This window comes from Manihot esculenta, chromosome 3 (assembly GCF_001659605.2).
Source record: "Manihot esculenta cultivar AM560-2 chromosome 3, M.esculenta_v8, whole genome shotgun sequence".
NCBI lineage: Eukaryota > Viridiplantae > Streptophyta > Magnoliopsida > Malpighiales > Euphorbiaceae > Manihot > Manihot esculenta.
Window position 1 is genome coordinate 23669785 of NC_035163.2, and position 129569 is coordinate 23799353.

The following is a 129569-nucleotide window of genomic DNA, read 5'->3' on the forward strand; positions in this document are numbered from 1 at the left end:
TTGCTCAAAATCACCATATAAGCTCATAAACCTAACCATAAGCTAAACATGCATTCTACCTCATAGATCTTACATAAAACTTACTTAAAACATTCAATAAGCTCAAGATCGGCTCTTACCTCTTGAAGATCGAGAGAGAGACGACCTAAACTCGGAGATGGGAGAGATTTGAGTTCTTGAACCTCAAAGCTCCAAAACTTGCTCAAAACTTGAAAATCTTCAAAACAAGATGAAAACTTGTGAAAATCGTGAAAGATTTGAAGGAAAAGCTCAAAGATTGGTGAGGAACGGCGGAGAGCTCACCTTGGCCGACAATGGGGAGAAAACTCACCCGTTTTCGGCTAAGGGACCCTTTTATAGTGGCTGGCCAAGCCACGTTCGGGGGCCGAACGTGCCTCCGTATGCATGCCATGTTCGGCGGCCGCACTTGAGATTCGGCGGCCGAACCTGGACTTCCCTCACTTATGCCTTCGGGGGCCTAAGACACACCCGAAATGCCTGCATGTTCGGCGGCCGAACTTGAGGTTCGGCGGCCGAACCTGGGTTTTCCTCCAAAGTTGTTTTCATGCAAAAACTCATTTCCTTTTCACTTAAAACCATGAAAAACATTAAAACATTTTATGAAAACATGTTTCTACCCTACTAGGGGCTTCCGACATTCGAGATTCCACCGGACGGTAGGAATTCCGATACCGGAGTCTAGCCGAGTATTACATTCTCCCCCCCTTAAGAACATTCGTCCCCGAATGTTCCTCAACTAGCACATGCAAGGCATACAACATAACATACACATAAAACACATGAAACATATAAGAACTAACCTTAGAAAAGATAAGGGTATTGCTGGAGCATGGACTCCTGTGTCTCCCAAGTGCATTCTTCCATATTGTGGTGGTTCCAAAGGACTTTTACCATCGGAATTTCCTTGTTTCTTAGCTTTCTGATCTGGGTGTCTATGATCCGTACTGGCTGTTCAACATAGGTGAGATCCTCTTGGACCTCCACATCAGGCTCACTAAGAACCTTGCTCGGATCTGACACAAACTTCCTCAACATGGAAACATGAAAAACCGGATGGATTCTTTCCATTGAAGCAGGTAAATCCAGCTTGTACGACACATTCCCAATCTTTTGCAAGACTTCGAAGGGTCCGATGTATCGTGGGGCTAGTTTACCTTTCTTCCCAAAGCGAACCACTCCTTTCATTGGAGACACCTTGAGCAATACCAGATCCCCCTCCTGAAACTCTACTTGCCTCCTGCGGATGTCTGCATAACTCTTCTGTCTGCTTGCAGCAGTCTTGATTCTTTCTCTGATTATGGGTACTACCCTGCTGGTAATCTCTACTAGCTCAAGCCCTGCCAAGGCCTTTTCTCCAACTTCTTCCCAACAAACAGGTGATCTGCACTTCCTTCCATATAAAGCTTCATATGGAGCCATCCCGATGCTAGCATGATGGTTGTTATTGTAGGCAAACTCCACCAAGGGTAGATGCTGCCTCCAAGAACCGCCAAAGTCCAGCACGCACATTCTAAGCATATCCTCTATCGTCTGGATGGTCCTTTCTGATTGTCTGTCCGTCTGTGGATGGAAAGCAATGCTAAAATCCAACCTGGTATCCATGGCATTCTGCAGACTCCGCCAAAATCTGGAGGTGAACTGGGGCCCTTTATCCGACACTATTGAAACAGGAACCCCATGCAGCCTAACGATCTCATCAACATATACCTGCGCCAACTTGTCCACAGAATAGCCACTCCTGACAGGGATGAAGTGAGCAGACTTGGTGAGTCTGTCCACAATCACCCATATGGAGTCCAATCTGTTGGACGCTGCCGATAACCCCACTACGAAGTCCATAGCTATATTCTCCCATTTCCACTCTGGAATAGATAGCGGGTTAAGCATTCCAGCCGGCTTCTGATGTTCCAGCTTCACCCTCTGACACACTTCGCAGGCTGACACAAACTGTGCCACTTCTTTCTTCATCGCTGGCTACCAATAAACTTTCTTCAAATCTTGATACATCTTGGTGGCTCCAGGGTGAACGTTGTATCTTGCATTATGAGCCTCTCTCATAATGTCTCCTTTTAGCCCTATGTCATCTGGTACACACAATCGACTCCCATAGCGGAGGATCCCCTTACTGTCGAATCTGAACTCATTATCTTTGCCTGACTGAACAGTCCTGGCAATCTTCACTAACTCTGGGTCCTCATGCTGTTTCTGAGCCACCTGTTCCAGAAACACGGGTGCCACTCTCATCTGGGCCACTAAAGCACCTGTACCAGACAACTCCAACTGTAGACCTTCATCAATAAGCTTGTAAAACTCCTTCACCACTGGTCTCCTCTCTGTCGTGATGTGGGATAGACTGCCTAGTGACTTCCGGCTTAGGGCGTCTGTCACAACATTCGCCTTACCCGGATGGTACTGAATCTTGCAATCATAGTCACTCAGCAGCTCTACCCATCTCCTCTGTCTCAAGTTCAAATCTCTTTGACTCAGGATGTACTGCAGGCTCTTATGATCTGTAAAGATCTCACATTTTACCCCATAGAGGTAGTGCCTCCACATCTTGAGCGCAAAGATTACTGCTGCCATCTCTAGGTCATGTGTGGGGTAATTCAACTCATGCTTCTTCAGTTGCCTGGAAGCATAAGCAATCACCCTCTCATTCTGCATTAGTACACAACCCAATCCCACACAGGACGCATCACAGAAGACTGTAAAGTCCTCATCACTAGATGGCAGAGCTAACACTGGTGCTGAAGTCAACCTCTTCTTAAGCTCTTCAAAACTCTCTTCGCACTGGTCGGTCCACACAAACTTTTGATTCTTCCTGGTTAACCTGGTCAGAGGAGCTGCAATCTTTGAGAAGTCCTGAACGAACCTCCTGTAGTAACCTGCCAAACCCAAGAAACTTGTAATCTCTGTCACTGAAGTGGGTCTAGGCCAGTTAGCCACAGTTTCTGTTTTCTTGGGGTCCACCTCTATTCCATTTTCTGACACTACATGCCCCAAGAATGAAATGCTCCTCTGCCAGAACTCACACTTGGAGAACTTGGCATACAAGCCATGTTCCCTCGAGGTCTGCAGAACCAACCTCAGATGATGGGCATGCTCCTCTGCATTCCTGGAATACACTAAGATATCATCTATGAAAACAATAACAAAGTGATCCAGGTATTGGCTAAACACTCTGTTCATGAGATCCATGAATGCTGCAGGGGCGTTGGTTAACCCGAACAACATCACAAGGAACTCAAAATGCCCATATCTGGTCCTGAAGGCTGTCTTCGGCACGTCCTCCTCCCTTATCCTTAGCTGATGGTACCCCGATCTCAGATCTATTTTGGAGAAACAACCTGCTCCGGCTAGCTGGTCGAATAGATCGTCGATCCTAGGCAACGGGTACTTATTCTTGGTAGTGACTTTGTTCAACTGCCTGTAGTCGATACAAAGTCTAAGGGATCCATCCTTCTTTCTCACAAACAAGACTGGTGCACCCCAAGGTGAGGTGCTCGGTCGGATGAAGCCCTTTTCTACCAGCTCTTGCAACTGTTCTTTTAACTCTTTCAACTCAGCTGGAGCCATCCTGTAGGGAGGGATAGAGATCGATCGGGTTCCAGGCATCAATTCTATCTCGAACTCTATCTCCCTAGCAAGCGGTAAACCTGGTAGCTCGTCTGGGAAGACGTATAGAAACTCTCTAACCACTGGCACCGAGGCGGGTTCTCTAACCTGACTGCTAAGCTCTCTCACATGAGCCAAATACCCCTGACATCCCTTCCTAAGCAACCTACGAGCCTGAAGAGCTGATATCAGACCTCTAGGTGTACCCCTCCTGTCTCCCCTGAAGACAACCTCTGACCCATCCTGACCTCTGAACCTGACTACCTTGTCCCTGCAGTCCAAGGTAGCACCATGGGTAGATAACCAGTCCATCCCTAGAATGACGTCAAAATCTGTCAAGTCTAGAACCACAAGGTCGACGGAAAGGCATCTTCCCTCAACAAAGACTGGACTGCACTGGCAGACTGACACTACACTGGCAGACTGACTCTGCCACTGATGGATCACACTTGGGTCCACTGACCCAGAGAGGACACTCTAACCCAGAGATCATCAACCCCAACCTCTGAACGGCTCTCGGAGCAATAAAAGAATGAGATGTACCAGGGTCCATCAAGGCATACACATCTGAACAACCAATGACTAAGTTACCTGCCACCACGGTGTTAGATGCATCTGCCTCTTGCTGTGTCATTGTGAAGATCCGCGCTGGAGCTGATGGACCTTCACCTCTGAAACCCGCTGAAGAAGAGGCTGCCCCTCTCCCTCTACCTCTGCCACTGGCCTGAGTCGTGGCTGGAGCTGCTGGCTGCGCTACACTGCCTGAAGCTGTCTGCTGGGACTGTGCCATCGGGGCTGCTCTTGGACATTCTCGAGACATATGCCCCTCCTGACCACATCTGTAACAGGCTGTCATCCCAAATCGACATACTCCCCTGTGTGGCTTACCACACCTTGCACAAACTGCATTATCCGCACCAGAGCTTGAGTCACTTCCTAGTCCCAGACTAAACTTAACCTTGTTCCAGAACTTGTTCTTCTTAGACTTCCTGGGACCTCTGTCCCACTTCTTGCTACCTGAAGCTGCTGCACTCATTGAAGAAGAGCCTGGGGTCTTAGAACCAGAAGGCTGTGCCACTGACTGTTTAACTGTCCCCTGAACGATGGCACTGGCCTCCATTTTCCGGGCCATATCCACTATGGCATGGAAGCTCTCCCTATCTGCTGACTAAATCAAGGAGGAATATCTGGAGTGGAGTTTCATCACATAAACATTAGCATCATATGGTTCATGTGGGCACACATGAACCCGCATCACACGTCATAGCATATCATTAATGCACATGCATATAATCATGGCATTTCACATCATCATACAAGACAGGACTCCACATCCTATCCTAGTGGACATGATCTTCCTATTGTGCTTGACCTTCTATAACATCTATGAGCCCAACACTCTAGGTCCGACCATATGAACCTAGGGCTCTGATACCATTTTGTAACGACCCGAAAATCGGACCGCTACCGGCGCTAGGATCCAGGTCGGCTTAAGGCCGCCAGGACCCATAGCAAGCCTGACATGCAACCTGAAAACCTGTTTAATCCCATACATGATCAACAACATACATAAAAATTAAAACTTTTCTTTCATTCATACACCAAACTCAACCTGTGCATGCACTGAACATAATCATAAATCATAAACATTGGCCCCTCGGTGGGACCTCATCAATGCCCCCAAAGGGTGGCATAACATGAGTTGAGTTGGTTTACATAAGCATTACAAAACCTCTAAGATCATGTATTAAAAGGGATACCATACACATAGGGTCAAGCACAATCTCTAATCCGTAATATCATTACATTACATAACTATTTATAACTTTACAATTTTATCATGTCCACATTCTATCTAGCACATACAAAAGACTTCAATACTCTTGCTGACCTCCTGGTCTACCCTGTACCTGCAAACCTGGGGAAATTGGGAGAGGGGTGAGCTACTAGAGCCCAGTGAGCAGAATCATAAAGCATTTAAAACATATGCTATCATGGAATGCATCACATCACAACTAATCATATCAAGGATGAACTTGTCACCATTTATCCCTCTACATATTCCAATCATGCCAGGGGCGTAGTGCAGGCCACACCTGGTCTTTCTCTGATACATAACATAACATACATAATCCATGGTGCCGGGGGCGTAGTGCAGGCCACGTCCGGTCTTTCTCTTACATAGTGCCAGGGGCGTAGTGCAGGCCACACCTGGACTTCCATATCATATCATCATGTCATAACATATGAGGGCTAATGGATCATTCAACATTCATCCGCATCAACAACATTTTATGCAATGCAACATATTCGTGATTTCTAATGCAAACAACCTAAAATATCATATGGCATCCGTGATGCATAAACATGCTCAAAACTGATTTATTTATTTAAAGCATAAGAGTTATTCCACTCATCTCTGGCTAGCTCTGACATTGACAGAAGCAGCTGACTCACTGCTGAGGTCCTCGGTTCCTCGGGTCCGAACCTACACAGGTGGACTCAAATGAGGGACCAAACAACTATAACATAACTCTAAAAACATCCCCCAAAAACCCCCTAAAACACCTCAAAACATTCATGCAAAAACATGCAAAGGAAGGCTGGACAGGGCACTTTCGGCGGCAGGTTCGGCGGCCGAAAGTCCCTCCAGAGCCAAAAGTTAGGCAGGTTCGGCGGCACCTTCGGCGGCCGAAACTCCCAGACAGAGGCGAAACTCATGCATGTTCGGCGGCACTTTCGACGGCCGAAACTCCCAGACAGAGACAAAGGTCTCCTTTCGGGGGCAAGCTTCGGCAGCCGAAGGCTGCTTCCACAAGAGGGTTCGGCGGCCGAAAGTCCCTTTGGCTGCCGAACCTGGTTTCTCCCAAGGGGCAGAAACTTGGTTCAAACATGCACAAATGCCTCCAAACTCATACCATCATGCATTTAGCTCAACCAAAACATGCAAATAAACATACATTGACTCCTAGGGGCTTCAAACTATCTTAAACCCCAACTACAACACACAACAACAACACATTGCTCAAAATCACCATATAAGCTCATAAACCTAACCATAAGCTAAACATGCATTCTACCTCATAGATCTTACATAAAACTTACTTAAAACATACAATGAGCTCAAGATCGGCTCTTACCTCTTGAAGATCGAGAGAGAGACGACCTAAACTCGGAGATGGGAGAGATTTGAGTTCTTGGACCTCAAAGCTCCAAAACTTGCTCAAAACTTGAAAATCTTCAAAACAAGATGAAAACTTGTGAAAATCGTGAAAGATTTGAAGGAAAAGCTCAAAGATTGGTGAGGAACGGCGGAGAGCTCACCTTGGCCGACAATGGGGAGAAAACTCGCCCGTTTTCGGCTAAGGGACCCTTTTATAGTGGCTGGCCAGGCCACGTTCGGGGGCCGAACGTGCCTCCGCATGCATGCCATGTTCGGCGGCCAAACTTGAGATTCGGCGGCTGAACCTGGACTTCCCTCACTTATGCCTTCGGGGGCCTAAGGCACACCCGAAATGCCTGCATGTTCGGCGGCCGAACTTGGGTTTTCCTCCAAAGTTGTTTTCATGCAAAAACTCATTTCCTTTTCACTTAAAACCATGAAAAACATTAAAACATTTTATGAAAACATGTTTCTACCCTACTAGGGGCTTTCGACATCCGAGATTCCACCGGACGGTAGGAATTTCGATACCGGAGTCTAGCCGGGTATTACACGTGTTTTCAGGTCGGCTTTTCTTGGCCTCTTGCTGCCTTTGTCTTCTTAGTTCGGCTTTTCACACTAGGGGATCTTAGGGATCCCGGTCTTTTACCTCCAGGAGGTCTCTACGTCTTAAGGAGGTCTTATGGTGCCAGGAGTTCTTGGGGATCCTGGACTTGTAGTTTCGGAAGATCTTGGGGACCCCGGTCTTTGTTGCCCCGAGAGATCTTTGAGATTCTTATCGGCTGGTTTTTGCTCCAGGAGGTCTTGTGGGATCCTGGCCGTTTTTGCTCCGAGAGGTCTTTTCGAGATCCTCGCCGGCCGTTTTTGCTCCAGGAGATCTTACGGGATCCTGGCCGTTTTTGCTCCGGGAGGTCTTTTTGAGATCCTCGCCGGCCGTTTTTGCTCCAGGAGATCTTACGGGATCCTGGCCGTTTTTGCTTCGGGAGGTCTTTTTGAGATCCTCGCCGGCCATTTTTGCTCCGGGAGGTCTTTTTGAGATCCTTGCCGGCCGTTTTTGCTCCGGGAGGTCTTTTTGAGATCCTGGCCGTTTTTGCCCCTCTTTGAGGTCTTGGGTAAGATTCAGGCTCAATGGCCTTACTGTCGCTTCGTCATCTCAGCTGGTTTTGTGCCTAACTGAGGTCTTGGATAATATTCAGGCTCAGTGGCCTTACTGTCGCTTCGTCATCTCAGCTGGTTTTGTGCCTAACTGAGGTCTTGGGTAAGATTCAGGCTCAGTGGCCTTACTGTCGCTTCGTCATCTCAGCTGGTTTTGTGCCTAACTGAGGTCTTGGATAAGATTCAGGCTCAGTGGCCTTACTGTCGCTTCGTCATCTCAGCTGGTTTTGTGCCTAACTGGGGTCTTAGGTAAGATTCAGGCTCAGTGGCCTTACTGTCGCTTCGTTATCTCAGCTGGTTTTGTGCCTAACTGAGGTCTTGGGTAAGATTCAGGCTCAGTGGCCTTACTGTCGCTTCGTCATCTCAGCTGGTTTTGTGCCTAACTGAGGTCTTGGGTATTTCATTTTTCCTTTTTGTTTCTTTCATGAAAGCAGTGTGAGTAGAGACAAGTAATGGATTTAAGACGATAAGCGTTGCCTACTTTATTATTATGCTTTTAAGATACAATAGGTCTTTTGCGTTTGACGATACCTCAAGGGAAGTACCTTTTCAAATGCTGGATGTTCCAGGCATGGGACTCAGGGTTTCCCTGCATATCTTCAATTCGATATACTCCTGGCCTGACCACTTTTGTTACTCTAAAGGGGCCCTCCCAGGTCGGTGCTAACTTGCCTACCACCGCTCTCTTTCCCGTAGCCTCCAGGTTTCTCAGGGCTAGGTCTCCCACCTTTAGGCTTCTTTCCCTGACCCTTTGGTTGTAGTAGCGAGCTGCTCGTTGTTGATAAGCGGCAGTTCAGACTTAGGCTTCCTCCCTAACCTCTTCGAGGGCATCAAGGTTACTTCTCAACTTGTCACTGTTGGTGCTTTCGTTAGCAAATTGAACTCGATGAGTGGGGATTTGTAACTCGATGGGGACTACGACCTCTGTGCCAAAAGCGAGTGCAAAGGGCATTTCCTTAGTGGACGTTCTGGGGGTAGTTCGGAGTGTCCATAGAATGTTGTTGAGCTCTTCCGCCCAGTTCGCCTTTGCCCCATCCAGCCGAGAACTTGTACCATATGCCCATGTTGGCCGTAAATGCTTTGAAGGTGTTGCAGTCAAACTGCCTGCCGTTGTCTGAAACGAGCACCCTCGATATGCCGAATCTGCAGATGATGTGTCCCCATACGAAATCTATCATCTGGCGAGCTGTGATTGTAGGGATTGCCTCCGCCTCTGGCCATTTTGAGAAGTACTCCACAGCCACCACTACGAATTTTCTATGTCCTGTGGTCTTGGGAAAGGGCTCCAGGATGTCTATTCCCCATTGTGAGAAGGGCCAGGGGCTAGATATGTTGGATTGAGGAGTGGCTGGGATATTGATGGCGTTAGCGAACCTCTGGCATATATCGCATTTTCGGACGAACTCTTCCGCCTCCCTTTTGACAGTGGGCCAGTAATACCCTTGCCTGAATATTTTATTAGCCAGTGTTCTTGCCCCTTCGTGAGCCCCGCATATTCCTCTGTGTATCTCTTTCATCACCTTTATTGCTTCCTCCGGGCTTACACACCGGAGCCAAGGGCTGGACTTCCCTCTTCTGTATAATGTCCCCCTTACTGCTTAGTAGTTAGCAGCTTTAGCTACTATCCTTCTTGCTTCATCCTTGTCTTCAGGGAGCTTTCCCTTTTCCAGATATTCCAGGTATGGGGTCATCCAGTTCTGGCCTTGTTCTACCTGCAACAAGGTGGCTGTTTTATTAAAAGCAGGAATGTTGACATGCTGTATGTATACTTCGTCAGGGAGCTGCTCTAATTCTTCCTTGGACAATCGACTAAGCAAGTCTGCTTCCTCATTTTCCTCTCGAGGTATTCTTTGGTATTTGACTATGGTTCCCCGACCCTTGAGCTCGGCTTCTATGGCTTTTACCTTTGCTAAATAATCCTGCATGGTTAGATCTCTGGCCTGATATACCCCAGTTACCTGGTTGATTACCAGTTGGGAGTCACTGTTTACTTCGAGGTCGGTTACCCCTACCTCCATTGCCACCAGCATCCCATTTATTAAAGCCTCATATTCTGCCAAGTTATTGGAGGCCTTGAATTCCAGGCGCAGGGCGTAGCAGACCTTAAACTCTCCAGGCCCTTTAAGCATCATCCCGGCGCCACTGCCCCCGGTGCTTGACGCCCCGTCTACATACGACTTCCATTCAAATTCTTGGAGAGGCTCTTCTTCTCTCCCACTCCCTAACGCTTTAAAAGTTGACTTTCCCTGTTCCTCGTTAAATGAGCACTCCGCTATGAAGTCAGCCAGGGCCTGAGATTTTATAGAGGTCCGAGGTCGATATTCTAGGCAGTAAGGGCTAATTTTCATGGACCAGGCGAGCATCCGACCTGATGTTTCTGGCCTGCGCAGAATCTTCTTCAGAGGTTGGTCCGTCATCACTATACCTTGATGGCTTTCCAGGTAGACCCTAAACTTCCGAACTGCTAGCAACAGAGCATACGCCACCTTTTCAATGTTCAGGTATCTGGTCTCGGCACCCTTAAGTACCTTACTGACGTAAAATACCGGCTTTTGTTCTCCTTCATCTACCCTTACCAATACTGCACTAATCGCTTGTTCAGAGACTGCCAAGTATATCAAGAGTTCCTCTCCTTCCAAGGGGCTACTGAGCACATGAGGGGAGCTGAGGTAGCTTTTAAGTTCTTCGAAAGCCTTTCGGCAGTCTTCCGTCCATTCGAAGTTTGGTACCTTCCTCAACTTCTTAAAGAATGGCAAGCATTTCTCTGCCGACCTGGACATAAAGCGATTTAACGCCACTACTCTCCCAGTTAGTCTTTGGACATCCCTCACACAGGTTGGCTCGGGCATATTCAGTATAGCTTCTATTTTCTCTAGATTGGGCTCGATGCCTTTCCCACTCACCATATATCCCAGGAACTTTTCTCCTCTGATGAAGAAAGCATATTTTGCTGGGTTCAGCCTCATTCTATATTGTTCTAATACATCAAATACCTCCCTCAGATCTATCATATGCTGCTGGAAAGTGGGGCTTTTGACCACCATATCATCTACATACACCTCTACATTTCTGCCAATCTGATCTTTGAAGACCTTGTTCATCAGTCTTTGATATGTTGCCTCGGCGTTTTTCAGCCCGAAGGGCATAGCTTTATAGCAATAGGTCCCCTCTTCTATTATGAACGAGGTCTTTTCTTCATCTGTCCTGTCCATTGGGATTTGATGATAGCCCGACATAGCATCCAAAGAAGATATGTAATCGAAACCGGCCATGGAATCGACCATTTTATTAATATCGGGGAGGGGGTAACAATCTTTTGGACAGGCCTAATTCAGGTCGGTAAAATCTATGCACATCCTATACTTGCCATTGGCTTTTTTGACTAATACAGGATTTGCTAACCACTGCGGGTACATAACCTCCCTAATAAAGCCTGCCTCTTCTAGCTTCTGCACTTCCTCCCTGATGGCCTGTTGCTTCTCCCTTCCTACCACCCTCTTCTTCTGTTTTACCAGTCTGACGTCGGGGAGGACGTTCAGCTTATGGGTCATTACCTCAGGGTCAATCCCGGGCATGTCAGAAGGCTTCCAGGCAAAGCTCGATGCGTGACCTCGGATCAAGGTCATGACTTCAGTTTTTTGTTCTTCAGTGAGGCTAGCGTTGAGACTGAAGATTTTATCTGTCTCTGCTTCTGATAAAGGAAAAGTCTCTAGTTTTCTGACCTGCTCTGTTCTGGTTTCTTTCTCCTCGTCCCTGACTTCTAACACCTCTGAGTCGAGTCTCTCTTCCGCCGAGCTCGGCTCCGCCACTGTGGCTAAGTATACTGCTCTTGCCTCCTCCTAGCTCCCTCGGACTACTCCTACTCCCGCCCCCGTTGGGAACTTCATCGCCAGATATCTGATACTGGTGACCGCCTCGAAGTCAAACAATGTGGGTCTCCCCAAGATGGCGTTGTAGCTCAACGGGAGTTTGACCACTAAGAACACCGCATAATGAGTGCGAGTTCTTGGTGCTTCGCCTAAGGTGAGAGCCAGCTTCACTTTCCCTTCTACGGGTACTGGTACCCCTCCAATCCCCTTGACCGGTGCCTGATCCCGAACTAGCTGTTCCTCAGGGATTCCAATCTACTGGAAAACCCGGTAGGGTAATAGGTTCACCTTGCTCCCATCATCCACCAAAATCTTCTTGACTCGATAGTTGTGAATGATGGCTTCAACGACAAGGGCATCGTCATGGGGCATCTAAACACCCTGGGCATCCTCCAGAGAGAAGGTGATGGTTACTGGAGAGTGCTCGACGACCTGCATGATTTTGGCACTGCTGCTTTCTCCCTCTCGACTCCTCTTTTTTCCCCTACGGCTCATCCGACCTCTCGTTCCCCCAACAATCATGTTGATGGTCCCACTGGTCCCATCATTCACTGGTCCAGTTCCTGTCTTCCTTGGTACTTGTGCTGCCGGATTGGGCTGAGGCCTCTGTCCCTCCGGTTTCCTCACGAAGTTCTTGAGGTGCCCTCTTTTTATCAACCTTTCGATCTCTGTGATCAACTGGAAACAGTTATTGGTGTCGTGGCCGTGTGTGCGATGGTATTGACAATATTTATCAGGATCTCGCTGGCTTGCTTCCGTTTTCATAGGCCTAGGCCATTGAAGGAACTCCTTGTCCTGGACGGCCATGAGCACTTCGGTTCTAGAAACGTTGAGGGGGGTCGGTGTTTCCGAAACCCACGGGGGGAGTGACCTTTGTTCTGAGACCCGAGGGGAAGGTCTTTGGTCCCTTCGATCCTAGGGTTGTCGGTAAGGCTCAGGTCTCTTGCCATGCTTTTTCTCGTGCTTCTCCGGCCTTCCTTCCTCCGGTGCTTTCCCCTTGTCTGACGCTCCCCTAGCGAACCTGCTTGTCACTAAGGCATCATCCTGCCTTATGTACTTTTCAGCCCGCTTCATTAGCTCGGCCAGTGAGACTGGGGGCTTCCTGCTCAATGAACCAAAGAACTCGGCTGAGGTCGTCCCCTTCTGCATGGCTTCTACAGCCCTTCCTTCATCGAGCTCGGAGATTTGCAAGGCCTCCGTATTGAAACGGGCGACGTATTCCCTGAGTGATTCGTCTCTCCTCTGTCTGACCGTCTCCAGGTAACTCGTTTTCCTATCTGCGGGCACCCCGGCGATAAACCGGCTGATGAAGCGGATGGCTAGATCTCCAAAGCTACTAATACTCCCTGCCTCAAGGCTGTTGAACCACGCCCGTGCTGGCCTCGAGAGCGTCATAGGAAATACCTTGCACATTAGGGCATCTGACAAAGTTTGCAGCTCTATGAAAGTCTTATAGTTCAAGACATGCTCCCTGGGGTTCCCAGCCCCGTCGTATGCGGCCATAGGCGGCATCATAAACTTCTTGGGGACAGTCTCTTGCTGCACCCACTTCGAGAAGGGTGAAGAGGTGGGTAGAAGGGCCTGGTTCTGATCCTTCGTTCCTAGCTCGGCCAAGAGTTGTTCTCTCATCTTTTGCAACTTCTGGTCTACACTTTCTTCTTCCCGCCTAGGCTTCCTCTCTTGGCGGCCCTCCTCTTCCCATGTCTCGCTCCCCACTCTTCCGGTGGTTCCGGCGGAGTAGCTATCGACTTCATCGTTCTCTATCAGCTCCCTCACCCTCCTTCCATGAACTCGAGCTTTCGGCTCTTCCTCTTCTCCGGCTCTCCTCCTCCTGTCTCTGATTTCTTGGCTGACAATTCCGGGGTGGTTGAAGGTAGGCTGAGGTTCGTTGGTCTAGGGTTCTTCTACCACTGGTGACACATTTGGGGGGGTGCTAAGGCCTCGTTGCTGCATTATCTGTCCCAGCCAGTGGGCGGTGCTTTGTAGTTGGAGGGCCATGGTTTGAAGGTCTTGGTTGGATAAGGTGGCGGCGGAAGCATTCCTCGCCAAGCTTGGCGAGGGGTTGAAAGGGATTGGTGTTTGGCGTTGTAGGACTAGAAAAAGAGAACTGCTGCCCCTCTTGGGCAGAGCTCAGGTCATTTGGAGTGACGTTGTTTTCGTTATGGTTAGCCATTGTGGATCTCAGTGGGTATTTGTGAGAGTGGAACTCCGGCGATGAAAGATCTCCTTCATTCCCACAGACGGCGCCAATTGATGATCTGAGATCCAGAAAATAGGGTTTTACAATGGGTTCTGTAAAAACTGGAAAAAACTTAGACCTAGAGGAGAGTATTTCTCCTTTTATATGTTTTCTTTTGTCTGCTAGTGACGTGTTAACAGAACGTGTATCATTGGTCCACCTGTCCCTGCTACGTTGATACGAACGTACGAGGGAATCGGATCTCTGTCCCATGCATAACGGCCCCTGATTCTCCCCGGGCCCGCATGCGGATGGTCTCACAAGGCGAAGGGGCTGAACTCCTTCCTAATTCTGGGCTGGGCCGGAGGATGAGGTTAAGATTAGGCCCGAAAGGAATCTGTCCATCGGGCCGGGAGAGCTAGACCAGCCTATTTGAAGAAACGGACTGGAGTCCGGTCTTTAAACTGAATGGACTGGCCCTGACTCTTGGAGGAGGCTTAGTAGCCTTTAGGCTATGAGCTGCCCTAACGAGCCTGACCCTAGATTGGGGTGAAGAAACCCAGCGGTCATCACATTCTAAATTTTCTAAAGATTTAAATTATATTTATCTTTAAATTAAAATATAGAAAAATTCTAATAAAAATATATAGTAACCAATTAAATTTATTTATGAAATTTCAGTTATGAATATAATTATTGTATTAAGATAAGACGAGGATTAGATATTAGCATAGTAAATATTAATTATTTCATAAAATCACTAAGATTCTATTTGTTTTAAAAAAATAATTTTTTAAAAAATATTTTTTATATTTTCAGACATTTGAATTATTAAAAAAATTAGTGAATGAAAAATATTTTTATTATGAAAGGAAAAATTATATATTTTTTTTTGAAAGAGTTATTTTTTACATTTTGAGAATCATATAATAACATCTATATTTAAATTTATTAATAAATTTTATTTTTTTAATTAAATTGAAACTACACCTATTTTATTTTAATTTGATAATTATATCTTATTAATACTTATTTAGAATAAAAAATATTTTATTAATTATATTATTATTCTTTCTAAACTTTTAATAACATTATATAATGTTCAAAAATAAAATTTTATGATTTTGACAACTTTCTCTATTTTTTTTAAAAATAAAAGGTTAATGATATTAAAATAATAATTAATAATATCACTAAAATAGTAACAAATATAATAATAAAATAAAGATTTAAAAATATAAATAATTAAGGTGGATTAAATCTTTTTATCAAAATCTTTGATATCTTCTTACTAGATTAGAGAAATTAAATATTATCTGATTTAATAGTATTGTTGCTGTCCTAATTCGTGAATACTGATAATCTGAAAAGCATGATAGTAATGCAGAAGAAAAATTAAAGAAAATGTGTATATATATACATTATATATGTTAGTATGTATTAATAGTATTAAAGCTAAAAGTTATATTGATTAATTATATATAAAAATAATTAGAATTTGTTATTCAAAATAATAAATTGATTTTTTATTGCGACGATATATATATATATTTTTTTAAATCAAGATATATATATATATATATATATATATATATATTATTTTTATCACCTTTATTTTTATCCAAATATAATTATTTGAATTCACCTAAAAATCACAAATATTATAAAATATAGATATATCCTACTGGGTCCAAAAACAGGGAGAAAATTGTAAAATTTAAATTGAAAATTGAAAATTTATTCATTACAAGATAACGACAGGGTTCGAGCGTTCAGGTCTCGATGAAATTCAAATTAGAAGTACTGGACCTAAATTCTAAAAAGGTCCAATGCCCCACTTAAGTCTAGTATGAGATCAGAATCTGTTTAGATAAATTGGACTGAAAACAAATTTACTCATAAAATTTTAGTATTAAATAACTATTCTCTCATGGTAAAATAATCTCCGTAATATTCGAAATCGTATTTAGGTAGTGTAAAAAAAATTAAATAATTGTCTGACGAAAAAAAAAAAATCGTATATCCATACATACTACCAATATAACTACGACGGAAAGGTATGGGTACAAAATGTGAGTTACATATCACTAAAAAATAAAAAAGAAAAAGGAATAACTCGTTCTCCCTCATACTAAAATAAATTCCGTAATACTCAAAATCGTGTTCGTGGTGAAAAAAGAATTAAATGGATGAAAGAGAAAAAAAAGACATTGTACATCTATAGGCACTATCAATGTAACTATAGCAAAATTGTATAGATATAAAAGGTATAGATATAAAACGGTAATTACACATCACTAAAAAATAAAAGAAATATAAAACGGTAGTTATACGTCGCTAAAAGATAAAAGAGAAAAGATAAAAGATAAAGAGAATAATCTGTTTTCATCGTGATAAAACAAACTCTTTAATATTCAAAATTGTGTGCAGGTGGCATAAAGAAAATTAAATGATTGTGTGACAAATGAGAGAAAAAGATATTGTTCGTATGCAGTTAGACATTACTAATAAATAAATAAATAAAATATAAAGAGATAAAAAAGAAAATAAAAATCAAATTTACTAAAAAAATGGCCTGAATCTAAATTCAATAAATTGGATATCAGACATCACAACTAATATATTATCACTAAAAAATATGCAAATTCCACCCATAAAAATAACTTATTCTATCATGTTTGTTGTCTTTTTTTGTCCGTAAGTATTTCCAAACATAAATATATGTATGAATTGTTTTCTAAATAAGACCTTTTTATTTATAATTTTATTTATTGATCAATGGAGCAATTAATTTGTTTATTTCTTCTTTCCATATTATTGCTGAGAGTTTTTATTCCCTGTCACATGGGGTATTAATTCTTTTCATGGCAAAATTTTTATTTATCAAGAGTTAGAATATGTTATAGAGTTTACTTATGCTACACATGGTTGCTTACTATTAATATAAAAAAGATTATGAGTTTTAAAATTTATCATTTAAACAAATCAATAACCTCGAACTTTATTTTATCTTTTTAACCTTTTCATATGAAGGTGATGAATGCTCCAACTCAAAGACTACAGGGCAAGAACCGAAAAAGAGAATCAACTTCTCTTCGAATTTGATCTCTTCTTATCTTTCCTGTTGTTGTGAGTGGAAATGGTTTCGTCCATAAAACAAATCTTTTTGGTATTTTAAACCTGCAACAAGATCGTAGCAATAGTGAGAAACTAAACATCCATGTGCATGCAAATACAGAATGTACGCTGGACGTACGCAAAGACAGTGAAAAGCCAACTGATTAGGTTGCAGAAGCTGGTCTTTTTCACACTGCAAATTTATTTTTTACCCCTCTGAAAACTAGAGGCTAAGGACAAGTGGATAGTATTCGGTTAAAATAAAAGTAAAAAGTACATTTATCATTTTTTTTCTATCATCTAAAAAAATTCCTTATTTTAAAATGATTTAAAAATATTAAAAATTTATTAATTAATTACTCCATTAATTTTAACTATTCAATATTTTACTATTTATGATTTAAAAAAAAATTATTTTATTATTTAATTCATAATATAAAAAAATTAATAATCAGTCGGTTATGAATTTAGTCTAACGGAATAATGAATAAGCTTAATTCATAATATGATCTTTCAATTTTATAAAATATACTTATTAATTAGTTTTTTTATATTGAATTTTTTTTATAATAATTACCGATTAAAATTGAAAGATGGACTAATTAATAAATTTTTTAAAATTTTAAAAATTATTTATTATATTTTTTTTAATTAAAAAATTAAAAAGTGAGGTTATTCAATTATAATGATTAAATAGTAATTTTTTCAAAAGAAAATAACAAACATCAAAATGAAAATCTGACAGACAGAACGCTATGAGACTGGGTTTTGCATTGACAGGAATGAATTGAGGGGGATAAATACCCGGATAAATTCTTTTCTCTGCAGTAGTCGTGGAGAATTTCACTGCATAAGAATAGCTGGTTTTCAGCAGGGGGTTCACAATCGTTGTCGGACCATTGCCAGCCTTCTTTTATTTTAACGCAAGCAACAACCATCTCTGTCAGGCGAGCATCTGGAATTCCCAGAACAATGACGGCAACCACTCCTGGATGTTGCAACAAGATTGACTCCACCTATGTCACCATAATATTGCACTTTCATAATATAAAACATCAAGGCAAACTTGAGTTGCTGATCCATTAATGCCGTGAAGTTTTTTTTTTTTTTTTTTGATTTAAGTTAATTCTTCATAAAAATAAAATTGAGGGGCAGAGTTGTATAAGTGTATATATCACTGACCTCTTCTGGGTGAACATTCTCCCCGCCGCTCTTGATACGGTTGTTTGTACGTCCAATGAGCCATAAATTACCGGAGTCATCTATGTAACCGATGTCGCCCGTGTCAAGCCAAACTTCATTGGTATGGTTTAGTGTCGTCGATGGATTTTGGTCCCAATATCGAAGCATTACATGTGGACCTCTAGTTAAAATTCTCCCAATTTGAAAAGAGCCATCAGTGCATACTTTTAGTTCAATGTGTGGCGCAGGCTTGCCAACACATACACCTTGCGGTTGGTTAACTGAAGCAGACTTTACTTTACTAGATGTCTGGAAGAGCAGCTGACTTGGGGTTTCAGTTGTTGGATTATAGAGGGTCATGAAGGTTAGAGAAGAACAGCTCTCTGTCATTCCTTCAAGAGGCCAGATAACAAGCAAAGTTGAAGAGAGTAAGAACACTAAAATATCTAGTAAGGAGGAAAAGTGAAAATATAATCCTTTGAAATACAAGTTCCAAAACAATTTTACATAGATATGCAAGATCAAGTCTAAATTCTTCAAACTTGTGTGGATCTGGCTGTATTTAAGTTCCATTTAGTTTCCATGAGTGTGGCACAGGTAAGTGAGAATTCAGTCCTCCTTGGTTTTCCCCTGAGTTTCAATTTCCATGAAACTTAATTTAATTTTCAAATCACAGGATTGCATTTTGATTTTCATCAGCCACAAGTTCATCGTTCCACCCATTTCAGACTCCCATCTTTGGCAGCTAAATTCAGTATTACTCTCCTTCTTTTGGACTTAAGAAATTATAAATTTCTTCTAAAACATCATGTCTAAAAGATTTCACAAACGACAAAGTAGAATTGTGATAATCCTAAAGCTATAAGGTTAGTTTGGCGCAAAATGCATTAAGTTGCACACTTGATGGAATAGAGGACAACTTGCTTACCATAAGCTGAAAGAAGCTTAGCTCTTGGGAAGAACTTTCTGACATCATTTGTAAGCGCAACTGACAGACTCCCACCTCCATTCAATATTTTCTCAACGGTTTGACTCCCTTTCGAGGTTTCCTTTGCCCTGACAAAATATCTCAAAAAATAAACTGAGCCAACTGATAATACACCAAAACTACCAAAGAAACCTAACATATTTTTCTTTAGGCAGGACTTATTGGTAGTGACAAGCTTTCATTCTCAGATAAAGCACAAGGTTTGTTCAAGTACAAAATTACAAACATGTTCGATGCATTTGTGAGGGAAAGAATAAAGGTTAAGTAGAGTCTTATCTTTCAAAATGCATGCTAAGAAATCTGCTAGGACATCACATGGAAATGAGAGAGAGAAAAAAAGAAGAAGGGAATTTAAGAGGCCATGGGAAAAAAATGGTAGGATACAACCTAACCTTGTTGAGAAACGCAGAAACCAAACTGGCAAAGATATTCATTCGTCTAATGTATTCAAAGGGCAGGAATACCTATGATCACTAGTAGTCAATCCAAAAGCACCCATTTTTGTGATATGATAATATCTTTCTTCATCTTTACTTAATTCTTAATCTAAATCCCACTTCAGTATTCTATGAAAATTAATGTCAAAAATAGCCGTCTCCCAGCACTTCTGAATGACGATATTACTTTAATCTGTTTCTATTAAAGATCGCAGGAATCGTATTTTTACCTGGATAAGGAGATTAAATCACCCAGGATTGTAGGAACAGTGATTAGAGAAGTCACACGGTGTAGCTCTATGCTTTCTGCCGCTAGTGTCGCTTCAAACTTGGGTATCAAGACATGGCAAGCTCCAACCATTAGCGTAGCCATGGCTGATGACAATCCACCAATATGGCATAGTGGAGTAGTGTGCAAATAGACCTGCAAAAGTTTAAGGATAAGGAATCAATCAGCATTAGATACTGAGCCATACCATTCCTTCTACTCTCCTATATGAATCCAATTTCTACTTCAGAAAATTTCTATTTGAGCTTTTGAATTCTTCTCATCTCATTCAATACACATTAAACTGTGTAGAAAAATTTGAAGAAAATTTTGGAGGAACAACATACATCTTCCTCACAATAACCAACAATGGCAACTTTTGCTAAGGATTGAACTATCAAAGCTGAATGGTTTATGACAACGCCCTTCGGCCTTCCAGTGGTTCCTACAGCCATAAAACAATAAAGCCAAATTGATAATAAGACAGGTGTAATTTTTTTCACTGAGGCTTAACGCATGACGAACCTGAAAGAAAAATGGTTAAAAAGTAATGACTTAATTCATTTTTAAAATGTTTATTTTCCATAAGTTTGCAGCATGCTTTTAAAGTGATTCTTTAAGCATCAAGGTCTTTGGGAAGAAGGAAATATTGAGGAAAGCATCTTGTATAAGCTCTATTGGTAGTTATCTTCAACGACTAAAAAATCTTCCTGTGTTTTCGGACTTCCAGACAACAGTAACAAGTTTAGCACAGTAGAAAAATTTTAAAGTTGTATCTCCAAAATATTTATGGTTGATATGACTGGTACCATGACATATTTTTTCAGATTTTTTATTGGCGGAACTTAATAACTTTTCATGACTGATTTTTCCGTATCTGTTTCTTATAGATGGTTGAGAAAACAATAAGGGAAAGATAAACAGTTGAAATTCTTGGGGAAAAAAAAACAGGAAACAAGATTTTGGAAACCCCTTCACATAATTGGAACTTATGATATCTCATTTCACAACAAATTCTCTTTTGCACCATCTCTGATCAGGCCCAGTGAATTGGAAAGGAAGCAATGGAAATTCTATAATGCAAAAAGAGAAAAGCAGAGGAGTCGTCCTTCTTCCTATTTCCTAGTAGGAGAAACTTTGCTTTTTCCTTCAATGAAGTACAGATTTCTTACTTAGATTCAGTAGAGATATGCGTTAGCAGACAAAAAGCAAAAGAAGTAAATTATTGCTAAATGCAAGGTTCCTTTTGTTCAGAGTGTATTTTGAAATCTGAATCGTATTCCAAATGCAGACAGCTCGTCTAAGGTACTGACCATCACTTCTCCTTGAAATTACTTTCTCACATGCAATATAGAACAAGAAACTGAACATGGAAACACAAATACCTGAAGTGAAGCATATCAAAACAGCGCACTCAGGTGCCCAAGAGTAATCCAATTGAAGAGTGCTCATGCCATTCTTCCGAAGCATTTCAGTAGTTAATACTAGAAAAATGGAGGAAAAATAACAATACTATTACGCCTATCATCAAATTACATAAATTAAAGGAACTCTTTTTTACTCTTACACTCAAAGCGGAAGTACACAACTCCCAGAAGCTACATACTGTTTGATGCTTCAAAGGAGCCCAAGAAACCATGCCACTTTAGGGAAGGTATAGCATCACTCTGGAGCTCCGAGTACCAACAATTAGAGCTCTTATCAGTCACCAACAGCACTGGCCTCACACTCAACATCGCTGATTTCGCCTCTTCAAAGCTCTGTCAAGCAGAGAAATGTCGATTTCAATTTCACCTTCGCAGTCAATGAAGGACGAACTATACACACTTACCCATCGATAATTTAGAGGAGCTACTATGGCACCAACAAACGCAACCGCCAGTAACCACTCCAAATACCAATCGCTGAAACAAGTCACCAAATCATACTCTTATAAACTAGCACTGGTACGTGCATTTACAGAATTATGGCAGAGGCTTAACCTGTTAAAAGCACAGATTGCGACAATGTCGCCGCTCTTGAGGCCAAGTTCAAGCAACCCGCGAGCCAAACTCAATACGTCTTCAACGAACTGCTGGCCAGTTTTCTGCCGGTCTCCGGCAATTGTGACGATGGAATTTCGCCGCACAGTTGATAACCGAGTCAGGCACTGGCAAATGTGGGCCTGAGAGTAATAAGCCATAGGCTTTGAGGATAAATTGAGAGTTGGACGGGTTAGTTTTCTGTCACTGCTTCGGTGAGTTTTGAATAAGATGTAAAGGCTGAAGAAAGCGCGGATATCATCTCATCTCGTAAGGAATTTCAATTGGCGCGATTGTGACATTCGATAAGTCACGGTGAGATGTGATTGGTGGATGCGAGTACAAGCTATCTGTTCCGAAGTTTCGGACTCGAATAGGTTATTAGGAACCAAGAAAATGCGTTTCGCGTTGACGAAACATAACATTTTTTTAGGAAAATTTATTATTTAATATCTAAATACGGATATTATTAATAAATTAATTCTTTCATTTCTTTAAAATTTATTAAAATATTTTTTCTGTCAATAAATAATTTTTTTTTATTAAAAATAAATAAAAAATAAGAGATAAAAATTTTAAAATTTAATTTTACCTTAAATAAAATTTTTTATTTAATTTTTAAATATTATTATTATTAATAAATCAGTCTTACATTTTTTAAAATTTATTAAAATAATTTTATTTTTTTTCATATTTATTAAAATATTTTTTTTCTATCAACGAAATAATTATTTTATTCTTCTCAAAAAGAATAAGTAAAATAATAAAAAAAAAGAAAAAAAAATTATCTCCTGTCTTCTTTAAAAAAAAGAAATAAAAAAAACTATAAGAAAAATCGAAAAGAATCCAAGAAGAATAAGATAAAGAATTGATCAACAAAGAGGAGTCGGAGGAAAAAAATGTGGTTAATTTGATATTTTGCTATATTTTTAACAGCAAAAATAGACGAAAAGACTTAATAGAAAAAAAAAGATAATGATATTTTAATAAATTTTTAAAAATATAGATATTAATTTATTAATAATAGCAATACGTATAGAGTAAATTATAAATTTTCTATTATTTTATTAAAAAAATGTCAAAATTTGCAGTTGAAAGGTGCATTAGGACCAACATTGCTTCATTTAATCTTTCCATTTATATACAAATATAATTAAAATATTAAATAAAACAAAAATTATAAGAGTTTTGAAAGATGAAAACTACTATTCTGTAAAAAATGCATTGACTTCTTTATAATAAAATAAAAGAATGCGGAGATTTTTCAATTAAAACTATTTTTACATTCTCTTTAATTTTTCTCTCCAAATATAGTTATAAGGACTCACCAATCAACTAGCCATATTTTGTTTGAGCAACAATTGATTGGAATTCTCAAACTTTACCATTTTCAAAGTCAGAATACATGTTTCTTATGTTCATTTCTTTGACGAGCATCATTGGCGTATGTTGTCACTATGTAGTGGCTATTCTTGTTGTATCTCTTTCATCATGTTCCCTGTGATTATGATGCTCTTCTATTTCACACTCTTTGCTTTTGTAGTGATCAGTAAAAGAGGTTGAAGAGGTGGTTTCTAGAAAAAGGGGAATATGAGGAGAACATATTGGGAGACTACAAGAATTAGAACAAAATTAAGAGTTGTTTGATTGATTGGAAAGTTAGCTTTGGTTTTTTAACAAGAAGTATTTGAACCATACTTTATTACGTTTTTCTCTAATTCTTTTTATTAATTTTATTATTCATCTTTTTCTACATATTATACTAAAAATTATTTTATAAACGACTGATGTTGATGTTTTGAGATTCAGAAAATAAAGTTTTATAAGAGATTTACAAGTTTGGTGTTAGAAGAAAATGCTCCTCTCTTTTTATTATTTTCTTTTGTCCGTTAGTGATAAATAATAACATTCTCATTATTGGGCCACCTGTCCCTATCATATTGATACGTATGTAAGGAAGAATTAGGTCTCTGCGCCATGCTAACAGCCATTTAATTCATCCTTTTAGCACACGTATGAACCGAACAGTTCGAAACTGAGATAGTGATCCTTATTTTGCTAAACTTTCAGGCTGGGCTTGAGAAAATAAAGCTCGTGGGAATCTACGGATCCTGAACCAGTCTTGTCACTGTGGACTCGGCCTCATAGTGAAACCAGGTGTCATCAATAACTATTTAATAAATTTTTAAATTTTAATTATTGATAAATTTATAAAATATAAATAAAGTAAGTTAAAATCAAAGTAAGCACACTCATAATAAATTTATACAATTCATTTAACCTTTTTATCTATGTATACGTTGCCGTTTTGAGAGGAACAAAAGAGAAACAAAAACCCTAAGCGCTTTCGATTGCAGCGGTGCTGTGGCCTCAGCTGTTGTCTTCCGTTCACTCTGCTTCGCCTCGCCTTGCGTCCGTCTTTCTCTTTCTTCTTCCTTGACTCGGAAAATTTCAGCCGTCTTCAAGTCTTTGACAGTGTTTCTCGAGCAAAAGGTTCGTCTTTCTCCCCTTTTTACAGTTCAATCTCATGATTTTGCAGGAAAGCAAGCATGGCTGTAAATCTAAATAGCTTTTGCAGTTGACATTTATTAAAAGCTAATGTAATTTTCCCCTTTCATTCTTTTATTCACATTTGGCATCCGGCATAAATGCTCTAGTACACTAGAGCTAAAGATCTGTTCTTTCATTTGTAGGATCAAATTTCTTCAGTAATTGTTCTCATATACAATCATTGTTCTTAAAAAAAAATCCCTAATTGTGCATTACATTATGAGCAGACTGGTATACTTAGAGCAATATAGTTTTGCAGATAGGCATGGGAACTCGAGGAGTTATTGGGGATAAATGGTCCATGAGGATTCTTTGGGCCTGTGCTATTGGAAGTGCAATCAGTATGTGGTTTAGATCTTATTTTCTGGCTAATTGTACTTTTTTGTTTGTTCATTAATTGCCCGTTATTAGGCTTTTGCTTTGTGCTATTGGAAGAATCCCATCAAAAGCTTCTTTTATCTTTTCCTTTGTCTGCAGAGTTTCTTACAGTTTATTGCTTGTTCAGGCCTGTATATGGTTGCTGTAGAAAGACAAATACAGAACAGAGACCGAATGCTGGCTGAAAGTTTAAAGGCAATGGAAGAAGAATCAGGCAGTGGGGAGACTGTATAGAAGTCAACTGAATCAATCAGAATAAGCTCTACAGTATCTCTCTTAACATCCCTAATGTTCTAAAAATGAGTCCTCTGTTTATGCAAAAGGTTGTTACCTCTTTATTTTGGCATTTGCAGTTTGAGGATTTGATTCTGATAATAATTATATTACATGAGATCACTAGCAGGGAATTTGAGATGGGAGGACCTTTTGTTTTTGCTGCTGACCTCTTTAAAGCTTGCGTATCTTTTTTGATAAAGGGCTTATTTTTTTTCTTAATGGTATAGCAGTGAACAATGATTTTGGTATTGTAGGAGGGGGAGTGTCTGTTTCCGACTATATGGTACATGTTTGACACGGTGTAATAATGTATTATGAATGCAATATACTGAAGATTTTACTAACAGTATGAGATTTTGCGTTAAAGATGGCACTGGTGAAGCTATAACAAAGGAAGAAAATATAGCGATCGAGGAAAAATGCTCAGTTCTTGGATGCAACAGAACATGATTATAAGCTTAGCTGATTTAATTCTCATTCTGGATTTCAAATCATATCAATGGGTTTGTTCTATTTGAGAAGAGAAAAAATAAAATAAAGAATGAATTGTTGAGAAATGAAAATGCACGTATTATGATATGATTGCGTCAATTTTGAGATGAGAGGCTGTGATTCTGCGTTGGGATGAAATGAGCGTGAAAAAAGGAGAATAAAGATGAAATTCCTGCTACTGGAGACATGGTGCACGACAGGTGTTTGTGCAGATATGCAAGTGGCATGAGAAAATGCCGTGAAATCTAGTATTGTGTTTGAGCTGATGATAACGGTAGTTTGATGGACTGCTTGTCCACCATAAAGTAGAATTGGTAGCTGTAGATAAACAAGAATAAACAACACATCCAGAGCATTGATCAAGCCAGCATGGCCTCAAACTTAAAACAATCTATTCCTGCTCTGAGCTTTTTGGAGGGATCAAAGGGAAGTGTTCACGTCTGCGTCCATGGGTTTTGAGGGTCATGGACCAATAATTGGCAGTCGACTTAGAAACCCTTAAGATTCTCTTCCTCACTACAACATGCATCCCACCACCAAGCAAAGGGGAGCTCCTCTGTTTCCATGAACAAGTACTGGTCCCAATAGTAGCCTTGTGTTGGAGTAGATTGATGGGCAAACCTCGAGCAAGAAGAGAGGACGCAGTAGGATCTTTACAATCAAGCGTAGAACCTCAAACTACTAGACTTTAACAGAGGAAGAAACTGAAGAGAAGACCAGCAAGTTCTCTAGGTATAGCCATAGGGGTAAGTGAGCAACCATATTAACTTCAAGATTTAGGAGTGCAGCCCTTCTCAGAATAAATCTAGGATCTCCTTTTTTGCTCTGAACCTACAAAAAAATACAAAGAGAAAAACACAACAAATACATATTTACGCTGATCTGTCTATATGATTATAACCCTCTTGATTGAAGCTCATGGTACAAAACCACAAATCAAAAGCAATATTTACACTCCCAATCTAGAGCTCTTTAGGCTGGGAAGATTCCCCCCTACTCAAAAGAGGCAGAGGGAAGCCTCCCAGAGGTAGGGAATTCAGCGGCTCCGGATGAAGAAGAAAGAAACAGGAGAAATTTGAGAAAGACAAAGTTGGTTTACATAGCTTACGTGTGAATCTAAATTTAAGTAGTTATGGATTTTATAAATTGAAAGGCATAATCTAATTAACAAATTTTTTTATTGATTTTTAACATTTTGTTTACATATTTTTAATTATTTATTCAAATATTGTAAAGTCGAGCTTTTTTTTAAAAGGTTAATACAATATTGTTAAGTGGAAACTATCTGTCTACCAAGTGGTATCCTATAATATATTTCTGCTTTTTAAGCTATATTATTATTATTATTATTATTATTATTATTATTATTATTATTATAGCTTATACTATTTGATTATAATTATAACTATTCTAAAATTACATTATAATTTTATATAATTGTAATTTAACAATTGCTATTTTAGAGCAGTTCATGCACAGAGTGTTGGGTTATAAGTTTGGCTCTCTTGTCTTTCATTTTTAATCAATTTTTTAAATTTATTTGTTTACTTATTTTTCAGATCTCCCTCAAAAAAAAAAAAAAAACATTGATATGAGAAGCCTAAAACGCAACTTCAAGAGCTTTACAGGTACAGCAACCAAAGGAAAAGCTGGAAATAAGGACAGATGTCTGATGCATGGTGATGGGTTGTTATTACAGACAAAACAAATTCATATTCACACAAACATGATGTCTCCGAAATCCAGGAACCAAACAAGTACCAAACCTCCCTATATACATAATGCTTCCTTGTTTTGATTCCATGCAATGCAAAGCCAAGCGAGACCTGAACTACATTTCACCAAAATGGCTCCTCTCAAAGGTGTCTTTATGGTCTTACTAGGCTTAAGCTTCACTTTTGATCACAGGCTTCTTGCGGACGCCACTTCTGACTATCAACTTCACCATGAAAAAACTGATGGTCTAAAATTGGGAGATGTTTCTGAGAAAGGTATTGGATTAGGTACTGGAATCAGCACTGGTTCTAGTGGGACTGGATTCGGTTATGGGCATGGTGGTGATCAAGTTTTTGGCATTGATGTTGGATTTCGGCCAGGCTCAAATGGAGGCTCGGGTAGTGGCGTTGGTATTGGGTACGGGTTTGCTGGATCTTCTAAGTATAGCTCAGATGCAAGTGCCAAATTTTCAAGCGGAGGTGGAGGCGGCGGTGGGGGTGGAAGTAGTGGTTCTAATACAGTAATACCCAGTCCAAGTAGCGGTGGTGGAGGCGGTGGAGGTGGAGGAAGCGGAGGTGGAAGTGGTAGTTATAATGTACCAGTGACACCAGGTATTGGAGGAGCAGGTGGAGGCGGAGGAGGAGGTGGAGGAAGCGGGGATGGAAGTGGCAGTTATAATGTACCATTGATGCCTGGTACTGGAGGAGGCGGAGGTGGAGGCGGTGGAGGAACTGGGAGTGGCACTGGTAGTTATAATATGCCAGTAACACCTGGGTTTGGAGGCGGTGGAGGAGGAGGTGGAGGTGGAAGAGGTAGTTATAATGTGCCAGCGACACCTGGTGGAGTAAGTGGGGGAGGTGGTGGAGGTGGGGGAGGAAGCGGTAGTTATAATGTACCTATATCACCTGGTCCAATTGGCAGTGGAGGCGGCGGAGGAGGTGGAGGTGGAAGTGGTGGTTATAATATCCCATTGCCACCTAATCCAAGTGTAGGTGGAGGTGGAGGCGGAGGCGGAGGAGGCAATGGAGGTGGAACTGGTGGTTTTAATTACCCATATGTACCTAGTCCAAGTGGAGGGGGAGGCGGAGGAGGAGGAGGTGGAGGCAATGGAGTTGGAAGTGGTGGTTTTAATTACCCATTTGTACCTAGTCCAAGTGGAGGCGGAGGAGGTGGAGGTGGAGGCAATGGTGCTGGAAATGGTGGTTATAATTACCCATATGTACCTAGTCCAAGTGGTGGTGGAGGTGGCGGAGGCTGGGGTGGAACTTACCCATCTCCAGGTGGATGGGGAGGTAGAGTTGGAGGAGGAGGAGGAGGAGGAGGAGGTGGCGGCGGCGGCGGTGGAGGTGGTGGGAATGCAGGTTACGGCTATATACCAGGAGTGCCAATGCTTCCGCCATACGGGGGCTGCGGTTGTCCCCCACAATGTCTCCCAGGCGGTTGGAAACCGATGCATCATCATCATTGGATGAAGCACCAAAATAGTCATTAAAATGGGCCCCACGAGTTAGGACCTCCATTTATTTATCTTACCGCAACCATAACTGAGCATAATATAGTTTGTTGTTTCCGATGCACAACTTCAATAGAAGTTCTAAGAATAAGCTCAATTTATTTCAGATGTTTCTCATCAAAAAAAAAAAAAAAAGAAAGAAAAGAAAAGAGCTTTACACAGAGGGAAAAATAAAAGCTAAAATTTCATTTAATATGAGTTTCATTTCCTACTTGTATATGCATGTAATGATACAACTTAAAAAGTATTCTATTAAGTATGAACTTTGATTTTTCTATGAGCTGCTGCATTCATTCTCTTCTAGCTGGCATTGAAGATGATCTAGCAACACTTTCCCTTGAAACAACTGTGGCCTTTGATGTAGGAATAGAAGATGAAGGTAGAAGGAGAGGAGTCCCAACTCTACTTGAATTTTCATTAGGAAATGGGCCAGGACTGTTTGATACTGTAGAAACTGGCTCTAACTCAACTTCTGAGTGTGTAGTAGCACCATTCTCACCAACAACATCCAGAAAAGGATTATCATCTTCCTCAACAGACAATACTGTACTTGTATCTGTGTGTATCGTAGAATCATCTGTGAAAATTCCGTGCCTTCTCTTTCTTCTAGCTGCCTTTCCCCATCCGTGGATCGTCTCCCTTATCCTTTGCGGGATTAGCGCTGCCTTATAGTTCGTTCCCATCTGGACAACGCGAAAGCACAGAAGAGTTTAGTAATAATTATCATAAAGATAACAATGATAAAGGAGGAAACTGTTATAAAATCAAACCTGAGTAACCAGTGCATAAAGAGGCAATGTGCTGTAGCTGCACAGAAACTGTCCAGCAAACCTACAAGAAAAAGAGCGATGATATAAGCGCCACAGAGGTTGGTGCCTCGCAAAAAAATCATAGAGAGATGAAATCTAGCTATCCATAGTCCATACCCCAAAATAAGTCGTATATACACCAGCAAGTGGTTCCTAATAAAGCAGGAATTGTATCCAAATTGCCACTGTATATTAATCAAGAAAATATACGTTAGTTAAAGTGACTTGATCCATGAAAAATGCAAGGTATTTTATAGAAATCAATCAAGTAAATCTGAGTTTGATATCATTGAGTAGGAACTAGGAATAGTAATCTCCAGCAATAAACTGAAAATCCAGTCAAGAGGTGGTACCCAGAACCAAAAGAATGAAGCCAACTCAAACGCATTCTGCAATGAAATTCAGATAAGAATGAAACATGCATGTCAGTTCAACCACGCTGAGACAGGGTAATAAAATTCTTTTAATGGAAAAAGAAAATTAAAAGAAAAGCTAACATAGTTACAGCTCTTTAGAAAACCATAATTTCTATGAACATAGCTAACCTGGAATAGAACAAAATGGATCAAGGACAGCAGAAGTTCTGGCTTCTTGAACCAGAAAAGATCATCTCGAGGCTTTAGCTTTGCTCCTACAAAGTATCCACTTATGCCAGCACTCTCCAATGCCAAGGTTGCAATAACATGCTGTAGTTTTGCACCCACCAAAAGGACAAGCTGTCCACGAAATGAAATTTCAGAATTCATAATATAGTGCAAATACCTTCTAAAAAAATTTATCACTGAGATTAAGCTCCGTTCACTCTAGAAAAAAAAAAAAATTGTTTGATTTTCAAGTGCCTGTTTGTCAAAAAAATAGTTGTGCCTAGAGGGAGCAATTAGGATGCTCCCTGTAGGTTAGGATTTAGTCATTTCAGGTTCACACTGTTTCATGTTCCATCTATTCACATATGCAACATGAAGTTTTTTGGGAGTTTGCTTCAGATTGCTTTGGTTCACTTTGCAACTATTTTGTCGTTTCTTTTTGCTTTTATTCAATACTTCCGAATTTTTCTATATAAAAAATAAATTATTTTGAGTCATTATGTTGACAGAGTTCAAGCCTAAAACTTTCTATTTTTTCGGGTTTAGCGTGTGCTTGGACAATTTTTGACCCCAATATCAGGCAGGTATGGATCAGGTTTGATGTCAAAAAATGCCACCTACCACCTAAAGACATCTTTTTCAAGCGTACAGGTGAGTAGCACAACTGAAGCTAAAAAGAAAAAAGAGACTTACAGTGATAGGAATGATGGCTATCCAGAAATAGAGATTAGACCCTGTAGTAAGGAACAAAAACCAAAGAAACACAAGTTCAGATAATATCAATCATGCAACACTCTAGAAGCCATGGGTAGCTAAGAAGTGAAATCCAATCTGATTGAAACAAATAAGTGACACTACGATAATCCTGCAAAGTCACTTAAGAAAGAAAAGACTTAAAGACAACATTCAAAGCACATGTTGCAATCTTTTCCCAGAAAATTAACCCAAGGAAGAGAAAATTAACTTTGATACCATACCTTTCACATTAAATAGCATGAAAGCAACAACGAATCCCCACAATGGACCACTGCAATGGAAAAACAGGTATTTTAGTGGCTTATTCTCTAAAATACTCGAATGCAAACCCAAAGTGTGTGTGTATATATATATATATATATGCTTCCAGAAAAAATTAGCATTAAATCCAACCCAACTAACAGTTTTTACCTCACACCAACTATCCTTTGGAATTCTTCTTCCATGGAGCGAATCATGTAGCTGTGAAAATCATATTTCAAGGGGAGATTGTGATTCTGCCCAGAACCAGAAAATAAAAGGATCAAACATTAATACGCACTTAGTACATCTGCACAGACATTTGAATCATAAGAATCCACATATATAGGTATGTAGCTTTATATCGTAGCAGTGGACTACTTATTCTTAACATTTTACTTTATTCATACGAACGATTTTGAGTACAAGAATAGGCCATGTAAATTAGGGTCTCCTTTTACTGACAATACCAGTCTTATTTTAGGCCCATTTGGCACATTTCATCACTAGTAACCCTCTCATTTCAGGTACCTATCTCCTTTATTATTCTTCTTCCTTTTTGTTTCTGATAGGGTAGAACAGCAGCACAGCAGTTGAATAGACTTTGTAAAAATGGTATTGAGCAGATCAAAGCATCAAGTTGAAAATTAGAACTTCCTTAACATGTCTTTTCACTTCTACAAAAGCTTTCTATGGGACAATCAAGTCACTTTACTCACTGCTTGGTACAAATTTTCAAAATGTATTCCGTGCAAATATATTTTGGTGCATATTGGTGCCTATGCAGCATATCCTATTATCAAGCAGTGAAATTCATATGCAAGTACTTTGCCAAATTTAGCTGTGAAACAATAAGACAGATGAATGACAAAATAAGGAAACAAATACAAGATAAAAGGAATAATCCTTCAAGAATATACATATATATATATATGAGGACATTTCTGACAGTTGAGACACAGTATACCATGATAAAGCCCTTGCGAAGAGTAAGGTAGTCTGTGCGAACCACTGAACGCCCAAATTGCCGGAAGAAACAAGTCTGTAAGTTGATCAAATTAGAAACATCAACACAAGTCATCATCCAAACACAAATGGGTAGAATTTGGAAAATAGAATGAAAATGATAAGAAAGTGAATGAACAAGGAAACTATTAAGAACAACCAGCACAGAATAAAAAAGAGAGGGAGAAAGAAAGAGAGAGGGAGGAAGTGAGGGTGCAAGTGCCAAGCTTCAGTTTCCCTAACAACTTCCTAGTACAAAAAGGCACCTTTAAATGAAGGGCACAGGTGGGTGCTCTAATTAGCACTTTAGTTTCAGATTTTCAACTTCACTTACCACATCATAAATTCCATTCATCATAACATTGTGTACCCAAATACTAAATAATGATAAAATGAGAATCACAGCTATGGCTTTATCATGGGGGACTAGAGTGAGTAACAAACAAATATAGGTTACAACGTATAAGAGCAAATAGAAGCAAAAAAACAGAAAGTTTTGTACCTACCACCCATATTAGAAAACTATTCCTGGCCAAAGGATTTGAAGCATGATATCTGACAAAGGTTGTTTGCCTTCGCATAGTCTGCTCTCTCGTGATTTCTGAAAAAGAATAAAATAACCAACTCATGATGTATGTCCTACAACTCAATAGATTGTATTTATTAAGTTAGTTTGGAAAAACTTGAGAATCAAGATGCCTCTTATGCCACAATGCTTATGACCAAATGAATAAAGGAAAATGTATAACGGCTAAGATAAACTGCTTTCTATGTTAAACCATAAACCTCAGGCCTAAATAGTCGGATAGTGTGTTATTGTCAAAGTGAGATCTACTAAATAACAAAGCAGATAAAATCTTTCCAATTTATTTTCCTCTTTCCACTCTCTTCCATACTCCTTAATGCCTTCATGGCAAGCTTCTACCTAACAGGATAGTGTGTTATTGTCAAAGTGAGATCTACTAAATAACAAAGCAGATAAAATCTTTCCAATTTATTTTCCTCTTTCCACTCTCTTCCATACTCCTTAATGCCTTCATGGCAAGCTTCTACCTAACAGTCTTCAATTCAGTGCTCATAAATAATGTGCCTTTAGTGTAGTATATAACACAAAAGGAATAGGAATGAACAATCTTGCTCATATCATACAACGCATATCAAGATAAAGATTTGACATCTCCATATCAGCAAGTCATCAAAATTAACTTTCTAAAGAATTACCAAACAAAATCCCTTACATTAGACATAAGCTTAGCCTTCCAAATTTGATTTACCAAAGGAAAGGAAAAATTGAATGAAAGTTGGAGCACAATGATGCGATGAGTATGATTGGCCTTGTGGACCAAAAATAAACAATGCCCTTTGCATGGATTATCAATTTTTTTGTCCATCCTTTTTATTTCATCAATTCTACCCTCAACCTTTAGGATTGATTTCAATTTTAGCAATTAATTTCAAATTAACAAAAAAAGGTGATTTCTACTAAGAAGTTAATATTTTATTATTCAACAACAATTTTTTTTCAATTTTTGAAATTAGGTTGAGGATGGATTTGGTAAAGTCAAAAGGATCGACTAAAATCGATAATTTACAAAGGTCATTGTATATTCTGTCATTAGGCCAAAATGATTTACAATAAACTATTGTAGAACCATCCAAAGTTGAAGATCTCCTACCCAGTTTTCTCCTTGAATTGATTCCAGAATTTACCGCTTACAAATTCAGAAGTCCACAAAATATTTCTAAATTTTTTCAGATGTCGACATCCATCTAAAAGGTCACTCAAAAAACAACATTCTGCAGCAGCCCCATATCCTTAGGCCTTTTCTTGCAAATTCCCATTCTTAGGTAAATAAATTCTACTTGCAACAGTGACTAATGAAAACTATCAATGAAATCTCAATACATCCTCAAAGTTCCAGGATAACAATTTTATTTGTTCAGGGGCTATTTAAAAAAGTAAAATTTCAAAATAGGGATTAAATACATATGGTGTGGATTTGCTGTTCAATTAGGTGCTGAAATGAATAAAAAAAGCATCAAAAGCTTTCTATTATTTGATTCTCCCAAAGTGGCTTTGCAATTTTGAGGTTACCTGATAATGTATCATGGCGGTCCATGTGAGCCTCTTCTTCCCATATCCTCCAACTATGAATCTGGCTAATTAAATACAATTATAAGCATTAGACAAATAAAAAAAAAGGTATAATCTCGCATTTCAAATTGACAAATGGCTTTTATACAATTAACTATTACAAGCAGGATATTAATGTGTATTACATTGACATCTTGCCAAAAGTACATTTCCAAAGATACAAGTAATTTGGCTTAAAATAATGGGCACATCAGCCAGCCCTTTATTTCAGACAGTACAAGACCTGCTATTAGATGAAGATTAATGATAAACTAAAGAGAAACTGCTGATGGCAAGATACCAAGATTGAACTAATGGAAGAACAGTTTTACACAACATACTTGATAATGACAATGGACCAACCTAACCTTTCAAGTAGGGATAGTATGTGAGGCAAACAATAACCACAACAATGAAACACTAAGATATCTGATTTTAATGCCATACCAAAGTTCAGACTCAAAAGTATAAGCGGATGAAGAAATCCATACATTATCTAAAGCCACATCATATTTCACAGTTAACAATAGAGGATTCTCAATATGCATGAATATGGATCTTTAACAAGATGTACAAAGTTCTTTTCCATTCAAGAATCACAGTGGCAAGATGTTATTTTTCATTATTTATCACACAAATTAACTTTCTTATCATGCATTATCCTCTATACAGTGACAATAATTCTCCAATAGAAGCTTAAATTTATCACAGTATAGAACCAAGATAAATCATTCAATCAACTAAATTGGAATGAAAAAGTGTTCACATTGGGAATACAGAACAAGACAATGTATTCTGCTAGAATGAATGGAATTATGACAGATTTCGCAACCTTCACAATAGCCAGCAACATTGTTAAGCAACTGTAAGAGATATGTGTGACTGCCATGACAAAGATGAACCGATGCAACTGTTCAAGACCTTCATATGATACAAATGGCTCATGTCCCTGAAAAAATAATGAGGTAAAGAATTATATGAAAAATTAAAAATAAATAAATTGCTTGAACATTTAACATGAGAGAGAGAGACAGAGCTGCCTAATGCAGTGAATACACATCTTATAATTGTTGTCTTTGGGGATTCATAAGGATGTGTGCTTCTGGGGCATCAAGAGCTTATTATTTCTTTTTCCTCAACTTTTGTTATGCTTTCATTTAGGGGAGGATACCTCATTCTCCTTATTCAATGTCTAATGAGTTCCTTTTTCTAATCTAGTACTATAAATAAACTGTATTGGAAAAATTCCATCTTCCAAAAACCACAGCTAATATTGAACTAAGATCCGGAACAATAGTTTACACGGAAAATGACATGCCTCTTTGCAGGTATTCTTGTCCAAGCTGTTCAGCATTCTCTGGACTCTGAGAGGTGAAAAAGACAGCATCAGTAGTTTACGTCCAGGGGAAGTATTTTCTTCCAATTCTTCATCAATCTCAGTCCTAGAGCAAGGAGCAAAAGTACTGTCATAGAACTTTGATGGAATGCAAATATTGGCTATTGTGCTTGAGGTAGCCGTTAGAAGGAGCGATATGAATCCAAGCAGCATCAGCTCTGAAGAATAGTCAGCAGAATTAAGACTTAAAATGAATGATTAAACAATACATGAAAATTAGCTTAGAGAAATTACATCCAAAATAAGAAAAAGAGCTTATATTTGTGGTTGCATATGGAGCTTATGCAAAATACCTTCTTTCATTTTCTCCACGGCCGCAAGCAAAGGTTTCCGATTAGTTTTCCTCAGCCACTTAAACAAAGAAATGAAATTGAGAGTAAACACAAAAGCACTGAAATTATGATGCACATCAATATCAGGGTAATCAAATTGTGCAAGGATTAAAATAACTTGAATTCAATCTGTTTGATAATTATAATCTTAAGAGTATATCCTTGTTTGAACTTCTATGCTGTGGATATATTTCCAAGCAAAGCAATTGGAAATTCACATAAAATTTCTTCACACCAAATATTAGGAGCAAATTTATGCATATAAAAAACCATAAACTGCACCTCCAAGTAATCCTAATTGCATGGCCTAATTTACAGGACAAAAAATCTTCTGTAATTTCCATATCATTAGCCAAAAACTTGAATGCAAAGATATATTTTGATATTTTCAATTCCATTTTTTTAATAGAAAATTAGCAATTCCTCCCTATAATTTTTTTTAATCTCTTGTTTGGAATCAAAGTTTTCACAAGAATTCAATTCAACTCAGTTCTTTTCTGTCATTTTTTTGTTTGGAATGTATGAATTCATTTCTTTTTAACTTACAAAGTTTTTATTTAAAAAAAAAAAAAAAGAAATCGTGCATGATTCATTTGAATTCTTTTCTTGCAAAATGAATCATGCCAAACAGAGAGAAAAGAACCTGAAGCTTAATGCAACTCAGACAACCAAATAATCCCACAAAATTTTCCAAGTTGAATAATAATTGACGGACAAAAAAAATAACGCGTAACTAAATAAAGTAAATAACAAATACAAATGAGAAATATTAAGGAAATAAAAGCAGGATGAGACTTACATTACTTAGCCGGTGAATTGAGCGCTCCACAATCAAGGAAACAACCACAAAGATTGTCAGCACAGTTGCAACTGACCAAGTTGGAGTTAAGGCCAATGATCGCATTTCTTTGGTATTTTCTGCCATATTACCAGTACTCGTACACCCCCAAAACCTTTTGCTTCAAATCTTAAGTACTCAAAATTTCTCTCAGGCGAACCGCCAAAAAGAAACCAAACCCATGAAAAGTGCAATTACATCGCCAACTCATACACAGCCTAAAATATGATGTTTTTTTCCCCTCTCCCACTTCAACTGTAATATCCACAGGAGACAAATTTGAAAGATGGGCACTTCACATTCAAGCGATTACAAAAGCACTGAGAGAAAACTGACAAATGTGGAAAACGAGGGTTATATCTAAAATGTCTCCTATACTTGATTCAAGAAACTGAAATCTCTGCCGAAAAATAAAAACAAAAAGAACACCAGCCAAAGTTTATATTCTTCTTGTCACCGTTCGAGTAGAGAAAACGCCAAAATCCAGCGTTTTCTCGTCGATCTCTCTCTCTGTGTCTCTCCCTCTAAGAAAAAGAAACTCAGACTATCAAGAATATATCATTTTACACATGGGAAACTTTTCTTGGGTCTCAACATTTCCATGGAACTGCAAAGAAACTGAATCTTAGCGACAACATTGATGAAAGCAAATCAAGTTGAGAGAAAAAGGTGGGATTTTTGGTCCTACAATTGCAGAAGCTTTTGGGGGACAGGTGAGTTTTCTTTATGATTTTTTATTTCTTTCTTTAGCAGAGAAATACAACAGATGAGCTGAAAAGGACCTTCACGAGGAGAGATCTCAGAGTGTGTAGACTGGAAACATTTCTCTCTTTTCTCGTCTTCTTCCTTCGGACAACATATGATGCCAGCACACATATTTAATAATATGGGAGCCAAAGGAAGTAGTAGTTGCAACAGCTTTCCAAATCACTAAGGACGGACGCCGAACGACGACGTCGTTTTAAAGCAGGAAATTGTTTTACTTATTTTTACTTATTTATTCATTATTCTCCGCTAATCTTGGCTACTAGAAAGATTTACTTTTCATTTGGTAAAATAATAGTAATAATAATAATAAAATTAAAAGGAAGAAGACAAAGACACATGCTTCCCCTTATAGGAAAAGGCACTCATGCTTTTAAGAAAAGAAAAGAAAAGAAAAGAAAATATTTTTAAAAAAATAGATTCCATGTGCTTAGGCTATAAGTTGGAGTGCTTATTATTAAATTTTTTTTAAATAGAAATCAGATATTAAGGGAGTACAATTTAAAATTTCTCAGATTTTCTCAGATTTACTTATTATCAAGTTAAATCTATAATAAATTCAGTACTTATTACTAATTATATGGTAATTTTGCTAATAATTATTATTGCAATCAGAATAAAACAGTTATTATACAATTCGATATAATAATTTTCACACTGTTGAAAACGCTTATAAGGAGTGCAGGCACAATACAATAAATCGATAAATCTACAGTGGTCAGTTGGATCCAGTTCTCACTGGTAGTCAACTAGTCACTTCCCTTAAAGAGTTCAAGTTGAGCTATAGTAGGAGAAGACATCAATATGTCTAAACTGACACTCTCTTAATAATTACATGAAAATGAATTACAAAAAACTGATATGATTCTTTTAATACTTCTATTTTATACTAATTTCTATCTTATCTCATTTTTAAAAAATTTCATATTGAAAAAATTATATTTTAATCCCTCAAAATCTAGACGTAATTACTATTAATTTAAAGCTATGTTGCTTATAAAATTATTAAATCTTGATAAAAATTTTAGATATAGGTATCGTTTCAATATGAGAAATAAATAAATAAATATATATATATATATATATATATATGGAAAGGAGGGGTTGGCATTATTAAAAATACTCCATTTGCATTTCCTAAAATATCTCTATTATAATATAATAATTACAATTTTGTTTTCATTTAAATTTATAATTTTATTATAAAATTATATTATATTATTTAAACTAAAATTATTAAATATTCATGTTAATATTTAACTACAATGAATTATATTAATATTTAATTAAAAAAATTAACTAAAATAAAAAATTTATACTTAAAAAATTATTAAAAAATAGCATATTTGGCTACACATATTTAATAATTTTGTTAAATAATAAATAATGAAGTCATTGTTTACATCACATATGATTATAAAATTGATTATATATATATATATACTTATCGGTTCTATAACTTTTCACTTTGTTTTTTACATAAATCAAGAAATAATAATTATTTTACAGTTAAAAAATTAATTTTTTTTTATTTATTTTTCGACTATATCCATATTACGTGTATAGTAAGTTTTATTGACAATAAAATCATTAGTAATAACATAAGTTTGAATTAAATATTAAAAAATGGTTTAAATTCTTATTTTGAAAAATAAATTATTAATAAGGGATTATATTAAAAAATATTTAAAGAATTAATTGGATCAAATTGTATTAAAATTGAAAAATCGTGAATCACATTAAAATATTTAATTGAATTTTAATTCTTAAGTAGAATACGAAGTGAAAGTAATAGCTTATTTGTAAACTTTATTTGTGAAAGTTTTTTTGGTAAAAATCGTGAATCATGCATCATTTTATTTTTTAAAAATGAAAAATTTTTTTTGTTAAAAAAAATCTCTTTTATTCTAAATAAAAAATTAAAAAAATTTAAATTAATAAATTATTTTAAAATTTTAGATTTCATATATATATATATATATATATTATAATCGCACTAGCCAGGAGTTGCTGACTGAGTAAAGAGTAAATATATATATATATATATATATATATATATATATATATATATATATATATATATATATATAAAAGAAAGGAAAAGAAAAGAAAGGGGTAAGGGTAGGGGTGATCATTCGGTCGGTTCGGTTTAAAATCGAATCGAACTGAATAAATCAAAAATCAAAATTTTAGTATTTATGAAAATCGAATCGAACTGATTTTGGTCAGAAACTGAATCGAACCGGTCTGATTCGGTTCGATTCGGTTCGATTTGATCGGTTTCGATTTTTAATAATTTTTTTATTTTTTACACTTTATTTTTAATATTTAAAATTTAATTAAAATATTTTAATTTTAATATGATTTAATTTCTCTATATTATTGAAAAAAATATTATTATCACTAATCGGTTCGGTTCAGTTTTTTCGGTTTTTTTCTAATCAAAACTAAACCGAACCGAAATAATTGAAATTTTTGAAATTAAAAATCGAGCCGAACCGAAATATATAAAAAACTGAATTAAATTTTCAAATCGATTCGGTTCGATCGATTTTTTCGATTTGAACCGAATACTGGTCAGTGTAGGTAAGGGATAAAATTTGGGAAATATGGGTCTGAATGGACTGTTTGTCAAGTGAGAAAATGTAAAAGAAAAGAAAGGGATAAGGAATCAAATTTGAGAAATATGGGTCTGAAGGGAGTGTTTGTCGAGTGAGAAAATCACAGTGAAAAGGATTTGGTGTTTTATGCGTGGAATTCGCTTGTCAAGGAGAGATTGGCGTTATGTCGCTTTCTGTCGATATCGGTAAACAATTAAAAAGCACTCTTTTTCTTTTTGGAAAAATAAAGGAAAAACCACTTCTTCACTTTGTAGTCTTTTAGGGCAAGATCAACCTGCCCAAGTTCCCAACTCCCCCAAAACTGTTCTTTTTGTTTTTTGTCTTTCCTATTTTCATCTCTATTTTTATATTTTCATTTGATTTATATGGAATGAAAGGTTAATTATTAAATAATTATTTAATTATATACAATAAAAAATATTATTCACAGAAAACTATCATACAACCATTTTTGATACTTACAAAGATTTCTTAATTTTTTTAATTAAATGAATTGAGCTACAAAACAAACTCAAATAAGTAGGTAATTATAGATTTAAAAAAGAATAAAATTAGGTAAATGAAGGATTAGAATAGACATAGAATCAGTGGCTTTTTTTAAATATTTCTTAATATTTATTAATAAAGTTTAATATATTTTAAATAAATATAATTAAAAAATTAATAAAAAATTATATTTTTTAATACGTGTGAACAATAAAATAAACAATTTTGTTAATAAATAATGTATTATTGTATATAATATATTCCTTTAAATCAAACAAAACAATATTTTTACCCACAAACTCAATTTCCTAGCTGTCCTCCTGGTGTGATTTATCATTTTTGTATTGGATGCTCTTTCTGAGCAGGCTCATGGATAAAGCATCCAAATTGGGATGAAAAGAGAAACCATACAATAATAGGGAGGAGGTCGGCAGAGGCAGACCTTGGATGGGTGGTGGGCAAAGGACAGGAGACAGGCGGCGATGGACACTGTCTCCCGCAAGATTTTGAGCCCCCAACCACTTATTCTAGACATGGCATTGTTTCGTTGTTACCTATGATAAGCAGCTTTGACTTTGTTTTGGTGGCACCCAACACTACATTAATAAGGCATCCGTTCTAACCATTTCCACAAAATACATTATCGGTATTTTTATCTAAACATCGTACTTTTGTTAGTCTTACCTTATTATAAAAGCAAAATTAGATCGAGATTGAGAGAATCTTAATTTTTTATTGATCATATCCAAAAAGCAGTTTTGTGTATGATGGGGTTGGTCCATTATCCATATTTATATCAACATCATGAGAAAGAGAGAAGGTGTTCCCTTGAGCTTTTGAGGTTACCTTACCATGCAATGGGGACTACATTCTCAATCAAAACAATTCAATGTTTTTGTGTTGCTCACCTTCCATGGTGGAGGGGTTGAGAGGGCCTCTCTCTCTTTCTTTCTTTATTATTATTATATTTTATGTGGGTGTTACTCTTTTTAAATCAATCCTAATTATTAAATGTATGTATTCGATTTATATGCTTTTTTTAATTATATGAGTAGATTCAGTTACTTATAATTTAAGAAAAATTTAAATTTTTATTATTAATGATACGCTGAGTATTAACATAATTTATTGTTATTTTATATACGTGTATTATTAAAATCATAAATTATCGCATATACATAATGAAACATAATAGAAAGATCAAATTAATTTTAAATGAATCATTTTTATAATTTTATTTGATTCAAAATATATTTTTATTCTATTATTTTTCAATAGTTTGAAAGAGGTAATACACTGAATACAGATATTCCTCCTTTTAAAATAAGTTAAATTTAAATTAAATATAAAAATTATTTTAATCGATTTAAATTTGACCGTTATAAAACTAAATGCGAAAAAAAATTGGTCTTTTGACATAACATGCAATATTGGAAATTTGTGAAGGCGAATATGGTGAGATATAGCATTGAATGACCCACAACATGCATAAGTTTAGAAATTTGAAAGTTGATAGAAAGTTCATTCGTCCAATCTCTTTAATTAGAGAAAATGACCACACTATCCAAATCCATTCATCCCAAGACAGCGACGACCAAGTTGTCGACGCTGCCATCCAGTTTTGCTGAATTTAAAATTATTTTTAGATTAATTAAAATGGTAGCCAACCAAATTTATTTTTCCTTTTTAATATAATTTTTAATATTAAGCTTATAGTTGAATAAAAAAAAATTAAGAATATATATTATGAAATATATATGTTTAATATAATATTATTTTTTATTCATCTATTTTACTGATTTTTTAGTCATAGATTGTATTAATTATTTTATAATTCTTTATTATAATTATATTAATATTTTATATAATATGAATTATACTTAGTTATATATGTATATTGTAATTAAAAAAATATTTAAAATATAAATGTTATATTATATAGTGATAATCTGAGACCCAGAAAATAGGATTTTACAAGCGTTTTGTAAAACTGGAAAAGGTTTAGACCTAGAGAGAGTATTTATCCTTTTATATGTTTTCTTTTGTCCGCTAATGACGTATAACAGAACGTGTATCATTGGACCACCTGTCCCTGCCACGTTGATATGGACGTACGAGGGAATCAGATCTCTGACCCATGCGTAACGACTCTTGATTTTTTCCTTCCGGGTTCTGAACTGGGCCAGAAGATAAGGTTAAGATTAGGCCCAGAGGGAATCTGTCCATTAGGCTAGAAGAACTGGATCGGCTTGTTTGAAAAAACTGATTGGAGCCCGGTCTTTGAGCTGAGTGGACTGGACCCGATTCTTGGAGGAGGCTTAGAAGCCTTCAGATCATGGACCGCCTTAATGGGTCTGGTCTTAGACCAGAGCAAAGAAACCCAACGATCATCAGATAGTATACAATGATATTATATCATACGCTATATATTACAATTATTTTTAAAATTTAAAAGATAATTTAGGTATGATTTTCCCATTAGATTTAATAACAAAATAAAAATTCTAAACTCTATATGTTTTTATTATCTTCATTATATTATTTTAAGTTTTAAATTATTAATATCAATAATAATTTTGACATATTTAGTTACTGAAAATTAAAAATATACTTATATATAGAAACTACAACATTACTTTAATATTTAAAATATATAAATTTCAATTTTTATATGACCAAAATAAAATATTAAAATCAAAATTAAGGGTCTTTATTTCAAGAATGTGTTTAAAAAATTTTGATAATAAAAAATATTTTTATATACTAAGTTTTTTTTTAAATAAATAAAGTTTAAATTAAATAAATTTTCTTTTAGAATTTTCAGTCATGAGAGTCCGAAATGGCGGAAACCTTCGTACAAAGCCAGCCCAAGAGTTGTCCTTGGTGGTGATTCCGAGCAAAATTGATTTCAATGAAGTTCTTGCCAAAAGGATCCACAACGTGCAGCATGCAATAACAGTGATCGAGTCGGCTTTGAAACTGTATCGGTTGGTTGTCTTGAAATTGTGCAAACCTAAAAAGTCAAAATCAAAATCATATCGAAATGATATGTTGAAGAGGAAATATACCAAAAATTCGGTTGGTTTTGATTTTTAGACAGAGGAATCAAGTTGAATTCCTCTATGCTACTTACATTTATTGCAAGACTTTGTTTCAATTCTTTGAGTGAGAATGGAAGACCTATGGAAGCTACTTGCGTTGATTTTTCCATAAAACCTAAGCTGACTTTGAAAATAATAAATTAAAGAAAAGGGAGGAGGTGGGGGTGGGGTTGGCGAATTCAAGATTCAATTTTGGTTTTTCTTTAACCTGACTCAATAAAATTAACCTTATCGTATGCTTCCGGAAATTAAAAACCTTAATACAATCTGCGAATATTAAAGCAAAAAAAAAGAATTGCAAACCCAAAAACAACTGCTTCAACTCCTCCCATAAAATCATGTTTGAAATCCATTCAATTTATCAAGAAATGTTCTTACAAAAGCTAAAATAGACAGCACAGTTGACCCATTAATTATATGACCTCATAAACAAAAGCAGGATCCAGCATTAAATCCATTACATTAAAAAGATTTTGTTGCTTTGTTCTAAATTATTCATAGAAGGATGATAATTTTAATAGAAGAGAAAATCGTATTTCTAGTTGTCTATCACGCACTAGATAGATTAGCAAGATATATTTAAAAATCTCTCGGTCATTAATATTTGATTTTTTTTCCCTACCCAAAATATATATTCCTTCCAACATTCACATTACTATATTATAATTTTGACAATGTTAACTGTTGCCAATATTTCTTGAAAATGAACTATGGAGATCACATAGTAGCGGTTTTTATAGACCATTAACACATTCCCTTCAAGTATTTTATAAGGGGCAAGAATAGCTGCCCAATGGCTACCGCTTATATCTATTCTCTTTATTTTCAAACAAATCAAATTTTTAATGGCACAGTGAAAATACATAATTAATCTCTCTATTTTAAAAAATGTATTAATTATTTTTTTATTGGACTACTTTATTTCCACCATTCAAACCATTAATATATTATTTTTTTATTGGACTGCTTTATTCCAACCATTTAAGCCATTAATAAAGAAAATTTTTTCATTTTTGAAATATAATATAATTAACGGATTTGTTTCTCTATGTTTTAGAATTCAATATTTTAATCTTTAAAGTTTCATTTTGTTAAAATTAGAAGTCTCCGTAAAAAATACTGTTAGTAACAGAATAAATGACAGAAATATCCTTTTTAGAGCCTAATATTTTAATCCTTGAATTTTTATTCTATCAAACTCAAAAAGCCCTATGTCAAAAATCAATCAATTTATAGTCATAATATAAGAATCAACAAATAAAAGTAGTCTAAATTCAATTTTAATATTCACAAATACATAAAATTTCAACAATTAAAATTTAAAAAAAGACATATGCGTTGAAAATATGATTCCACTAAAATTCATAGCACAATCACAGTGAAGGCAAACAAAATCTTACCTTCTCAACGTGATTCTTATCAAGTATAAAATCCATAAGCACAAAACATATGAATGAATGATTCTACTGACTTGATCTCTCTCGATATCTCTCTCAATTCGAAAATCTAGGATTTGAATTGATGTCCTTGCATTGATTCCTCTTAAGTTGCATTGATTCCTCCTAAATTGCATTAATTCCTCCTAAAGATTTCATTTCAATTGGAATTTGATTATTCACCATGTACGAAGATGTAATACCTGGCTAGAGTCCGGCATCGGAATTCCGGTAGTCCGGTGGAATCTCGGATGTCGGAACTCTCTAGAAGGATAATAGGTATGTTTTCTAAGTATTTTGAATCTGTTTTAATGTGTTAAGTATAAAGCAAATGGGTTTTTGACTGGAAAACACAAAGGAAGGAAATGGCAAGTTCGGCCGCCGAAAGTGAGTTTCGGCCGCCGAACCTTGCATGGTTTCGGAAACACGTTTGGCCGCCGAAGGTGGTCTGGCCAGCCACCTATAAAAGGCCACATGTCGGTGAAATGGATAGAAATTTCATCCATCAGCCGCCATAGGTGTGTTCCTCTCCTTCCTCATGTGATTTTTATGTTTTCCCGTAAATCTTTCAAGGGTTTGACGAGTGTTGTGTTTGTTTTGAAGTTTTGAAGTTTTGAGCTACAATTCCAAGTTTGAGAGTTTGGAAGCTTGGAAAGGTTGGTTCTCCATCTTTCCACGTTAGGATTACCTATCCTCACGTATTCTCAGAGGTAAGGGTAGATCCTGAGCTTCTAGCATGTTTTCTAAAGGTTTTATGGAGTTTTTATGGGTAGAGATGCATGTTTAGGTTAAGTATGGTTGATGTGAGTTTTGTGCAAAACTATGCTTATGTGTTGTGTTGATGTTGTTGTTTGGGGTTTTTAAGGTTAGTGTTGGACCCTTTTGTGCATGTGCATGCGTATATGCGAGTTGTGGTTTGGTTGGTTGCATGTTTGAGTGTGTTTGGGGGAAGTTGTGCATGAGAATAGCAGGATTCTGCCTAACTGGCAAATCCAGGTTCGGCCGCCGAAGGAAGGTTCGGCCGCCGAACGTGCTAAGGAGGTGGTTTCGGCTGCCTAAGCTCGCTCCCGAAGGTTTGAACTTTCGGCTCTGGAGCGGGGTTTCGGCCGCCGAAGGTGCCGCCGAAGGATAGAGACTTTCGTCTCTGGAGTGCCCTTCAGCCCCCGAACCTTGCCTCCGAAAGGGTTCGGCTGCCGAAAGTAAAAGTTCGGCCGCCGAAGGTGCTTGAGTTTCGTCTCTGGACAGGACTTTCGGCCGCCGAACCTGCCGTCGAAAGTGCCCTGTCCAGCCTTCTTTTGCATGCTTTATGTGATTGTTTTAGGGGTTTTGGGAAGTGGTTTAGAGATGTTCTTGAGCTAGTTTGGTCCCTCATTGGCGTCCACCTGTGTAGGTACGGACCAGAGGAACCGCAGAGACCAGCAGTGAGCACTGCACCAGAGTTAACCAAGTTAGACCAGAGTCAGCCAGAGGTGAGTAGAACTCAACTTCATCTTTATTTTAAAGAAATTAAATGCCTCAAGCATGTTCATGCATCATGCTGTTTATAGTAGGTTGATTGCACTAGTTTCACGAATATGGTGCGTTGCATAATATGATGACTATGATGATGTGGATGGACCAAGGCGACTCCAATAGCCTTAGAAATGTTGTAAGACCTGGCCGGGCCAGGCATACAGATGTTGTAAGACCTGGCCGGGCCAAACATACAGATGTTGTAAGACCTGGCCGGGCCAGGCATACTGATACTGGAGGGAGTTTTGGTGGTCATGTCCATCTGTGATATGAAATGTTTGTGATGTGATGCATTTCATGAGAGCATGTAATTCATGAACTAGTTTTCAGTGTTTCTACTCACTGGGCTTTATAGCTCACCCCTCTCCCCTAACCTAGTTTTGCAGGTTCAGTGTGCAGGGGAGTCTAGCAGGGTACAGGAAGAGAAAGAGTAAGAGATGTGTAATAGCCTAGTGTGGACATGTAATGATGTAAAGAAAAATAATGATGTAAAGAGTTATAATGGTTTTGTATAGTATTGTGCTTGACCCAGATGTAATGTAAATCCCTTTTTGTATACATGGTCTATGATGTATATGGCTAGTTGATGAGTATGGATGATCAGGTTTGACATATGCTGTGTGGACTCAGCTAGAGCTTTGATGAGTGCTCTGGAAAGGGGAGTCTGTGTAATGAGTTAGTGCATGCACAGGTTGAACCATGGTATGAGATAGCAGGAGGTTTTCAGTTTTACAGGTTATGTTAAACATGTATGGGGTTTTACAGGTACACAGAGAGTATAGCAGGCTTGCTACGGGTCCCGGCGACTTTAAGTCAATCTGGATCCTAGCGCCGGTAGCGGTCCGATTTCGGGTCGTTACTGATGATTCCCACTAAGCATCCATGGGTGAATGGTTAAAACGCCCAATTCATAATTGGCAAATTCGTTCCTACTTGATGCACGCCAATGTAACCCTCCAATAAGTCTATTAGAATTCGCTCCGTATCAATAGAATCTCATCATCATACATAATTTCAATTCCACACAGTACAAACATAAACTCAGAGGATAACCCATTAGCATAGTATGACCAGAGAACCAAATATTGTTCAAATGCTTTCATGATTTTATAACTAGGAAAATATTGAGCCTTTAAAGAGGTCTCAATGCGAGAGACCTGAAATTGTTGTAGAAATTTTGTTGTACAAAAATGTTGATCGTCTCACTTTTGCAGCTTACTCCACCCATCCATCTTCTGCACAAGTTCATTTCAGCTTGAAGAGCTCTGCCCCTTGTCTTGTAATACAATAAATATCTAGATGACATTATTAGCTGAGATGAAAAATAAATTTACGTAAATTCAACAAGTGATCCATTAGATGCCAAGGCGATCTAGTCGAGTAAAAAATCATTGGATCCATCACAAGAAACTCGCCTTTCTTTTCCTGGTCACTTTCTATCAAATTAAAGGCACTTCAGCTCATTGGCTAGTTTATCGATTTTGGCATAAGAGGACTCTAGAGGTGTAAATGAATCAAACCATTTATGAGTTATTCGAATTCAATTCGATAAAAACTCAACCGAACTCGACTCGATTTCTAAACAAATCAAGTTTGAATTTAATTTTTAGTTTCATAGTATTTAACTCATTAAGATTCGTAAGTTTAACTCATTTATGAATTCATAATAAAACTCGGAAACAGATTCGTAAACAATCTCGTGGAATAGTTTGAGATTAATATTATAAAATAAATAAACTCAAATCTTCCACATATTCTCATGAAGCAAACTTAAATTTTCTAAATTTCAGCTCTATATAATTTAATTGTACTTGTAAAACTTGTATATATTTAGAAGTTAAGATCTAAAAGTACATTTTTACAAGTTTACTTTCTAATTTGTATATATACTTATTTAATTAAAATTATTTAGTGTTAATTTTAAAATAAAACTCATTATACGCGTAAATAAATTGAATTATTAGTAAATTATTCAAAACTCAACTCGATAAAAATTTGACTCGTCTAAACTCGTTTACTAAATGAGTCAAACTTGAGTTTATTAATACTCTGTTCGAGTTTGAAATGAGTAAAATCTGAGTTCTACTGGAGTTCGAAAAAATTTTAACGAATCAAATTTAAATCTTTCAAAACTCGATTCTACTGGACACAATCCCATCCGAAGTGCACATATTACTTAAGAACTGCAAGATAAGAGTAAAGGGGTTAATGTCAGATGTAGGCTAAGAACCAACTCTGGATGAAGGGATTAACATCAGAAGGAGGCTAACCTGTAACCTTGGCCCATACAGACATTTGCCTTTCAAAGGCTTCATCCATAAACTATTGGTGGTAAGATTAATTTTCCAATGGTTCGACCAGACTGGAAATTTTCTAGGACTGCTCCCGTTCAGATTCTTTAGATTTAGGCTCTGCTGCAAGAGATGCTCAAGTAGAAGAGCAGCATCGGACATTTCAGGTTGCAGAGAGGATAAATGGAATAGGCGAAAGAGAGAAATGAATTTTAAGAATTTAAAGGTATTATCCGAAATTAAATTTTATTTTTTTATATTTTTATTTTACCAACTAACAGAATATTTTAATAAAAATATCTCTAATCTGGATGAATAAATATTAAAAAACTAAAATATTCGATGTTAAAAATAAAAAAATATATCCATTAATTATGCTATATTTCAAAACATTATTTATTTTAGTGATGTGCTAAACCCAAATGACTAAAATATCATTCATAATTAATCATTGAAATGTCATTCATAATTAATCATTGTAATTTCAATCCGTAACTATTCAATCTCTCCAATTTCAAAATCACTACTATTTAACATCCATAATTCAAAATTACAATTATTTAGTGCTCCGATTTTAAAATCATACCCATTTAGTCTCAAAAATTCATGGGAGAGAGTCAACGGTTTAAAAAGATACAAACTAATTAATGTGTTTAGCAATTTTAAGCTCCTTATTTCAAATATTTCCTTTGTATGAGCATGCACATAGACACAGGCTATACTAAAAGAATTAATACAAGAGAACATTCAATTATTGAACTCAAAATGTACCATACAAAATTACTCGAGCAAACAAAATTACTCATAAAGCAAATAATATGTGACCTAGCTAAGACCTCAAAAGTAATCTCTCCAGATTGGGAAACCACAATGAAAATGCTAACCCACCTATGATTCAGTTGCTTCAACTTTCTCATTTATTTTGCCCCCTTCATTTGGAAGCTCGTCATCCATTTCATCATCTGTCCCTGATGGCTGCTCAGGCTGCTCACATTCAGCTGTCAAACACTGGTTAGCTCCATCACCTCTTAACTCCTTCTCGCTAAAAAGATCTCTTTGTACGGGGACATTTTTTTGTTGCTGGGATGAAATGACACTCGCGATGGCTCTAAAAGCTGCTGATGCTTGGTTATCATCCCCAGCAGTCTCCTCATTTATACCATCTGCATTAGGTTCCTCTAGGGAGTTGTCTTCTTGTTGCCTTGGTGGGGGGACAAAGAAAGGTATCCTACCTCTCTGCCAGTCATGAAGGACCATCTTTGCTGCAGTCATTAAGTCAGGTTCACCACCCTGAAAACAACAAATTCAATGCACTTTATCTTTCCAAATATAAGAATGAAAAAAAAAAAAGAAAAAAAAGAGAGAGGTTTAAGGGACACTGGGACCAGTTATTTTGATAATAGGTGGACTTAAGCTGAATGCGTGATTACTTCTCTTACATAAAGCTTTCCAAAAAAAAATTAGTACAAAACATTAGCTAAACTTATATGGCAACCACTTTTTTATCTTCCAGTATTATGGTTTGTACTAAATGAACCAGTTAGATCCTAGGCCTGGTCTAGATTCTCCTTCCAAGCAATGCCATAGCCATAAAAAGCATCAAAGCATCAAGCACTTATAGCATGCATTTTATTCATTTTTCAAAAAAGAAAACGCTATATATATGTAGTACTTGGCATGAAGCATTAAAAGATGATATGTACCTTTAAAAGTTTGCCTGTTAGTTTGCAGAGCTGAACCAGGAAGTCATTTTCATCATCCCTAACAACAACAAGATTTAACTGCTTATTCACAAAAAAAACCCACATTTAACATCATTCAAAAGAATTTGCAACTGATTTCAAATGCTAAAAGGTTCTCTGACATCTTCAAAATATGATAAAGGAGGGAGGTAAATACCTTTCAAATTACCATTTATTTAAGGAAGGAGAGAAGTTCTTTCATTTATTAGGTACTAAGGCAAACTTCCAAATTGAAGAAAAAAAAACTAATACGAAGAAAGCAGTGAAGGTATGCCAAGCTGGAAAATACGCCAAGTAGGTTTAAGGGAATTTAATAACTTAAATTTATTTAAAATTTAAAAGCTAATTTAAATTTTAAAAGCTCCTGTGCCTTTTCAGAGGTCGAGTGAATTTCAAAGCAAATAAGATGCATCGTCTCACAACAATCAGCACTTTGAAATTAAGCAAATCAGCAAAAGCGATATTTATGGCTGTAGCATCTTACAAGGGCAAGGTTCCTGTGTAAACAATCTAGGGAACACCAATTAGTCTGGAATGCCATATAGGTTCAAAAGGCTTGACTCACATACAATAACGCAATCATAGAGCCTAGAGCAGAGGTAGCTCACCAATCTTTTATCTTATACGCTCTTTCAAGGTGCTCCTTCTTGACTCGATTCAGGACTTCTCCTATGTGTTCAGCAGCATCATGCAAGTTTGTGACACGTACCTGGAAAGGCCCCAATCATCCACAAATAGTGAATAGACGTGACAAAGAAATGAAGGCCATGCAAGCATCGGATAGAAATCCAATGGTCCCATTTGCTTATTTTTACATTTTCTGTTCTCCAAAAGGGGTACCATTTTTCATTTAGATCTTATTTACTCAGATTTCCCCCATTATAATTTGCCTACGCCAACCATCCTGATCAAAGTTCTAAAATCAGTGAATCCAACTTTTACCTGTTCAAAAATTAACTTCCTCTTAGTACAAGCCTTCTAACAATTGTTATATTCAGGGATAATAACTTGTTAGTAAAAGCCCCAACAGTCTTATAAATATAAACCTAGCATACGAACTTGCCGATGCTGAAAAAGGACGATTGTCTGCCACACAATGCACACAGATAAATTATGCATAACAAAACAGACAAGAGACATACCACGCCCTTCAATACAATATCTGTTTCAGAGTCGCTATTTTGATAAACAACTCCAGGACAGTCAATCAAGAAGATCCGTTTTGTTAATGTTATATATTGCCAGACTTTAGTCTCCCCCGGGATAGGAGCAACCTTGCAGACCTGAAAAAGAAGAAAATAAATTAACAAATCGAAATGAACCACCAAATGGCATGCATCAACATAGACAATTCACAAGTGATAAAAGGTAAATGGATATATTACATTCTTAGTACGCAGTGTGTTGATAACTGATGACTTCCCAACATTTGGATAGCCAACAAATCCCACTGATATTGCTTGTTTGTCACTTTTTAAGCGTGCAAATTGTCTTAATACAGATAGAAGGGAACCCTGAATTTATAGAAGAATAATTTTTACAGATTAGTATTGCAAATCCAAACAACCATATAAAATGACTGAAAATTAGAATGACAGAGCAAAATTATGTGTGCACAGAGAACAAGATCTTAAGGTAGAAAGAACGAAGGTTTTTGCTCCAAATTTTTTTCTATTAATATATAAATATGGGTCTTTTACTCTTTTCTTAAAAAGTCTGTTTAAGCATAAACGGAAGATCAGAGATAAATATTGGTATTTGAAGAAAGAAACAGTTGTAAAAGATAAAAAGAAAATCAGAAATAAATATAGATCTTTTGGGAAGGAAATGGTCTTCTGAAGAATAAATGGACAATCAGAGACTACACAACTGAATGCACTAAATAAATGGTAAAACAAGCTCATAGAAGAAAAAGAAATCTGAAATTAAAATGCTATATGTACAAATTAAAAATGCTACATATTGCTGGATTCTAGGAAATATGTTGAGCCAATGAGAAAAAACCACAGTTTCCGATTTCGACTTTAATCTATATAGTACCTTGCCAAAAGACTTGTTGATGCTTGCATGGAATGCTAGAGTTGGATATTCCTTGGATAATGTCCTCAACCATCCTTTTGTAGCCCAGGCTGGAACAAGATCACACTGAATAAAGAAAGCACCCAGTATTTACAAACAGCATCTTAGTGGAGAATAAGAAGAAAGATAAATTCCTCATGATAAGATTATACATGGAAAGCACACCGGACCTTGTTCAATAGAAGAATCATGTGTTTATGCTTGCAATGCTCTTTCAAATGGTGCTCTAAATGATAGCATCTAGTACCTCGGGGATCCCTGGCATCTAAAACCTGTAAATATATGAACAAATAGAAAAGCTTGAGAAATGTCTTCCAACCAGTTCAACAGTTCTCTACACATCAACAAGAGAGAGAGAGAGAGAGAGAGGTCTAGGTGAAAGACAATCAGAAGCTTAGGTGAATGACAATAAAGCATGTCCAAATGAAACCTGAACCTAAATGTTCCTAACATGATCCATGAAACGGATCTCCACATGTCTGCTAATATCACAGCAGGAACAAACATAGAGATGTCAGCCTAATAATATGATGACACATTGTATTTTCAATTTTTTATATAGCATCCCAAAAAGATAACAAAGTCTAATCTAATCTGATACCTCAACTCTCTCTCAACTTTTTATCATGACTAAAGAGGACAGCAAGGAACTTATTTTCTTTTTCTTTTATTTGTTTTCAATCAGATAAGGAAAAGTAAATACCTGCACTACAACATCTGATGAGTCTACAACTTTGTAGAGTTCACCCCATATACGCTTACTTTGGCCCTTTTCAAACATTGTATGCCGTACCAAGTCCCTAAATCCATCACCTTCATTGCTTTCTGCAGATGCATTAGTACCATGCTTCAGCTCAAAAGCATCTGCAAAGTTAAAAACAAATTATTCAGCACATCCTCTCTTTATCTCTTTGATAATATCATAATATCAATTCATATTCAAATGTAAAAAATACAAAAAAATGAAGCAAAATATACAATAAAGATATAGATAGATAGACACCTCAAACTCCAACTCTGCACTCCAAAACAGCAAAGAAAGGTTAAGAGCCAAAAAAAAGTTAATTTACCCTGAGAACCATCAGCTTTCTTAAGTAAAGACTCATAATCTGCCGCCAAGAGCTTTGGGCGCTTCCTTTTCCTCTTAGGTCCAAATGCATCCTCAAAAGGCTCAGTATCAAGGAGATGTACTCTGGCTTGCTTGATATGTTAAAAATATGAAAATGGAAATGCAAAGTTAGAATGAAGAGAAACTCAAGGTACAATTTGTATGACTGGAAATTCCTTAAGAATTAAAAATATAGGCAATTGGGTTAAGGAAAAAATCCTAAACTTGTCACACCAGATTTGAACTCACATATCATGCATATGAAAACAAGCATTTAACTATAGGTGTAACAGCCAAGCCCAATCAACACAAATAATTTTGGACTCTTTCTCCACTAGGTCCAAATTGGTTAACCCAAGTTATTATAGCATATGATATTAGGAGAATATATATCCCATTCACTTAATTTTGCGTCATCATCACAACTCTGTTATGCTATATCAAGCACAATTGCTAATACCATCACAACTCTGTTATGCTATATATCAAGCACAATTGCTAATACCAATTGTACAGTTTAGGCTCAACTGATGTAAATAACTTTTGGACTCTTTTTTTTTTTTTCCACTAGACCTGAAATAGTTAATCAAATTATTATAGTAGTTGAGGCTAGCATTATATAGATCCTATTCCCTTTTCTTTTCCCACCAATGTGTGAAAGCTTGCACCACTTGGAATGCAAGGCATTGCCGTAGTCTAACAATGAATAGCTAAAAGCAAGTAAGAAAATAGATCATATGAACTGTGTCAGATTAACACTTACTTCCGTATGAGCATGTTTTTATAAGCAACAACATTATATTAATAATGCAACACCACGGCAGACGGTGGCTAAGATTCCCCATAACTTTCATAATGATGAATTCTCTAGTTTTACACAACCCCATCGAGTGCATGAAAGATGTATAGTTGCTACTTTAAATGGCAAAGCTAGTTCCAATTTGCAAAGAACTCATACCTTTTGATGGTCATTTAAAAGGGATAGTGGCAACTTCCTCTCCTTCAATATGACATTATAGCTACTTGACATCCGAGTTTGGAGTTCTTCGCGGAAAATTTCAAGCTCCTTTTGATTTACAACTCGTGTGTTTCCTACAACAAATATAGCTTACAGCTTATTTGAATAAATTCAATTTAAAAATTTGCGCCATGAAAGAAATTGGATTAATCAAGTTTCAACACAGTTACTCAAGCAACAGAAAGATTAAAAAAATCCATCCATATCTAAAAGAAATTTACCGAACCACCGGCGGTCAGGTTGGATGCGCGTGTTGGGAAGCTCCTTGGATTGCAAGTCATGCTTCAAAACTTTACCCTTGCTATCGCGCTTGGGCTTGGTGTTGTACATCTTAAGACGGCGGACGGTGGCAGCGCTACGCGATGAGCCATCATTAGTGCTATTACTGCGGTTCGTGTCCAGAGAATGCTTCGGCTTGCCGGAAACGTTCGCTTTCTTCTCTTTCTTCTTCACCATCTTCTTCTCCTTCGCAGCTTCACTTGTTTGTTAGAACTTACAAGGAGCCTGCAAACGCCTCCAAAGTAGCTGCAACTTCTCGGTGCCGTTTAGGTCGAATCAAATGTTTTGTGTGGTTCCAAACAAGCCGACTGGGTCGAATCGGGTTGCAGGTTTTCACCCGGCCCGGCTGAAACGAAATGATGGTTATGGGCGTATGGCTCGGCCCTATTTGATTCATTGTCTAGGGATGAATTTGGGTTTGGTGTGTCGAGTTGAAATTTTTGTTATATTTGTTATTTTAAATATAATAAATAATATTCAAATAATATATTTAAATATTAAATAAAAAAAATTCTAAAAAGATATTAAATAACATATATTGTAATAAATATTATGCATAAAATCATGCATATAATTCTTCTCTAAATTAAAGTGAAAAAATTATTGAACATTTTGAATTACAGGATTTATATACATTATTTTTATTAACATTGGTAGTGCTAATATTAATTTTACTTTTAAATTCTAAAAATATGAAATTGGTATTTTTTTTTGAAATTATTAAAAAAATAAGGTACAAATTATTATTAAAAGGCCACCTAGGCTCTTAAACTTATATTTATATAATCAATTGAGCCCCTATTAATTTCTTTTTTTTTATATCAATTATATCCTATTGTTTGTGAAAAATACCCAATAAACCCAAATAGCACAGCTAAATATTTAGCTAAATATAATTTTATCCCATATACTATTTGTAATTAACTCATTGAAACTTAAATAATTCATTTCATTACTTGAATTTATAACAATAATAATAATCAATTAAAAGCAAAGTAAAATTGTTTTGTTACACAAGCAATTTAAACTTTACAAGTTCTTATATTTCCATGTTATAAGTTATATATATGAAATTTTAATTTTTTTTGTCAAGTAATCCACTTACAGAAAATATATTAAATTAATGGAAATAATTATATTTAAAAAATTATGAAAATATAATTTTTTGTATATTAATAAAAAACAACAAATAGGTTATCTAACCATAGTGAATTGAATTATTTAATTTTTTTTAATATACAATGTAACAATATTATTAATTAAAAATAAGATTTTATTTTTTTTATAAAAAAAATACTATATAAATATCATTGTTCGTTTGGAGGAAGGATCATTCGTTCTTGTGGTATACAGAAATATAGTCTGTGCATATGAATTGGCCACTTGGCAGATATGGATGGGGCAACTCCAAAATTTTTTTTTAGGATAAACTGTAATTTAGTCCCTCTGATTTAGTGAAATGCAACCTTTCGTTTCTCTGTTTTAAAAAACCTTTAATTTGGTCACTGTAATTTTTAAAAACTATGCCATCAGTCCCTCCGTTAGATTTTCAGTTAAATCGCTCGTTAATTTTAACTAAAAAGACTAAAATACTCATTCTCTCTCCTTCCTCTTCCTCTTCTTCTTCTTCTTCTTCCCGATCTCCTTCTTCTTCTTCTTCTTCTTCTTCTCTTTTCCGATCTCCTTCTTCTTCTTCCTCTTCTTCTTCTTCTTCTTCTTTCTCCTTCCCGATCTCCTTCTTCTGCTTCTTAAAATTTTCTCTGAGTGTACTAGTTCCCTTTTATTTTACTGTTCTTTTTCTTTGTGCTTCATTGTGAAAAAAAATTTCTTAAAATTTATTGTTAATAACAAATTTTTATTTATGATATGCTATGTTCTTGTTGCAACATCTTTCTCTTGCTTAAAGAATCAGGAGGTAATGTCATTTTCTGTTCTAACAGAAACCAAATGTTCATCATTAGCAAAGACTGAACTGGGAATCAAAAAGATCAATTAAGCAATGGTACTCTGAATGCTTGGGCTGAATTGGAAAATCAACAGGGATCTCATAGCAATGGTGTTTCCAAACATGTTATTCCACCGCCATCCAATACGGCTCAGACGGCTGCTACTATGGTTGCCGCCTCCAACAATGAAATTCCACAAGTTCAAGCCCCCCCACAAAATGAGGAACCAATGACTTGAAAAAGATTGTAGAAAGCTTTTATCTCTAAAAGCTGTCCCAAGCCCCAAGGTATGCTTCTGAATTTGGTCATTCTAGATCAATGATCATTGTGGCTTTGTCCTTGCTGCAATCTTGAGGTGGCATTGGGGCCATTGTTGGAACTAACCAGGATCTGATTTATTCCTCATGTCAACAATATATTTACATATCAGTCATTCTGCTTCAGCCACTTATCAAGTCAAAGTGGTGTATTGCAGAGCCTTACAATTGCACAGTATGTCATTTATGTTATAACATGGCAATGACCATCATAAATTGTATCTTCAGATACTAGGAATTTTTCTTGTTCTCTTCACGGTATTGAAAACAAAGAAAAAGGAGATCGGGAATTAGTGAAGGGAACTAGTGCACTCAGAGAAAATTTTAAGAAAATTTTTTTCACAATGAAGCACAAAGAAAAAGAACAGTAAAATAAAAGGGAACTAGTGCACTCAGAGAAAATTTTAAGAAGCAGAAGAAGGAGATCGGGAAGGAGAAGAAGAAGAAGAAGAAGAGGAAGAAGAAGAAGGAGATCGAAAAAGAGAAGAAGAAGAAGAAGAAGAAGAAGAAAAAGGAGATCGGGAAGGAGAAGAAGAAGAAGAGGAGGAAGAGGAATGAGAGAGAATGGATATTTTAGTCTTTTTAGTTAAAATTAACGGGTGATTTAACTGAAAATCTAACGGAGGGACTGATGGCATAGTTTTTAAAAATCACAGTGACTAAATTAAAGATTTTTTAAAACAGAGGGACGAAAGGTTACATTTCACTAAATCAGAGGGACTAAATTACAGTTTACCCTTTTTTTTATGAACATATAATTCTTTTTGTCCCTTTAAAAAACAAAAGTTTATCCTATACCTCTAAAATTTTCGTATATATAATTTTTTTATTTTTCACTTAAAAATAAAATTACACAATGCTAAATATTAAAACTTAATTATTATAATTTAATACCAATATTTATTTTTATTGCACTTAATAAATTAACAATTATTTTGCCTTATTATTCATATGTACAAATATAATATGGCTTATTTACCTTTATCTAGGCCTATAAATTAAAGCATAAATTGAAACTAAATTCTGAATTCACAAGGTACAATCAATGATTTAACCATATAATTTGAGCCCAAGATTCAACGATTCGGCCACAACCATATAATTACTTCACTCAAATAGTTAATTCAACCACATTGTATAATTAATTCACTCAAATAGTTAGTTCAATCATATAATTCTTTTATATTAGCACAGCCACTATAAGACTCATCCCAACATAATATGTGAATCTTTCACATTATTTGTTTAACCATATGGTAGATCATTCAACAAATCCCTCCTAAATGGGAAATAACCACCATTTACAATCTATATAAAGTCACATCATTATAAAAAGGTAGATCTTTTTTATAGTTAATTTCACATTTTTTAATTTTTTTTATTGGGGATAAAAAGTCATTTATTAAAAAAGTTACATAAACCCACAATACAAGCAGAAGGTCTAAGGTCTTAAGAAAAACACAACAACAGAGTTAGAGTCTTAAAGCCCAGTAATAAAGAAAGAGGCCAAGAAGCACTGAAGGTTTAATAATGGAAAACACATAATAAAAAAAGTGAAAGAAGAGAAAATTGCTACAAAGGGTACATCATCATTCATGAGAATCCTTTACATTTATAGTTTTGAACTGAACTGAAAACAGAAATTGACGCAAAAATGAAGCCACAATATCAACAACTGAAGAAGTGTTTGATAGCACGAAAAAAAAACTATAGATTCCTAAAAACTCGATCTAATATTATTTAGACTGAAATCAAAATAATTAGAAAAAAAATAAATTCAAAAAAAAACACATGACAAACACGTGAGTTTGAAGGAACAGAGGCAAAAACTAATACTCCTCCTTGTTTTTGTTACTGCAAAAACCAATTTTCTGCCTTAGAAGCTCAAACTTGTTAATTGGGAGTGGTTTTGTGAACAAGTTTGTTATTTAATCTTCAGTTTTGCAGTAAACCAATATTGCTCCTCCATTTTCTTGTATCTCTCTCAAGAAGAACAGTTTGATGTTGAAATGCTTTGTTTTTCCATGAAAGACCGGATTGTTAGAGATTGCAATTGCTGCTTGATTATCAACAAAAATCTCAATACCACTTTTCTACTCCATATTTAGATCACACAAAAGCTTCTTTATCCACAAAACTTGATTAACTGCTGCTGTTGCTGCAATAAACTCAGCTTCAGCAGTAGATTGTGCAATAATCTCTTGCTTCTTTGAGCACCAAGAGAAAAAACCTAAACCAAAACTGAAACAGTAGCCTGATGTACTTTTCATGTCATTAACTGAGCCAACCGAATCACTATCTGAGAATCCACATAGCTTGAAATCTTTACTTTTTCCAAATTTGACACCATAACTGATTGTACCTTTAATATATCTTAACACTCTCTTTGCTGCAATTAAATGTAACTCACTAGCACAATGCATAAAGTGAGATAAGAGATTTACAGCAAATAAAATGTCAGGTCTGGTGGCAGTAAGGTACATAAGGCATCCAACCAAGCTTCTATAGTAGCCTTCATGAACTTTCTCGGTTCCATCTCCTTTGCTCAGCTTCTCCTTTTGATTCATAGGTGTAGCAACTGATTTGCATTCCCCCATTTGGAATTTCTTCAAAATTTCTTTGGCATATTTCTTTTGACAAATAAATACTTCATTCTGGCTTTGTGTAATTTCCATTCCAAGAAAATAGTTCATGACCCCAAGATCCGTCATTTCGAAAACCTGCTCCATTTCTTGTTTGAATTTTTCAACTAGCAAGGCATTATTTCCTATCACCAAGATATCATCAACGTAAAGAAAGACTATAAGAATATTATTGTTCTTATGTTTAACATAAAGAGTTGCCTCTGATAAGCTTTTTTTGAAGCCTAAGCTTTGCAGATAATCATCTATCTTGCTGTACCAGGCCCTGAGTGTCTGTTTCAAGCCGTAAAGAGCCTTTTTGAGCAAGTAGACTTTATCTTTTTCACCTTGCACAATAAAACCAGTAGGTTGCTCCACATATATTTCTTCCTGCAGAACACCATTCAAAAATGCAGATTTAACATCTAATTGAAATATTTTCCAGTCTTTTTGAGCAGCAATGGCTAGAAGCATTCTGATTGTGTCCAATCGAGCCACAGGAGCAAAGGTGTCTGAGTAATCAACACCAAAAATCTGGGCATAACCCTTAACAACAAGTCTGGCCTTATGTTTGTTGATGGAGCTATCAGCATTTAATTTTGTTCTGAACACCCACTTCACTCATATGATTTTTCTGTCAGCAGGTTTGTTGATTAACTCCCATGTTTTGTTCTTTTGAATCATCAACATTTCCTCCTCCATTGCTTTTTTCCATTTTGGATCTTTAAGAGCTTCTTCATGTCCAGCTGGTTTATAGACTACCATATTACACCTTTGATAGATTTCAGAAAGTGACCTGGTTCCTCTAACTGGTGAATCATCAATATTTTCTTCCAGCCATTTATCTTCTGATTGCTCTTCAGGAAGACTAAGCTCTTGTAAAAGTTTTGGTGAGTCATTCCAATCCCATTGCTCCTCTTCATTAAAGTGAACATCTCTGGTAATAGTCATCTTTCCAGTTTGTGGATGATAGACTTTGTAAGCTTTGGAAACTAAGCTGTAACCGACAAAAATACCAGGAATGGCTTTCTTGTCTCGTTTATCACGCTTATTCTGTGGAACATGAACAAAACAAACACTTCTGAACACTTTAAGAAATTTCAATGAAGGCTTAAAACCATACCAGGCCTCAAATGGTGTTTGATCCTTCAATGCCTTGCTTGGAAGTCGATTTTGAAGAAATACAGCAGTGTTGGCAACCTCTGCCCAAAAACCTTTAGGTAAATTCTTCTCATGCAACATACATCTCACCATCTCCATCACATATCTGTTCCTCCTCTCACTGACTTTGTTTTGTTGTGGCGTGTAAGGAGCTGTGAATTGATGTTCAATGCCAGCTTCTTCACACAAGGAGTTGAATTGAGATGAGGTGTATTCAGTCCCATTATCAGACCTCACAGCTTGAATTTTGCAGCCACTTTGGTTCTCCACCATATTTTTGAACTTCCAGAAAACTTCAACCACTTCTGACTTGTATCTCAAGAAGAAAATCCAACACATTCTTGTAAAATCATCAATAAACAGAATAAAGTAGAGGCTACCTTGGAGAGATGGAGTTCTTTGTGGTCCAGCAACATCAGTATGAATTAACTGTAACTTCTGTGACGTTTTCCAGGATGACTTTGGAAAGGGCAATTTGGTTTGTTTACCAAATTGACAAGCATCACAGTTTGGCAATTGTTCAGCAAACTTCGGCAAGTCTCTTATCATATCCTTTTTCTTCATCTCCAGCATACGTTGAATATGACAATGGCCAAGTCTCTTGTGCCATATTTCAGTGATGTTGGTTTCTGCAAAAAATGCAGCTTGCTCCTCCTTTGTTGGATCGAATGAGAAGCTTTTACCTCTCATTTTGACTCGCAGAACATGCTCTCTATTTGCGTCATAAATGTCGCAATTCCGATCTTCAAAAACTAATTTGAATCCTTTTCCAACTAATTGTCCTACACTCAACAAATTTTGATCGATGTCAGGCACAAAAAGAACATCATACATTATTTTTATACCTGACGTTGTTGTAATTGCAACAATCCCCTTTCCTTTTGCTGGGATGTAGACACCATTACCAACTTTGACTTTAGTGATCTCAGTAGGGTTCAAGTTTTTAAAGAGAGTTCTGCCATAAGTCATGTGGTTTGTACAACCGCTATCGATCAACCAACATTCTGAACTGCACTTAGAAGAAAAACATGTTGCCACAAAAAATATGATCTTCTTCATTTTGATCAGCAACTTGTGCATCTGCTACTTGCTTCTTGTTTTTGCAAATTATAGCTTCATGTCCAAGTTGATTGCATTTCTTACATTTTGCATCTGGCCTCCTCCAACATTTGAATGGTGAATGGCCTATTTTGTTACAATGTTTGCAAGGAGGATATTCTTTTGAGCTTCCACCTTTGCTACGATTGCAATCAATAGTAATGTGCTCATCACTTGAAACAGCTTGCTTCTTTTGAAACTCGTTATCTTCATGATGCCTGACAGGAAGAGCTCCTTCGACAAAACCATTCTGCCTCATAGACCTTCTCTGTTCTTGAGCCTGAAAAGAGTTTAATAATTCTGCCAAGGTGATTGTGGACAAATCCCTTGTATTCTCCAAAGTGGTGATCGATGCTTCATATTTTTCAGGAGCAGTAACTAACATTTTCTAGCCAATTCTAGAATCATCAAAGGAAGTGCCAAGTAACCTTACTTTATTGACAATATCAAGTAGCCTTTCAGAGTATTATTTGGCTGTCTCTGATTCCTTCATCTTTTGCAGCTCAAACTCTCTTATGTAATTGAGAGCTTTCATGCCTCGAATCCTATCATCGCCAGCGTACTCCTCCTTCAGATAATCCCAAACTTGCTTAGCTGTTTTGAGAGACATAATTATGGTGAAAATAGTGTTTGAAACAGCAGAAAATAAACAATTTTTGGCCTTTGATTTTCTGGTTTTCCTCTCCTTATGGTTTTTTATTTGAGCCATGGTGGGATTTTCAGGCAGCGGAACAACTTCGTAATCCTCCTCCACGGCTTCCCAAAGGTCAAGGGCATCCAAGTGGGCTTCCATTCTGATTGCCCAAATTTCGTAATTTTCTCCATCAAAGATGATTGGAACATTTGGAGAAAAATTTCCCTCAGATTCCATCTCACAAGTCCCTTAAGAAAAGGGCTCTGATACCAATTGAAGGTTTAATAATGGAAAACACATAATAAAGAAAGTGAAAGAAGATAAAATTGTTGCAAAGGGTACATCATCATTCATGAGAATCCTTTACATTTATAGTTTTGAACTGAACTGAAAACAGAAATTGACGCAAAAATGAAGCCACGATATCAACAACTAAAGTAGTGTTTGATAGCACGAAAAAAAAAATCTGTAGATTCCTAAAGACTCGATCTAATATTATTTAGACTGAAATCAAAATAATTAGAAAAAAAAAATTCAAAAAAAACACATGACAAACACGTGAGTTTGAAGTAACATATGCAAAAACTAATAAGCACTAAATTTTAAAACCCGAAGAAGCTTGAGCCAAATGCTCTGACCCGGTAGCACCATGAAGAAAGCGCTACAACTCTCTTAGAAAACCAGATGTCATTGCTTACAATGAAAAAATAGACAATTGCTCCATCAACAGTCGTCGAGGCCATACTATACTTACTGAAGAGCAGAGGAGAACGACCAGGGATGGTCGGCCAACCAACAAACAATTACTCCAAAATGTAGTCAAACGACGCTATAAAAGACATAGCCGATTCAAAGCCAAAAAGCAAGGAGGCAAAGGTTCGTAAGGCTAAACTCCGAGGAGAGCATGAGGCCGAAGGAGATAGCAGAGCTCTAGGCAATCTCACTCTATTATAGCCCTTGGGGACTGGAGCCTTTTAAGACGTATATTTATATTCATCTAAATGATATTTAAATTTTATATGTCATAATTATAAAATAATTTATAATAATTTAAACTTTTTTATATCACGAAAACACAGATATTGTAAAATCAATTTTCTTGACAATTTTTTTTATATTTAAATTTATTAGCAATATTATTAGTTATTATAGTAGTCATAGGCTATTTTAGCTGTGAATAACTATTCTGTTAAATAACTATTCTAACGGTGATTAATCAAGTATTACAATGAGTAATTTTTTATAATTTAATTTATCAATCATTAAATATTAGTCTAAATATTAATCATTACTAGTAAAATTGAATAATCGATGCGGAACAGATTACGAGCTTATAACCTCTTTATTTAATTTATTTAGTTTAGTGGATAGAATTTAAATTTTAATAGGAGTTTATATTTAATTTATTTAATTTAGTGGATAGAATTTGAATATTAATAGGAGTGCATAACATATAAAATTATATATGAGATAGTATTCTATAACCCTATTGTTTGACAGAAGATTCTTGCCTTACTCTTATTACCCAAACTCTGCAGCACTTGGTATGCCGGTTCCTTCTTGAAAGATTCTCTCGTTTAACTCCAAATCCTTTCATAATATATGCAAAGCTTCCATTAATATTCATTGGCCATTGCCCTTGCCTCTCTCATTTTGAAGCGAAACATTTTGAGTTTAGTCATCATTTATTTTTATTTGCCTTCATCCATCTCCAAAAATTGATGATGATTAGAATTAACAAAACAATATTAAGTTGGTATATAAATTTCTAATTTCTCAGTCATATTCTCTGTTGATGCACGCATGCCTCTTCAATCATGAACTCAGATATGACAAGTTAATTACTTTATTATTACTATTATTATTTAGCAATGATAATGCTATTTTTTTTTCAGGAAGAAAAACATCAACCTTCTTATTAAACGATGATCATAATCTGTTGCTGAAAATTAGAGCTCTTTCTTTCGCCTACAAACTTGGTTTCCATGCATATAAATATGAAAAGAAAGATCCTCAACTCTCAGACAGATCAAACGTGTTTGAATCATTTAAATATTTTAATCACTAATCATAATTGCAGAAGACATTCACTCACTCAAAGGGACACTGGCAGCTTTCTCTGATTCAAAATCACATTGTAGCTATTCTCCATGCGCCTCTGTAGCTCTTCACGATAATATTGAAGCCTTTTCTGATCTACAACCCTCGAGTTCACTATAACAAACACATCAATTCATCAAACACCTATGTTAATTGTTAAATACTAGAATGAAATACTGTAATTTCTTCAAGCTAGTAGCAAAACGTACCAAACCAGCGAGGATCGGATCGTATACGCGTGTCTGGAAGCTCTTTAGATTGCAATTCAAACTTCAGAATTTTCCCCTTATTGTTGCGCTTCGGTTTGGTGTTGTACATCTTGAGACGGCGCACGGTGGAAGCACTACGCTTAGAGGCACCATTTTTTCTCTTATTGTAGCGGATTGTGGACAGCGAGTGTTTTCGATTCGTTTTCCTCCCTTTCCTTCCCACCATTTTCTTCTACAGTCGAATATCAAACCCAAAAATTAAAATTTTCTATTTATAGATTTGAAACGCAGTCGCTTAATCGGAGATGGTGGTTACGATACCTGGACTTGTAGCTTGCTGAAGGTGGAGGGCCTGCGTTTGCGTTGAAGAAGATGGAAATACATAGATAACTCGGACCACAGCAACGGGTATTTATATAGGGAATAGTAACGCGTTAATTAATTTCTTCATTTTAAAAAAATTACAATCTTTTTAGAGTTTTAGAAAATATATTAATGAATTAATTTATTAATTTTAATTATTAAATATTATACAAAATTTTAAAAATATCATCCACGCTAATGGATAGATAATTTATAATTTTTTTTATCATGCAACAGGAAATTGTATTAAAATTCATATCATAAAAATTAAAATTAAGAAATTAAAAATCAATTAATAATTTATAAAATTAAAAATTAATTAATAATTTTTTATATCATAAAAATTAAAATAATAAATTAATTAATAAATTTTTTTAAAAAAATTTTAAATAAAAATTAAAAAAATAAAATTTCAAATTTCTCATATTTATTATATATATTTAAATACAGGTATCATCAAAATAAATTTATAAATGTATTTTTAAAAATATTTTAAAATATTTTTAAAAATCGAATCACGGTTGATGATTGCTAGTACTTTAATTTCTGTCATTTGTTTAATTATTTTTTCTTAATGACGATAATAGTAAATAAATAAATAATTACGGTGGATAACCTCACCAGACAGCGGCGTTTCTTCTTCCCATTGCAACATATAAACGCTTTCCTCTGCAGTCTGTTAATGCAGATCTCTGCTCAAACAATCAGGAGAAATGGATCGGGTCATCAAAGCAGCTAGAACCTCTGGTTCTCTCAACCTCTCCAATCGTTCTCTCAGGTAAGTAGATTAATACTACTCGAAAATGGACAAATGAAATCTCTCTTCTTGTTTCTCCATACAATTTGCATGAATCCAAGCTATACAAATTGGAAATTACCCGAATATTTCTAATCGATGATTAGCTATGCACATTTGGGATTAATAAGGTAATTATCTTTCTGAATGTATTTCGATCTTTAGAGAAGTGCCCGATGAGGTATACCGAAGTTTGGATGGAGTTGGGGAGGGTGAGAAGTGGTGGGAGGTAATTTTACCTTGATTTTTTAAATTTTATTTGCAAGCTTCTTACTAAGATCACAAAGTTGTATTTAATTATGAAAATCTGCGTTGAACTGGAGGGGAGTGATTTTTTATTGCTTTGTGGTAGGCTGTGGAGCTGCAAAAGCTGATTTTGGCTCATAATAACATTGAGACTTTGAAGGAAGACCTGAGAAATTTACCTCAACTTACTGTGCTAAATGTTAGTAATAACAAACTCACCGAGCTTCCAGCTGCAGTCGGAGAGTGAGTGTTCCTGTACTTATATTTGGGTTGCTGCTTCTCTCTCTCTCTCTCTCATTTTGGTGTTCTTTGTTTTATTTACTGGTGTTTATCAAGGTATTTTTCTTTTCAATTTATTTGACAGGCTTTCCTTGCTTAAATCTTTAGATGTGTCATTTAACATGATACAGAAACTACCCGAGGAAATTGGATCAGCAACTTCTCTTGTCAAGTAGGCATCCCTCAAAGCATCAAATAGCAATCATTAACTTCTGTTAGTCTATTCATATGCAAAATGCTTACCAATAGGTCATAGTTGAATTCTTAATTTTTCTGTTTGTTTTTCATTGCGCATGTGTTCTTTCTAGGTTTGATTGTTCGAGCAATCAACTTAAGGAACTTCCAAGTTCACTTGGAAGATGTTTAAATTTATCTGACTTGAAGGTAATCCTTACCATGATTGTGATAACTATAAATCCGGTACAACCTGTAATTTTTCTATTCTTATTTGTTAACATGGGACTCTTATAAATTGTAACATTTGAGCTTGAGTTTCTTAATGCTGAATGGTGATTGCTTCCTCGCAATGCCTACATTACATATAAACAACTACATAATTGTCATTTTTTTTTCCCGCAAGCATTAGTAAGTTGGAAAATTAACAGATAATAAATCAGTATTGCCTACACTGAAACAAATGTCATAGCTGGTAATACTATTTCATTTCATTTCATTTGTGGAGTCAATGATGAATTTATAATTCAACTCTTGTATTATTTGATACAGATAGTCTAATATTTGTTTCCCCTAAAAGATCTTTGACAAGGTGTATCAAGTTGTAAAGTACTGGAAAAGGGACATCGGTGGTTTCTATAATTATAATTATTCTAAAACCAGATGATGCAATGGGATCATGTTAATGTAGGAACTAAAAATCATCCTTTATTGGGGCCTTTTTGAACTTAATCTTTACAATTTATGATAATTCTTAATTCAAACTTTTCCCCCAGGCATCAAACAACTTTATCACCAGCTTGCCTGAGGACCTAGCAAAATGTTCAAAATTGACAAAAGTAGATGTTGAGGTATTAGCAAGCTTTATCATCTCTATTACTCACTAACATCTGTTTAGCATTTTGGTCACAGTATTTAGTGATCTAAATTTGTGTGTGGATAAACAATCTCTTGTATCTTAATGAATTTTCTAACATGCCAGGGAAACAAGCTAAAAGATTTTTCTGGGAATTTGATGGCATCATGGAACGTGCTTACAGAACTTAATGCATGTAATTACTTGTGGTAGCTATTGTTTCATTTCTCTGAAAATAGTATATTAGTATCAGAATTCTACTTTTACACCCATTTAAATTTTAAATTTTTTATGTTGTTTGTGCAGCAAAAAACTTGCTGACAGTGGTACCAGATAACTTTGGAAGCCTTTCACGACTCATTCGTCTTGACCTTCATCAGAACAGTGACTAAACTAACCCAGGACTTTCCTTTCTCAAACTTTAATTTTTCTATTTCTCCTAATAAATTTGTCTGTCTTTTTGCATATTGCAGGAATTTCATCTATCCCACCATCAATAAAGGGTTGCTGTTCCCTCATGGAATTTTATATGGGGTGATACTATCATCTATTTTTATACAATACATTTGAATTATTGGGTGGTAGTTGGATTAAGTGGATTTTCTATTGACCTGCTCCAATTTTTACATTTATCTGGCATTTGTCACCTCAAAACTTTCAGGAACAATTCACTGGCTACATTGCCAGCAGAGTTTGGGGAACTTTGTCGCTTAGCAACACTAGATCTTCACTCAAACCAGGTGTGCTTGGTTGTATTTTATTCTAATATGATGGATACCTTCTTTCAATATTTGGCTTTTGAGACATATAAGAGTACAAATGCAATATGGTATCACTTCAGCTTCACTTAAAAAGCTAATAGCAAATCATTTGCATTCCAAATTAAAGAATTTTTTACCAGCTTAGTTTACCAATATTCAGTATTTGATAATCCATGTCATCACAAAAATTTCTTTGGAAATTTAGTTGCCTATCTTTTAGCAATGCTGAAATAAAATTATTCATTGTTTTCTTTTATAATGAATTGATTTCTGCAGAATCCTGTAATAGATATTTATTAGATCAAATGTAAAGTACTGTTCAAAATGTTATTATGTGCGAGTACTAGATCACTAAATTATGACCTGAATACTAATTATTTCATGCTTGTGTAGTTGAAGGAATTTCCTAAGGAGGCATGCGGATTACGTCTTTCAGTCCTGGATCTTTCAAATAATTCATTGAGTGGATTGCCCTCAGAGATTGGTATGGTTATCAAATCCTAGGGCTTGTGAAATTAAACCTGGAATATTTGAGTCTAAATTAATTGATGCAATACAGTTATAGTTGAGGAACCTTGCATATTTGTTTCACAGATTTTGGATAATATGAAGGAATGATATCTGTTTTCAATTTGTCCATGTGAAGGACAGGGGTTTATCCATTGGCCAACATATAATCACTTTGTCAATTTCTATAATGTGTCTAGGAAAGATGACAACTCTGCGAAAACTACTGCTTACTGGAAATCCATTGCGAACTATACGAAGGTGGGGGCATGGAAATTGTCCATGTAAATGTTCTATGCATTTATACAAGTTTGTTAAAATGATTTTCCCTCCTTGCCAGCGCTTTAGTTTCTGGACCAACACCTGCTTTGTTGAAGTATCTTCGTAGTAGACTTTCTGAAGGTGAAGGTAAGCTTGTTTTTGCCACACATCTGAAACGACCAATAATTAATTTCCAAGTTCATTACTTTCTCTAATATGTTTTTCTCCACAAATTATTCTGTTGTTTTCACAGTTCCAAACCAGATGTTCTTGACTTACATATTTGGTTTATAAATAGCTTAAAAGAAAATATCCTTCCTGTGTAGGTTCTGAAGTTTCTACTCCAGCAAAGGAGGATGTTATTGCCATGGCAGCTCGATTATCTGTTAGTTCCAAGGTGCTCTTCATTTTGGTTGAACTTAACCTTCTCTTCATTTAATTTGAACTTAACCTCTTCTCATAAATTGTTTCAAATAGATTAGTTTCACTTTTGAGTGAGCCTATAAGTAAGTCTCTACTTGTAAGCACATTATCCTGTCAATGCAATCAACTATTTCTCTCTCTCTCCCTTCTGTCTTTATATACCAGCTCTCTCTTCTAAGAGGCTACTTTTCTACTTGCATAAAGTGCGGGTACAACACATCCAATTTGAATCTGCATCTAGGTCATGTACTAACTAATTTATATGGTGATAAGAGGTAGTTGAAGAAAACAAGGAGCCTGACTTCCAACTAAGTTATGTCTCAAACAGTGAAAAAAGATGGAACCTTTTTGGACCTTATGCAAATTTGGGTCTTTATATTTGATCCATATAAATAACTTGGATCCTAGCAATGTGGCTCCTTATGCATAATGTGGTCATCACATATTTTAGATCCACGCTGTGAGAGGCTTCTAGCTGGAGTGATGTCATTTATATTAGGAAGAAGTTCTGGTAACTTTTGTTGTGGGGTTAAGTAAACATAAAATTATACTTCAGTTGGATAATAATGCCGGACTCCTGCTTTCCACATGTGAGATACTCGAAACTGTGGGTTTATATTTCACTGAACAGTGGGGTAGCCTTCTTTTTCCCTTAAACCATGCCTAGGTAGGTATGGAGTATGAACAGAATTCAGTTTGAGGTCTTTGGTCTTGACATCAAGAGATGTTACAATCAAAGCTTTCTGATGCCTACAAAATTTATTATACTACCATGCTACATAAGCACAGTGTTCCCATAAGTAATCTGCAGTAGTCCTATGCTTTCTATTTGATCTACTTGATGCAGAACCTTCTAGTATTGGGGTATTTTAATTGTTTAGGTTATTTTTTGGTATTTCGATTATTTCTCTAGGTAAGCATTATGTTGGGTTCTTCAATGTTAGTTTTGGCATATTTTGAACATTGAGAACTAAGTGAATTTTGAGTATCATTTTCCTTCCATTGTGTGTTTTATATTGTCTTGTAGTTCTAACACAGCTTTCAATAATGTCTACTACATTAAATATTGACTGTTATTTACAGGTATGGGGAGTACCGTTACTGATACCCTTTTAAATAAATGTGGAAAAGAATTGTTATGCTTAATGGCTGTCATGTAAAGGTAATTGCCGTCGTTGGCCATTACTTAATGACTAACAGTTGTTACACACATCAACCAATAGGATTGATTTTATTTATGGTGCAGAGAGGTAGATAGCTTATTTTTTTTAAGTTTTAAAATGGTACATCTGTTTCTCGTAAATTTTCCAACTTCACAAATCTTCATTTCTTCAGATAAGATCATTAAGTAGTGAAGATTTATTTGAAGTGAAGGAGGGCAAGTAATCTATACTTCTACATTCATATTCTCCCAACCCATTCAGGATTCCTACTACAATGAACAACACTCAATATGCTTATTTTATATCTTAGTTATTGTAGTTTTAAATTGATTAGTGCTAATGATATCTTAAAATAATTGATTTAATGTCTTATTTGATATTTGATATTTATTATTTAGTTGTATATCTTAGTATTAGTTATATCTTTAATAGCTATTCATCTCATGAACCTTGCAAAATTTTCCCAAAAAAAGGTATAATGATCGAGCAATACCGTACATTAAGGTCTGCAAGCTTGCTTCCATAACTGAGACAATGTCTGCGATTTAAATCAATGGTTCTACATCACTATATATTGACTTCCTTACCTCTATTAATGTGTACTTTCAGGAACTCTCTCTTGCAGGGCTCGGTTTAAATGTTGTTCCGTCAGAAGTATGGGAATCATGTGAAGTGGTAAAAGTTGATCTTTCTAGGAATTCAATCCAAGAGCTGCCAGTAGAACTTTCTTCATGCACATCCCTCCAGGTAAATTAGTAATTTGTCATTTATTTTCGCACCAAGGCTTTCCAGGTGAAACAACTAGCTACTTTTATTTGTTTTAACTCTAAAATTCCTTGTGTCTTGGACTATCAAAATGTGAGTTGATAACTTCTCTAGTAACGAATGAAGGACAAGAATGCAACCCAGAAATAGGTGTGTTTGACTTATCTAGCTACATGCTTATTGTGCTTGAAGTATCTGTGAACAAGTGCTCTTTCATATGAAAGCTAACCACTTTGTCATACAATTTCTTCTTGCACATCCTTTGATTGGGTATTTTTGTGTCATCACCAACCTTTAAAATGGCTTTTTTATGTTTAGCTGGGTATCTATGATGTCTTGTGTAACCAAAATAATAATAATAGAGAAAGATTGTATGCTATATTCTATTAAATATCCTAGCAATTAATCTATATTATTTACTTAGATTGGTGTTTTTAAATTTTGGGAGAAGTACAAAAAGGTATCCCGAGGTTTCACAAGTATGTGGTTTGATTTTTTGACAAAATGGTACTGTGAGCTTTACTCAGATAACACTTTAAGGACAAATGCTCTAACGATGTTAGTTATGCAGATGTGGCAATAGACAATCAATAGATAGTATTTTTTTTTCTTTTCAATAAAAATTGTTACTTCCATTTTCTTTCTTTTTTTTCATATTATTTGTAGTACCTAAGACATTTTTAAGAAATATTATTTCATTACACTCATATTGTTGCTTAAACAGAATTAACAATGTTAGGACATTTGTTCTTAAAGTGCTAACGTAATTCTTAGGGCAGCATTTTGTCAAAAAATTGTAACGTACCCCGAATTGTCAAAGAGTGAAATGTGTTTCTACCTCGTTGTATGTTTCCTTTAAATTTTGACTGACCAATATCTGACTAAGGACATAATAATAATAAGCTCTGGAAGTATTGGTGATTCATATTTATATTTATGCAAATCTGCAGAGTTTGATTTTATCCAGGAACAAGATCCAAGAGTGGCCTGTTGCAATTCTGAAATCACTTGCTAATCTTTCATGTTTGAAGCTGGACAATAATCCACTCAGACAGGTAAAAGGGACCTGATAAGTCATTTTTTATTGTACCTGGAAATAAGATAATGCAGAGACATGTAATTGATACTGAGGTTGTCATCATCATGTTTATGTTCTTGTTCTTGTTAACTTTTAAAGTTTCAATATTTGATATCATTAACAGTCTTGATAGTTGACATCCTTCAAGTGGTTCAAGTTTGTCTCTAAGAATAATTTGTGAATTATCTACTGTCACAAGATTAATCCTTAAATGAGGAAGTTAGAATGGTGTTGCTGTCAGTTCTGGGTTCTAAAGAGTAAAAGATGTTTCCTGAGGTCTTCCTTCTCCTTTCCCATCCTCATCCCCATTGCTTTGAGATTTGCATATGTACATCTTGTGGTTTTTTAAGGTTGGAGCTCTTTTCTATATACAAAATTGTCTTTAGGAGAGTATTTTACAAAAGTTATAGAGCTTGCTTTCATTAGTGAGAACTGGCTACCGTATTTTCTTGATCCATGTATTCTATCAGAAGGATTTCAAGTTTCTCTTATGTTTTACTTTTTATGTGTAACATAAAAGGTTCTTAATTAGGAGGATTCAGATTTTTGGGATCCTAATTAGGCTTAATTATAGGAATTTTATTCTTATTGTAAATATTCCTAATTTAGGTTGATTCTTTGTGTATAAATGCTCAAACCTTGTAAAGGTCAATTCAATTGGAATAGAATAAAATATTCCTCCCAAAATTCTTCATTATGATTATTCATCTTTCGTTTTTGGAGTACTCATGATTTTACTTTACAAGCAGATTCCACCAAATGGATTTCAAGCAGTCTCAACCCTTCAGATTTTGGATCTGAGTGGTAATCCATCTTTGTTACCTGAGCGTCCAGCATTTTCCAGCATGCCTCATTTGCAGGAGCTTTACCTAAGGTGGGTTAGCTTGAAAATGTGACTATATCTACGCGCGCGCATGTGTGTGTGTGCCTGCAATAACGTGTATTTACATTTTTGTACTTGTAAAATTATTTTCATTGTTATTTTATGTTCAACTTACTTCTGTATTAACTTGACAGACATGTTCAATTGCATGAGGTACCATCTGATATATTGAGCTTACGACAACTGCGAATCCTTGACTTGAGCCGAAATGCTTTACAATCAATCCCAGAGGTATTATGTGTGTTTTTGGACAAAGAATATTCTGCATATGAAACTCCTTGTTTATTAAACTTGTTAAAGTTAGCAATTTTTTCCATGACTCTAATGTTGATTTATAAAAGAGACTGGGATAAGGATTCATCTAGTACATAATTTTTTTTTCTTAGTTATTTCATTGATTGTTGAAATAGATGTGCTGCCTTTATTAGAAAAGGGAAAAATCATAACTTTCGACGCATTGCCTGCCAGCAAGTTATTGACTCTCTTAATTTTTACATGCAGGGTATAAAAAATCTTACTTCTCTTTCTGAGCTTGACCTGTCAGACAATAATATTTCAGCACTTCCACCAGAGCTGGTCAGAATACCATGTCTTTTCGCAATTCATGGCCATAGAATTTCCTGTTTTAAACATCCTCCCCTTCCCAAAGTCTCATCCCCAAAAAAGAGAAGAGAAGTAAAGAAACTGTGCAACTGATGAATTCTCCATTTTGCTGAATGAGGGCTAATTTCTAATCTTTTAGCCATGATGGTCCGTACATTCCTAATGAACAACCGTTGTATGATTAGTTGAGGGTTGTGTATAAGTCTCCTTTTAGCAAATTAAACTATGATTGAGCAAGTGCTTTTACAGCTGCCCAATTCTATTGCTAGGAACCATAACCAACTACATGAATTGTTTTCCCTTTAGCGATTGTATAATTCTATTGTTATGGTTCATAGATAATTTCAAAGCGTTTTTTTTCTCTGAACTTTCATTATGACAAGCTTCAACATTTTCAACTCTTTGTTTGCTGTTTGACGCTATAACTTAACTGTAGATCATTAATAAGTTATCTATATAATGTTGGATTTGATTTAGTTATTATGGGATAAAAGCTCTGCCTTTTGTTGTTCAGGGTTTGCTTGAGCCAAGCCTGCAGGCCTTGAGACTTGATGGAAATCCATTAAGAAGGTATGATACTCATTGACTTTATAGATACGTGTTCAGATTACATCTTTAATTCTAACTGAATTGGTTTATGGAGAAGTTTCATGAACAAAGTCCATTTAGTAGTTTCTATTTTGGCAATTGAACTTTTTGACTCTTCTATCAAAGTGAAAAGGAAGGGAAGATTTCTTTGACAATGAGTGAAAAATAATATTTCCTGGGCAGTAAAGCTTTTACTTAGCAAGGACTGTTGAATGAATCTCAAGGGAGAGAAAGGGAGTGTCTGTTGGACTTGAAACATCGTCCATGAGGCCACCCTTTTATTCAGACATTCCTTTTATTTTGAATCATTATCCTGATGATAGTTCTACATTTATTAATATTAATATTTCTTTTTTCCTACAGCATACGAAGGACGATTTTAGATAGAGGAACCAAGGCTGTTCTGAAATATTTGAAGGACAAAATTCCAGAGCAGTAGCTTGTTCATCTTATTTTGGTACCCCTGCTTGCTTTTACACTTTTTTTTTTTTTTTTTACTTTTTGGTTGATGGAAGTGTGATTGGAAGACCTCACTTGTGCAACTCTTGAGTTTACGTACAAATGGCTATGTGGCTACTTTTCATAAGATTGTTGTATTATTGTTGATTTCCTCTTCTGCTTGTATTAACTTTTGTTGATTTTATGAGAATAAATCCCAAGCTGGCTTCAATAATAAAACACTAGAATGAAGGTAATACGGTTGCCTGACCAACATAATACTTTGGTAATTTTTCCAAATTTTTTTTTTTGCAGAAATTAATAAACTTTATTCAATTTCATATTTTATAGACCGAGGCTTGGAGGTCGAAGCGAGGGAGAGATGGATGATATTGCAGATATTATGCAATACTGGATTCGGGGCAATTTTTTATTCGTAGTTTTTCGATTTTGAAATTTGTTCTATTCTCATTATTAATTAAGCTTATTAGACTTTAATTTATTCTAATCAAATTACTTAATTTTAACTGTTTTTTAAAAAGTTAAAACAGGTTATCTGTTTGTTAAAATGAGAAATAAACATTTTATTTTTTACCTCGTTACTTGTTTCGAGAAAAATAGTTTCAGAAAAATATTTTTTTAATTAAAAAAATAAATCATTTTAATAAAAATTATTTTCCACCCTTTTAAAATTTTTTTAATATATTTATATATAAATTTATTAATATATTTTATTTTTAAATTTAAAATAAAAAATAAAAAATAATTTATTTTATTAAAAAATATTTCTCATATGAAATTATTCACATTTTTTCATGTATAAATTATTTTCAATAAATAAATATGCAAATTATTTTCAATAAATCAATAGAGCTTTAAGTCTATTCTTATTTTTTCCAACTCCTCATCTTTGTTCTCTAAAGAAATTGAAAACTAATTACTTATTTTATTTTATTTTAAATAAAAATTTTAATTACCCTAAAAAAACTGTTAATAGTTTAATTATTATTTTATATTTCTTTCTCTTTACTTATTATTTTTAGTAATTTAAATTTATTAAATTAATTAATGCAAATTAACATTAAATGAAACTAATTTTTAAGGTTTTAATTTTTTTCCTCTACATTGTAAATATCTGCAATCAATAAAAATATTTAAATAACTCAATAAATAAAATAAAATGAGACAAAATATTTTCAATCATGTGAAAAATAGAGTTTAACAATACTTATATTTAGCGCTCATAAATTTAATTTAGTGATAAAGACATCTGAATAAATCTGAAAAGTTTTAAATTTATCCCAATTCCTAATTTCTATTTCATATATATATATATATATATATATATATATATTTATTTATTTATTTATTTAAAATCTTAATAAATAATATTAAAAATATAAAAATATTGTGTAATACTAAATTAGTAAGAAATTTTGTTTTAAAAGTAATGATATTTGATTATTGTTGAAATAAAAGTTTTCTGTTTATATATATTAATTGTGCAACTAAATTATAAATTTCAAAAAGAGAAGCATTATTTAAAAAAAAAAAAAACACTATTAGCATTGAAAATTTCATTATTTTTATTTTTGTCAAATTTCAAACATTTTTTTTAAAAATTAAATTAAGCCTTCAATTCACATTTTTATAAATTTTCAAAATTAATTTTATTATTGTTAAACTATTATCTTAATGACTTTTCTAAGTGATTTGATTTAAAGATAAAATTAGCACTAGATTGAGTTTTCAATCCATCTGAGCTTGAAAATTAACCAGAATCAGAGCTGCTCATAAAAGTGGCAGCCAATTTATTTATTTATTTTGTTATATATATATTTTTTCTTTTCAAAATGTTTTAGCTACTTAGCAGATTTTGAATGCAATGCACTGATATCTATCTGTCAAAAATCAGGACAAATAGCATGAAAAGCTCATAAAACAGGAAACCAATTTTGCAACTCACTCTCCGTTTGTTTTTTAAAAAAAAATTTAGAAAAATATTTTCTATATATTTTAATTAATAAAAATATTTTTTAATAAAAAAAATAATTTTTTTACTTTCAAATTTTTATATATAAATTTGTTAATAAATTTTATTTTTTAAATTAAAATTAAAAAAAATATCTTATTAAAAAATATTTTCATAAAAATATTTTTTAAATAAAAATTATTTTCAGTTTAATAAAATAATTCTTTCTTCCATATGATTCATTTTATAGAAAAAAATTAAATAAATTTTTAAAATTTTTTGTAAAATTTAAATTTTTTTAAATAAAAGTTTTTTAAAAAAAAATTAAATCTTTCAATTTTAAATAAAAAAATTGTTCAAAAAAATTCAGTTGATTGAATTTTTAACCAAAAGAAAAGAAAATGAGTTTTGTTAAAAAAAAAAAAAATCAAATTTACTTTTCAATTATATAATAGATATTAAAAATATCAATTTTCATTTTAATATAAATTTATATTTATATAATTATTAAAAAATTAAATAAATCTAAATAAAATCAAATACACTCTTAAATCCTTTTTGAGTAATAACTTATCGAGTATTTTAATGTAAAGTTCGATTTAGAGAAAAATAATAAAACTTCATATTTTTAAGACAAATTTCGCCTTTTAACCATTTTGTAATTATCATATCCCAACTTTACAAATCTTAAACATGGTTTCATTGTACAAGTTTGTATCTTGTCAATTTTGCCTAGAAGCCCAAAGCTCACTGCAGATTCCAATCCGCTTTTCTCTAATCCTGCACAATGCACAAGACTTGTTCACTCTCTCAACTTAACCGGACTTGACATCTCCTTTTCATCACACATTCTCCTCGACACTTGCCCAAATCCCTTAACGGGTTTTTCCTCCTATCTCCATTTCATTCTATCCAAACAAAGAACCCATCAGCTTCAATTCATTTTCTCTTCCGAGAAAATTATTCTCAGGATCAAATTGTTGATAAATCTTCGTTAATGCACATCCACTCATGTCCCCAATACATTTCGTTATGGCGTTGATGAGAGAATGCAATAAAAACTCAATTGAAGGGAGAAAATTAAGCTACAGACAAATTCAAAGAAGTGATTTTCAACAGCAAATTCATTGAGCTTTCTTTTTTACCTCCTGCTTCTTCCTCCTTTAGCTTTCTACTCCACCGAGTTTTCTGTTCTTCTTCGCAGCTGTGATGTGCGTATTGGTCTCAGAAGAAGCTGAGACTGAGATGGGAGAGGTAGGATTTGTAAAAACTTCCACGAAAGTTTTTCGGAGATTTTCAGTGCGCGTGAACGTATTAGCAACACGCGCGCAGAATTCAACCGACATCCACGTGTCAGCACTCATGCAATAAGTGGGAGTTAACAGTGAAGAGCAGCGAGTGGAATAAGAGGGGAAGAAAGGCCTTTTTTCGGTCAGGGTTTCTAAATTCTAATCTCAATCTGTGCCCTAATTCCCTCAAATCTACAAATCTCTGTAGAGACTAGAGAGAGAGAGGAAACCCAGAGAGAATCTGGAGTCACGTCAGCTCACGCACACGCAAATTCTGGAGAGAGAAAAATGAAAGCAATGACAGCTAAGGGAATGTGGCCTTAAAGAGACACTCTCTCTACAACCCCTATATTCCTTTTTCTATTGTTTCCTTACCCTTTTAGGTTTCTCTTATTCTCCCACTTTTGAATTTCCACTCGTTCACTGTTCTTTTGAGCTCAATTTGCTACATTTCGGTTTTAAAAGTCGAGATCGGCACCGAAAAGCTTCAATTGTGTTGCTTTTGCTGGTAAGTTTTCACTAATTGTCTGCTTTATGTTAAAACCCCTTATTTTGTTTTATTTTATTTTATTTTCATTGGTTTTTTACCCATTTTTTCAATCTCAAGACCCCTCATTTTTTCCAGTCTCTATTGTGTTCAATTATCAAACTTTAGTTTCGTTGTTCTTGATTGTGCTAATTTGATATTGTCTGATTGAATTGGATTTGACTTGCAGGTCTGACCTTGCGTTTTCACATAATTTGCGATATATTTCTCGGGGGTTTGTGTGTGAATTGTCCCTTCTGATGTTTTATTTTCAATCATTGAACCAAAAACCCGTGAATTTTTCAGCTGGGCCCCCTTTCTTGTGCTCTATTTCAGCCATTTTCCTTCCGTCTGATGTTGTTTTCTTTATATGTGGCTTCAATTGCTTTAGATTTCGCCTGAAAATTTGACATATTTCCTTCTGCTTCCCCTCTGTGGAGCTCATTTTTGTGATTAAGCCTTGAATTTGAAGTTTGAGGGTTAAAAGGTTGGTGAGATATAATTGTGGAGGCGGGAACTGGAGAATTGACAAAAATGGCAGATAGGCATAGGTTGGTTTCAATTGAGGAATTGCCATCGCATTTGATTTTGGAGATCCTGATGACGGGCAGGCTTTGTGCCGTTGATCTTGTTTGCTTAGAGTTAACTTCTAAGACTTTTGGAGGGAGCCATAGTTTATACCCTCAAAAATTCAAGTCAATGGTAGATTTTGCAGCATTTCAGCTGTGTGTGTCACATGGCGTATATAAAGGTATGACACGGGATGCCCAGAAAGAATTGTTTGATCGTTGTGGAGGAAATTGGAAGCGGGTTTTGAGGTTCTTGCAGGCTGTGGAGGAATCATCTGGCATGGTCGAGACTTCAGCAGGCAATGTACTATTTCTTTGATATATTTGATTTTAAATTTTCAATAAATGAATGAACTAAATATGTGCATATTAGAGGTAATGGTAAAAAGTATATTTAAAATTTAGCATTCATTCAATTTTAGGACCATGCAACTCATGTAATGATAAAGTGGCTAATATGCTGTGTGCCTTTCTTTTCTGTTTCCTTATCTTTAACAATTTATGTTTATCAACTGATTCTGAAAACTTGGACTTTTATATTTCTTATTTTCATTACAAAATGAAATATGAAATACAAGTTTTACAGAAGTATCTAGAATTCTCATGATTAATGCAATTTGCAATTGCTCCACATGGGTGAAACTGGTGCATATGTTATACATATATATATATACATATATATAGAAGCTATCCTTAGGCCCTTGTTTTTAGCTCGGCTTTTATTTTCCCCAATCAGCAAATTGACAAATACGCACTAGGTCATATGCATTAAAAGAATGGATGAGAACATTTTATTTATGGTCCATTTTCTGATCTGAGAAAAAAAATGTTTGATCATCCAAATGATTCATGTGATATTACTTTCATTGTTTTTGGAAATTGTTTTACTTTCTTTTTGTTGATGCTTCTGGAAGAGTTCTTGATATTTATTATTTTGCCCATCTTTTTGGTTAGCAGATGCAGATTACAACTGGAAGGTATCACACGTTGTTGATCAGCAATTCATCTGTGTATTCTTGTGGTTCCAGTTTGTGTGGTGTTCTTGGGCATGGTCCTGAAACAACACAATGTGTAGCATTCACCAGGATTAGTTTCCCATCTTTGGCTCATGTGGTTCAAGTCTCAGCCTCTCACAATCATGCTGCATTTGTTTTGGATTCTGGAAAGGTCTGTAACTGTTCATATTTCATCAGTCATATGCTTTATTCTGAACTAGTTGGTAAGTGTTTAGCTCAGTATGACACTATGCTAGGGAGGATTAATGTGTTTGTGGTCAAAGGGATAAGATAATAATATTTGAATGTTGTTGTTTGATGTGGCAATGATATTGATTCATGATACAGTTAAATGAGCCTCAAGTGAATTACACTGGTCTGGCTTGAATTTGCTTTACGAAAATACAAACAAAAAAAGGCCAAACTCAAGGAGGGCAAGTAGGGATTTGGCCACTATGATTATCACATTGTTAGAGAGAGAGAGAGAGAGAGAGAGAGAGAGAGAGAGAGGGTCCTCATCAATGGAAGGAATATCCCCATGTATTTTTTAACTTCTAAGCACCACCACCCCCATTAATAAAGAAAAAAGCAAGAGAAAAAGAAAATAAAAGGAAAAAGCAAGAAGAATAAAAAAACAGCAAAGAGAATGATAGCATTCTAGAGCAACAAGGGATCACCAACTCCATTTGCGAACACTGCAACAAAACTAAGAGGGTCTAATCACTGAAGTACTGGATTCCTACTTTAGTTTTAGTGGAACATACTGTGCTTCAATAGAGTTTATGAGCAACCAATGATGTTGTCATGGAAAATGTCAAATATGTTAAAATTTTTATTTGATCAGCCTTAGAATTCAAGAATTTTAACATCATTTAGGTTTACTTTTACTTGGATGGTAAAAAACACTTGTTCTAGGATCCTACATGATACATGTTGTTAATATTGTTGAGTTATATAGGATTAGTTATCTAATTATATTTCTTTAGTGCCTAACGTTGTTTCCGGGTGCATCTTGTGACTTGTGCATAGGCTTCAACGCCCCTTTGCTAATATGGTTGAATCTGTCTGTCTATGATTTATTTTATTCATTGGTTGTTTGGGTAATGTATTGAATCTTGTGGCATGTAAGTTGTGCTAGTGGATGGCAGTGGATGCTCTCTTTCATATGCTCCAAACTTTTCTTTTCTTTTTTTTTTTTAATTTAGGCATTAATTCTATCAACAATGCTCACATTGAAACCAATAACCGTAGGACAGATGGATTTGTTATAGCTGACTGGTAGTGAGAAAGTCATGGTTTTTAAACTGAGTTTTGTTTTGGCAATAACTGTCTTACCTCATGTTGTCAATTATTGATGTAGGTTTTCACCTGTGGAGATAATTCATCATTTTGCTGTGGTCATCGAGATACAAGCCGCCCCATATTTAGGCCTAGGCTTGTTGAGGCATTGAAGGGAGTTGCTTGTAAGCAGGTATAGGGTTAATGTGTTTGTGTGTGTGTATTCTTATTACCATTGTTGACTAAATTGTTAATGGGTTGATTATAATGGATATGTTATATTTAATTGTTTCTTGAATATGTGGTGAATGAAAATGGACATTGTTGCTTTTCAATGCTATGAGTTTGGTTCTTGGTTTAGAGATCTATTTATAATATCTTAGAAATTTATCATGGAAACATCCTCCCCTCCCTTTTTTTTAAAATTTTTATTTATCCAAAATGTTGCCGGTTGTTAAGTATCAGCCATTTTGTGAACATAGTTGCTGAGCTTTTTGTATGAGACATTAGGCCTGGTATCAAATCATCATTTACATGTGAGTAAATTACTATTGAGTCCCTGTATTTTATCTTAACTAGTTAGTCAATTTTTAAGACCCAATTATCATATCTATGTATTTTGTAAAATCAAAGTCTTTAATATTTTATCAGAAAATGTTAGTCAAGTTGTTTTAACCTTAAATATGCATACTGTTTGGTCATTGTTATTTTAACGGTTTATGCTATTTAGTCCCTTTGACCAAATATAGGGACATTTTAATTGGTTTTTAGAAGAATAGGGAGTTAGGGACTAAGTAGTTAATATTGACAAAATACAAGAATGGTAGTAATTCATCCATTGCATATTTACATCTTAGGAGCTATTGCTCAGTGTAATGTTATAAGTCTTTGGCTTGCAATCAGGTGCAAATTTAAATTCTTAGATCAGCCAAATCACGTGTATGGATTTTTTTAGGCATTATGGCCATATCTCCAGAAACATGTCTTGACTGTTCCTGAAAAGTTGACTAAAAAAGGGACCAAACTCATATTTGGAACTTATAGTTCAGCTCACTGAACATAGTTCCTCTGGAATGCTTGGCAGGACCTACTTATAATTTCTTTCTTGCACCATCTTTTTCCTTTAATACTAAAACACCATCTTTTTCCTTTAATACTAAAACATCTAAGACTTGTTCCAGGTTGCTGCTGGACTTAACTTTACTTTGTTCCTTACAAGACAAGGCCATGTGTACAGTTGTGGGACCAATACTCATGGGCAGCTTGGTCATGGTGACACAGTGGACAGACCAACACCCAAAATCATTGAGTCACTTGAAGGAGTTGGCTCTATTGTTCAGATAGCAGCTGGTCCGAGTTATGTCTTAGCTGTTACTGATAATGGGGCAGTTTACTCTTTTGGTTCTGGTTCTAACTTTTGTCTTGGTCATGGAGAGCAGCATAATGAGTTCCTGCCTCGTGCAATTCAGACCTTTAGGAGAAAAGGCATTCACGTAGTTCGTGTGTCTTCTGGAGATGAACATGCTGTGGCACTTGATTCTAGTGGATATGTCAGTTCTCCATCAAAAGGCTTTTGTTTACTCATTTTGTTTTCTATCCTGACCCCAAATTCTTGCTAGTGCTTTAATTTTCTGTTCTGGTGGTTGTAGGTTTATACGTGGGGAAAAGGTTACTGTGGTGCATTAGGCCATGGAGATGAGATTGATAAAACTCTTCCAGAACCCTTGAACAGCCTTAAGAGCCACCTTGCTGTTCAGGTATGCTTAATATCTGCTTGGTTGTTGTCGGCTTTCATTAAGAACACATGCGTAACATACATTTGTTGCAGACCACATTTAGTTTATTCTAAAGGTGCTGGCATCATATTAGGACGTTATGAATGTGTGTGAGCTATTTGCATAAACATATTAAAATTGCAGGAAAGCATCTAGCAACTTTCTTCCACAAAATTGCAATACAAATTAATCTTTGGAAAAACAGAGGTTACACAAGAAGAAATATCAAGAAGTATATTTTACAAATAAAAAAGAGATTACCATGCTAATAAAAAGCTCATGATATGTATAACCAAATTATTACAAGGAACTCAATTGGGAAGCTTCACTGTTCCTTCTAGCTGCAAATTCAGAGGTCCACTGTCACAAAACTAGACATTCTCAGCCATGGCTCTAGAGAGCTAGGTAATCTAAATAGCAAAGAATGGCAAATATATATAACAACAGCAAATCCACCCTTCAACCGTAGCACCAGTGGAGCTGCCATTAAAATTTCATTGACCAAGTGGGGAAATATCAAAGTCCATCCCTAAATCCCTCCTACAACACATCAAATTATGATATCAAAATCATCATTTAATTCTCTCTTCCCCATACAATTAAATATTGAACATGAAAATCATGCAATCCAGTTTGAGCACATAAACAGAATTAGGATCCAAATGGTTTTTTGCAGGTTCTTCAAAATTTCTCACTGAAGAACCACATTGAAGGAGGGGATCCAGTGATGGTGCATGCCTCTAGCATATCTCCTATCCTAATTGGCAGAGAGAGAGAAAAAAAGGGGGTTGTGCTACAGTAAGGGGAGTAGGTTGGGAGAGCAGAAGGGGTTCAGAGGTTGTTAGATTTGGGTTTGTGACAAATGGGTTGCTGAGTTTGGGTATGCCTTTTTTTTTTTTGGGGGGGGGGGGGGTGTAGCATTTGGTTTTGCTACGGATTATAAAACTTTCGATGTAGAAATGCAAGTAGGTGGTATGGTGCAGCACAGAGGCAAAAGGAGTGTTTGGGAGGAAAATTGCCGTGCACCTTTTACAAGGAATATTGGAGCAGGAGGTAGGCATAGCATTGCAGCAGGGTTCATAATATTAGTATTACAGTGAAGAGAGAAATCACCTCCAATTGAGGCCATTGAACTTGAGCTGAGGGAGGTTGAGGGCGACTGGAGTTGCACAGTAATAGGTTATTCATTGCCTGAGGGAGGGAGGACTGCAGAGTTGAGAAGTGTTAGCATCATCCGAGGGAGAGAGGCTCAACCCATACGATTATGGAATCTTGTGTTTTTAGGGTTTTAGAAATAGGAATAAGGAAGGGAGTTCTTTCATAGCTGCCAGGTTTCAGTGGAGAAGAATGGGAAAATTAAGATGGTTGTCCGGTTTAGGGATTTGACCAAACAAATTCTCAGCTGAGGCAGCAGGTGTATGAAAGGAGTCAACGTTGAGAATAGGAAGAAAGAACAAATAGAAAACTAGACATTATATTTGCGCCAAGATCTCTATTTTATTGCGCCTGATTTCATGTTCCAGGCTAACATGGTCAATTTTAAGTGTGATAAAAAAAAATAGTTGAGTTGTCCAATTGGTTAAAAAAAAGGTTGATAGGTGCAATGACTTACTATCAAATAGTTCAAAGGTGTGAATATGCATAATGCATTTGGTCGAGAAAGGATGCTCTCATGATGCCACCTTAAATGAGCTGCATTTTATATTCTTTCAATAACAAAAAGCATGTAAAATAATTAGGAACTGGATGATCAAAGCTGAATTTGGTGGTTATTTGTTTGGGAAGTAAAATACTGGAGTCATTGATGTGTTAACAATTTCAGCTTTGTGTGCTTATTATTTCTGGGTACTCAGAAAAAGTAGGTAACCGATTATTTGAGTTGTGAGGTTTGCATTTGTTTGTCTTTACAGCTCTTCTACTTCTTCAATGCTAATTACATGTTGTGACAACTTTTTATGAGCTCTTCTAATTGAGTTTTATACAAACTTTCTCCTTCTTGTGAACTTGTTATGAGATGTGACTTTGGTACTGTAGAACAATCAATGGAGGGATTTGGTTAAAGACAATGCTTTCTTTCATGCTTGTTCTTACATCTTATTGGTTATTACGTGAGACCCCATCAATGATCTTGCGTGTTATTTTTTAGGTTTGTGCAAGGAAAAGGAAAACATTTGTTCTGGTTGACGGTGGTCATGTTTATGGCTTTGGTTGGATGGGGTTTGGTAGTCTCGGTTTTCCTGACAGGGGAGTATCTGATAAAGTGATGAAACCTCGAATCCTTGATAGCTTAAGAGCACATCGTGTTTCTCAGATAAGCACAGGTCTATATCACACTGTTGCAGTCACTAGTCAGGGCCAGATATTTGGATTCGGAGATAATGAAAGAGCACAGCTTGGGCATGACACTTTACGAGCATGTCTTGAACCAACTGAAATTTTTGTTCCAGAATTCGTGGGTGATACAAGCCTTGCATCTGAAAATTAATAATTGTCTGATATTATTACTTTAAATGGTCATGTGAGAATAGAAATTTTTTGGTGTCAATGAATTATATAAGATGTAACACGAGTAGAGGATAAGTCGATGTTTTTATTAAAGTTCATACTTTGTGTGTTGCGAAGATGCTAGGATTCCTATGGCTGCAAGTTAAATGTATTCTCTCTTTCCATCTTCTTGTCGTCTCAATATATATTTCTTGGCTGTTTGTTTTATTCTCATTGAGTGCTGCTTCGAATATATACGGTGGGACTCGCATCGAAATTCTTCATGTGAATTATATTCATTAATATTACTCTGTTCCCAAGCATGGCCATGCTAAAGTACAAGTTACTTCCAACTTTGACATGGCAAATTTTTTACTCCTTTTGTACGACCAAAAAAAAAACAACCTACTTTTATTTTCTCACAATTATTCTATTCTTTATTTTCATATATTGTTTAAGAAAATGAATCTCAATGATCATCTTACTTTTTCACTCTTTTCAATATAAAAGAATTACTAAAATTTAAACTCATTTTTGAAGAATTTTTTCTATCCTTGATTTTGTAGCTTTCTCTAGCTTAAATAATAATCAATAAAGGAAATAGATTTATATGAATGTGATTTTTCCATAAACCAAAATAAGTTGCAGAACCACCTACTAAAAGTACAACTATAAAACTAAAACCACAAATCCTAAACAAGGCACAATGAGCAGATACAATATAAATAACTCCAAAAGTTTCAGGAGAGGTCATTAGGCCTGATTTATCAACTCTTGGAAAATCACTCCACAAATAAAAGACCAATATTTTGCAAAAATATGCTATTTAGAAAAAAAGAATTGAATTACAACACTAAAATTTCACAAGCAATTATGAAAAAGAGAAAAAAGATGATGCAAATCCAACTTGATATAGCTAGCCACAACAGATATCACTGCAGATTCAATTTTGAGAAAAAAGACATAAAAGAGCTATTTGATTAATGTTTTGTATGACAATAATTGCCAAAAAAAGGATTTAACTTTGAAGAAGGTTGAGAAATTGGGTTCAATTCTTAACTCCAGCCTTTCCAAAATTAGTAGTAGACAGGAGAAATTTATTAGAATATGGAGGGTTTAAAAAAAGAGAAAATAATAGGCATCTTCATAGATAAGGTCTTTGCTGCATATATCCTCCATGCTCATAAAAGTGTGTGCTTGAAGGAAGAAAAGTGGGTGGTTTTAGAGTTGTGGGTGGTGCTGGAAGCTTTTAGAGAAAGAAAGAATTAAGGGAAACTTGTTAAGCCGTAAGTTTTAACCTTGAAAAATGCTAAAAACCTTCATTGATTATCAAAAGAATTGGGTCTGGAAATATAGGGAAAGCAATTAAAATTTAAAGATTAAACTATAGTTTATTTTAAATATAATTTATTATAATTAAAATCATAATTTTTTCCACTCATATATATATAGAAGAAAAGCTCATGTTACTATATTATTTTAGTATTGATAAATTTTACTTTCTGAAGGCATAATAAATAGGTATGCTTTATGGTAAGTTAATAAACAAATTTCATATATATATATAAAAAAAAAGAATGAAATGAGCAAAAAATAAAACAAAGTTTATGTTTGTGATATTGAGGGATATATCTGTCTTCACAAGCTTAATTGCTCGTTTCAGATTTTATTTTAGCCTACTAACAGCTTTTATTTATTGTGTAAGATTTTTGCTGGGTGATTAAGAAAGCATTTATATCACCCAATTTGTAATAAAATATCTCTTAATTTCATTTACTTGCCTTAATCTTAATAATATTCTCTCTAATTAATCTACAATAATAAATAATTCAAAGAGTTTAGAAAAATGAAAAGGATAAGAATTTCAATTCGTTTTATAATTTTTATTTATTTTAGTTTTTCACATATATTAAAAATATAATTTTTTAATTATATTCCTTTCAAATATATTAAAATTTATTAAATATTAAAATATATTTTACAGATTTTAAAAAAAATAAAATAAATTAAAATATAATAATTAATTTATATATTATTATAATTTAAAATAATTAAAAAATAAAAAAGTAAAGAAAAATTTATAAAACAGAGAGCTTATATTTTAAAAAACTATTAAAATAGTTATTATGTTGGGTAGAATAAGTATAAATTTGAAAACACATGTTAATTTCTCAAAACCGTACATAAATTTCAACTTTCCAGAAGCAATAAATAAAAGTGGATATAGTAGCGAAACAGTTCAATGCAAATCAGACAGAAAAACATTTTTAGATTATTTTTTATTTAACAAAAAATAGTTAATATTAAATTATTTAATAATTTTATGTTTTTAGAAACCGATCATTATATATTAAAAAATTATTTAATTATTTTAAGATTTTTATTAAAAACTTTTTAGACATAAAAATATGATAAGTATTTTATTGATTCGAATTAAAATTTTAATATTTATATAATTTTTAATAAAAATTAATTTAATTTAATTTAATGAGTTGAATTTTTTAATAAATTAATTATTTTTTTACATATTATTTTTAATATTTTAAATTTTTTATTGAAATATTTCAATAATCGTTATGATCTAATATTTTTAATTTATAAAATATAATATATTATTATTTATTAATTTATTTGATTCAGTTTAATTTTATTATTTTATTAAAATCAAATTAAATTAAAATAATTAAAATTTTAAAAATAAAAATTAAATTAAAATTTTAAATTAATTTAATTTAATCAAATTTTCCATTTAAACTTAATATTATCCACCTCCACCTCCACGTAAAAATTTTGATTCTCACATTTAATTATAATTATATTCAAAATTTTTAATTTTGCACAGTAATATCTAATCTACCTCCTAAAATAATTTAATTTTAATCATTTAGACATAAAAATTTACAAACTTTTCGTTTAATAACATCGGTAGCTAAAAATTATTTTAATTTTGTACTTATATTAAAATTAAAATTTTAAAGTAATTTTAATTAATTTTAAATTAATGCACTTATGGTGCTAAGTATTATTTATTTATATTTTTTAAATATTATTTAAATTCAGGTACGCATATCATATCTCTACTTAACCATTTTCTTTAATGATATCTAATCCTTACTATTTTAATATAAATATAAATTAAAAATATTAAAATATAAATGTAAAACTATAAAAATATTTTAATTATTTTAATTAATAAGTAAAAACTAATAAAAATACTACCTAGAATAATAAAACGTCAATCTCAGATTTTGATAAAATTAATTTAAATTACGGATAAAATTATAAATTTTAATCAAAATTAATTTAAATTTACAGATAAAATTATGATAAATTTTAAAATTTAGTTTAATTATCAAAATTAAAATTTAGAAGATAAAATCTTTGGATTATTTAAATTAATTAGCATTTATAATATTATAAATTGTGCTATTGAAACTGGAATAATAAGATAGCAACAAGAAAATGCATCATATGAAAATAATTGACGGACCATATCCAAGAACCAACATAAATACTAATGTTGTCCTGACATGAATTCAGCACTAATAATTTTAGGACAGAGATAGTTCTAGAGTGAAGCCCACACCCATGAGTTGTCACCATTGAAAGAGGGGTTGAGCTTGAGCAACTAGTTATCCTGTCAATGACTTTGGCCCCCTGTCCACATGTGAGATTGCTTCATATCTGATTTGTCAGCCATTTGTCCTTTACCTAACTCCATTAGCTTAACCAGCAAATAATGACTCACAAGAAAAAAAAGGCCAAAAACTACAATACAAAAACGAAGAGGATACAGATTAAAGAGACATCATTTGCCAATGTCTACTTAATTTCCTGCTTTCACATAATTGAAACACAAAATTTTTTTAAAAAACACATACATGAAGTGAAGAAAAGTGTTCCCATGTTCACATAATCGCTTATTTTCTCAAACTAAGCAGCCTTGGAAACCCAAAAGACAAAACTTTGATAGAAGGACTCCTCATCACTCTTCTGCTAAGCCTTTTAGGCCATAGCCTCCAAAAGCTCCCTGAAAACCTTCAACATATTATGAAATGTGACAATGCCAACCAAGCTACAATCTTCCTCAATAACCCACACATAATTCACTCTGTGTGCAGTTGCCTGAATCATCACTGCCGCCAGTGAGCTCTTGGGATGGCAAATTATTGTCTCTGCTTTTCTCACCAACCTGGCAGAGTAACTCATTGACCTACTGTACTTCCCTGATCTTTGCAGTGTTGTTCCTGATTCCTCATCTGATGATGATGAAGAAGAAAGCGAGACCAGTGGTGTTGTAGAGCTTCTGAATTGTTGTAGCATGGTTTCTAGGCCTCTCTGCTTCAGCCTTTCCATCACTATTCTGACAAGGTCGTCTGGAGGGCCTCCACAGTCAATGTAGGCCATTAGATCCCCACAGGACAAGGTAGTGATGGCTGCTGAGACGGTCTCGTCGCAGCAGGCTAGTGTGAATGGTGACAGCTCACCGATCAGGATACCCTCGTCGCCATCAACCACTGCGACAGAGGTTTGATCTCTGAGACAGCGAGAAATGGCTCCAAGTGCAGAGGAAGCAGGGGAGTGGTAATCTATCGTAAAGATGTCAGTGCTGATGATGCCAAGGTTGTCGATGGAGAGAGCCGGGATGGGAGAGAAAAGGCCGATGGAGCTGAGGAGGAATCTGATTATATCTTCTTGAGTTAGCCAGCAGAATTCACGGCCGCCGTGGATGGTGGTGGGGGTGCTGGTTGTTACCAAGACTTTCTGCTGCTTTTTTCTTCTTGAACTGGATGAATCGAGTCTAGTCTCTATTGGTACCACCAGATTTTGAGCTCCTTGTAGGATCAGATCAATTGCCTCTAATAAGCTGTAAGTTAAAAACAGAGTCAGTGATTGTTAACAGAGTTGCAAGAAAACAGCAATAACTTCAAATCGTGAATATTGAGGAAAACTTCGAAATCAACAGGAAAATTTCAAGATTTTATGGAATAAACATAGATTAAATTTTATGGTAATTAAAAAACAGCTAAACGAATTGTCAAGGAATCGAAAGGTTGATGATGGAAGTTTTTACCATTTTTTTGCTTATTCTTTCAACAAGCATAAAACAGAAGAACCCTTGGGAACTCCCATAAAGAAATTAAACTGAAAAATCAAGGATAACAAAACCCAGATAAGATTCAACAAATCTGAAAACGAAGAGAGAGCAAAAATCCAAAGACACAAATTTCAATACCTCGAAGATGGTTCCACATGAGTGACAAGTCCAGGAATCTTAGGCAACAGATGAGAGAGGGGAGCTTTTAAGGCAGAAGAAGGGGACAGCAAATTCTCATCCTGGCAAAGATAGCATATGATATCCACAATGCTCACTTTCCCAACACATTTACACTCATCTCCATCAACATCAGGTTGAAACCCAGTAATTGTTTTGGGTTTGTGGTCACAACTCCAGACGCTTAAGAAGTTATCATCAGAGTTCTTAAGAGCGGAGAGAGCTTCAGCCACAGTAGCGGTGAGCGGGAGAGACCTCAGTGCAGGCTTGCCTAGACAGAGGTCGGATACATCGCATGCAAGCAAGCTCACTGCCATGCAAGATTTAAATTGTAGAAGAGAATGATGCAGAGGAGGTGGAGATGGCGGTGGTGCTGGTGGTGCTGTGTACTGTGTAGGGAATGAGAGGGATATATAGAGGAAGGAGAGGATGGATTATGCACTTTTAATTTGGACCGTATAGGTACTGTACAAGAAAGTGTGGGGTCCATGGTATTTGTTTGATACTGTTTGTGGACAAACCTATTCATTAATTTTGTAAAAGCCACCATTATAAATCTAAAATCCTTGTGCCATAATCAGTTTAAGAAGTCAAAATTTAAAAGAAAATAAATTCTCTAGCTTTCATTTTCATATATTTTTTTTTTACTTTGGTTTTGGGCAAAAAAAAAAGAAGGCAAATGCGCAAAAGAAAGCAAAGGCGAGCGCAGGCTTTGAAGGGGTCCCATCGCCTCTGTTTAATCAATTTTTTGTGTTTAGTTTGCTTTTGTTTTGGTTTCTCAGAGCTTTTTGGGTTTATCTGTGAGTGATTTTTGAATGTTTTCATCTCTATTTCTTTGAGTTTTGTTATCCTATGTTGTGTCGTGCTTGTCAAAGGGCTCTTGGGTTCTACTCATTTGAGCTGTTGGTCTGTGTTTAGGTTGGTTTTGATCTTGTATTGTGATCCTATCCACTGGATTTTTCAATGCAACGAGTTATTGCATGTTAAAAAAAAAAAAAAAAAAAAAAAAAAAGGAAGGAGAGCTCCCTTAAATTAAAATTTTTATGAATTCAAATTTTTCTTTACTATTTTCATTTTAATAGTTCTTAATTTATTTAAAGTATTTTAATTATTAAATTTTTGTTAATTATCATTAGCTTTCTTAAACTAATTTTAACAGACTCTATTTTATAATTAAATGAATTTTTAATTTTGTAATTGATTTGATTTCCTTTGTTGTAGCCTTTTAATTTGGACTATTTATTGTCTATTTGAGCATGTAAAATGCAGTAAAGTTGCATTGTTAAAAAAAAAAAAATTAACTTTACTACTTTTAAATTCTAATATAATTTGCAATATATTTAAATTAAAACATATTTTTAAATAATGTTCATAAACATTATTTTATATGCTCTATATATTATTATAAAAGTAGTATTAGTCCTTTTTTAGATGAGTTTAATCATGTTATTTTTTTTTTATCACTGTTATTGCTATTTTTTCATATGATTAAAATATTTATATTATCAAATTATAGTTTATTCAATATATTGTAAAAAGTAACATATATACTATATTATTAATATTAGCTGGTCTCAAAATAAATTCTATACTCATAATTGATATGCAAAATATAAATATTATTAAATTCAATTGATTATATGATTCTAGTAATTAACGACAGATAATAATTTTATTCATAAAATATAAGTATAATTTTATATCATTGTAAAATAGTAATAAATAATATCTTCAATATAAATATTTTATTTATTATATTAATATGAAAAATACACGTACCGACACGCGGCGCGTTCGGAGCCTTTGTGTACATGTAAAAAGACTTTGTTCCATCATTTTCTATGCCGTTGGACATATTAAACGGTTTCGTTTTACCGTAAGTTGAAAATTAGAAAATATTATTAAATAAAAGGTAAATCACGCGCTAAAATAAAAATACTAAGTAAAATGTCCCCAATGATAACTTTTTTTTTCTTTCTAATTTTAATTTTGTTTTCAATATATTAAATTATTAATTAAATAAAAAAATCATCTATTAATTTTAATTTTTTAACATATACTTACAGATTTAGTCTGGTGATAAATATATTTAAATAAATTTGAAAAATTTTAAATTTAATAAAAAAATACATAAAATTATAACTCATAAATTACTGTTGAGATAAATAAATCAGTGTACAAAAAAACATGCGAAATTAACAGAACCATGCATTAGCAATAGGAAGGGCAGTGGGGGAAACCTGTCCTGAACTTGAGAGAAGTTAACATTTGAAGGATGCCCATCCACCACTAGTTCATGCAAGTGATGCCTCCTTCATTCAAGACAAGGAGGTAACTCCTACTTAATTTCAATTTCGTTTCACTTTAAAGACAAAATCAGTTTACTTTTTTATCACTGTACTGACTAAAGCAAGTGAGAAATAATTTTTTATGTCTCTTTCAATTAGATTACCAAAATTTTTAGATTGTGCTCCTATTCGACCATGAATATTCAAGAGTTAACATGCAAGTGGAGTAGTATAAAAGTTAGAAAATGACTCAACAATTGACTTTAACCCAATAGCTACCTTAGTTTATTAGAATTACAACTAAAAAAACAAATGTAATCAAATTACCTTATGATATGTCTGAAAGAGAAATGCTAACAATAATTAATAATCTGCATTCCGAGGCTTAACCTGGTGGAAAGAGCATCCTTGTAGTCTTGAGAGGTTTAAGATTCTACTCCCCCAACTCCTATTTCAAAAAAAAAAAAAAAACTAATCATCTAATACTTTTTATTTTATTTAATTATTAATAATTATATTTTTTAATTAATAAAATAAATAAAAGTATTAAACAGTCATCATATTAGCTATGTCTAAAAATATTAACTATTTTAATATTGTATAATCTACTTATTTCTAAATACTAAGGTTAAACCACTAATAATGCGATTTTATTCTCTACCTACCTGCCCTAGTTCTTACCCTCCCTGGCCTTCACCCATTTCCCAAAAAGTTTTGTAGCATGAGGGTCCTTTTCCCGATCAACAATCTTTCCTTTTTCTCTGAATACCACAAAAAATTTATTTTTAAAAAATTAATTGTTAGCATTCGTACATACAATAATTATAGAGGAGTTGTTTCTATTACAACTCTGGAAAAATCTCTATTGTTTGCTAATAATAAGAATTCTATGCAAACAATGCTTTTTTTTTTTAATCGATTGTAATATATATTGTCCGTTTTGGGTCAAGAAATTGAAACCCTTTCTTCCCTTACGGTTTTGTTCTTGGGTTACCCTTTCTTCCCAAAACATATCCACTGGGATCTCTTGGGGCTTGGCCTTATAAGGTTTCCCCTCCTTACCTCTTTTCGATATGAGATATTTTTAATCCATCTCATGGGGTTTATTTAAAATTACGGATCTATAATGAAACTCTATAAATGAAAGCTCCAATTAAAAAAAAAAAAATCCTTTAATGATCACAAACTACCACATTTAGTCATGTAATAATGGATATTATTAAGAAGAAAACATGGTAGGGCATCAACTCAGCCAATCTTTAGAATTAGAGGGTTGAATTTATTATATGGCGTATTGACAGAGGATAATGTTTAATTATGACATGAAGGAAAAAGAGATTTTTATTTTAATACTATTTATTAATTTATTATGAATTGGAGATACATGTAAAAAAAAAAAAAATTATGCAAAATGGGTTAAATTTATGTGCAGTTTGTGTTAGTTTGGTGATTTATATGGACCATTCATTTGAGTTTTTTTTTTATTATTTTTTTGCTCCGAGTAATTTTATTATTTATAATAAAATTATATATATGTATATAGAAGAATATAAATATAATAAACTTAATTACATGTTATATAAAAACTTTATTGAGTTTATTGTATTAATTTATATCTAAATATATGAATATTTTAATTTATAAAATTAATTGGACAATATTTAACTCACAATTTTATAGAGCATAATTATTAAATCCTTTAATTTTAGAAAGTATTACCATTTTTAACTACTAATTATATGACAATGGGTTTTACCACAAAAACAAATGTCTCCTAAGAGTTTTTTTTTTTTAAATGACAAAAAAATTTATTAATTCACAGAAAATATAAAAAATAATATGAGGAGAGAGACATTAACCCAAATTCCCTAACCTAATTTAAAATGAGCGGATGTTGCTAAATAAAAATATTCTATATTTTAATTTTTACCAGATCTTAAGTCAATCTGGTATTATTTCAATTCAACTCAGTTCAGCTAAAATTTTGAATTCCTGTATTTTTTCTTTTAAAATAATAAAATTATATTAAATGTCAAAAGAATAATAATAAATTATTATTATTGTTATTATCTATAAAAATACACTATTTATATATTAATATTATATTACTTTCTCACACTTATAATTTTTATTCACTTTAATTTTTTATATATATTAATAATAATAATAATAATAATAATAAATTATAATGTGATTTAGTATTTTTTAAGTAGAATCTTATAATTTAATTTGTAACAAAAAAGTAATATTTGTTAATAAATGTTAATGTGATATTTAAAAATTAATTAAAAATAATTTATAATTAAAATAAATTGTATTTCAATCTTTAAAATTTTGTAAAAAATATAATTTAATCCATATATTTTTAAATTTAGCTATAAAATTTTGTTTTATAATAAAATAACCCCTTTAATTACAATTCATCTCTAGATTTTTACAAATTGATCTCTAAATGTTATAATCTTACAAATTAGTATTTATAATTTTTATATACTTTGGCAATAAATTAATAAATCAAAATTTAAATAAAAAATTTTGATATAATATACATTTAAATTCCAAGTCTAATGAATTTTTTCGTTTAATTTATTTTTTATTTAATTAAGATAAAAAATGATAGATCTATTATTTAATTTTTATTTTATTATTTTTCATATGTAAAATATTATAATTTAATAAATAGAGATATTAATTTATAAATATAATGATTTATTAATAATTATAATATTAAGGAATCAATTAATAAAAATATAAAAATTAATTTTAATTAAAAATATGAAAATTTAAATTAAGAGATTATTTTATTAATAAAATAAAATTTAAAGGACTAAATTTAAAAATATAAAGATTAAAATTAGCTTACATTTAATATTAAAAAATAAATGATAACTTACCATTAATATTTAATGATATTAACGAAAAAAAATTCATTTTGCTAATCACATAAAAGTAAATGAATTTTTTTTTTATAAATTAAAATATAAAATTCTACTTAAAAATGCATTAATAGAGTAAATTTTCATAATTATTCCTATAAAAAAGATAATTTTTTATAACTTTCTAATTATACACCTTTTAAAATTATTAGATTTTACTATTTATTAAATAATAAGAAATATTTTAATTTTTTTAAAAAAATAAAATTATAATAGACTATCAATATATTATTATAATATAAAATATAAAAATAAATAATAATTTTAAAATAATAAAAATATAAATAAAAATTATAAGACGAGTACATCAAAAATGTAATTAAGAATTAATCTTTTTATCCCACCAAATTTATCTTTTTATTTAGGGAGGTAAACGGGTAGGGTAACTGCGAAAATTAAACTATCCGAACCCGAACTCGAACTCGATTTATATTAGTAATATCCGAATCCGTTTCAAATCCGATTAAAAATTAATTTAAATTATCCGAATCCGTACCAAACTCAATTATTATTACCCGAATAAAATCCGAACCCGTTTAATCTTATATATTTTAATTAATAATTTATATAAAAAATATTTCTCATTAATAATTTTCATTTAAAAAATCTAATATTTTTAAAAATATTTAAATTTAAATTTTTAAATAAAAATATATAAAAAAATTTATAAATATTATTGTAAAATATATTTTTTATATTAAATTAATTATTTATATAAACGGGTTCGGGTGGTGGGTAGCCTGTACATAAAATTCGAATCCGATCCGAACCCCGATGGATATTATTTTTAAAACCTAAACCCGTCCTAAAGCCGATTATAACTATCTAAATTTATTCTATTAAGGTTCGGTCGGATCGGATATCCAAAAATACCCGATCCGTTGCCATCCCTATTGAAGCAAACTTCATATTGAAATTGAAAGTAAGTAAACTTCCTATTAATATTCGCTATTGCTAGTAAAAGGAAATTGGAAGAATTAGGTAAATAAAAAGATTTTAGCTGCAAATGTCTCTTGTTTTTTTTTAAAAAAATAGATTACTCGAAATAGGATAAAATTTGATTTAATTTCAACATTTTTTCAAAAGGAGAGAGAGAAAAAAAAAAAAAAAAACAGTTTATAATCACGGCCCGTGGGCCGTAACAGAAAAATCAGACAATGTTGTCAAGATGAAAAAGTCTCTAGAGATCAAAAGATCGAAGGATCTCTCCTCGTACTGTAAACGCAACTTAACGAACAGAGATATGGCGGAACGTCACTTCCCTAACGATATGCCGAACTATCTACCGGAAATTACAACAGCTGTGGACGAAGCTGCCACCGAAAGAAGCAAAGACTCTCTCGCAAACCTCCTCTCTCTTCCTTACAATAGGCTTTCTGAAAGACTCAAAACATCAGCTTTGGAACTCAAACACAGGGTAGGTACTGTTTCTGTTTCTATCCATTTTGTACGATTTATCTATGGGTTTTCTTGTTAGCTTGAGTTTTGCTGTCTTTTAATGGCTTTACAAATGCCCATCAAGTGTTTGTACTTTTGCTTCAGGTGGTGACGGAGACATGGGAATTGAGTGGGAAACGCGTGCATGATTATACTGTTTACACTGGTGCACTAGGGACTGCATACTTGCTCTTTAAAGCTTACCAAGCTACCAACAATGAAAATGATCTTAAATTGTGCTCTGACATTGTCAGGGCATGTGATTCTGCTTCTAGGGATTCTGGGTAATATTTTTTTTTTCCCTGACATTGCATTAGTCTTGAAAAATTTTTGGTTCAGAAATTTTGTATTTTTGCGTGTTGGAGTTGCACGAGTTATCTGGCAATTAAGGTTCTGTGCATAATCATGGACTCAATTCACCTCGTCAATTCTATTGACATGAGGTGTTGAAAATTCATATGTTGAAATGGAATCTTTCCCTGTTTGTGGCCATCTGCCTACTGCAAGCATTGAGCGTCCTGAAATATGGCTGAAGAAGAGTAAATTTCAAGTCATCATATTTGATCAGCTAAAATTGTTCTGCAGTTGGCACCCTGCACCCAATTGTAATTTAGATTCAGATTATGCCCATGATATATGAAACAGAGTAGCAGAACTAGGGTTGTTATGTGGAATTGAAACTAGTTGAGATTACACACTTATCTGTGATTTTAATAATTCCACACAGTGGAAGTAGTCTAAACCCATCAGAAATGCTAATGCAACATCCATGAACTTCAGGCGCGTGACGTTTATATGTGGGCGTGCTGGTGTTTGTGCTCTTGGTGCTGTTGTTGCAAAGCATGCTGGTGATGAAAGGCTACTAGATAGCTACTTAACACAGTTTAAAGAGGTACCTACCTTCAGGAGTTGTTCCTTGTACAGTTTTGGTTCATATCTCTTGAAGTCAATTCACGGATTCTTAGTTACTCTTGACAGAAGATCAAACTTCCAAGTGATTTGCCATACGAGTTGTTGTATGGGAGAGCAGGGTTCTTGTGGGCCTGTTCATTTCTCAATAAACATATTGGTAAAGAAACCATATCTGCTGGCCGCATGGTAAGGCATTTTATGTTAATTATCTTCTCAAATTAATGGGAATGAAAAACTGCTTTTTTTTAAAAAAAAATTATTTTTGAAACTTTTGTAGAGAGCTGTTGTGGATGAAATAATCAAGGGTGGGAAAAGATTGGCACACCGGGACAAATGTTCATTGATGTATGAATGGCATGGAAAGAAGTACTGGGGTGCTGCACATGGAATGGCTGGGATCATGCATGTTTTGATGGACATGGAACTGAAACCGAATGAAGTAGAGGATGTCAAGGGCACACTACGCTACATGATTAAGAACCGCTTTCCAAGTGGTAATTATCCTTCAAGTGAAGGAAGTGAGTCAGATCGTCTTGTGCATTGGTGTCATGGTGCTCCTGGGGTTGCTCTTACCCTTGTGAAAGCGGCTGAGGTAATCATTTTAATACATTTTACATGCACACATATATGCAGAAGTAGTTAACTGATTTCAGTTAAGCGTTGCGTATTTTGTGAGGGTTTTTTTGCTAGGAAATGAAACATTTGTTTTACATCTGATATGCCAATTATCTTTGAAAAATGCTATTCTTTTCCTTTGATCCAAATTCCGAGGAAAAGGAGATTCAAGAAGTCGCAGCAATTCTATTTTGTAGATGGCTGCATCTTAGTTTTTGCTTAAATAAATTTAGGCTAGGCAGTGGTTCCTGGTCTTATTTGTTATTCAAGATAACGTCACTGCCTCTCATGAAAATGTTTTACTCAACGTTTGAATTGCTCAGGTTTTTGGAGACCAGGAGTTTTTGCAAGCTGCTATGGATGCAGCAGAGGTAGTATGGAATCGCGGCCTCCTCAAGCGAGTTGGCATATGTCATGGCATCAGTGGAAATACCTATGTTTTTCTGTCACTATACCGTTTAACCGGTAATGTGCAATATTTATATAGAGCTAAAGCATTTGCATGCTTTCTACATGAAAAAGCACAGAAACTTATATCAGAGGGGAAGATGCATGGAGGTGATCGCCCCTGTTCACTATTTGAGGGTGTTGGAGGAATGGCTTATCTCTTTTTCGACATGATCGATCCATCTGAAGCCAGGTTTCCTGCTTACGAACTTTAAAACTGCAGCTTAGTAGTTATGAGAAAGTAGATGTGTATATATCACTGTAGCTTGTGAAACTTGATGCTGTTTGTATAAATTTTCCAAGATGAGGCTTCTTGAAAGTTTTGCTCCCCCGTTTTACTTATTTGCATGAGCATATGGTTGCGATGATGGCCACGGTTATGTGAATGGCATGAATAAGTAAACGATGGAGTGAATAAATAAATGAAAAACTCAGATGAAGGCTAAGTGAGAAAATATCCAAGTCGAAGGGCCCAATGAATATATTATTTTAAGATTTTGAATCATGCGTCGTTTACACAATGGATCTGTCAATTTTGTAAAATCTTTAGTGAAATTTTACAGAATCATTAGCTAAAATTTTAAGTTGTTTTCCTTTTTTTTTGATAAACAAAAATTCTATTTTATGGTTGTTTATCAAATTGAAACATATAGCTCTTATGAATTTTATAATTAAAAATAAATAATTATTTTAGCAATTTTATTTATAATTTAATCAAGTTTTTAAAAATAATTCCACTTCCCGAATATTAATATTTATTTATTTGTACTTGCAACAACGTTGGATGATTTTATTTTTCAAGCAAGTTACAAACATGTCATCTACTACAAGAGAAAATTGTTTACACAAGCACCTCAAAACTAATCAAAGCTTCTCATATAAAGGACTCAGCTCTGCTCTAACATCATCCTCTTCCATGTCAATGATCAGTTGTCAGAACTTGAAGCTCCTCTTCATTTAGGCCAAACCAACGAGTTTCTCGCTAATCTCCCATATTTTACGAGCCTTGTCTGCATCACTAGCTTCTTGGGACAACTGGTTCTCAAATGAAGCAGAGTCCTTGTTCCAGCTCCAGTATACACCGGATTTTGTCAAGCTCGGATCACTCACCACCTGAGCAAGCCTTTTTCCGGCTTCATCTTCGGAGACAAAACCTTTGGTGATGTATTTTTGGAACGGAGGGAATAGAAGCCTGAACAAAGGAATGTGTTCCCTGAACAAGCCTGTTGTGGCAATGCAACCTGGATAAAGGGAAGCGAATGTGATGCCTGTTTCTTCATGGAAACGCCTGTCGAACTCTTGCATAGTGAGCATATTGCAGACTTTGCTGTCCTTGTAGGCTTTGGCTCCGTCGAAATCACCGCCATCGATCATGGAAGAGCTGTTTAGCCCATTCAAGCCTCCTGCAAGTCCCCTCATGTCTCCAAGGTTGGCCTTTGGAGGCACATTCCCAGCCAAGGTGTTTGTGTTCCCTGAAAATTACACACAACCACAATTTCATCTACCCAAAATGAAGAGATGAACATTAAAGTAGATGGATATACTGGCAAGAAATGGATCATATACCAGTGATTGAGCCAACAATTATGAGTCTCTTTGATGGGTAATCAGATTTCTTGAGATCATCAAGCAGCAAACGAGAAAGGAGGAAGTGACCAAGATGGTTAGTTCCAACACTAAGTTCAAATCCTTCTGCAGTAAAAGTAGGTTCCTTGGCGGTTGGCTGGTAAACAGCAGCATTGCAGACCAGAACATCAAGTGGTCTTCCTGATTGCCTGAAGTTATCAACAAATTGGCGGACACTTTCAAGGGAAGCAAGGTCCAAGTGCATAATGGTGTAGTTTTCTTTTGAAATTCCAGCAGATTTGGCAGCTCTTTCTGCCTTAAGAAAGTCCCTGCAGGCCATAATTACGTGCCATTTTCCAGTTTCAGCTAAGGCCTTAGCTGTGGCTAGACCCAGTCCAGAAGAGGCACCAGTTACCACAACACTGCCCTTCCTAAGGGTTTTCTTGCCTTCGCCGGCGGACCTGTTGACTGCTGGACTTGCTGTAGCCATTGTCTGGGCTCTTACAACAGCCCCAACTCTTTGGTTGGGTTCCCTCTGCCAGCCATAAACAAACAAATAAATAAAGCCCTTGTTTGAATTTAAGCTTTCTTCTTACAGAATCACTTGTTATGCAAGTATGATTTAGTCATTACCTGGGACGACAGTGCAGAAGAGCTAAAATCAGCTTTGAGATGGTCTGAAAGTGAAACTCCAAATAAACTGGAGTCCTTGAAAGATGCATTGGATTTGGCCTGCACGCATTGATGACAAAATCAAAACCAAAAGCTTTTCTAATTAATGTACGAAGCCAATCTTGGTGTTTTTTTTTCATTTTTATCACAGCACCAACCGCAATTATTGAATTCAAAGTTAAAATTTACAATTTTGATAAGATTTCTGAGTGGTATTCAGCGAAAACCAAAGAAGCTGAAGGAAGAAAGAAAAGAAAGTATGGAACCTCTTTGGGAACAACAAAGCCAGAGGAAACCAAAGAAGCAGCCTGGAGAGCCATTATCACCAGCAAAGAACTCTGAACTGGGCTGTAAGATCCCTTCTTTTGAAGTGAAGAAGAGTGTCTGAGAGAGATATTATGAGATACGTATGTATATATAGTGGGTTGATTTTTGTTTAGGACAGAGGAAAGCAAGTCTCTTTGGATATAGGAGGATAAGGAAATTGGAAGTACATACATGTGTCTGCCACATCACTTTGAAGCAGCCAATGAGAATGTGAATTTTAGATTTCTGTGGTTGATTGGTGATAGATAAATTATGAAAAATCAATGGGTTTGCATAGTAAGGGATATTTGGGTCCGATTCCCAAAAAGTTCCATTCCGAGTAGTTATGGGGTCGGGGTTGAAAAGGGACAGGGGATGGTGGGAGCGACGTCTGGATTATGGATTAGCTGTGCACCCACTGAACCACGTTTTGGTTGCCGCTAGCAGGGTTGGAATCCGGTTTTAATAAAATTCTAGCTAACAATCCCAAATAAAATCAAGACTATGTTTGTTTTGCAGTAAATAATTTATATGTAAAAAATATTGTCTGTAGAAAAGATTTTTTCAACAAAATAATTTATTTTTCACTATTTAATTTTAATTTATAAAATAAAATAAAATATATCAATAAATTTATATATAAAAGTTTTAATAAAATTTTTAAAGTAGAAAATGACTTTTTTTAATAAGAAAATATCTTTTATTGACTATTTTTTAAATGCATCAAATGTTAAAAAATTAAAAAATATTTTTAGTAGAATAAATAAAGCTCAAATCTTCAATTTTTTATTTTTAAAAATTAAATTAACTTGGATCTAATTTCGTTATAATTTTGGTTAAATTGAAAATAATTTCAGTATTCAATTCTGATTCTTACTTTGATTCAATTTTAACTTTAATTTTAGTTTAAATCTAGATCATTGCACATAACATATTAACATTACAAAATTCTTATTTTTATTTTAAAGTATTAAATGATATTAAAATTTTAACATCAAAACTATAATAAAAATAGTAATACTAACATTTAAATAATAATAATAATATATTATATAAAATTTTTTAGCAAAAATATTGTATTATAATTATATAAATTTTCATTAAAAGATACTTATATAATTAACATTTAAAAGTATATTACATAACTAATATGTAATTCATTCATATAATTATGAATTTAAAGTAATTTATCAACATTTAATAAAATAATATTAAATTACATAGATTTATGTGTAAATATATATAATTTTATTATAAATACATCAAAAACAAATATACAACATCAATTATTCTAATTTGATTCCAGTTCCGCATAATTTCAATTTAATTTTTAATAAAACAACCGAAATCGTGAATATAAATTTAATTATTATAATATTAATTCTTTTTTAGTATAATTATTCAATTGAGTTGATTGTAGTTGCAATTTGACTATGCATGACATATGACTAGAAACAAGACCTTGGCAGAGGTTTAAATTAACAATTCAGAGGGTTTAGTTTTACCCTAAACTTTGTGCAGAGAGGTTAAATTTTGCACCCTCCTAATTCTGAATCGAAATTCAGAACAAGAGTTTGGACCAATACGACTCGTACAATAGTTTAGGTAATTCTTATATAAATTCGATTTAATTTTTCCTCTTTGAATAACAAGACACCAAATAGATATTAATGTTTGTTCCTCCTTTTGCCGAGGTTGGCATTCAATTATATCGATATTAATGTTTTTGTCTCAACCGAAATAATTTATTTTATTTTATATTAACCAATGAATTTATAAACTAATTTGCATAATTGATATTAATTTATATATTTATGTTTTGATTAAATCATTAAAATTAAATATACAATTTAATTAATTAAATAACTAAAAAAATCAGTAAAACAAGAAACAGAAAATAACACATTCTAGCTTACTAGGTGGAAACTAATGCGAAGCAGGTCCAGTTATGATTCAACCAGACCATTTGACAACGAATGTTAAAGAATTTCTTTTAATTCAATAAGCTTTTTCCATGCTCATAACTCTACAATTCCCGACATCAGAAATACATCGGTTGCTAAATTGCAGGTGTATTTTTTCCCCTCTTTTTCCTCCCCTTTCTTTGTTTACCAGATCTATAAATTTTCCCAATGCCCAATCAGAATGGATATCCATCCATATGCACTCAATATCCTATGGGAAAGAACTGAAACTCACTAATATTACACATCTCACCGATATCTCTGTACACATATAACCAAATTGTACTGTACTGGCTTCTGTTCCCCTTTTTAGCCCCTTAAATTCGAACTGGCAATCCAAAATTTTGGTAAGCTCTAATTTCCCCTCGAAGGCCAGCAGTTACAATCACCATACCATAGGCTGACATATTTGGGTTCATCCCATCTGAAAAATCCACACTAGTGCCCGGGCTCCAGTTTCTTGTAGCTAAATTAAGTCTTTCCTCCGGCCATGTTGCTGAAATTCTATCAAAGAAGTAACCATTGGTTGCACTGCAAATAATTCCATTCAGCGGACTATTTGTGCACCCAGATAAAGATTGTGGACCTTCATTAACACTTAATTCCTCAACAGGTGTAGGAGGATGATTGGCAACAGAGACCTCGTCAAGATGGTTTTCAAGTCCATTATGTTCCCCATAATATGCATCCTCTAGTCCCCAAGCATCCCCTACACCAGGCCATGGGATAGCCACAGACACATCTTGACAGTGGAAATGCTCGTACGACCGTGCGACAGTAACACCTTTGCTTCTGCAAGGTCGAGAATCGGACTCATGCTTCCACACATATACATAAGAATCGTCACTAGCAGAGACTACATGTTTCCCATTTGCTGTGAGGGAAGCTGAGATTTGGCTGTTGGTGTTGCGAAACCCTGTCATAAAATTATCACCATAACTTGTGAGATTTACGCAATTACCATAACAAGTTTGTCTTTTGGCATCCAGCATAACTAGTGCACTGCAAGATGCTATCATGATCCAATTCTTGAACATTATTTTGCATTAAACTCATATGAAAAGCTTTCAGCTCTCCCCGACTCAAACACCAACTGAAATTGAAGGAATTAATTCCACACACAACAAACAATCAAAACAGAATCTCTTGGAACTTAAAAGCATGTATCATAATAATATATTTTGATAAATATAAATTTATCATTTAGCCAATAAGAAGGATGCTTTATGAGAGAACAGTATATTCTTATTTTGATATGTGGTTTTATGTTACTCTTGAATTATAAGTAATGACTATCATCATACATGTGCTGGAACCCTATTTAAATTTGATCAAATAATTAAAAAATAAAAAAGGATAGTAGGTTAAATTAACAGTTCATGATATATTAATCTAGAATATCATAAGTTGACATCTATAATTAGGTAAGAAAATTAACAAAACAAGAAAAGAAAAAGAAGAGGGAGAGGCAAGAGAATGGCTCGTGGGAGGAAAGAAAACGCAAACTAAGAGAAGGTTCTGTGGGCATTAAAATGAAGTGAAATCTTAGATTTTGAACTTCTAGAGAAAGATCATTATTTAAGTATATTTGAGATTCACCCCATGGAGTCAAATTGCTAGGATGGGGAATCGAATCAAATCAAGAATCATAAGATTCTAACAGTGTGGAGAGGGGATTGGAAGGTTTCCTACGAGCTGAGTCTGCTGATGGAGGAAAAAAACTGGGGATTTGTTAACAAAGAACAGTTTCTTTCCATACATAGCTATTTTAAGGAGAAATGTGCCTTCTAAAGAGTCTTACTTGCTTAGAAAGCCTCTTGAGAAAAAAAAAATTGATAATAAATAATTTGACATGATATATAAAGGAAAAATTTTACAAAGCCAAGCTTCTTCATTGTTGAACAGACAAGAACTATTTCCTAGGCATATGCCACTTTAAGAAACAATTTGGATATCTAGCAATGGTGAATGTAGGAATGAAGCTTGATACTCTATTAAAGGATTTCATTTTAGAGAGACAAAAAAGGCAACATCCTACTCCTTTTGGCCATATTGTGAATAATATGGGGGGAAAAGAATTTGAGTTATTTTTATTACTGTTTTATCTTCATAAAATTTATCTCAAGGTTTGCAATATAAATTTTTTGCTTCACTTCAAGATCCAAAGTAATGCAACCAAGGAGATGTCCAATGCCTAAAGTGGAACATGGCACATGGTACAATGGGGTCTTGATCAAAACTTTGCGACACAAATTTCCATGATAAAATTATGTTCCAAGGTAAAAAGTAGAGTTACTTTAACAACCTAAACAATTGGCCGCCTCCTCTTCAGTCTCACCCCCTACACGGCATGCAATCAGCTAAAGACAACCTACTGACTGGAATTTAAATAAATAGATTTTGCTCATATCATCCAATCTTCCAATTTTTATTTGAGAAACACTCTTTAAAAGATGCCTCAAAGGGGGCAGAAATGCATGAAATAAAAAGATAGTCAAATTATATATTTTCATAACTGTGCTATAAAAGTGAATATTTAAAATAAATAAGTGTTTTACCCATCATTATGCAAGGTTCAACACAATATTAAATAGGACAGTATATACCTCTATAATTGAATACAAGCATCGCAATACAAGAGGCAGATGAGGACAACACTCAATATGCTATCAACATAAAATATGGTACTCTGGGAAAGTAAAAATAAATTGCCTTAATCAAAAAGAAGTGCTACTATTTTTATTCAGTCATAGTATGTTGTCTGAATCAACTGAAGGTCAAAGCAATAATCTAGAAAGTAAAAGTGCAACCATAAAATAAATAGGACATTGTAGTCAAGCATATGGTTCCGAAGGTTCATGAGTTAATGGTGCCACGCACTAATGAATGCACTTCAATATAATGTGATACCATTCTACCCTCCAGGCAGTTTCAAATCCGTGTACACTCCAGGATACACACTTGAAAATACATTCTAAGAGTTTCAGAAGTTCCCTAGAGCTTCACTGGGATGGAGGTCAATTGAAATAATACTGGCCAACGTAATGAGATGATGAAAAGAAAATATACCTACAGTCTGGCAAACTTAGTTTAGCATGTTGCCTTGGATGCCATTGAAAATAGACTGTAGACACAAACAGCTTAATAGCTTCCTTCTAAATTGAACACGGAGATGCTTAACAGTATGTTTGGATGGGGTGAAGGGAGGTTTTTTTAAAGCAAGGGAAGGGAAGGTAAAGTGAGGTAAGGTTTTAAAACCTTCCCAACCCGCCAATTTGGTGGCTTAAAAATTTGAGGGTTTTGGAGGCTTTGAAACCTCCAAAAACCATACCCTCCTTAAATAACCTCCCTCCCAAAGAAAGAAATTATTTTAGAAAACCATACATTACCTCCAAAATCTCCTTCCCAAACATAGTGTGTCCATTCATACTGAAGGTGGTATACAGGTGTAGTTACTAACCAACCAAATCAGTTTCAAATTAAAACCTTCAGTTATCGTTCCGTTTCACGTAGCTAGTAACAAGAAAATATAAAGCAGATCAATACCATACCTTTGAACTTGTGAACCAGATCAACACCATCAACAACTCGGATTCGAGAATCTGCTGATGTGATGAGCACCTCTGAGGAACTTCCCCATGCAAACTGTTTATAAAACTGATCAGAGATTGGAGAGGATAATATAAAGCAGTCACTTAGATATAGGTTATGCCTAACATGTACACAACATGACAAGAATGCAAGACGAAAATCACAGTTTTTCTATTGGAAGTTGTGTATACATGCTATGCTTATAAGCTGAATGCAAAAGGGAGGGTACCTGGAATCCAGTGATTTTTTTAAGATGAGCTTTTTTCTTCTTATTCTGTAGATCAATTTGATATTTTTGTTGCAACTTATTCTCTGAAAACCAAAGCAAAACAAAAAAAGGGAGAAAAAGCAGTGAGTGGCACGTCAAATTCAACAATAGAAAGAGACAGACAGAGAGAGAGAGAGAGAGAGAGAGAGAAAGAGAGAGTATCAAATTGTACCAGATGTACTATATAAACGGCAACTTCCCTTGTATGAGCCAACAAGTGCACCCTTCAAAAGCCAAACAAAATTATTTAGCTACAAGTAATGAATTTTGCATGTTATATATAGAACATTAACATATTACTAGTTGCAATCAACCTGGCCATCTGGAGTATAGCAAGCAGCAGTAACCATCTCATGCAGATCATTCCAATCGACAACTTGACGATCAGGAATGCTCCATATGCGAACCTTTGCATCTAAGGACCCACTAATGAAGTATCTATCATCAACAGGATTAAACTGGATGCAAGTTACTGTGCATGGATAATCAAACAAAAAGTACAATTAGCAAACCAACTATGAACTGAGAAAATAAAAGAAAATCTAGAGATTCTATACTAAAGAAAATAAGGGGGTAAAGTCCCATTAAGATGTTAAACCCATTCAGAATTACATAATCCTAAACAGCAAATGAAGCTTTTCATAATGCAGTGAATAGCTAAATTTCAGGTTCATTAATGCTTTACTAAAGAAGGGGGCCTAGAAAAGGGGCAAGTTGTATCAGCAACATTTCATGCAACAGACAACAAAACTGAACAACATACAAAGAAAATGAGAGTGGGGAAATGTTAGAGAATGAGGGCAAAAATACTAACCATAATCGCTGTGTGAGAATATCTTCAAACAAGTCTTGCTAGACAAGTGCCATAGGCGCACTGTTTTGTCCATTGAAGAAGAAAGCAGGTGCTATGAAAACAAAGAAATAAATTTGGAAATAATCAGAAAATGTTAAAGAAAAAGGCAGAAAATAATATGATGTAAAATTGGCAATTTATAGATTACAATAAAACGACCAACACTTACCCCTACTTAAAAATGAAAAACAAAATGTGAATTGTGAAAAAAGTAACATATTAAATCTGTCTGGAAGTATGTGTAGCAACGTTATTCTGAACATGGACACAGAATTCACTCTCTTCTTTCCTTCTCACGCTTGCAAACTTCAGAACTTGAACAACTTGAATGCTCCATATGCCACTCCTTTTTCCTTTTGAAATAAAAATTCCTTTTCAAATTTCAACCACATAAATATCACCACTTTGCAACCATCAAGCTTCAACCACAAGATCCGGTTCTTCTTGTATCCCTTAACCTTTTAAATCAGTTGCAACTAATGCAACTTAAAGATGCATTCTAGTGATTCATATAGAAGTGGGAAATACCAATTATTTTAGTCATCTATTTCTTTTGTCCTTTACTCAAGGCCATAACAGAGGTAGATATAGAAGCTTCCATTGACTTCATGTGACGGACACAGCATTTACACTTAGTGCGGCGGCCAACGCAACATTTAAATTTGGAGGGCTAAAATATTCACTAATGCAGTATTTACACTTAATAGAAGCAAAGTATACACTTAACAAGTTTAAATTCAATATAATTATGCTAAACAATTATAATTTAACTAGTTAGATTTAGTAAAAATACAATTTTAATTTAAAAAAATTTAAACTCATTAAATTTTTCTTTAGTTAGACTAATTGAAAAAAACAACTTTCTATTTCTTTTTTAGAATGAGGTGAAGGGGCGTAAACATAGTATTATATTAAAAATAAACTCATATTCAACCTATTCCTATTTAAACATTAAAATTTCAGGGAAGCTCTTAGTAATATATTAAAAACAAACTCATATCTACTCCCATTTAAACATTAAAATTTCAGGGGTGTGACAGCCCCTGCTTGCCCCTCCCTAGTCCCTCCCCCCCCCCCCCCCCCGGGAAAAAAAAAAATTCCGTCACATGATAATAACCAGTAAAAGGTACACATGAAATTTGTCCAACATCCCACCTGGTGAACCTATATTCACATCCAACATGATCTTCCTCAAAGTTTCCATGATTCAAGTGCCCCCTCTCCAGTTTCCTTTTGTGGGGTCCGGGAATCCATTAAAAGGTGCTACTTGTGACCCATAGTAGACCATATTAAAGAGAAAGAGGGAGCTTAGATCTCTTCCAGCATCATAATTCTGAAAGATGATCCTCCAATTCTATCTCTACAGACATGTGCTACACCAGTCAATAATAATAATCTATTCGCTACTGACAAGGTTAAAAAAATGAAATCATTTCATAGGAAGTCTGCTTTTGAAATCATTCTACAGGTAGTTTACACAACAAAAGCAAGCTAATAGCCTTTCATGGAAAAGTAGGAAACTCAATCTAAATCCTGCCATAGTGTTAAGTAATTGGATTTCACCTGAAACCTAAGGCAGTTTGACAACTTCCCAGGTTAAAGCAATATCATTTTTGCTCATGCTTGCACCTTAACTATCATTGTAGATCCAAACTATCGAAGCTAGGATAAGGATCCAATCCTGTACTGCCCCTGTAAGGCTTGCAATTGCAGGATAAATAAACTCTCATGCCTACACATCTAATATAAGTTCTCTATAGCCAGTAATTGAAGATCAACAGTATGTAAAACCCGTGAAATTTTAAGGTATTTATTTGGCCTAGGTTTCTTAAAGGATGCACAGACAAGACAAAATTTCCATATCATGATGTATGTGTTATGTGCCTTAATAGCTGTAAGACACATGCGCATCTTTCTTTTCTTGTATTGCCTTTGCTATTAGACACCTTTGAAATTGGCTATTGCACGTGTTAATTTGTTCTACAAGTTCTGCATGAGAAAGTAGGGAAACTCCTATGAAGAAGCACTAGATTTCAGTCTTCTGGTGTGTTTGGATAACTAGAAATGCAAACACCTTTAGTAGCATCCATGAATGCAGTAATTGTGTAATAGGGTTGTGTTTGTGCCGCGGCGTCTTTCTATATTTGTAGTTAGGGTTTTACAGGAGTTCTCATAGTGGCACTCAATAAGATTGGATAACTGTTTTTTTAATAGCTTTTTCCCCTGATTTTGGTTGTTTAATTATTGTTATTATGAGAAAATTTCATCCTCCTTGTGTCTTTCATAATGGAGTTTATTCTTTTATTCTTTTATTCTTTTTAAAGGTGAACTCAGGTATCTGTTGTTCTTGATCTATTTTTTATTTTTCTCTAACCTTAAAATTGTAAAAAATTAGATCATATGATTGATGCCCACTGGTACTTCATCTTCCAGTTTCTCATTCTCATGAAGAATAACAATTTTGATACGCAACTGCAATTGGATCATTTGTCATCCAATAGGCCAGGCAAATGGCACATAGGGAAAAAAGAAAGAGGGAAAATGGCATAATTATATCAATGTCAGTAGTATGGCAAACCTATGCAGTCTATTTCTGATGTTTACAATATGTTACAAAGTTCTATCTGTGTGAATACCCATCCACTGTATATCAGCAAATCTCTCCTAAAATACCATAAACAGAGAAAGAAACTGAAATAAAGGTACTTCCCCTAAGCGGCAAGTTGCAACAAATGAATAAAGGAAATTTGTTTAAATGGCTCAATATAATAATAAAAAATAATAATACATCAAAGATCAAAAACAAGATAAAAGTTGAATAGAAACAGCTGAATCAATCTTGATAACTATTGATTTCACACTATGGAGCATGAAAATTGAATAAACAAAGAGCAGTACTTAAAGGATGACAAGAAAAAAAAAAAAAAATCAAAGCATCCACCATTAATATGAGCTCTGGAGGAAAGGAATAGGAACCAACCTGAGACTTGGACCATGAAAGGTCAAGCACATCATCTAGATGTCCTTGGAAAGAACAAATGGGTTTATCTGTAAGTGCAAACACAATCTCTGGCACAACAATGTGGTCCAAGCCCAAAGATTTTCTACTTACAGAGGTCCTCCCTCTCCTCTTCTTCTCATAATGACCATCTGCAGTTGGTGACAACAGAGAAGCTTCAGGTGACCCATTTGCTGTCAACAAAAAGTTAAGATTCCCATCATCCGGTTTATCATTCAGCAGCTCCCCTTTTCTCTCAGTCTCTATAACCTGCCAAACATGAATCACACAATCCTCACCTGCACTTGCAAGATGCCTTCCATCTAAACTAAACTTAATACTCCATATAGATCCATTATGTGCCTGGATCTCCTGAAACTTGTAAAGTGCACTCAATTCTTTGAAAGACTTCCCATATTGCCTTACCCTTACTCTCTCAGGCCCATGAAATGACACATCCTGGCTGTCATCTGTAGCAGAACTCGACCTCCTTCCACCCTTGTCTGACCCAGTATCCCTCTCATCACTACTTCTTCTCTCTTTATTCCCCGTTACATTACCTGCCACGCTCCTGATACTCCTAAGCCAGCTACCCTTCTTTTTCAACTTTGAAACACCGCCACCAACACCTCCATTGGGGTTGGAATCGAGATTTTCTCTGGTACCATCTTCTACATTTTGTCTCCTCATCAATTCTTGGACGATTGGTGAATGCCCCACACACATTTCAAATTCCTCCATTGTCAACTGCCTCTCTGTCCCCACTTCTTTCAACTTGTTCCATGCCCCATCTTCCCTTATCTCATTAACCACAAACTCTTTCCCATTGTCAAGATTCTTAATGGTACACACTTGAGTTTCTGAAGCCGCTGCTGCAGTATCAATGCCACCATCCCCATTACAATCCAATTCCTCCACAAGCTCTCCCATGGTGTTTGAGCAACTTCCATTCAAATCACCATTTGAATTCGTGGAATCTGATCGATAGGCATCCATTTTCCTACCATATTTACCTACAGGCGGCTTATTAGTGGAAAGAGCAGTAGCTTTGGGAGAAGAAACGTCGGTGGATTTTTTGCTACCAAAAACAACAACATTATTGCTGTCCTTGTTGTTTTTGTCACAACTGGAGTCACAGTTATTTACATTCATTAAATCATTTGAAAGAATCCGATGAGAATGAACATGTAAGAGAGAAGGAGAAGTACACAAAGAAGAACAACACGAATTAAACTCATCATTACACTCGTCAGCACCACCGTTTCGATCCGTTCTTGAACCGGCACCTTCTGATTTCAAACGGACAATGCCGCCAGAAGTACTGGGGCCTGCTCCTTCCTGACTCGAATGATCCGATGAGTCGGAACGATTAAAGTTTATATCTCCTTGGGGTTTGGCCCGGGAGAGAGAAGGTTGGGAACTGAGGCCCATTTGACGAAGCAAGCGCTGCCGACGTTCGGACACCGAAGCAGGCTCGGAGATCCAAACATCGTACTTGGATACCCCCAAGGGGAATTTAGGAAGCGGAAATGGGTGGTCAATATTATTACCGGGAGAGTTGGAACTGGAATTGGAGTGAGTTGGATTGAGGTCAGGATCGGAATCAGAGTTGGAAACGGAGCAGGAACAACAGGAAGAAGCAATGCGATCAAGGGACTCGTAGAAATGCTCGTCTTCTTCTTCTTCTTCCTCCTCCTCCTCCTCCTCTACTTCTTCTTTATCTTTTTCTTTTTGGGCTGAGTCCTTGTGGGAGATGTGGGTGTTCCTGCTCATCGCTGAGTGGTCATTGTGACACCTCTAGGAGCCTTTGGTTTCCATTAGAGAAAGTAAACGTTGTGTGGTTATTTTGGTTTTTGGGATGAAGGGTATGCAGTTGGGTATGGAGAGTGAGTCGAAGGTGCGATCTGCGGGGGATTGGGGAGATCGGAGAGAGAAGACAGATCCGATGAAAAAGAAAGATAGAAAGAAGGGAACGAAGCCCTATGTGGTGCTGGGGAGAGGACACCGAGTGTGTGTTTTGCGAGAGAGAGAGAGTCCGGTGATGTCCTTGTGTAGTTGTGTGTAAATTTGTGCGCGTGGAGAACTGAGAAAGGGGATAGAAAGAGTGGCTTTCTGTTTGGACTTTTGTTTCTAATTTTATAATTTCTTTCATACTATTATTATTTACCAATATAAATTGAGGAAAAAAAAATTACAATTTGTAATTATAATTGTATTAAAACAAAGGTCCAGCCGGCTAAGTACGTACGATATAAAACTGAAATATAAAAAGCCCACCTACAAAACATCCTAGCAACTCAGCAAATTCCAACTCACTGTAGAACCGACTGGAGCACAATGCACCATGTTCATTGCCATTGTTAACCGTTTGCATCAAGCAAAGCAGAAAAGAATCGCGCAAAGCCCAGGACAGCAACCAAAATACCGAAGGCACAATTCAAAAGCCATCCAGCATAAACCAAGTATGCAAAGATAGACCAAAAAGGGCCAACGGAATCAGAAGCAAACCCGAAAAACCTTCCTTCACATAGTAATAAGTTGTAACATTGACTGATATCAAAAGCTAAAAATTGATGGTATAGCGTTTTCGGTCTGCACCAGCTATAACACAATTGATCTGAAATTTTTGCTTCAACATTTATATTCATCAATTTCTAATGCTTAAGACATCAATAGATAACAGTGAATATACAAACTAATTTCTTCAAAAATATATATTTTAAAAAAAAATAAACTAAAGCTCAATAGGATAGGAAAAGCAGTAAACCAAAAAAATAACACAATAAGTAAATTTAAAAATCACTGCCGACCAAAAGAGATGGATTTCACCATCGGTTGAAAGAGAAAAAAAAATAATAAAAAATCAACGTTTTCCGATTAAAAAATTAGAGACCAACCAAATCACATATACACATGTACAGATGATGATGTGGAACTTTTAACTTTAAGCATGATATTAAATTCATTTTCCATGTTTAGTAAATCATATTTTTTGTTACGAAAAACATGAAATAAATGTAATATTTATTATTAAACGACGATGATAATTAAATCATAATTTCATATTAATCGAAATTGGCTATGTAGATGGTTTGTCACTCATCACGAGGAATAATTGAGTTTTAGGTTGGTTATCAACTTAGCATAATTCTCCGATTTTTTATCAAGACTTCAATCAAATACATTATGTTTTGTGAAACTTATATAGTTGGTTTTAATTTGATTCGGCTGTTACAATTTTGACAATAGTTCAATTTTATTTTTAAATTTGAGGATGCATGTGTTCTGATTTTTCAACCAAAAAATTGATTCAACTAGGGTTTTTGTGTAATGTCATAACTATGTGCATATGCAGTAATGATATGATATGTATGTTGTAAATTTATGTGTATCCACATGAACCATATAATACTAATGTTTATGTAATTAAAGCTGTTTTCCAAAAAACAGAATGCATGGCTCACGTCGATCTATACGATTAACCGATGTCCCACTTAAAAATGAGGGTATGGATGCCCTTTCCCTGCTACTCCATCAAGAGCACGGACAAACAGAAGTAATAGGGGAGAAGCATCAAGGGACCTATAAGGTCTTTTGATGTAAACAAAAAAAGAATAGATCCGGGTAGGATGTCTGCAAATGTCAGGGAATCAGTGGGTGATGAATAGAGGAGAGATGAAAGTTTTGGTATGAGCTTTGAAAGAGAGGGTATGGAAGAGTCTGAAGGAGGAATAGAAGGTGCTCATACCTCAGAATTCGCTTATCTATCTCAGTACTAGTTTTACTCACAGGGGTCTAGGTATCCGATGGGAGGTTCATCAGATTTCTCTAGCTACCACCCATATCCTTCATACATGCTCTATCCTCCCTACTACCCACCATATTCACCCTGTCCCATATTTTCACCTCCACCATACTACCAAAATCCAGCAAACCCTAACCTAGGGAGTTCTACATCCCTACCTCCTCCCTCAGCAGAACCAGTAATTCCTAAAAACCCAACCACCCAGACCTAACCCATTAGTAGGGAGCAAGGTAAAGGTGATAGATTACCTGAAGTTGGATACTCCTAAGTATAAGGAAGGAGATGACCAGTTTGAGTATATCAAAGCAGTGAAAATGATAGCTAATGAGTTAGGAGCCAGTGACAGCAGAGCCTTTCAAATGGTTGGTTGACCCTGAAATGTAAGAAAGCAAATGAGTGGTTCAAGAATTATATGGAGTCAAAGCTGGATAGCTTATCCTAGGAACAATTTACAAATGAGTTTGCAGGATGGGCTTTTCCAGATAGTTCAAGGGAGTTGAAGGTAATAGAGTTTGAACAGTTAAGGCAAACCGAAGAAATGAGTGTAGATGAGTACACAGATAAGTTTTTGAAGTTACTCTAGTATGTGGGTCATGCTTATGACACGACTAGAAGAAGGTTAGGAGGTATATCATAAGACTCCACTTTAGGTATTTCTCACTGATCTTAATAGCAAAGAGAGAGAGTTTTCACACTATAGTGGATGTAACTAGAAAGATAGAGGCCAGTGCCATCATTCAGGGAACAATGTAGCAACAGGTGGCACAATCATCGGGTTCCAAGGTCTTAAGTGCAGGAAAGTGTAATCTCTTCTCTCTGAATGTAACAGCCATAAAGAGCAGAAAAGTTTGATCTCTTTTCTCTGAGTGCAGCAGCCATAGGGAGCAGGAAGTGGAATAAGTCTATTAAGAAGACTAAGAAGAATAAGTTCTGAAATAGATTGAAATCTAGTTGGAGAATAGGCAGTAGTTCTAGTTTAGATAGCTCTGGATGTGTCAGATGTGGAAAGCTGCACAGAGGGGCTTGTTGATTTGGAACTATAGCTTGTTACGGATGTGGACAGGAGAGACACATAGCATGTGAGTGTCCTAATGCAATCAGGATGACACAGTCTCAACAGATAGCTTCTAGTAGTGTGGCTTACCCAGCAACTTTAGCCATATCTCTGTTAAGATATAGAGCTTAATAATATATTATGAATTGTACACCATATCCCTACAATCGCGAATCCAACTCCGCGCTTGTAACGACCCGAAAATCGAATCGCTACCGGCGCTAGGATCCGGGTCGACTTAAGGCCGCCGGGACCCGTAGCAAGCCAAACATACATCCTGGAAACCTGTTTAATCCCATACATGATCAAGAAAATACATAAAAATTTAAAACTTTTCTTTCATTCATACACCAAACTCAACCTGTGCATAAACATAATCATAATCATAGTCATGACCCCTATGTGGGATCTCATCAATGGCCCAATGGGCGATACATCATACGTTGAGTTGGTTTGCATAATCATCATAAAATATTTAAGATCATGTATTAAAAGGGATATCCTATACATATAGTCAAGCACAACCTCTAATCCTCAAAGTCATTACATACCTAAAACTGTACTTTTACATAACATTAATACATTTATCATGTCCACACTATCTATTACGAACACATGACTTCATTACTCTTAAGGACCTCCTGGTCTACCCTGTACCTGCAATCCTGGAGAAGCAGAATAATAAAAACATTTAAATCATATGGATCATGGAATGCATCACATCACAGCTAATCACATCAAGGATGAACTTGTCACCAATAGCCCTCTACATAGTCCAACTGTGCCAAAACGTAGAATGGGTCCTGGTCTTTCCCTTACATAACATGTCATAACATAACAGTCCAACTGTGCCAGAACGTAGAATGGGTCTGGTCTTTCCCTTACATAGTGCCAGCGAACGTAGAATGGGTCCCACTGGTCTTACATTCCGTACTGTACATATCACATCGTCATATCATAGATCGAGGGCTTTGGATCATCCAACGTTCATCCACATCAATCAACAATAAAATATGCAATGCAACATATTCGTGAATTCTAATGCAAACAACCTAGTACATCTCATGGCATTCATGATGCGTGAAGCATGCTAAAAAGTCCATTATTTGCTTTAAAACATAAAGAGTTATTCCACTCACCTCTGGGTAGCTCTGACCAGACACTGGAGCAGCTGACTCACTGCTGGGGTCCTCGGTTCCTTGGGTCCGAACCTACACAGGTGGACTCAAATGAGGGACCAACAAACAAGAACATAACTCTAAACTACTCCCCAAAAACCCCCTAAAACATCATGAAACAATCATAGAAAAACATGCAAGAGAGGGCTGGACATGGCACTTTCGGCGGCAGGTTCGGCGGCCGAAAGTCCCTCCAAAGCCGAAAGTCAGGCAGGTTCGGCGGCACCTTCGGCGGCCGAAACTCCCAGACAGAGGCGAAACTCATGCATGTTCGGCGGCACTTTCGGCGGCCAAAACTCCCAGACAGAGATGAAAGTCTCCTTTCGGGGGCAAGCTTCGGCAGCCGAAGGCTGCCTCCACAAGCATGTTCGGAGGCCGAAAGTTCCTTCGGCTGCCGAACCTGGTTTCTCCCTTAGTGGCAGAAACTCAGCTCTTCTACGCACATTTGCCTCCAAAACTATCCAATCATGCATAAACCTATTCTACAACATTCCCAAACATACACAAGCAAACATACAAGTTCCTAGGGGCATCAAACCAACAAAAACCCCAACTATAACACAACAAGCAACTCACATTGTTCATAATCACATATAAAACCCATAAACCTAACCATGAGCTAAACATGCATTCTACCCCATAGATCTACTTAAAACTTGCTTAAAACATGCAATGAGCTTAAGATCGGCTCTTACCTCGTGGAGATCGAGAGAGAGACGTCCTAAACTCGGAAATGGGAGGGGTTGAGTTCCTTTGAACCTCAAAGCTCCAAAACTTTGCTCAAAGCTTGAAAATCTTCAAAACAACGTAAAAACTCATGAAAATCGAGTAGAATGGGAAGGAAAGAACTCAAGATCGGTGAGGGACGGCGGAGAGCTCACCTTGGCCGAAAATGGGGAAAAAGCTCGCCCGTTTTCGGCTAAGGGACCCTTTTATAGTGGCTGGCCAGGCCACGTTCGGGGGCTGAACGTGCCTCCGCATGCATGCCATGTTCGGCGGCCGAACTTGAGGTTCGGCGGCCGAACCTGGACTTTCCTCACTTATGCTTTCGGGGGCCTAAAGACGCTCCCGAAGGCACGCATGTTCGGCGACCGAACTTGAGGTTCGGCGGCCGAACCTGAGTTTCGGCGGCCAAACCTGAGTTTTCCTTCAAGGTTGTTTTTATGCAAAAACTCATTTCCATTTTACTTAAAACCATGAAATACCTTAAAACATTTTATGAAAACATGATTTTACCCTACTAGAGGCTTCCGACATCCGAGATTCCAACGGACGGTAGGAATTCCGATACCGGAGTCTAGCCGGGTATTACATTCTCCCCCCCTTAAGAACATTCGTCCCCGAATGTTCCTCAACTAGCACATAGCATGGCATGAAACATAACATACATACATACATAGCACATAAACACATAGAGATCTAACCTTAAAAGAGATGAGGGTACTGCTGGAGCATAGACTCCCGTGTCTCCCAAGTGCATTCTTCCAAATTGTGGTGGTTCCACAGGACTTTCACCATCGGGATTTCCTTATTCCTTAGCTTTCTGATCTGGGTGTCTATGATCCGTACTGGCTGTTCAACATAGGTGAGATCCTCTTGGACCTCCACATTAGGCTCATTAAGAACCTTGCTCAGATCTGACACAAACTTCCTCAACATTGAAACATGGAAAACCGGATGGATTCTTTCCATTGAAGCAGGTAAATCCAGCTTGTACGACACATTCCCAATCTTTTGCAAGATTTCAAAGGGTCCGATGTATCGTGGGGCTAGTTTACCTTTCTTCCCGAAGCGAACCACTCCCTTCATAGGAGACACCTTGAGTAATACCAGATCCCCTTCCTGAAACTCGACCTGCCTTCTGCGGATGTCTGCATAACTCTTCTGTCTGCTTGCAGCAGTCTTGATCCTTTCTCTGATTATGGGTACTACCCTGCTGGTAATCTCTACTAGCTCAGGCCCTGCCAAGGCCTTTTCTCCAATCTCTTCCCAGCAAACAGGTGATCTGCACTTCCTTCCATATAAAGCTTCATATGGAGCCATCCCGATGCTAGCATGATGGCTGTTATTGTAGGCAAACTCCACCAAAGGTAGATGCTGCCTCCAAGAACCGCCAAAGTCCAGCACACACATTCTGAGCATATCCTCTATGGTCTGGATGGTCCTTTCTGACTGTCCATCAGTCTGGGGGTGGAAGGCAGTACTGAAATCCAACCTAGTACCCATGGCATTCTGCAGACTCCGCCAAAACCTGGAGGTGAACTGGGGCCCTCTATCTGACACTATCGAAACAGGAACCCCATGCAGCCTGACGATCTCATCAACGTACACCTGCGCCAACTTGTCCACAGAATAGCCACTCCTGACAGGGATGAAGTGAGCAGATTTGGTGAGTCTGTCCACAATCACCCATATGGAGTCCAATCTGTTGGACGTCGTCGGTAACCCCACTACGAAGTCCATAGCTATATTTTCCCATTTCCACTCTGGAATAGGTAGCGGGTTAAGCATTCCAGCCGGCTTCTGATTTTCCAGCTTCACCCTCTGACACACTTCGCAGGCTGACACAAACTGTGCCACTTCTTTCTTCATAGCTGGCCACCAATAAACCTTCTTCAGATCTTGATACATCTTGGTGGCTCCGGGGTGAACGCTGTATCTTGCATTATGAGCCTCTCTCATAATGTCTCCTTTTAGCCCTATGTCATCTGGTATACATAGTCTGCTCCCATAGCGGAGGATCCCTTTGCTATCGAATCTAAACTCACTATCTTTGCCTGACTGAACAGTCCTGGCAATCTTCACTAACTCTGGGTCCTCATGCTGTTTCTGAGCCACCTGCTCCAGAAACACGGGTGCCACTCTCATCTGGGCTACCAAAGCACCTGTACCAGACAACTCCAACTAAAGACCTTCCTCAACTAGCTTGTAAAACTCCTTCACCATTGGCCTCCTTTCTGCCGATATGTGGGATAAACTGCCGAGTGATTTCCGGCTTAAGGCGTCTGCCACAACATTCGCCTTACCCGGATGGTACTGAATCTTGCAATCATAGTCACTTAGCAGCTCCACCCATCTTCTCTGTCTCAAGTTCAAATCTCTTTGACTCAGGATGTATTGCAGGCTCTTATGATCTGTAAAGATCTCACATTTAACCCCATAGAGGTAGTGCCTCCACATCTTGAGTGCAAAGATTACTGCTGCCATCTCCAGGTCATGTGTGGGGTAATTCAACTCATGTTTCTTCAGCTGTCTAGAAGCATAAGCAATCACCCTCTCATTTTGCATTAATACACAACCCAGTCCCACACGGGACGCATCACAGAAGACCGTGAAGTCCTCACTGTTAGCTGGCAAGGCTAACACCGGTGCCGAAGTCAACCTCCTCTTAAGCTCTTCAAAACTCTCTTCGCACTGGTCGGTCCACACAAACTTCTGATTCTTTCTGGTTAACCTGGTCAGAGGAGCTGCAATCTTTGAGAAGTCCTGAACGAACCTCCTGTAGTAACCTGCCAAACCCAAGAAACTTCTAATCTCTGTCACTGAAGTGGGTCTAGGCTAGTTAGCCACAGCTTCTACCTTCTTGGAGTCCACCTCTATTCCATTTTCTGACACTACATGCCCCAAGAATGAAATGCTCCTCAGCCAGAACTCACACTTAGAGAACTTGGCATACAAGCCATGTTCCCTCAAGGTCTGCAGAACCAACCTCAGATGATGGGCATGCTCCTCTGCGTTCCTGGAATACACCAAGATATCATCTATGAAGACAATAACAAAGTGATCCAGGTATTGGCTAAATACTCTGTTCATGAGATCCATGAATGCTGCAGGGGCGTTGGTTAACCCGAACGGCATCACAAGAAACTCATAATGCCCATATCTGGTCCTGAAAGCTGTCTTTGGCACATCTTCATCCCTTATCCTTAGCTGATGGTACCCCGATCTTAGATCTATTTTGGAGAAACAACCCGCTCCTGCTAGCTGGTCGAATAGATCATCGATCCTTGGCAGAGGGTACCTATTCTTAGTAGTGACTTTGTTCAACTGCCTGTAGTCGATACAAAGTCTAAGGGACCCATCCTTCTTTCTCACAAACAAGACCGAAGCACCCCAAGGTGAGGTACTCTGTCGGATGAAACCCTTTTCTACCAGCTCCTGCAACTGCTCTTTCAACTCCTTCAACTCAGCTGGGGCCATCCTGTAGGGAGGGATAGAGATCGGTCTAGTTCCAGGCACCAACTCTATCTCGAACTCTATCTCCCTAGCAGGTGGTAAACCTGGAAGCTCATCTGGAAAGACATCCTGAAACTCTCTGACAACTGGCACCGAGGCTGGCTCCCTGACCTGACTACTAAGCTCTCTCACATGAGCCAAATACCCCTGACATCCCTTCCTAAGCAACCTACGAGCCTGAAGAGCTGATATCAGACCTCTAGGTGTACCCCTCTTGTCTCCTCTGAAGACGACCTCTGACCCGTTCTGATCTCTGAACCTGACTACCTTGTCCCTGCAGTCCAAGGTAGCACCATGGGTAGATAGCCAATCCATCCCTAGAATGACGTCAAAGTCTGTCAAATCTAGAACCACAAGGTCGGCGGAGAGGCATCTTCCCTCAACAAAAACTAGACTGTAATGGCAGACTGACTCTGCCACTGACGGGTCACACTTGGGTCCACTGACCCATAGGGGACACTCTAACCCAGAGACTATCAGACCCAACCTCTCAACGGCTCTTGGAGCAATAAATGAATGAGATGCACCCGGGTCCATTAATGCATACACATCAGAACACCCAATGACAAGATTACCTGACACCACGGTGTTGGATGTGTTAGCCTCCTGCTGAGTCATGGTGAAGATCCTGGCTGGAGCTGATGGACCTTCACCTCGGGAACCAGAAGAAGAGGCTGCCCCTCTCCCTCTACCTCTGCCACTGCCCTGAGTTGTGGCTGGAGCTGCTGGCTGTGCCACACTACCAGAAGCTGTCTGCTGGGGCTGGCCCATAAAAGGTGCTCTAGGACACTCCCGAGCCATGTGTCCCTCCTGTCCACATCTGAAACATGTATTAGTCCCAGCTCGACACACTCCTTTGTGCGGCCTCCCACACCTTTGGCATTCTGTACCGTCTGAACCTGAGCTCGAGCCACCGCCGAATCCCAGACCGGATTTCAACTTACTCCAAAACTTATTCTGCTTCGGTTTCTTGGTGGTGTTATTCCACCTCTTGCTACTTGAGCCCTGAGAAGAGAGACCTGGCCCTTCTCTGCTTGGGGTCTTAACCCCTGAAGACTGGGTCACTGACTGCTTCACTGACCCCTCAACTATAGCACTCGCCTCCATCCTTCGAGCCATATCCACCACAGTGTGGAAACTTTCCCTCTCAACTGACTGAATCAAAGAGGAGTACCTGGAATGCAGCTTCATAACATATCTCTTGGCTTTCTTCGAATCGGTATCTAGAGGTTGCCCTGAAAAAGGCAATAGCTCTAAGAATTTATCCGTGAACTCCTCCACACTCATGTGTTCTGTCTGCCTCAGCTGTTCAAACTCAATCATCTTCAGTTCTCTGGAACTGTCTGGAAAAGCCCATCCAGCGAACTCATTTGCGAATTCTTCCTATGTCATGCCGTCTAGTCTCGGGTCCACATAACACTTGAACCATTCCCGTGCCTTTTTGCACTTTAAGGTGAACCCTGCCATATGAATGACCCTGCTATCATCCGCCCCTAGCTCATCAGTTATTGTCTTCACTACTCTCAGATACTCAAAGGGGTCATCCCCTGACTTGTATTTGGGAGCATCCAGCTTAAGGTAATCTGTCATCTTTACCTTGCTCCCACCGGCTGAGCTAGGTCTAAAAGGTTGAGTAACTGGGGCTGCTGGTTCTGTAGGTGGTGGAGGTGGGGGTGCAGCATTCCCTGAGGTGGGGGTGCAGCATTCCCCGAGGTGGGGTTTGCCGGGTTTGGATAGAAGGGTGAGGGTGGATAAGCTGGGTACTGCGTGTAAGGTGGATAGAAAGGTGGATAAGGCATGTAGGTAGGGTAGGGGTTAAAGCTGGAGTAATCCGATGTACCTCCCATCGGATACCTTGAACCCTGTGGGAAGGGTGGATAATGGGGTGGAAAACCACACCCCGAGGCCTAAACGCCTCCTTGTGACTCCCCTGTCCCCTCTTCCTCCATGCTAACATCCAGATTCCCATCCCTCCTCTGATCCTCTTCCATAACCTCCCTCACATCTGAAGAACTTCCTCCTCTATCTGTCCCCCTTCTGCTAGCATCAAAAGACCTTCTAGGGTCCCTTGACACTCTTTCTCTGTTTGCTCTACAAGACATTGCCCAAGGCAATGTAGGAGGATGGGCGCTCGTGCCCTCATCCTCAGGTGGCACTCCAGTCAATCGTGCAGATCGACGAGTTCCTCTCATCCTGTTTTCTGAAAAACAGGACACATCACATAAACATTAGCATCATATGGTTCATGTGGGCACACATGAACCCTCATCACATATACATCATTCATATCATTAATGCACATGCATATAATCATGGCATTTCACATTATCATACAAGACAGGACTCTACATCCTATCCTAGTGGACATGATCTTTCCTATTGTGCTTGACCTTCTATAACATCTATGAGCCCGACACTCTAGGTCCGATCCTATGAACCTAGGGCTCTGATATCATTCTGTAATGACCCGAAAATCGAACCGCTACCGGCGCTAGGATCCGGGTCGACTTAAGGCCACCGGGACCCGTAGCAAGCCAAACATACATCCTGGAAACCTGTTTAATCTCATACATGATCAAGAAAATACATAAAAATTTAAAACTTTTCTTTCATTCATACACCAAACTCAACCTGTGCATAAACATAATCATAATCATAGTCATGACCCCTCTGTGGGATCTCATCAATGCCCCAATGGGCGATACATCATACGTTGAGTTGGTTTGCATAATCATCATAAAATATTTAAGATCATGTATTAAAAGGGATATCCTATACATATAGTCAAGCACAACCTCTAATCCTCAAAGCCATTACATACCTAAAACTGTACTTTTACATAACATTAATACATTTATCATGTCCACACTATCTATTACGAACACATGACTTCATTACTCTTAAGGACCTCCTGGTCTACCCTATACCTGCAATCCTGGGGAAAATGGGAGAGGGGTGAGCTACTAGAGCCCAGTGAGCAGAATAATAAAAACATTTAAATCATATGGATCATGGAATGCATCACATCACAGCTAATCACATCAAGGATGAACTTGTCACCAATAGCCCTCTACATAGTCCAACTGTCCCAGAACGTAGAATGGGTCCTGGTCTTTCCCTTACATAACATGTCATAACATAACAGTCCAACTGTGCCAGAACGTAGAATGGGTCCTGGTCTTTCCCTTACATAGTGCTAGCGAACGTAGAATGGGTCCCACTGGTCTTACATTCCGTACTGTACATATCACATCGTCATATCATAGATCGAGGGCTTTGGATCATCCAACGTTCATCCACATCAATCAACAATAAAGTATGCAATGCAACATATTCGTGAATTCTAATGCAAACAACCTAGTACATCTCATGGCATTCATGATGCGTGAAGCATGCTAAAAAGTCCATTATTTGCTTTAAAACATAAAGAGTTATTCCACTCACCTCTGGGTAGCTCTGACCAGACACTGGAGCAGCTGACTCACTGCTGGGGTCCTCGGTTCCTTGGGTCCGAACCTACACAGGTGGACTCAAATGAGGGACCAACAAACAAGAACATAACTCTAAACTACTCCCCAAAAACCCCCTAAAACATCATGAAACAATCATAGAAAAACATGCAAGAGAGGGCTGGACATGGCACTTTCGGCGGCAGGTTCGGCGGCCGAAAGTCCCTCCAGAGCCGAAAGTCAGGCAGGTTCGGCGGCACCTTCGGCGGCCGAAACTCCCAGACAGAGGCGAAACTCATGCATGTTCGGCGGCACTTTCGGCGGCCGAAACTCCCAGACAGAGACGAAAGTCTCCTTTCGGGGGCAAGCTTCGGCAGCCGAAGGTTGCCTCCATAAGCATGTTCGGAGGCCGAAAGTTCCTTCGGCTGCCGAACCTGGTTTCTCCCTTAGTGGCAGAAACTCAGCTCTTCTACGCACATTTGCCTCCAAAACTATCCAATCATGCATAAACCTATTCTACAACATTCCCAAACATACACAAGCAAACATACAAGTTCCTAGGGGCATCAAACCAACAAAAACCCCAACTACAACACAACAAGCAACTCACATTGTTCATAATCACATATAAAACCCATAAACCTAACCATGAGCTAAACATGCATTCTACCCCATAGATCTACTTAAAACTTGCTTAAAACATGCAATGAGCTTAAGATCGGCTCTTACCTCGTGGAGATCGAGAGAGAGACGTCCTAAACTCGGAAATGGGAGGGGTTGAGTTCCTTTGAACCTCAAAGCTCCAAAACTTTGCTCAAAGCTTGAAAATCTTCAAAACAACGTAAAAACTCATGAAAATCGAGTAGGATGGGAAGGAAAGAACTCAAGATCGGTGAGGGACGGCGGAGAGCTCACCTTGGCCAAAAATGGGGAAAAAGCTCGCCCGTTTTCGGCTAAGGGACCCTTTTATAGTGGCTGGCCAGGCCACGTTCGGGGGCCAAACGTGCCTCTGCATGCATGCCATGTTCGGCGGCCGAACTTGAGGTTCGGCGGCCGAACCTGGACTTTCCTCATTTATGCTTTCGGGGGCCTAAAGGCGCTCCCGAAGGCACGCATGTTCGGCGGCCGAACCTGAGTTTCGGCGGCCGAACCTGAGTTTCGGCGGCCGAACCTGAGTTTTCCTTCAAGGTTGTTTTTATGCAAAAACTCATTTCCATTTTACTTAAAACCATGAAATACCTTAAAACATTTTATGAAAACATGATTCTACCCTACTAGAGGCTTCCGACATCCGAGATTCCAACGGACGGTAGGAATTCCGATACCGGAGTCTAGCCGGGTATTACAGCGCTGAGTTGGCCGGGGGGTGTGGGTACCCCCTACCGGAAGGAGGGGATTCGGGGGCAGAGCCCCCGAAGGTGAATTCTTTTTAGGGATATTTTGTCTTTTTGTATTTTCTCTAGGTATATCAATATGTAATATTCTCCTAATGTACTTTGTTCAAAAAACTCATAGAGAAATAAGAAAACCCTAACCGTCATAGACGTAGCCAAACTAGTGAACTACATTAAATCTCTGTGTTGATTTCTTTTCGTGCTTATTTTTTTTTTAGATTGTGTGATTGTTTGATTCTTAACAATCTCAGGGCAAAGGGCGAGATAGAGGAAGAGGGAGAACCTCTTCTTCAGTGGTTCCTAAGGAGAAGGCCCTTCAGCACCAGCATGGATCTTCACCATGACACAGCAGGAAGCCAACACATCAAACGCAGTGGTGTTACGTAAATTCACTATTGGGTGTTCTGATGTGTATGCTCTAATGGACCCTAATGCCTCTCATTCTTTTGTTTCTCCAAGGGTCGTAGGCAGTTTGAGTTTGATAGCTTCTAGGCAAAGTGTCCTCTTTGGATCAGTGGGCTCAAGTGTGATCCGTATGTGACAAAATTAGTCTATCAATTCAGTCCAGTTATAGTTGAGGATATATGTCTTTCAACCAACCTTGTGGTTCTAGATTTGACTGATTTTGACGTCATTCTAGAGATGGATTGGCTTTTTACTCATGATGCTATCTTGGACTACAGAGACAAGGTAGTTAGGTTTAGAGCACAAGATGGATTAGAGGTTGTCTTTCGAGGGGACAAGTTAGGTATGCCTAGAGGTTTGATGTCTGCCTTATAGGCTCATAGGTTGCTTAGAAGGGGTTGTCAGGGGTTTTCTTACTCATGTTAGAGAGATTGATGGTTAGCTAAGGAAACCAGCTTCAGTACCCGTGGTTAGAGAGCTTATTGATGTTTTCTTAGAAGATCTGCCAGGTTTACCACCTGATAGGGAAATAGAGTTTGAAATTAAAGTGTTATTAGGAACTAGATCCATCTATATTCCTCCCTATAGAATAACACCTGCCAGGTTAAAAGAGCTAAAGGAACAGTTACAAGAGTTGGTAGATAAGGATTTCATCTGACCTAGTACCTCTCTATGGAGTGCTCCAGTATTGTTTGTGAAAAAGAATGATAAATCCCTAAAACTTTGCAATGACTACAAACAGTTAAACAAAGTTACTACAAAGAATAAGTATCTTTTACCTAGGATTGATGACATGTTTGATTAGCTAGTAGGAGCCGATTGTTTCTCCAAGATAGATTTGAGATCCGGGTATCATCAGTTGAGAATCAAAGAAGAAGACGTGCCTAAAACAACTTTCAGGACCAGATATAGACATTATGAGTTCCTAGTAATGTCGTTCGGGATGACTAATGCTCCTGCAGCATCCATGGATCTCATTAATAGAGTTTTCAAATAGTTTATGGATCACTATGTTATTATCTTTCCTGATGATATTTTAGTATATTCCAGGAATGCAGAGGAGCATGTCCATCATCTGATGAGAGTGTTGCAGACCTTGAGATAATATAGGTTATATGCCAAGTTCTCTAAATGTGAGTTTTGATTGAGAAATATCTCTTTCTTGGGGCATGTAGTATCAGAAAATGAAATTGAGATAAACCCTAAGAAAGTAGCAGCGGTAGCTAATTGGTCCAGAACCACTATAGTAATAGAGATCAAAAGCTTTTTGGTTTGGCAGGTTACTACAGG

General features: G+C 35.8%; 13 protein-coding genes across 21 annotated transcripts; 5 read left to right on the forward strand and 8 right to left on the reverse strand.

Moving 5' to 3' along the window:
• Positions 1–8753: 8753 nt before the first annotated feature.
• Positions 8754–11100, reverse strand: LOC122723300. Its single transcript, XM_043955088.1, has 3 exons — positions 9724–11100; positions 9577–9666; positions 8754–9068 (listed from the first exon to the last, which is right to left on the reverse strand). Exons 1-3 carry the CDS (start codon positions 11098–11100, stop codon positions 8754–8756), a joined length of 1782 nt encoding a protein of 593 aa, XP_043811023.1.
• Positions 11101–16915: 5815 nt separating this feature from the next.
• On the reverse strand, positions 16916–22321 carry LOC110610590 (2-succinylbenzoate--CoA ligase, chloroplastic/peroxisomal). Of its 3 annotated transcripts, none has more exons than XR_006350337.1 (10): positions 21977–22321; positions 21826–21898; positions 21601–21754; positions 21380–21478; positions 20342–20439; positions 19957–20150; positions 19230–19357; positions 18302–18693; positions 17924–18107; positions 16916–17182 (listed from the first exon to the last, which is right to left on the reverse strand). XR_006350337.1 is itself a non-coding variant. In XM_021750574.2 (10 exons), the coding sequence occupies exons 1-10, from the start codon at positions 22174–22176 to the stop codon at positions 17053–17055; spliced, it is 1680 nt and encodes a 559-aa protein (XP_021606266.1). In that variant the 5' UTR covers positions 22177–22295; the 3' UTR covers positions 16916–17052. The 3 variants fall into 3 exon arrangements, 2 of the variants coding, with proteins under 2 accessions (XP_021606266.1, XP_021606267.1); XM_021750574.2 differs by having other exon boundaries at positions 17924–18135; positions 21977–22295; XM_021750575.2 differs by lacking the exon at positions 21826–21898 and having other exon boundaries at positions 17924–18135; positions 21977–22107.
• A 2025-nt stretch (positions 22322–24346) lies between these two features.
• LOC110610746 lies at positions 24347–25568 on the forward strand. Of its 2 annotated transcripts, none has more exons than XM_021750805.2 (3): positions 24347–24508; positions 24825–24906; positions 25071–25568. In XM_021750805.2, exons 2-3 carry the CDS (start codon positions 24831–24833, stop codon positions 25175–25177), a joined length of 183 nt encoding a protein of 60 aa, XP_021606497.1. In that variant the 5' UTR covers positions 24347–24508; positions 24825–24830; the 3' UTR covers positions 25178–25568. The 2 variants fall into 2 exon arrangements, with proteins under 2 accessions (XP_021606497.1, XP_021606496.1); XM_021750804.2 differs by having other exon boundaries at positions 24375–24508; positions 24817–24906.
• Positions 25569–25773: 205 nt separating this feature from the next.
• Positions 25774–29147, forward strand: LOC110611595 (glycine-rich cell wall structural protein-like). The gene has a single exon (XM_043955089.1). It carries the CDS (start codon positions 27519–27521, stop codon positions 28917–28919), a length of 1401 nt encoding a protein of 466 aa, XP_043811024.1. The 5' UTR covers positions 25774–27518; the 3' UTR covers positions 28920–29147.
• Positions 29107–37919, reverse strand: LOC110612044 (MLO-like protein 11). The gene is made up of 15 exons (XM_021752685.2): positions 36996–37919; positions 36158–36215; positions 35787–36022; positions 35301–35417; positions 34430–34490; positions 32841–32935; positions 32297–32371; positions 31501–31586; positions 31311–31360; positions 31027–31067; positions 30295–30465; positions 30103–30138; positions 29867–29934; positions 29711–29771; positions 29107–29623 (listed from the first exon to the last, which is right to left on the reverse strand). Exons 1-15 carry the CDS (start codon positions 37119–37121, stop codon positions 29231–29233), a joined length of 1674 nt encoding a protein of 557 aa, XP_021608377.1. The 5' UTR covers positions 37122–37919; the 3' UTR covers positions 29107–29230.
• Positions 37920–49976: 12057 nt separating this feature from the next.
• On the reverse strand, positions 49977–55741 carry LOC110612086 (nuclear/nucleolar GTPase 2). The gene is made up of 11 exons (XM_021752747.2): positions 55415–55741; positions 55134–55267; positions 54138–54267; positions 53771–53931; positions 53238–53339; positions 53029–53133; positions 52374–52502; positions 52131–52271; positions 51597–51697; positions 50950–51007; positions 49977–50536 (listed from the first exon to the last, which is right to left on the reverse strand). The coding sequence occupies exons 1-11, from the start codon at positions 55647–55649 to the stop codon at positions 50135–50137; spliced, it is 1698 nt and encodes a 565-aa protein (XP_021608439.1). The 5' UTR covers positions 55650–55741; the 3' UTR covers positions 49977–50134.
• A 9447-nt stretch (positions 55742–65188) lies between these two features.
• LOC110612103 (nuclear/nucleolar GTPase 2) lies at positions 65189–66003 on the reverse strand. Its single transcript, XM_021752767.2, has 3 exons — positions 65880–66003; positions 65559–65790; positions 65189–65463 (listed from the first exon to the last, which is right to left on the reverse strand). The coding sequence occupies exons 1-3, from the start codon at positions 65940–65942 to the stop codon at positions 65345–65347; spliced, it is 414 nt and encodes a 137-aa protein (XP_021608459.1). The 5' UTR covers positions 65943–66003; the 3' UTR covers positions 65189–65344.
• Positions 66004–66531: 528 nt separating this feature from the next.
• Positions 66532–76270, forward strand: LOC110611863 (plant intracellular Ras-group-related LRR protein 6). Of its 4 annotated transcripts, none has more exons than XM_021752393.2 (22): positions 66533–66699; positions 66883–66946; positions 67070–67206; positions 67328–67414; positions 67551–67626; positions 68193–68267; positions 68399–68468; positions 68579–68656; positions 68746–68806; positions 68934–69012; positions 69427–69517; positions 69741–69801; positions 69881–69948; positions 70128–70198; positions 71997–72134; positions 73103–73207; positions 73980–74104; positions 74248–74344; positions 74615–74689; positions 75231–75286; positions 75668–75761; positions 76058–76270. In XM_021752393.2, the coding sequence occupies exons 1-21, from the start codon at positions 66635–66637 to the stop codon at positions 75741–75743; spliced, it is 1755 nt and encodes a 584-aa protein (XP_021608085.1). In that variant the 5' UTR covers positions 66533–66634; the 3' UTR covers positions 75744–75761; positions 76058–76270. The 4 variants fall into 4 exon arrangements, 3 of the variants coding, with proteins under 3 accessions (XP_021608085.1, XP_021608086.1, XP_021608084.1); XM_021752394.2 differs by having other exon boundaries at positions 76094–76270; XR_006350205.1 differs by lacking the exon at positions 76058–76270 and having other exon boundaries at positions 66532–66699; positions 74615–74863; positions 75668–75806.
• Positions 76271–78460: 2190 nt separating this feature from the next.
• LOC110611279 (ultraviolet-B receptor UVR8) lies at positions 78461–86858 on the forward strand. Of its 2 annotated transcripts, none has more exons than XM_021751496.2 (7): positions 78461–79511; positions 79720–80402; positions 81053–81265; positions 82454–82564; positions 83553–83921; positions 84021–84128; positions 86293–86858. In XM_021751496.2, the coding sequence occupies exons 2-7, from the start codon at positions 80064–80066 to the stop codon at positions 86629–86631; spliced, it is 1479 nt and encodes a 492-aa protein (XP_021607188.1). In that variant the 5' UTR covers positions 78461–79511; positions 79720–80063; the 3' UTR covers positions 86632–86858. The 2 variants fall into 2 exon arrangements, with proteins under 2 accessions (XP_021607188.1, XP_021607189.1); XM_021751497.2 differs by having other exon boundaries at positions 81056–81265.
• Positions 86859–90076: 3218 nt separating this feature from the next.
• On the reverse strand, positions 90077–92311 carry LOC110610855 (CBS domain-containing protein CBSX5). Its single transcript, XM_021750929.2, has 2 exons — positions 91867–92311; positions 90077–91497 (listed from the first exon to the last, which is right to left on the reverse strand). Exons 1-2 carry the CDS (start codon positions 92220–92222, stop codon positions 90636–90638), a joined length of 1218 nt encoding a protein of 405 aa, XP_021606621.1. The 5' UTR covers positions 92223–92311; the 3' UTR covers positions 90077–90635.
• Positions 92312–98284: 5973 nt separating this feature from the next.
• LOC110610643 (lanC-like protein GCR2) lies at positions 98285–100868 on the forward strand. 2 transcript variants are annotated; one of them, XM_043954594.1, is made up of 6 exons: positions 98285–98550; positions 98652–98850; positions 99347–99458; positions 99545–99664; positions 99756–100070; positions 100417–100868. In XM_043954594.1, the coding sequence occupies exons 1-6, from the start codon at positions 98298–98300 to the stop codon at positions 100753–100755; spliced, it is 1338 nt and encodes a 445-aa protein (XP_043810529.1). In that variant the 5' UTR covers positions 98285–98297; the 3' UTR covers positions 100756–100868. The 2 variants fall into 2 exon arrangements, with proteins under 2 accessions (XP_043810529.1, XP_021606358.2); XM_021750666.2 differs by having other exon boundaries at positions 98288–98546; positions 98672–98850.
• Positions 100869–101284: 416 nt separating this feature from the next.
• Positions 101285–103204, reverse strand: LOC110610272 (protochlorophyllide reductase, chloroplastic). The gene is made up of 4 exons (XM_021750112.2): positions 103045–103204; positions 102740–102838; positions 102107–102641; positions 101285–102012 (listed from the first exon to the last, which is right to left on the reverse strand). Exons 1-4 carry the CDS (start codon positions 103096–103098, stop codon positions 101498–101500), a joined length of 1203 nt encoding a protein of 400 aa, XP_021605804.1. The 5' UTR covers positions 103099–103204; the 3' UTR covers positions 101285–101497.
• Positions 103205–105063: 1859 nt separating this feature from the next.
• LOC110611254 (WD repeat-containing protein 44) lies at positions 105064–114868 on the reverse strand. Its single transcript, XM_021751454.2, has 7 exons — positions 112741–114868; positions 109722–109812; positions 109222–109379; positions 109080–109131; positions 108869–108951; positions 108600–108693; positions 105064–105964 (listed from the first exon to the last, which is right to left on the reverse strand). The coding sequence occupies exons 1-7, from the start codon at positions 114529–114531 to the stop codon at positions 105366–105368; spliced, it is 2868 nt and encodes a 955-aa protein (XP_021607146.1). The 5' UTR covers positions 114532–114868; the 3' UTR covers positions 105064–105365.
• Positions 114869–129569: the final 14701 nt, after the last annotated feature.

Bases quoted from the DNA above. Each gene is read 5' to 3' on its own strand.
- LOC122723300 (XM_043955088.1), bottom strand. From the start codon at position 11,100: ATGCCCTTCGGGCTGAAAAACGCCGAGGCAACATATCAAAGACTGATG. The intron at 9,667-9,723 runs GTATACATACAG...ACCTTGTTGCAG, and splicing joins TAGAGCAGCTCCCTGACGAA to GTAGAACAAGGCCAGAACTG. The intron at 9,069-9,576 runs GTAGCTAAAGCT...TGCTCGTTTCAG, and splicing joins AGGATGAAGCAAGAAGGATA to ACAACGGCAGGCAGTTTGAC.
- LOC110610590 (XM_021750574.2), bottom strand. From the start codon at position 22,176: ATGGCTTATTACTCTCAGGCCCACATTTGCCAGTGCCTGACTCGGTTA. The intron at 21,479-21,600 runs GTATGTAGCTTC...CCATTTTTCTAG, and splicing joins CTCCTTTGAAGCATCAAACA to TATTAACTACTGAAATGCTT. The intron at 17,183-17,923 runs GTATTTATCCCC...ATCTTGTTGCAG, and splicing joins AGAGAAAAGAATTTATCCGG to GTTTAAAATACCAAAAAGAT.
- LOC110610746 (XM_021750805.2), top strand. From the start codon at position 24,831: ATGGGAACTCGAGGAGTTATTGGGGATAAATGGTCCATGAGGATTCTT. The intron at 24,907-25,070 runs GTATGTGGTTTA...TTGCTTGTTCAG, and splicing joins TGCTATTGGAAGTGCAATCA to GCCTGTATATGGTTGCTGTA.
- LOC110611595 (XM_043955089.1), top strand. From the start codon at position 27,519: ATGCAAAGCCAAGCGAGACCTGAACTACATTTCACCAAAATGGCTCCT.
- LOC110612044 (XM_021752685.2), bottom strand. From the start codon at position 37,121: ATGGCAGAAAATACCAAAGAAATGCGATCATTGGCCTTAACTCCAACT. The intron at 32,936-34,429 runs GTAACCTCAAAA...ATTCTTTTTCAG, and splicing joins CCGCCATGATACATTATCAG to AAATCACGAGAGAGCAGACT. The intron at 31,068-31,310 runs GTATGGTATCAA...TCCTTACTACAG, and splicing joins CATGCTATTTAATGTGAAAG to GGTCTAATCTCTATTTCTGG.
- LOC110612086 (XM_021752747.2), bottom strand. From the start codon at position 55,649: ATGGTGAAGAAGAAAGAGAAGAAAGCGAACGTTTCCGGCAAGCCGAAG. The intron at 53,134-53,237 runs GTCCGGTGTGCT...TTCTTTATTCAG, and splicing joins TGATTCTTCTATTGAACAAG to TGTGATCTTGTTCCAGCCTG. The intron at 50,537-50,949 runs GTACATATCATC...TGTTGTTTTCAG, and splicing joins TAACAGGCAAACTTTTAAAG to GGTGGTGAACCTGACTTAAT.
- LOC110612103 (XM_021752767.2), bottom strand. From the start codon at position 65,942: ATGTATTTCCATCTTCTTCAACGCAAACGCAGGCCCTCCACCTTCAGC. The intron at 65,791-65,879 runs GTATCGTAACCA...ATTCGACTGTAG, and splicing joins TCAGCAAGCTACAAGTCCAG to AAGAAAATGGTGGGAAGGAA. The intron at 65,464-65,558 runs GTACGTTTTGCT...TGTTTGTTATAG, and splicing joins ATCCGATCCTCGCTGGTTTG to TGAACTCGAGGGTTGTAGAT.
- LOC110611863 (XM_021752393.2), top strand. From the start codon at position 66,635: ATGGATCGGGTCATCAAAGCAGCTAGAACCTCTGGTTCTCTCAACCTC. The intron at 70,199-71,996 runs GTGCTCTTCATT...GTGTACTTTCAG, and splicing joins GATTATCTGTTAGTTCCAAG to GAACTCTCTCTTGCAGGGCT. The intron at 73,208-73,979 runs GTAAAAGGGACC...CTTTACAAGCAG, and splicing joins ACAATAATCCACTCAGACAG to ATTCCACCAAATGGATTTCA.
- LOC110611279 (XM_021751496.2), top strand. From the start codon at position 80,064: ATGGCAGATAGGCATAGGTTGGTTTCAATTGAGGAATTGCCATCGCAT. The intron at 82,565-83,552 runs GTATAGGGTTAA...GACTTGTTCCAG, and splicing joins AGGGAGTTGCTTGTAAGCAG to GTTGCTGCTGGACTTAACTT. The intron at 83,922-84,020 runs GTCAGTTCTCCA...TGGTGGTTGTAG, and splicing joins CACTTGATTCTAGTGGATAT to GTTTATACGTGGGGAAAAGG.
- LOC110610855 (XM_021750929.2), bottom strand. From the start codon at position 92,222: ATGGCAGTGAGCTTGCTTGCATGCGATGTATCCGACCTCTGTCTAGGC. The intron at 91,498-91,866 runs GTATTGAAATTT...TTTAACTTACAG, and splicing joins CATGTGGAACCATCTTCGAG to CTTATTAGAGGCAATTGATC.
- LOC110610643 (XM_043954594.1), top strand. From the start codon at position 98,298: ATGAAAAAGTCTCTAGAGATCAAAAGATCGAAGGATCTCTCCTCGTAC. The intron at 99,459-99,544 runs GTACCTACCTTC...TACTCTTGACAG, and splicing joins ACTTAACACAGTTTAAAGAG to AAGATCAAACTTCCAAGTGA. The intron at 99,665-99,755 runs GTAAGGCATTTT...AAACTTTTGTAG, and splicing joins CCATATCTGCTGGCCGCATG to AGAGCTGTTGTGGATGAAAT.
- LOC110610272 (XM_021750112.2), bottom strand. From the start codon at position 103,098: ATGGCTCTCCAGGCTGCTTCTTTGGTTTCCTCTGGCTTTGTTGTTCCC. The intron at 102,642-102,739 runs GTAATGACTAAA...TATGGCTGGCAG, and splicing joins CTTCTGCACTGTCGTCCCAG to AGGGAACCCAACCAAAGAGT. The intron at 102,013-102,106 runs GTATATGATCCA...TGTAATTTTCAG, and splicing joins AATTGTTGGCTCAATCACTG to GGAACACAAACACCTTGGCT.
- LOC110611254 (XM_021751454.2), bottom strand. From the start codon at position 114,531: ATGAGCAGGAACACCCACATCTCCCACAAGGACTCAGCCCAAAAAGAA. The intron at 109,132-109,221 runs GTTGATTGCAAC...TGGCTTTTGAAG, and splicing joins GCTATACTCCAGATGGCCAG to GGTGCACTTGTTGGCTCATA. The intron at 108,694-108,868 runs GTACCCTCCCTT...TTTTATAAACAG, and splicing joins AAAAAATCACTGGATTCCAG to TTTGCATGGGGAAGTTCCTC.